This window comes from Archocentrus centrarchus, chromosome 11, assembly GCF_007364275.1.
Source record: "Archocentrus centrarchus isolate MPI-CPG fArcCen1 chromosome 11, fArcCen1, whole genome shotgun sequence".
Lineage (NCBI taxonomy): Eukaryota > Metazoa > Chordata > Actinopteri > Cichliformes > Cichlidae > Archocentrus > Archocentrus centrarchus.
Window position 1 is genome coordinate 26,736,296 of NC_044356.1, and position 144,179 is coordinate 26,880,474.

General features: G+C 41.9%; 5 protein-coding genes across 7 annotated transcripts; 2 read left to right on the forward strand and 3 right to left on the reverse strand.

The window, feature by feature from the left end:
- Window positions 1-13,836: 13,836 nt before the first annotated feature.
- On the forward strand, window positions 13,837-16,541 carry marcksl1b (MARCKS-like 1b). The gene is made up of 2 exons (XM_030740306.1): window positions 13,837-14,157; window positions 15,139-16,541. The coding sequence occupies exons 1-2, from the start codon at window positions 14,071-14,073 to the stop codon at window positions 15,667-15,669; spliced, it is 618 nt and encodes a 205-aa protein (XP_030596166.1). The 5' UTR covers window positions 13,837-14,070; the 3' UTR covers window positions 15,670-16,541.
- Window positions 16,542-20,207: 3,666 nt separating this feature from the next.
- hdac1 (histone deacetylase 1) lies at window positions 20,208-27,430 on the forward strand. The gene is made up of 12 exons (XM_030740305.1): window positions 20,208-20,354; window positions 21,297-21,409; window positions 22,947-23,064; window positions 23,153-23,227; window positions 23,993-24,131; window positions 24,325-24,466; window positions 24,550-24,642; window positions 24,738-24,846; window positions 24,932-25,312; window positions 25,427-25,582; window positions 25,661-25,706; window positions 26,580-27,430. Exons 1-12 carry the CDS (start codon window positions 20,306-20,308, stop codon window positions 26,605-26,607), a joined length of 1,449 nt encoding a protein of 482 aa, XP_030596165.1. The 5' UTR covers window positions 20,208-20,305; the 3' UTR covers window positions 26,608-27,430.
- Window positions 27,431-28,935: 1,505 nt separating this feature from the next.
- On the reverse strand, window positions 28,936-32,672 carry eif3i (eukaryotic translation initiation factor 3, subunit I). The gene is made up of 11 exons (XM_030740858.1): window positions 32,541-32,672; window positions 32,116-32,208; window positions 31,956-32,043; window positions 31,752-31,817; window positions 31,011-31,160; window positions 30,576-30,703; window positions 29,945-30,055; window positions 29,701-29,790; window positions 29,525-29,598; window positions 29,337-29,429; window positions 28,936-29,241 (listed from the first exon to the last, which is right to left on the reverse strand). The coding sequence occupies exons 1-11, from the start codon at window positions 32,541-32,543 to the stop codon at window positions 29,160-29,162; spliced, it is 978 nt and encodes a 325-aa protein (XP_030596718.1). The 5' UTR covers window positions 32,544-32,672; the 3' UTR covers window positions 28,936-29,159.
- Window positions 32,673-33,541: 869 nt separating this feature from the next.
- On the reverse strand, window positions 33,542-46,225 carry txlna (taxilin alpha). 3 transcript variants are annotated; one of them, XM_030741006.1, is made up of 11 exons: window positions 46,131-46,225; window positions 45,245-45,438; window positions 43,440-43,697; window positions 41,439-41,530; window positions 40,456-40,626; window positions 40,135-40,329; window positions 39,894-40,013; window positions 39,705-39,779; window positions 39,517-39,609; window positions 39,312-39,407; window positions 33,542-36,879 (listed from the first exon to the last, which is right to left on the reverse strand). In XM_030741006.1, exons 2-11 carry the CDS (start codon window positions 45,426-45,428, stop codon window positions 36,541-36,543), a joined length of 1,623 nt encoding a protein of 540 aa, XP_030596866.1. In that variant the 5' UTR covers window positions 45,429-45,438; window positions 46,131-46,225; the 3' UTR covers window positions 33,542-36,540. The 3 variants fall into 3 exon arrangements, with proteins under 3 accessions (XP_030596866.1, XP_030596864.1, XP_030596867.1); XM_030741004.1 differs by having other exon boundaries at window positions 46,058-46,169; XM_030741007.1 differs by lacking the exon at window positions 46,131-46,225 and adding an exon at window positions 45,812-45,923.
- A 3,681-nt stretch (window positions 46,226-49,906) lies between these two features.
- On the reverse strand, window positions 49,907-69,516 carry kpna6 (karyopherin alpha 6 (importin alpha 7)). The gene is made up of 14 exons (XM_030740708.1): window positions 69,385-69,516; window positions 66,087-66,220; window positions 65,858-65,950; window positions 65,572-65,671; window positions 65,363-65,457; window positions 63,614-63,745; window positions 63,411-63,499; window positions 63,203-63,302; window positions 60,409-60,572; window positions 60,214-60,292; window positions 59,770-59,895; window positions 59,487-59,614; window positions 55,893-56,077; window positions 49,907-55,065 (listed from the first exon to the last, which is right to left on the reverse strand). Exons 1-14 carry the CDS (start codon window positions 69,386-69,388, stop codon window positions 54,878-54,880), a joined length of 1,617 nt encoding a protein of 538 aa, XP_030596568.1. The 5' UTR covers window positions 69,389-69,516; the 3' UTR covers window positions 49,907-54,877.
- Between the last annotated feature and the right edge of the window lie 74,663 nt (window positions 69,517-144,179).

Genomic DNA, 144,179 nt, shown 5'->3' on the forward strand with positions numbered 1-144,179 from the left:
CTTCCTCCATCACCCGTGCTTGACCTCATTACCTCACTGTCATGCAGACCACATACTACACAAATTCATCTCATACTGAGGAAGATACAGATTCTCCACATTCTTCGGAAACGACGTGACCTGTCTGTGTAGCCCTGCTGGGGATGCGTTGTGTGTTTTAATGTCTTGGATTTATATAGTGGGCCTTTATTCCCCCTAACCAGCTGACTGTCTTATCTTGTGTAAGCAGCACTGTAGGCTAAAACCCCCATATGGCTGGCAGAGAACCTGTCTCACCTTCTTCTTCTGTTTATTCACACCGAATGGAATGATAAGATGTTTTGTGCTGCGTACAGTCACAAATACAAACAAAGACCCGGCATTCACTGTCTTCGGTGCTCTGTCTGGCCTATTTTTTTTTTTAATGGGAGATGGCTTCCCACTGGTGTGTGTTTTCAGCGTGGAAGGTCTCTAATGGGAATATTAAGAGGCCTGTGTCAAGCCACTCTGAAAGCGTACAGATCAAGCCAACCTTCTTACACCGACCTATCCCTCAGTCACATCACATCCTAATTCTCCACACTGTGTGTATTTGTGTGATTCCCCTCCCTTGGGATATGTGTCATCGTGACTTTTGGTACTTGTTTGTGCATAAAAGAATATTCCTGAGAAACATCAATCAGACAGCACTGCTGTTCTTAGAAAGTGTTGTGGATTTAATTGGATTTATGTTGGCTGCTTTTTCACTCATTTTCAGTCCAGTCCTTGTTCCTGACCATTTTCAGACACTTAGCAAACACCCCGTTTTAAATAGTATCTTTACGCACTTTGTTACTAGCAGCTTGCTGCAAAAATGCATCATTTGTTTAAATTTCTTTAGTGGAATCTGTGAAAAAGGCTAAAGGTGATATACTTTAAATAGTATTTGTGCATCAACAAGGTGATTCCTAAAGAGCTATTAGCTGAAAATGTGGCATATCTCAGCATGGTGTGAGGTGTGTCCTTAAAAAAAATTTGAGAAAATTGGACAAAAGGAGGAGAAAAGAAGTGTCAGGCCTAAAAGTGTCAGGCCGTTTAGTTGATCCATCTATACTGTTCACTGATGCCTCATCAGAAACGGTCTCAGTGAAAGGGCGGCTGTCAAGGAGTCATTCTTAAGGAAGAGAAACATAAAGAAAAGGCTGAAGCATGCCAAACTACACAAAGACTGGAGTAAAAATCAGTCTGATGGAGTGATGAATCCAAATTTGGCATTTTTATTTCAAATGATCTTTGGGAGAGGCTGAGAGTAGAGCCGCTGCTCCTCCACATCGAGAGGAGCTAGTTGAGGTGGTTCGAGCATCTGACTAGGATGCCTCCTGGGCGCCTCTTGGGTGAGGTGTTCGGACCTCAACATTATTGAAGCAGTGTGGGATCATCTTGACAGAATGAAACAAAAGGCAGAAACGTCAAAAGAAGAGCTTTGAATGTCCTTCAAGAAGCCTGGAGAACAATTCCTAAAGACTACTTAAAGAAATTACACTAAGAGAGCTCAGGCTGTGCTGAAGAAAGTTGGTCACATCAAATATTGACTTTCAAGCATGTTAGAAGTGTACAAAAACTGTTTACTTCATATACTGTATTTCCATTTATATCTGTATGGTTCAATAAAAGCTCAAAATTGCTGCTCCTATTTCCGTGTGTGTGTGTGAGATACCGTAAGATCCTCAATACTCGTTTAGTAGCTTGTTTTGTTATCCTTTTGGAAGCTAATGGGGACCAGGTTGTACTCAGTGTGACTAGAAACTAGTGACTGAGTAAATCATCTCATTTGGAGTGTTTACTGAGATGATAGAGGAAAGGAGCCGAGGGTTGTATTCCCATAGGATCCTTTACAACTGGACTTCTTTTTGCTTCCGGAGGAGTTGCCTCCTGCTGGCCATTTCAGACCTGGAAGAAGAGTCCATCTCTTATAACTAGTTTATAGTAAATACATAGTGTGCACTAGTGTACAAGCAGGGCTATCCAAATTGAGACACAGTAGCAATCTCTCAAACTGAGCTCATTAGTTGACTACTCAAAGCAATAATAGAGATGAGCAAAACATTTCTGTGTCCCTTGATGGTCGTAATGTTGTCTCAGAGGCCCCAGTATGGAACTGTAGTGCAGAGATATCTTACAATGAAACCAGCAAACATTGGAAAACACTTGAATTGTAAAGACTCAACAAAGATCATCCATTTAACAGAATTTGTTGCTATGATTTAGCGAGGCTGAGTGGAGCGGGGCACTGTGTTCTTGTGTTCTCCGTTTGTTTTTGTTCCTGCAGGTGGAATGGCTGGGCCTGCTGGGTGGAGTCGCGTACCACGGTCCAACCCCCTCCTCACCTGAGGCTGGTTGATTAATCAGCCCATGAGGATAAAAAAGACAGGTGGCGCTGCAGTTTCCCGCTAGACCGGTCTCTTCACCATGTAGCAACTCTGAAAACCTTGTCTGGAAACCACTGGCACCTGGATCTACACACTTACAACTCTGCTGCTTTGCTCGCCCTCCTTTTGGAGCGCCCTGTGTTTCCCCCTACTTCAGAGCCGAGACCCCCTGTTTCAATCCCTCCATAACTCACCACCTTTTCAATAAAATTCACTTAACTAAGAATGATCTTGTATCAAGTCTGCTTTGTGGGTCCAACCAGCTTCTCATTATGACATTTGTAAAAGCATGAACAGTCTTCCTCAGTAGGAACAGCAGTCAGGGTCAGCTACTGCTGTTGGACCACAAATGCTTACTTTCCCAACTTGTTTTTGGCTTTTTTTTCTCCCCTCTTCTGCTCATTAAAGTTGTATTTTTTGACCGGGTGCAGTAACAGTCTGAAATCTACATTTTTTTTTTTTGTAAGTGGATTAAACAAACGTGATATAAGATAATTAGGAGCCTTGGAGGTACTTCATATTGACACATTTCACTACCTTAGGTAAATGACTAACCAATATATTAGTTTCTCCAAGCTGTCTCACTGATAATGATGGTATCACTTCTCTTGTAGCTCTCAGAAAGAAAGTGAATGAATGTTTTGTTTTTTTCTCATTGTCCCTTTAAGCAAGCAGTTTCAAAGAAGTCTCAAAGGACTTCCAGTTGGCTCTGACATCCTAACATCTCTGGTAGTGCTGCTTTCCACCTTTACACTGCTGGATCAAATGAAAATAGGAAAGGAAATATAGTAACAGTGAATCAGATGGATGGATATGACCAAAAAAAAAAAAAAAGATGAGAGAGTGAAACATGGTTTTATTTGACTGCTCCCTCCCAGAAGTTTGTTACAGTGAATCTCGTCCAACTAATATTTAAGTGTAAGTCAAATTTTATATTTTAGAATTGTGCTGCAAAACTCTGTTGACTAATTTTTTTTACACCTTTTTTTACACCTGAACATTTGGCATTAAGGTTAAGGACTTTTAAATGACTTGAAAACATAACATGGGGGGAAGAGCTGACATGCTTTACACCAGAGCTGAAGTGCCTCTTGCCCACATTGTCATAACACAAGGTTCTGAATCTCATTCGATTTTCAAAGCCAAAAATACATCTGACAGATTTAGAAACCAAGTGTGGGCAAAGGTTGTGAAACCCGGTGCATGTTTCCTGAGCTAGCAGAGCATTACTTCCTCCATTTCATGACCTTTAATTACAGTCAGGCAATGATATAGCAGAAGTGTGCTCATGTGAGATTTGCGTACTCAATCCACTATATACCCAGGAGTGTGGCAATGGAAATGCACATGATGCACAAGTAGTGCTCACATGGGTTTTTTTTTCCAAAAAAGCCACTGTTGCAGCAAAAGGGAGAAATAAGTCCAGTCAGACAGGCTTAGTAAATTGCATGTATCACTGTGAGTTTCTGTGTTTCATCAGGCCAGTTGGAGCCACTGGCAATGCAACTGCAACATTAGTGGGTCAGTGTGCCATCAACTCATTCATCAGCACTTCTCCCTCTCTTCCCTCTGCCTCCATCTCCCCTCTGACTCACCGCCAGTCCATCCATCCCTCGCTACCTACTGCTCACTCCCTCTCCCGCTCACTTAAGTTTATGAAGGGTGCATATGCAGAGAGTTTTAAAGCTCCTGAATTAATTCCTTCAGACTGGCAATTGCAAATGAACTGTGTAAAGGAACTGAGCTAATAAGGTGTGTGTTATTAATCCAGCAAGGATATGACCATCCAGAATGGAATGAAAACTAAGATTTTTTTGAGACTGGTGCCAAAACTAAAATAAACCTAAAACTAAAAGACTACATGAAGATGTATGTGGGTATCACCATTCATAAAGAGGTAGCAGCTCAAAAGGTCTTGATTTCGGTGTTTGCATTTCTACAACATAATAATGTTTGCACAGTCAATATTTCCCAGTGACTCCTGAGATCAAGAATGATTTTAATAGGTCAGTTCTTTAGAGCGGCGATCACGTGTTGGAAAGTTTCTCATTAATTCAGCCAAATAAAGTGAACGTAGTTCAAAGTGTGTTTAGTCACGCCTGTGGTGCCCCAGAGATCGATCGGTCGGATAGCCGATTGGTCGTTCTTTGACCCACACTGCAATATTTCAACAGCTCCTGGGTGAAATTATATATTGCAAAGGCATTCATGATCCTTAAGAGATTTGTAAAGTCATGGCCAAAAGTTTTTTGTTTTTGTTTTTTTACTAATCAAAGTTTTTTAAACTTGTGAAATCCTTGTGATTGTTCTTTATTATATCATAGAATCATGAAAAAAAAATCATCTAAATAAAAACCACTGAAAAACAAAATTAGTGCCACTGCGAAAACTTTAGTTGTTTTCCTTGTCTTTTGTCTTTTGTTTTTTATTATTATTATTTTGTTCAAACATTATGCAACTGTCATGACTGCACACAAGGAGTCTGTAAAAAAAAAAAAAAAAATATGTGGAACAACCAATAATGTTGGCCGCTCCTGCTTGTGTTGTGCTGTTGCTGGTCCTTTAACTTTGTCCCTGCTATGAAGAAGACAGGAGTCATAATATGCTTCTTTGTAGTGAAGTTAAAGTGTTAAAAACAATGAAAACTGACCATTTCAGTGATTGTCATGCTTCTTAGGCATGCATTTTGATCTTCGATGTTGTTTTCATGTCTCATTCCCTTTCACTCAGCGTTGCACATCTGCACAGCTTCATTGCCAGTGGGCTACGTGCTGTTGGCTTTTTTGAGGATTACGTACAAGAACATTGCATGTTGCCTCTATGTAGGCTAAATTCCCACAGTCCTTCTCTGTGCGGGATCTAAGGACCTAAACAAACATCCACCTGTAATCCATGAATCCTGCATTAATCTTGATATGCTTTTTGGGCACCAACAGCAGAATTTCACTGTATTTTGGTTTGACTGAGCTTGTTATAACAGACATTTAATCTGATATTAATAGGAAAAACTCATCTCTCATAGTCCAGTACCAACTTGTCTCTAAAAGCATTCCACAAGTACACTTTCTCTTTTGATTCCGGTTTAATTCTCCAGTTCCTTGAAGCTGCATGCCTTCCACGCATACATGAGATAAAGACAGAAAGGCATACCAGCCTAAGACTCGTATTTTTGGTCCAAATAGCATGCAAAAGCCTAATTTCCCTTCTTTCACTGTGTTCCCATTTCCCTACTTTACTTTAACATTCCCTCCATCTCGCGCTGGATGGATGGTAAAGTAGAGAGGGGGAGGCAGAAGAGGAAAAGGGAGGGGGTGGATGTGTTGTTCAGTTCTACTGAATGTGCTCACATGTATGAAAGAAGAAGCATTTATTTTAGGACTCACGCGTGGGTGTGCACAGATTTGAAACACACACACAAGTGGTGAAGTGAGAGCTCACAAACCCAGAGATAGGCTTGACCTACCTTTATATCAATCTTGTTTTGAAAGCTGCTGGAAGGGTGCTTTTCTCTCTAGCTCCAAGACTCTTCCTTATACCTGAACACTCCAAATGCATTGCACATTACCCTACACACACACACACACACACACACATGCAGGAGAAGCAGGACAAATAGAGAAAAAACAGTACTACAAGAGATGAGATCACGAGAGGAAAAGAAGAGAGATAAAAGGCAAGTGGTTCACCTCACAGCAACACATCGCACAATAAGTGTCCGAGTTGTTGTGTCATATTGTGCCAGCATTGCCACAGCATTATTATGTGTAGAAGCTGTTGTCATGGTAATAAGGTCACTGGCATGCTCATATGTCAAAAGGGATTTATAATGGGCTGACACCATTTCCAGTGCTGCATGTGCCAGGCGTGTGTGTATGTGTGTGTGTGTGTGTGTGTGTGTGTGTGTGTGTGTGTGTGTGTGTGTGTGTGTGTGTGTGTGTGTGTGTGTGTGTGTGTGTGTAGTATGTTAGACAAAGACATAGTGGCATTTTGAATGGGGGGTAATTTCCCCTAAAGCAAGGTTGAATTTCCACATTTACCACAAACCTTGCATTATTTCCAAAAACACCAAAACCTATTTCAAAATAAAGGCTCTTAATAATATCCCATAAAAGATTTAAGAAATTTTCACACTTCTTTAAAAAAAATGCCCATCACACCATTCAGAAAGTCCTGAGCCAACACATCCTTGTTTTGCATTGTTATTTACATTATGACACATGCACACCTACTTCAGGGAAATCCCCACAGGGTTCTTCCCCCCCCCCATCCGATCATAAATGGGAGTGTAAGTGGACAGAAGAAGTAAAAGTAAAAGTAAAATGTCACGTGTGTGCTTTCTGTACTTGGTCCAGATGCTTCAGTGGTAGTATTTGGCTTGTAAATGGAAAGTCCCTGAAATTGTACATTGACACAGCTATAATAAACTTTTAAGTGCCCCTTTGTTATTCTAACCAGTATATTAATGCGACCTACTTAGCTGGACTTGTGTACTACATAACACTCCACCTCTCTATTTCCTTGCTTCATTGTTGTCCCCCCCCTCATCTCTGAGGCCTTTGACCCTAACTACTAAGACAGCTCAAAGGTTATTTTTTTTTTCTCCCCTGTTTTCTATTTTCCCAGCTTGGACATCTGTCAGCTCAAATGCTAGGCCATATGCTATCTATTGCTGGGGAGTCACTGCTTATGTGATTGTGTGAGTCCTAGATATTGACTGGCTGGCTTTGATTAAAATCCTGATTATAATCCTGAGCAAGTGGTGTATGCGTTTCCAAATTTTGGCTTGGTCAGCTAAAAACAGTTTCAGAAAGCAATGGTCAAAAAAAATAATAAAAGGAAGAAGGCGTTCATGAACTTTCGGAGCACTCTCACTTTCTGCTGATATAAGACCATAAGCCTCCATCCCTCAGCCTTTCTGTCTCCCTCCCTCGCTGTCTTCATTCAGCTCCTCTTGAACCCTCCAGCCAGAATTGTGATGCTCATACACACGGTAAACAATTGAGGCTTTGGGAGATTCACTGAACATCCAGGAGTACAGAGCTTCATTGACTGCATGAAAACAAAAAAATAGTGAGGGGGTGGCATTTACCATCACACATAACATAAAAGAAATAGCTGACATTAACATAAATTACAGCTACCGTGGGACTAAAGACACAGGGCAGGTAACAGTAACCCAGAGATGCAGTCAGCATACCAAAGCTGTTTTAGGAGCTTCAGGCAATGACCTCAAGTCATGCGATCAAAGGGTGGGAGAAGGCCAGGCCAAAGGACAGGGAAAACTCTGAGAATCGCCCGAGGCTCAGCTGTTTAGCTTGGTTTGATAAAGTGACAGCAAGCACTGGGGAAAGTTAAAGGGTATGATTGGCTCAATAACACTTTTAGCGAGGCGCCTAGTAATCCTTTACTGACAGTTTGAGGTGGTGAATGGCTAGTTCAGGTTGAGAAATATATCTGACATCTACACTTGAAAGTTCAATGGCAAGTTTTTACTTTTGAAACATACGTGTTTTTATTGATTGTGCCAGACCCATAAAAACAAATGATAACTGAATGAACTGTTTTCACATTTGTGTGTGTTTGTCTTTGTGAATATGACATCATACTTTCATTTCCCACACGTTCTTAGTCACTGCAACACCTGATTGGAAAGTACCACTGTCAGACTGCTATATCCTGACACAGTACATAAAAAATACAGGTTTGGAAGAGTTAGGTGACTTCCTTTGGCTGAATGCCCCCCGAATATTTCCCTAAAACACGTGCTACACATCAATCCTCGCTTCCCTTTACTCATCTTAGAGTGCTCATCTCTGGTGCCATTAACCTTGTAGCCAGAAACAAGCTGAAAACCATCAACTAAAACACTTGTAGTGCGCTGTATGTCTTGCTCAAAAAAAGATCCAATTCATTTTAGTAAATCACTACTTAGAAACTGGCTAGTAGTTACTAAAACCTTTGGAAGGACTTGGCTTAACATGTAGTAATTGAGGCTTTGGTGAAAAAGCCTGAAATGCAGCTGTGCCAACAATTCTGTGGTATAGGTTAAAATACCACTACTGCTACTACTACTGCTACTAATAATAATAATAACATTAATAATAAAGTGGCAAAAAATAAGCATTTTTAGGATCTGCTAGATTCACTCCATCCTCCCTTGTCTTCAGCCTTCTTGTCTCCATCTTGTCCCCATCCTGCTTTTGGGGTAGCAGCTGTTTGATGACCTCTTATCACTTCTCTGGCTGAACCTCATGTTATCACTGAGCTATCAGCACGTCATTCCAATGCATGCAACGTCTAAACAATGCTTTGACTGCCTCTATCTCTGGCTGTCTTCTTTCCCCCCCTTCACCGCCCCTTTCTTTACATCTAAGGCCTTTGCTCTGTCATACTGATTAGAACTCCCGTTCCTCCTCTTTTCCCCTCCTGTCTGCATTCCAGCCCTCAGCACATCTATATGAACCCTGTCACAGCTGACACCCTGATGCTTTGTGCATGTATAATGCGCATCTATGAGTGAAGGAGTGCTTCTTTGTGCCTTTCTCCCCCTGACGCTCACTGGTCCCATGACAATGCTTCCCTTATATGCACATAAAACACAGGGGCACATGCACAAACGCACAGACGCACATTACACAGAGCATAAGTGTTAAGTGTGGCGTTGCGGAGGTGAGGAGACGATGAGTCTGCGCTTCGTCACTGCCCTCAACACAGCCGTCATTAGCATCACACAGTGACTGAGATTTCAGGGGGAAAAGAAGAAAGGAGCACTTTATGTAGTTCAGTCTGCAGGAGTTAACCATGATGGTGCTGACCCCCCCCCCCCCCCTCCACCCTCGCCCCCTCCAGGCATGAGTTACCTCAGGAGGGGTGAAGAAGCCCATTCACAGGAGAAGATGGCTAGAGAAGACGGAAAGGCCTGCGTGCCAGGCATTCCACAGTACACAGTGGACACATTATTATGACATTTACAAGGCCAGCAAGATAGATGCAACGTGATATGAGAGTGAGAAAAGGTTGTTCTCTCAACATGACTGCTAGAAAGGGAGGCAAAACCACAAACTAATGGCAGAGTAAAGGGGGAAAAAAGAAGAGAAGAGGGTTCAAGCACACTGTTCTGAACCTTTGGACGCATCTAAAATCAGCGCTGCAAACGGCGCTATAAAACCATTTACAGCTCCTCGTTATCATCCCGTTGGCTTATTATTGCTTATTCAAATCTTCTTCAAAGGTAGGAATCATAAAGTTTTGTGAATCACTTGTGTTTCTGTCCCGCCACTATCACATTTCTTTTTCCAAACTGCCACCCATAAAGATACTACTTTGCTTTGATATATGCAGAATATGCACTCAATTCAGGACATGTGACAAAGGTAAGAACAACATGGCCATAAGCAAACCCCTTTCGGGATACTCTTGCATTCCTCTGGTTTGGGGCTGTTTTCTATGGTTTGGGCTAGAGCCCTTTGTTCCAACTGAGGGACATCTTGTTGCTTCACCATACAATGCTATTTCAGACAATAGTGTGCTTCCAAGTTTGTGGCAACACTTTGGAGAAGGCTCTTTCCTGTTTTAACAGGACAATGCCTTCATGTCCCAAGTCCATAAATGATACTAAGCCAAATGTCTTTTATCAGATGAGAACATTGTGGAAATCCATGCCCATCAATTAAATGCAAGAACTGCATATTTGAAATATGGATGTAACTACACTGACATCACTGGTTTTGGATTCCATGGTGTTGGGTTTTTTTTTTTTTTGGAGCCAGATGTTATGAGAGGTTGGAGAGCTAGGCTTTCAGCTATTGCTTGCAAGCCTGGTTAGCAAGCAGCATTTATAAACTGCACAGATGCAACATGCAGACACATATCTGCTCATTAGTGCTAAGCAACAAGCTAATAAAATATTATAATTTCACTCCCCAAAATGCAAATGTCTTAGGCTGACTGTACCTCTCAAATTATTTGCCAGAAGATTCTATTAAAAATGCTCCAACCGCACCAAAACTGCACACGTGATTGAGAGATCCAGTTCAGATACTCAAATTAGCTGATGTGAGGCCTAGCAGATAGTGATCAACTACAGTTCCTGTGTCAGGACACCTGTCATCCTGTCCACGCGGATGAGTGATAAAAATAATTCAGCCACCATACAGGAACTATCAATGGAGGCCAACATATCTCTTTTTTTTTTTGGCTGGAAACATGCCTTTTAATTCTGTAAAGTTGACCATTTTAACATGGGAGTCTACAGAGACTGAGTCGCTCTTGGAGACAGCCTCAAGCGGCCATTAGAGGAATTTCTTTAGCCCAGGAAGTTGCTACTGGATGAAGATACAAACAGGAGAAAGTTAGCTTAACTTAGCAGAAAGACTGAAAGCAGGAAGAACTTGCATATATTTCCCTACAGCACTAAGCTGCGACTTCCTGGATTCTGTCCTCACTGAGACTGCCAGGCAACCAGTGAAAATGGAAGTCACTCCAGCTGGCCAGGAAATACCACAAAATACCCACCACAAAACTGCAATGCTAATCAGCGAGCTTGATTTTATTTTTATTCTTGTTTTTCTTATCCTGTTACCTCTTACTGCTGTTATAAATCTTATTTGTCTTTTCTGTTTCTTTGACTCTGTTTTGTCTATTTTTGTTTGATATATCTTAAATTAATGTTTATGCCATTGTTAATAATTTCTTGGTTTCATTACTAACTAAATGATCCATCTTTCCTTATCACAGGGTCATTCGGTCACGTATTCTAACCCGTGCACCAACTACACATGCTCCCCAGGGGGCAGACTTCAAGCAGACGTCAAAGAAGTATAACAAGAATGACTGCTGGACCTTTGGGTCTTCAGCTGTCCGTGCCTGCAGTGGAGTATAATCTAGGCTTACTCTGTATGGGCAGCAGAGTGTTGAGGAAGTAAGGCCTACAAACTCCCCAGAAGCCTAAGAGCGAATTCTTCTTCCAATGAGCAACAAATGACCCAGTAATAAAGTATATTAAGCAAGGGCTCGATGCTTCAAGCCTTTGTGCTTTAAGCTAACCTCACCAGATGTCAAATAGGGCTGAGCGGTATCAGCCTTGGTTCTCCTTTATCTCTTAGCAAGAATGTAAATAATCGAACAATTATTTATTTAATATCACTATGTTAACAGTCATGTATGGGTGTTTTTTCTAGGCCTTCCCGTTTTGTTGTTCAGGTGTCGTCGGAACATCGGAAAAGTAAACTTACAGTGAAAGGTTTCAACAGTCACATGAATAATTCTGTATTTATTACATTTATAAAATGTTTGCGTGGACAATGCAAGACTGTGTTTTAAGCACATTATAAATGCATTCCTGATTTCATAATGTAGCCAGTATGCAAAACTAATTTTTGTTCTTCACAGATCAAAGTGTGCTTTAACCTGCATGCAAAAAAAAAAAAAAAAGTGGGTGGGTGGGTTTAGAATCCGACATGCATTTCAGTGGTCCCGAGTCTTGCAAAATCAATTAGGCAAATTGGTTGCAGTAAAGATCAATTTGTGCCACTGAACACTGGCGTCTTTGGCTCCCATAACTGAGATTTTTAGCATTAGCAGCTGTTGTAAAGAACGCTTGTAGAGGCAAACGATCAGGTGGAATGTGCATGATCATCACGTTGACATATTTTAACACTGGTATGCTGTTGACAAGCGGAAGTGAACAACAATTCTAGTCATGGAGACATGGGGAGACAGCCTGACATGCCACTGGCCTCAGCAGGGATCCTGTTCTCCAGTCTGATGGCCACAAAAGTGTCCCCTACATCCACAGTGAACTATAGATGAAACTCCCCTTCAACATTGTATTGTATGACAGACGTAATTCTATTTTACCACTTAGCTGCTCCTTTGGGTGAGGACAGACCAAGGTGGGAAGGACAGAGGTGTACCTGGAGGGAAAATGCACAAAAAGCCTTTAAAACCTTACTTTAGGCCAGAGTCATTTGTATAATTTGACTTGAGCATCCATATACAAAGTTTCTATGCTCCAGTGGCTATTGAAATTAAAGTTAATTTAGTCGTGTTTCAAAAATAAGGAACTCTTAATACTTCAGCACACCAAGACATTTTGGAATTTCATGCTCCCAACTTTGTGGGAATAGTTTGGGGATGGCCCCTTCCTGTTCTAACGTGACTGCGCACCAGTGCACAAAGGAAGGACCATAAAGACATGAATGAGCGAGTTTGGTGTTGAAGAACTTAACTGGCCTGCACAGAGTCAAAATTGGTCAAAATTTCCCAGAAACACTCCTAAACCTTGTGGAAAGCCTTCCCAGAAGAGCTGAAGCTGTTATAGCTGCAAAGGGTGGGCCAGCATCATATTAAACCCTATGGATTAAGAATAGGGTCTTACTCAGGTTCATATGCGTGTGAAGGCAGACGAGCGAATACTTTTGGCACTATAGTGTAAAAATATGCCAGCTTTTTCATAACATATGATACAAGCTACATCATCCAGCAGATATTCCTTTTGGAAAGGTGATGTATTTTACTGACAATCTGACTAAGTGCTGAATCAGAGTGTAATTTAAGATATGCATTTGTGAGAATCCGCAGTGATACCGAAACCAAAAGATGTCCAGTCAGAAATTTCCCCACTCCAGCAAGCAAAAGTGAAACAGTCGACGCAAAGTGCATTGCAAAATGCCATGAAATAAGGCAGAGAGAACTGGAGGTGAGAGGAAAATAAATCTTGTGTGTTGTCTTTCTACTTTTTTTTTTGGCCTTTTACTTTTCTTTTTTTTTTTTTTTTTGGCATTTTAAAAATGAAACAATAAAGATATTAACTGAGAAAATAATCTACCAGTCAGTTAATAATTGAAAAGAACTAGTTGCAGCCCTAAGGGGTCCTTATACATACTGTGTAAGTAAACTGATACAGTGAGTAATGTTGCCAGAGTTGTTATACTATGTTCACACTGCAGATTTCTTGATTAAACATTCTTTCAGTCATGTTTCTGCTACGATTGAGTGTAGTAAGTGCAATATTGTCAGAGCTAGCACACACACCCAAACAAGTGATTTAATGTTTACTATAAATATACCTCACTCTTCTCTGGTAATCACCTAGATGTCCTATAAGGATATGCGCTCCTCATCTTATCTCTGAATCATCAGCTGTCAGAAGAACTGAGGTAAGCAAATGTACTCATACTCACTACAAGGAAGGAAACTGATTTCGTGTGGGAGCCTTTTCTTTTATCTTTATGCTATGTCAGCATTGTTTCTTTAGTTTTATGCCTATAAAACACTCAATTTAGTAGCGCTTTCATCGCTGGGGGTCCACTCAGGGGGCGGAGACAATTAGAGAGTCAGCGGTGATTGGTCAAAGCTGTCCCGGACCAGACGATGATTGGCCGTGCCTGCACGGACCCCGCCCACGGGTGGCGCCCTGAACCTGCTGTATGTTGAAGCGCTGCGTTCAGCGAGCTTCGAGTTTAGAGGGTCTCTCTCTATCGGGGTGACAAGTCAGACAGCGGGAACAATCGGAGGGAAGTAGCTGCCGTTTGAAGAAATTCAAAATAAAAATAAAAACAAGCACTTTTCACGATTTCACCGCAGGATACGTAACTCACTCTGGAGTTGGATTAACTTAAAACCCGCCTTTTTTAGTTTTTCTTTTTAATTTGCTTTGGAAGACCGCAACTCACCGAAGACAATGGGATCCCAGGCATCCAAGGGAGAGGTGGCCGCGGAGGCGAACGCTGCTGCCGCTGATGCTGCCGCTGCCAAAACCAACGGACAGGTAATTATACTTTCTGGTGGCTCTGTATGACTACTTTATCACTGGAGGGGAAAAGAATAAATTAATAAAAGTATAGTTTCTCACACGAAAGCGGACTTGGCTATCGATGAATTGATTAAACTTGAATGTGAGGACGTTTTCGGCAGGTCAGGTGGGGCTTTTAGCATCTGTGTGGCGTGCTCAGCGGTGGTCAGTCAGAGCACCACCAAAAAACATATTAGTCCGCTGGGGGACTGTTATTTGTCGCGGTTGGCCAAGTTTAAAGTATGTTTATTTGAAGCTGAGGTCGAACCGAGAACCCGCACAGTGTTTTTGACAGTGCCAGCCACAAAGGGGGAGGGGGGCAGCTCGATCGCACGTAGGCAGTCTACTACTCCTCCCTGAAGGAGCCCTGCTGTCGTCTAACCGCAAATCTCGCAAACTGGTACTTTCCGAAATGTAATGTAAGTGAGATTAGTCATCAGTCTGATGATAAATGTCACTAATATTCAAAATGAGTTGATTATTATGAATGGAATTTCCCCCACTTTTTTTTTTTTTCAAGTAGGCTTGAAAAAGCTTAATTCGCAATTAAATATTTTGCTTTGCATCTTTGACCAACCACTCCCCCCACCCCCGTTATAAATTTAATAAATTTCCCTGGTGGGAGGGGGGGGGGGACTGATCAGTTAAGGTGTTTTCATTCTTCCATCGATGAGCTTCAGCCTCGTCTTTGTTGAGCCCGTCTGTCTGGTAACTCGGGCGGTCTGTAAGACGCTGGCGCCGTCTATCGTCTGATTAGCGTACTGCAAGGCGTCGCCTCTGAGCCAGACGACATGGTGGTTAGTTGATGAGCACAACGATGCTCAGAGAAGATACGAGACCTGCACAGCAGCGGTAGCAGTTGTTGTTTGTATTTTATGCGTGCACATTGATGTTTTTCATTAAAAACCATAATATTTGCAAAAATGTGACTTTTTTCTTTTTTAACCCTTTCTCCAGGAGAATGGACATGTGAAGACCAACGGTGATGTCTCTACAAAGCCTGATGGGGATGCTGCTGCTACCAACGGCTCCGCCGAGGCTGCCAAGGAGCCTGAAGCCGGCGCGGGAGGTGACACTATTGAACCAGCGCCTGCTGCAGATGGAGAGGCTGCGAAACCCGAGGGCGAGGCTGCAGCCAAAGAAACCACCAAAGAGAAGAAGAAGAAGAAGTTCTCCCTGAAGAAATCCTTCAACTTTAAACTGAATATCAAGAAGAGCAAGAAGAGCGAGGCTGTGAAAGAGGAAGCAGCTGCCGCTGCCCCCTCTGAGGAGAAGCCTGCTGAGAATGGAGCTGCCGCTCCCGCCGAGGAGAAAAAGGAGGAGGTGAAGGAGGAGGCTGCCGCAGAGGCTCCGAAGGTGGAGGAGGGGCTGACTAAGGAGGAGGCCCCCAAGGAGGAGGCCAAAGAGGCAGCTGCTCCGGCCCCTGAGGCCACGAAACCAACAGAGGAGAGCAGCTCGACCCCCGCTCCCTCTGAAAAGAAAGAGTGATTGTACCTTTAGCTCACAATGAACTGGGTGAACTGTTTTTCAAGAGAGAGAAAGAAAATTTAAGAGTATATATATATATTTATATATATATGTGTATATGTATACATATGTATATGGATATATGTATATGTAAATATATACACATGTATGTGACAGACTCCTTCGACGTGCCACTTTTCGTCATGATAACAAGACGACAGACTAGATTCACTAGATCACTTTCCTGGTTACTGCTCGACATCTGGACCTGGACTGAGTTTTAGGCTGTGGGTTGGTCGCTGTGTGGAAAATGGATTTTAATGGCTAGATGGCCAGCAAATGACACCATGAAGTACCGATGGATGACGGATGGAGTCGAAGCATCTTTTCCCTAAAAATCTACAGATCAAGATGCCTCCTGTTGAAGGAACGACGCTAGATAAGATACTAGGACACCACCACCACTTGAAATGACTGTTAAATAGAAGAAAAAAAAAAAAAGAAAAGAAATCAGAAAATTAAAGAGACTTACCAACTTTTTACATTCCTATATTTTAACCCAAATTTGAAGTATTTTGTGGTGTATTATAGAGAACCATCTTAAAGATTCAGAGAAGCTATGTCTTGTTTGTTCGAAGAGAAAAAAAAAAAAGATAGACAATTTTGATTTTTACCTTACTATGAGAAAAAAAAAAAGAACACTTAAGCTTGCTATGTTCACTGTTGCGGTTTGATATGAAGCAGAGTTGTTTATCTGTCGTGTGTGAGCCTGAATCTGCTTTGTCTCTGTAAATACATTGGATTGATTTCTGTTCTTTATTTTGCTAATGTTGACAGATGTTACTGGTTTTATTGTAAAGTTGATAATGGTAAATAAATGTTGGTTACCTGCCTGTTTATGTGTCTTTATGCTTATTTCCATCACGCATGACGCCGGGTTTAACACAGTACATTTCACTTAGAGAGTCTCGAGCTTGTCTGGCACACGGAGACACTTATAACGCACAAACAGACGTCTCGTTAGTTAACGTGCACTAGGAGAAGTCAATCAATAGAAAAGTAAGCATCACATACAGTACCAATCAATGAGTGTGTCCAAACTTTTGACTGGTACTGCGTATATAATTTTACATTTGTCACTTTTACATGTTTCAAATGTCATAACTGATTAACCACATTTTTTTGAAAAGCTGGGTTCAATTTCACCAGCCACTCCCAGGCCTGATTACTGCCAGACCTGTTGAGTCAAGAAATCACTTAAATTACCGTTTGACAGAGTAAAGTAGTCCCGAAAAACAACACATCGTGCTACGATCTGAAAAACAGCTGAGAAACAAAGTCACTGACATCTATCAGCCTGGAAAGGGTTACGGAGACATTCCCAAGGCTTTGAGATGCCGGCAAACCACAGTGAGAGCTGTTAAACACAAATGGAGAAAACTTGGAACAGTGATTACTCTTCCTAGGAGCGGCCGGCCTACCAAAATTACTCCTAGAGCGTATCAGTGACTCATCCAGGAGCTCACAAAAGAACCAAGGACAACATCTAAAGAACTGCAGGCCTCACTTGCCTCAGTTAAGGTCAGAGTTCATGATTCAGCAATAAGAATGATGCTGGGCAAAAATGGCATCCATGGGAGAGCTCCAAGGAGAAACCCACTGCTCAAAAGAACACAAAGGTTCGTCTTGCATCAAAAACATCCTGATGATCCCCAAGACTTTTGGGAAAATATTTCATATCAGAAACATCACACCAACAGCCAGACATGGTGGTAGTGTGATGGTCTGGGACTGCTTTGCTGCTTCAGGACCTGGACCAATTATCACTTACCAGAAAATCCTGAAGGAGAACGTCGGGCCATCGGTTCATGCCCTGAAGCTCAAGCACAGGACAGTGAGCCAAAACACACCATCAGGTCCACCTCTGAATGGCTCAGAAAACTAAAATGCAAGTTTTGGAGTGGCCTAGTTAAAGTCCGGACTTACACCTGATTGAGAGTCTTTGGCATGACCTTAAACAGGACGCTCATGCTCCGAAACCCTCCAATTAAAACCGTTCTGCAGAGAGGAGGGGGCTAAAATTCCTCCACAGTGATGTCAAAGACTCATTGCCAGTTATTGCAAATGTTTGATTGCAGTTCTTGCTGCAAAGGTGGCACAACCAGTTATTAAGTTTAGGGAGCGATTCCTTTTTCACACAGGGCCAGTTAGCTTTGGATAACTTTCCCTTCAATATATGAAATCATCATTTAAAAACTGCATTTTGTATTTACTCTGGTTATCTTTGTCTGATAAATTATTTTTCACAGCACTGTATAAACACATAAATGAGTCATTAATGGGTTAACATCAGGTGGTTCGGGAGATATAAGAGAAAAGAGTAAATAGAGCTGGTATTCTGCTGCTCTAGCTGACCACAGAAGCCCTTTAAGCCACCCATAGGTTCATAGATTCAACCTCCACATTTGGAAGATGAATTCTTGCTTTTGCAGCGTTCCAGATTTCCATGAAATCCACGGGACAATTCCACAACAGCAAAGATGGTAAAGCGGTGAAACAGGGCAAAGACAGCAAACCTTTAAGTGTTATTTTGTTAGATTTGTATGAGGACTCTGTACATATCCCAGTGATCATTTAAACTACAGTTAATTTCCATCCGTCCATCCATTCTCTTCTGCTCATCCTTCTCAGACCTTCTTGCTGTGAGGCAACAATGCTAACCACTGTGCCACCGTGCTGCCTGTTAGTTTGGATAATGCTTAGATTACGTTTCAAAATAATCACCCAAATGAGTGCTTGGTACCCAGTTTGGAGGCTTACATCTGGGAGGACTTTGCTGTAGGACAGGGTCAGAAACCAGAACGTTACAATGGAAATAATTTGTTTGTTTGTTTTTTGGTGGTATATTTGTATCAGATATAAGCCATTAAATCTGAATATTAACATCAGTAAAGTTTTATTCTGGTGCATTTTTTTAAACTTATAACTTACAGCCCGAGGCCACTTGTAACTAACTATTGATTTTGTGCTTTTCCACAAATCAAAAATGACTGAAAACATCTCAGAGGGTAAAAAAAAAAAAAAAAAAGAGAGAGAGATGTTCATTTTATCACTGTATTGACGATTCATTGCTCATTAAAAAACAAACGCCCAGTATTCTTATTGATAACTGATCCCGCATGGCCCTTGGTTTGGAGATAACTGAGAGCTCTGACATTCCAGTGTGAGTCCGCTGACCCCTGGCTCCTCCATTAGTCCCGTGGCCCTGAGATCAGCACTGCTACATCTGCCCTCATCCCCTTCACATTCGCAGTCTTCCTTTGAAGGCGAACAGCCTCCTGAGCATGGCCAGCTGAACACAGCAGTCCTGCTCAGGCTGATCTGACCTAGTTCACATGCTGATATGATGAGTTGAGATCTGAGCTACATTTGGATCCAGCCTTCAAACAATTCTGAATTATTTAAACAAAGCTGGAGCTCCCAGTTGATGCAGTGCTGTGTATCTTGTAGTTTTCACATACTGACTTCCAACAGTGAATTTTTTTCTTATTAACAGTCTAAATTGTACATAAAATAATGGCAAAAGCACACTTAATTGCGTAAACCATCCACACACACCCCCACCCTGTGCGCAGGCACAGAAGATACAGTGAGCTATAAATTATTGATGGCCGCTCCACACGGAGTTCACCTTTCCAGTGTTCGGTTTATTCTGTACATCGTTGTTTTGTTTGCACTGCATGATGTAGGTGAGATACTGTGACTGATCACTTCGGAGCTGCTGCATTTTTCATTCAGCGCTGACAGGTTCTGCAGAGATTTGGAAGTTAAAGCCAAGCACAAGTGAGCTCATACCGCCACCTGGCGGACAGCCTTGAGTTCTAATCGTTGGGTGTCTTCATTTTAAATATACTTCCACCTTACATACATTTGTTAAATCATACTTACAGCTGTCTTTTAAGAGAAGAACATGTTTCCATCTCACATAATGCAGGACCTACACTGGATACATCTGCTTACAAAATATTGTTTTATTGCGTTTTTAAAAACATTGACCTCTGGCTCATTTAAAGGTTTTTATTGTTCAGTGAGAACAAACAAAGCAAACCAACTGGCTGGTTCTTTCAATGTCCAAACACAAATTTCAAATTAAAGCAACAATTAAGATCTAACCGTATATACAGCTAAACTACATAACCTTCTAAGAATGGAGAAGAATCTTGTGCAAAATATTACTATTACTATGAATATTATATTTGGGGATTGAAAAAGACAAATTGCTGAAGTAAAAAAAAAAAAATCCCACTCCCTGTCAGAGGGGTTGCTGCAGTTCATCTGCTTTTTTCTTTTCAAATTCTGTTTTCATCATTATTTCAAATTTGCCTTCATTGCTTCTTGCAGTTTAAACCCGACTATCCAACGGCGACTGAAAATGAGAAGAAATCTTTGTCATTGGCGGCCCTGAAGGTAAACTTGTGCAAACACAGCCTGCGGAGCGCACTAATTTGATCGGCTGAGGATGAATTTTAGGGCGCTCTTCGGTTTGTAAAACCGGCGCCTCCCAGTGGGGCGGTTGAGCCTCTGTGATTGGTTGACGGAACCTCAACGAGCGCTCCCTGGAGCCAGAGAGGAACCGGCGAGCACGAACGGGGGTAAAATGGCGCTGTCTCAAGGAACAAAGAAGAAAGTTTGCTATTACTATGACGGTAAATATCGAACTTATGCACCTTAGTTTGTCTTTATATTGAAGTGGCATTAGAAGAGTATGAAATATTAAACGTCTTTCATAAATAAAAGCAAAGCGGTGCTGTACCGCCAGGTTAACTAGCCGGTGTGGCGAGCTAATGTTAGCACGGTAGCACGGAATGCTTAGTTAGCTGTTAGCTTAAACCTGCACGCAGCACATCGCCGTATCTCCATCGGACTTTCAGGTGATTTAATAACCGGGTCCATCTCGTTTAATTGTTAGAGCATTATGTTGGGTTGTGATTTGTGCATGCGTGGTGCTAATAAGATGTTTCTAGCAGCATAGAAGAGTCATGAAGCTATCCGACGCTAATCACATCAGTGTTCTCAGACTTGCTAACAACTTCCGAGAAGTGTGGACCGATGCTCCGGGTTCCTCTGTGATCAGCGTTGTGTAGTTGAGTGGTTTCATGCAAATAGTATCGTGAAGTTATAATATATTTATCGCCTTTTTTTTCCTAATATGCATAACCGCATGCATAACTTGCGTAACGCTGAGTGTAGAAACTGCGGTTGATTTAGCTGTGTTAACTGTTTTTAGTTTTGGTCTTTCTCAGACGTTCCTGTGCGCTTTTTAACATGTTTGTGTTGTGATATCAAGTCTTGATATCAAGCCATGGATGGGTCCATACATGCAGTATGCGTTTTGCAAGTTGCCAAAAAAAACAAAAAGGATTGCTGGCCAAGTTGAGGATGGGCTCATCCCAATGTCTGAAACTCCGTAGACTTGTTAACTTAAAGGCTTATAATATTTGCAGTTAAACAGGGCATGTTTTGGGTGGAGTTTGGCTTGACGTTATCCTCATTAGGAAGAACTAAAATGCATGAAAGCAGTGTCTTTTTTTCTTATTTCTTTTTTATTAAAAATATGTACATAAAATGTGTCTGATGTTTTTGCCCAGGTGATGTGGGGAATTACTACTATGGCCAGGGCCATCCCATGAAACCCCACAGGATCCGCATGACACACAACCTCCTCCTCAACTATGGCCTGTACAGAAAAATGGAGATCTATGTGAGTCATACCACCACACACACTTCAGACAGTTCTGAGATGCGCACACAGGGTTTCTGCCAGTGTATTGCAGGTCTGATGCCTCACTGAGCCAAACTGTTAATGGTAACAGTATCATATTATTGCTACTACTAACAGTTTTTACACATATAAAAACAGCTAGTTATTACTCACTGTTTTGCTGCAGAACTGTAGAAAAATGGAGGGAAAAAGAAGTGCGGTCACCAGTTCTGAAGTGTCTTAACAGCTTTGTTTGAATTTGTTTGTTTGAATTTAGTTAGTGTCCACGTTGAGTCATAGCTACAGAGGCTCATGCAGTGTTGTGTATTTCTTGCAAAAAAAAAAAAAATCAGACTTTGGCTACATGTCAGTTACTTGTGGCTAACGTGTGTTAGTTTGTGACTAGTTCTCTGTGCAGCCACAATGAGGGTTTGGTCTACATTGTCAGCAGTAAGTTAAACCCATTCCAAGTTGGCATTGGACTCTGCCAGGGATGTCCTTTATTAGTGAGTTCCTTCCTAACTTTTCTGGATAGAATTTGTAGGCTGCAGGTGAAGGGACCTAGGTTCAGTTACCTCAACTTCACATCTTTGCTTTTTGCTGATAATGTGGTCCTGCTGGTTTAGCTGAGTGAGAACCTCCAGCTCACACTGGAGGAGTCTGCAACTGTGCACTGACAGGCAGGCATAGCTTTTAGCTTGAAAGGGGTTGGAGTGTACAGTCAGTGTTGGAGTTCAGATAATTCAGGCTCTTGTTCATGAGCGTGAAAGCGAAGGCTTGCCGTATGTTCCTTCTCTGATTTATGGCCATAAACTTTGAGTAGTTACCAGAATAATGTAGCCATAAATATAAAGTGGCAAAAATAGGCTTCCACCCTTGGGGCTCAGAGTAGAGCCACTACTCCTTCACATCAAAATGAGCCATCTGAGTGGGGTGTTTCTTGGGTGCGTCTTCAATGAGGTTTTTCAGGCATGACCAACCCAGAGGAGACCCAGAACATGCTGAAAAGATCATGGCTCTCCGGTGCATTGAGAATGCCTCAGTATCCTTTCTGCTCATGTGACCCTGACCCAAATAAGTGAAAGAAGATTGATAATGGATGGTTTACGACTGTACAAGATTTCCATACTTCATTTACTATTTTAAACAATTTAATACAAATATAATGTGAAAATGATCTCAACCTCAATTATATAGGACTATCAATTATATAGAGTTAAACAGGGTTAATCCTGTCTCCATTCTCTCCCCTAGAGTGGCAGACCATGATTGTACCAAACATTTAGTGGCAGTGGCACAGTGGGTAGGCGCTCACCTTGCAGCCGGAAGGTTGCAGGTTCGAGCCCCTGTCCCTGCGCTGCGTTGTGTCCTTAAACCACATGCGCCGGTCCCTGGCTGCATGACCACAGATGCTCGTCTCTGGATGAGTGATCATTTCGTTGTGTGCACAATGACAATGAGTTGAATCTAACGTCTAACATTTCAGCCACACCAAACATTTACTGACAATGTGAGGAATCTTTCTGTGTCATTTCAGAGACCACACAAAGCCAGTGGTGAGGAGATGACAAAATATCACAGTGATGACTACATTAAGTTCCTGAGGTCCATCCGACCAGACAACATGTCTGAGTACAGCAAACAAATGCAGAGATGTGAGTGCTGTTTTCTTCTCAGTGACTGTAAATTCAGCTTTTCCTCCCATTCAGTTATATACAAACTGTCTTGTACTTTTTCTTACAGTTAATGTTGGGGAGGACTGTCCGGTGTTTGATGGTCTCTTTGAGTTTTGCCAGCTGTCAACGGGTGGCTCTGTGGGTACGTCTTCAAACCACACTCTGCATAATCTTTTGGTGTACTCCCTCATACAGGAGGGATGTACATGAAATACTGCGGAGGGCTGGTTTAGTTTGCAGAATGGAAGTTTATAAACACCAGTTATAGGTTAGATAAGAATATATTTGAATAGTTAGACGTGAGGGTGACTGTAAGAGTATAGATGCAGGCACAGTGCTTAAACAAAGTGTGATGTGTACACATGGTCCACAATTTAAAAATAACTGAAGCTTAAAAACTGTTGACAAAAACAGAGTAATGAATAATTAGAGATTTCTAAGATGTGTGGGCACATAAGCTATATTTGGCAATATTGAGCTTTTTCAATTTTCTGTCATAAACAGTGGTTGGCGCTCATATTAAATGTGGCCAAAGTTTCAAAAAGTGAGATTGGTGTGTGTGCATGTAATATGAGGCAAAAGCTCTGGCTTCAGACTGTTCTATATGCAGTGTTCCATACAGTAGAAAAACTGTATGGGACACTATGTTATGTTTTTCAGTTCTTTTTTTTGCAAAGAGAAGCTAATCCGACAAAAACTTTAAAGGAGGAGGGCGGGCGCTAAAGTGACGTCTTCCAACTGTTTCAGAGGATGAACTGAGAGGCTGTATAAGATATATAAGGATTATATTCACCTGTTAATCATGCAAACCTACAAGAATAAAAATACAGAGTTAGTTATAGTTCCCCTTTAAAACACCATCAAATTGTTTTAGTAGCTTTTTGATGTTGTTTGTTCTTTCCTGTAGCTGGAGCAGTGAAGCTGAACAAGCAGCAGACAGACATCGCCATCAACTGGGCAGGCGGACTACATCACGCCAAGAAGTCCGAGGCCTCTGGTTTCTGCTACGTCAATGACATTGTCCTGGCCATCCTGGAGCTTCTCAAGTAAGCAGTACAGCTGTGTTCTGTTTGTACATGATCAGTACTTCTGTGCTCCTTCAGTACCTGTACCATGTGTGTCGTTGCCCCCCACACACACACACAAAAAAAAAAAAAGAAAAAATTGTTTTGGATTCCTCTGATTATACAGCAGTAGGACTGCATGTGTTCATTAACTGAGTTCTGTGCTGTGCTCCAGATACCACCAGAGGGTGTTATACATAGACATTGACATCCACCACGGCGATGGAGTGGAGGAGGCCTTCTACACCACAGACAGGGTCATGACTGTCTCTTTCCACAAGTATGGGGAGTACTTCCCTGGCACTGGAGACCTGAGGGTTAGTTTTCTCACTCTTTTACCTCTGACACATCACCAGTGTAATTTGAACATATGTGAACATGAATTCCCCAATGTGCACAGGACATTGGAGCAGGAAAGGGCAAGTACTACGCAGTAAACTACCCTCTTAGAGATGGCATTGATGATGAGTCCTATGAAGCCATCTTTAAGCCTGTAAGTTCTCTTTTATCATGATAGGAGTGTTTTCGTAACCAACAGAGAGTATATTCAGGCTTGTTCTCTGACTTAATTATTAATGTGTGTTTTAGATCATGGCTAAAGTCATGGAGATGTACCAGCCCAGCGCTGTGGTCCTACAATGTGGAGCTGATTCTCTGTCTGGAGACAGACTGGGCTGCTTTAACCTCACCATCAAAGGTAGAACCTCACACTCCAAAGACAATTCTCAGAACTGCTTTTGTACTATCACGGATTTCACACTAGTGTGTATTGACTCTTGCAGGTCACGCTAAGTGTGTGGAGTACATCAAAACTTTCAACCTTCCTCTGCTGATGCTGGGTGGCGGAGGCTACACCATCCGTAACGTGGCCCGTTGCTGGACCTATGAAACTGCCGTCGCCTTGGACTGCTCCATCCCCAACGAGCTGCCCTACAATGATTACTTTGAGTATTTTGGGCCTGATTTCAAGCTGCACATCAGCCCCTCCAACATGACCAACCAGAACACCAACGAGTACCTGGAGAAGATCAAACAGCGCCTGTTTGAGAACCTTCGTATGCTGCCTCACGCCCCCGGTGTCCAGATGCAAGTTATCCCAGAGGATGCTCCTCACCCAGACAGTGGAGATGAGGAAGAGGAAGACCCTGACAAACGCATCTCTAGTAAGAGACATCAGACATTTATTGTTTTTTTTACATTTATTTTAAGATCTGATTAAAGGAAACCGTGACGAGAGGATTCACTTCTATGTCTTTTGTGTGTGTTCTGTGTTTCAGTCCGAGCTCATGACAAGAGGATAGCCTGCGAGGAGGAGTTTTCTGACTCTGAGGATGAGGCGGAAGGGCAGGGTGGGGGCCGCCGTAACGCAGCTAATCACAAGAAGGCTAAGCGAGTGAAGAAGGAGGACGAGAAGGAAGGAGAGGAAAAGAAAGGTGAGGCTAGTGAGACAAAGCTTTATTAGAGGATGTTTTAAAAATGACAGTATTCACCCATGTTTCTTTACCTCGTAGAAGTGAAAGAGGAAGAGAAGGAGGAGGAGAAAATGGACACATCAGGGTAAGAAACACTCCGAGTGGGACAGAGTGGTCCAGTTTTATAAGTCTAAGTTGTTCATCACCACATATGCAGAATAGAATTTTTTTCTCCAGGTTCCCAATTTGAAGTAGTTTGAGATTCACAACATTAGCTTCCACCTGCAGAGGCCATTACAAAAAACCAGGGAGTTACAGTCAGTAGCTTTTATTTTGAAATGCTAATTTCCACCAACTCAGTGTGTAGCACTGTGTCCAGTGGTTTCCCCACATTCAATTCGATTAAATTTTTTTTATTTAGCGCCAGATCAAGGCCCAGCCCTAAATATACAATATCATTTAAGGCAGTGCTATCCACCCCTCTTAATGCATACTGTGCGGCCCATACACAAAGAACAAAACAACCACTGCTGCTACCGAGAGAACAGTAGGGACATACTAGAGTACCCACCACACACACACACACACACGTACATTTATACAGTGAAGGTGTGTGAGCATGAACATTGTGGTCCATCGCAACCCTGATCTATTCTGCAGCAAGTAATGCAATATGAAATGGTTAATGATTATCCAGTGCTGTTGATAACATGCGATGGTTTAATTGTTTTAAAGTATAAAGGTGATTGGGCAGTGGGAGTGCACTATGAGCTTTCACCACATGACAAATAGAGACCACCGTTTCACTCTGTGTTTGAGAAAGAGGACAATATCAGCAGAGAGACTGAAACTGCTGATAGAATTGTTTTTGATAGTACAGCTGAAGTCCTGTGGTCTCTGGGAGAAAGCCCTCTTTGTCCTCATGTTGTGCTGCAGTACTGTGAAAAGAATTGAAGTTGAGACGTTTTCTGAGTAAACTGGTGTTAACTGTTGCTTCAACTTCAAACCTGTGTTTCAGACCAAAAGAAGAGGTGAAGACAACTTGAAGACTGGCACACAGAGGAATGGATGTTTCTATTGTTATCAAGCCCCTCTTGATTCCTGTATTCTCCCACTGCAGTGATAGGACCTTTTTTCTATTCCTGTTTTTATGATGTGTTCTTACAGGCAAGCCTGATTTACACTGTTCACAGGCTCAATGATGCACTGGTATAAACCCCACCCGGCTGGTGCTCCATGTAGTGTAAAACAAATCCCGATGAGCTGTTGTGTGAACCAGGCTTGCTTTAATAAGAAAAAAGCCACCCAGATTGTTACAGTTCCTATACTGATATTTCTCACAGAAACCTGTTTGTGGGGCTTCAGCTAAAATCCCTGCAGAGACGTAGATGATTTCCAAGTGCTCACATGCAAAAAGGCTTTGTTAGTTTCCAAACATCTATTTATGATACTGTGATACTGAGTAACCAGCACGAGGCAGATAGTTTGCCTGTGTTGCTTCACCACTGAATGCATGTTTAGATCGAGCTCGCCTTTAGCATGTACTTATTACTGCCTTCGCCCAAACAGTCCTGGAGCTCTGCTCAGTAACTTATTTAAAATCATGAGTACAGTCGGCCCCCTTAGCCCCTCTTTCTATGAATATCTGCTCTGTTTTTATTTTTTTCCTCCATTGTATGTTTATGTAAGGATGAGTGTGACCCTCTTCAGAGGCTTAATGTTGGGTATGAGTGACTTATTTTAGATATTTTGTACCATTTACATGAAGGCGGTGTAAGCCTCTACATGTGCTTGTTTGGAGTTCTATCCTTGTGAAATGTGCATTATCAGAACTTTTTGTTATAAAAAAATAAATAAAATGGAACCATATTTTGCCCTGAGTGATTAATTGTATGGGTGGTTTTCAAACGCCATGAGCCAAAGGTACACTAAAGGGCAAGCCGCAGTGCCACCTGACCGGTCTTCAATGGTGGCGAAGGAGTTAGAGCAGATCTACCATTCAGAATCTCATTGGTTCCATCCCCAGACCCCCAGGCTGCACGTGGAAGTGCAAGATACTGAACTTCAAATTGTGTGCATGTGCTGGTGCTTGAAGGCATGGAATGAAGTTAGGTATGAATGGTCCTGCTCAGAGTAGAAAACTGCTATTATAAGAGTGCATTTAGTTAAGATTAAATTATCAAATGAAGGCATTTTCCTTGCCTCTATCACCTTACCACTGACAGTCTTGGTGCCTCTGGCTGAGATTAAGTGCTCAGAGAGCAGGGATCTTTGATGCCATGCTGGCCAGCTTCTTAAAGAGAGCTGGGAACATCTCCAGCCATTAGTGAGTTTGTGTAGATTAATTTTTTTTTTTTTTAGCTCATCCGCCCAAAGTAACAAGTTTCTGCCATGGTAGGGGTACAAGAACAGCTACTCCTACAGTACTGGTCAGATTTTGTGAAACATACACACGACGGGCGCCTGGGTGGCTCAGTAGTGGAGCAGGCAATCACATGCGTATGCCGAGTTGCGGTGCAGGCTCGAGTCCCAGCCTGTTGCCGATGTGCTCGTGTGTCTTCCCCACATTTCCTGTCCATCTACACTAATAGAAAAGCCGCTGTGGCCCAAAAACAAGAACTTGCACACAATGACCACCTGACGGCTGCTCTTGTGGTCAAGATTATGTTTGTCATTTCACAGGCAATAACCCCTGGACTACATCACTGACACTGTAGGTGGATTAGCTTTGTGCTTAAGACCAGTTTCAACTCACATGTGCAACACATCTCAATATCACTGCTGAGCACTCAGACAAGAGTTTTCAGGCAGTTTAATTTAAACTGCATGAAACCACCTTTAAGTCTCAAACCATGTGGCTGTCTTGCAATTCTCCAAAAAGTAAACTACAAATTACAATTTACTACTGAAAGTGGCCAGTTTCCCATTTTTCTCATCCAACAAAATGATCTGATCAGGTCAACAGCATGCAAAGGCTAAAGCTTAAGAGTAAATTGTAGTCTGTGTACATTTCTTTTCTCTTGGGTTCTCATTCCATGTACAAGGACACAGTCAAATTTAATCAGAAATTACCACTGCAGTTTAACTTGGCAACTATTCTATCACTAAACTGTTCAGGGTTATCTTTCACCATTAAGTGCTGTCAAAATGAGAGCTCACACCGACATGACTTTTTAAGCAACTTTATGGCGATTTGTGGTGGAATGGCTTCAAAACAGAAAAAGCATCATTAACGCAAATTCCTGTCAAATTAAATACACTTAATGGGTTAAAGTCCAGTCACAAATATATGCAGAAATCCAGATGCTCCTGATGCCACAGGAGTGTCCAAGTGATGTTAGAAAATTGCTTAAAATAAACGCCACACTCTTGTCGCCTCTCGGGCCCTCTCTTCCTTTATTATGAAGCAATCTGGGAGAAGTATACAGCTTAAAAAAAAAAAAATCAGTCAATGGCCGCAGACTTTTGTTGTACCCTGACTCCAGATCAGTTCAGATGAAAGGGAGGAGGCAAGGTGTTGACTGACTGTTTTTCCTTGTTCCTGACTGGATCGATTCTGATTTTAGTTGAAGGTGTGGGGGTCGAGCAAGCTGGTAGATTACGCCTCTAGTTCAAAGTCAAAGTATTGTGGGTCAAAGTAATGAATCCTCACGTATCCGTCTTCTCCTCCACTGCTGTAACTGTAGAAAGCACAAAGGGAGAAATGTGTTTAACAGTTTTAACTAGACATCTGTAGATTTTAGGGTGGTGGATTAGGAAGACAGCCATCCTGTACCTCTTGCCGTCAGGGTGGAATGCCACACAGTTGATTGGGCCGAAGTGACCTTTGACCCTGCCAAACTCCTCTTCATAGGCAGCATGGAAGAACCTGAGTACAGCAAAGAAGGCGGTTAGCACCAGAGCACTTCTTCATGTTCCTGGAAAAATTAAAAGGGGAGTCCCACCTCTGTCACGTTAGCTTACCTGGCCTCAAACTTGCCAATCCTGGTGGAGGTAGTTGTGACCTCCATGGCTTCCTGTCCACCTCCCATCACCACCTGAGTGACACAGCATGTGTAAATAATAAAGGTCAGAATGCCGATACTCTGTGCAAAGTCCATTAGGTGAGGACATGCAGCACTGCGAGAGGCTTTTCTTACATGATCCATTATCGGGGAGATGGCAGCAGAGTTAACGGGTCTCTCTGTCTTAAATGTCTTGATGTGATCCAGAGAAGTCGAGTCAAACAGCTACAAGGAAACGAGGAAGATGACCGACACTCAGTAACAGCATGACTAAAATCTGATGACTGACATTAACATTAATGTACATCAGTTTCATTGAGAAATGAGCTTTTCAGTGACCTGATCTCTGAGCAGGAGCGGCTCTGTTTAAAGGTCTTACCTTAGCAGTGTTGTCCTTGGAGGCAGTGATGAATATGGTCAGATCCACTGATGGCTGGATGTCATTGATCTGCTTGGTGTGCTCCTTGGCCTTCTTCAGGATCTCCCCAGACTGTCCAAAAAAATAATCCAATTACAACATGAAGCTTTAAAGATGGATTCATTTTCCTTGTTTCAACCATATTTTTATACCTGCACTCTAATAGTGTAGCTTTGCATGATTTACAATTCAAAATAATCCTTGTTCATCTCACAGTGATCCCTGATGGAGCTCATCAGTTCATGCTCTGAAACAAGCTGCTTTAGTTACTCTCCCTTTAAGCTGCCCCTCACAAAAACACAGAAATAACTGTATACAGTCACCCTCTCTGACATCATGTTTAAAACAGTGTTTAGAGCAGTCTGGCTTACAATGACTACATCACTATTTGATATTTTGGTCATGTTTAATATGAGCATCCACCATGGTAACAGTACATATAGAAAATAAGGAGAAGCTGAACAGCCGTGTGCTACATGTTTCTGTAAAAGTCACTATTATTTTAAAGCACCCTCAGCTGTATTTACTTAGCATTGGGCCTTCTATGGTGCTCGCTTATTACATTCCCACATGTTCCCAGTGTGTTACAAACCTTGGCACTAAACTGATTGATCTCTCCGTTCTCATGACCGGCGATGACAAACTCTCCCAGAGGTCCCCACACAGCACTGGTGATTTTGTGATCACTGCAAGGTATGGACAGGTAGGGCTGGTTGTCCTCTGCAGAGAGAGAGAGAGAGAGAGGAAGAGATTTCAGCTTTACACCACTGACGAGAGTCATATTCTGCTGGGCAGAATAATCAAAAATGTAAATGAAATGCACAGACTACAGGAATTTACAAAGCTACAGGATTTATAAAGCAGAACTACCTCACCTTTCATTCAAAACTGAGACAAGGGCGAGTTACTTCACATAGAGGAAAATATGTTCAATCAAGGCTATAAATCATTCAATCTGATGTCCGACTCTTTAGTCTCACTTTTAAAGACCATGATTAACACCAGTGTGTGTGCGGTGTATATGTACCTATCTGCTGTGGATCCCTCAGGTCAAAGAAGTTCAGGAAACACTGGTAACCCATCTGCTTGTCTGTGGAGAACATGATGATGTTGCCACTGAAGTCAAAGCCGCACGTTCTGACAGCAGAGTTGGTGTTGAGCAGGGCCAGCTGTTTACCTGTGGACGACACACTGTAGGCTTAACAACAATGTGGAACAAGTACCTGCAAGCAGAGAGGCCCCAGAACTGAGCTGGCCAGCCTTTAGTGTTCAGAGGTTGTGGCAAAAACAACATTAAAGGGGAACCATTGTGTTTTTCCTTATGTTCTATCATAAATATACGCTGTTACAATGGTGGATGGTCATTAACCTGGGCCAAAGAATCAAACAATTAACTCAGTGTATGTTCAAGTAATCCCCATGAGACTGGCTGCTTTAAACACTCAGTTTCAGACATTTTTTTCCTACTCTTGATTTAGTATCATGTAACTGAGATCAGACATTCTTAAAATGGCCACCTGAGATACACATCCCACCCACCCACTGTTCAAATCTTTTGTTTGTAAGAAACGGCCAATCAGAACAAAGTTATGCTTAACACAAAAGGAGTTAAACCTTTAGTAGGGACAAAAAGGTGAGGAGCTGCAGCAAAGCCCAACACATAAGGGTTACTTTGTAATCATGCAACACTACTCTAGCACAGTGAAAAAATGGAAATGACCATAACAGGGGACCTTTGGGTAAAATGCTTAACTTGTTTTTGACCTACCGGTCTCACAGTCCCACAGCCGACAGCTGTTATCTGCTGATCCTGTTAGCACGCTTTTTGTGTCCCCTGAGAGAGGAATAGTCAAGGATCCAAACATGCACGCTTAGAGAGCTGAAACAGACCCTACCACAGGATCACAACCTCAAACTTTACATTGGTTTGAAGTACAACATTTGCAAGTGTATTTCCAGAAAAAAAGGATACAGTCACAGTCCACACACCACACAGCTCCTGTGTGTCCATTGTAGGTACCAAGCCTCTCGCCATTGACCGAGTACCACACGTTGGCTACCTGCAGAGAAAGGCTAAATCAGTTAGCCAGCTGCAAACAATGGATGAGTGAACTTCACTGTTATGAACTCACCGTGTCTTTAGCTACAGAGAACAGCAAGTCTCCTTCTCTGTTATACTTGATCTGAGTGATGGACCTCTCGTGGCCCTGGAGCAGGATCGGTTTCTGTGAACAACAGCAGTGACTTTAAATGAGCAGGTCGGCCCGCTTTTGAGGGGGAAACATTACGCTGGGATCCGCCATGACCAACTAGCTATTAACATTATAAAGATTGACAAAAGGATTTAAAAAAAAAAAAAAAAAAGATAGAGTGGGAAAAAACAACCGCCCAGTTGTAACGACTGCCAGGGGCCGGCGAAACCTATTTCAGCTCCATCACCCAGCCAACATGGAAGCTAAGCTAATGCTAACACAGACAGCTACGCTCGCTAAATTGTAGGTAATACTCGAAACGCTTTGTTCGAACAGAAGCATAAATATTAGAAATCATTTCTCACCATCTTAGCTACGTGTCGGCAGCCGGTCCAGTGTTGTTGCCGTGCGTCCCGTAAAGTCAGAAATGCTGAACTCGTGTTTGAGGGGCCCTAGCCGCGGCGGAAGAGGAAAACGTCTTCTTCGTTTAGTGTTAATAGGCGGATGGCAAATTGCTTTCATTACCGCCACCTTCTGACCCGGAGAGTGGACTGACGCGCATCCATTTCTCTAACATTTAACAAAGTGAAAATAATCTATTATTTCTCATTCTGTTTATTTTGTTGATCCTAAGTATTTCTGGGAATACTATTGATATTTTGCCCTTCAATCTGACTGCATTCATTTTCACCCATACTATATACTGCTATCCATAACAGTATGAATTACCATTTTACCTTTTTTTCCATATGTATAAATTTCTTTGTATTTTCCTGCTTTATTTCATGTACACAACATAAAAAAATCTATAAATTATATTATCTATATAATATATATATATATCATAAAATCAACTCACTATGAGGACCAATGAGATGTTGATGCAAGCAAAGGAGGTAATAATTATGTTGAAATAAAAAAAGTAAAAAAAAAAAAAAAAACAGAGCAAAAAAAGTTTATGAGAGCCCAATCATCAATCTGGTGCATTCTTCAAAAGCAGGAAGGCACTGGCCAACTGAGCAACACCAAAAGACATGAAAGCCAAATTACATCTGAGCCTCTGAAAACGAGGAGCAATATTTAAAAATGTCTCTAACTCCTGAACAGTTCATGCAAAATTGATGTAAAACCTTGACCTAAAGCTGAAAGTCTGCACTTCAATTGTGTTTCAGTTATTTGACTTAAAAATCCACTGTGTTGGGTGTACAGAGCCCCCCAAAATAAAATATAAAATGTACAACAAAAAAACATTATGTCCAGATATTTACAGATCCAACTAATTAATTTCCTAAAAAAAGTAAAAGTAAAAGCTTGCTTTGGGACAGGAAATGTATAACAGAGTCTACAAGGTCAAAGTCAGGCGAAAGTAAGTTAGTTCTTTTATTTAACAAGAAACAAAATATACAGGGCCAGAGAAAAGTACTGCAAAAGACAACAAAAAGAAACATCTTTGGTTCCTTCTCATGGTTTATGAAGCTCCGGGTCCACTGTGGGACAGGAATGAATCTGTCCTATGGGACAATGGAAGAAATGAGGTTTGCCATTTATGTATCAGACGAAAATGAGTCGTCACTCTGTTCCCAGTGCTACATATTAAGTAGTACAGACGAATGTCAGAAGACACATTTTCAATAGCAAAACAACATTTCAGAAGTCCATTAAGAGGCGGTCTACCTGTATTCACATGGGCTCAGTCGGTGCACCGTTCAAGAGCATCAAAGAGATGCACAACATTACAGCCAATGTCTAAACAATCAGGTGCAGCTCAACAAATACGGGCCAAAAGGAAAAACGTATACATATGTGTGTGTTCCTCTGTGAGATATGTCATGTGTTATACAGTACATCCATGCAGGACAGTGGATATAATGAATGGAAATACATTCTCAGCTGAGTGCTTGTCAGTTCAGACTGCCACAGAATAAAGCCAAGACACGAGCGTTGCATAGAAGTCTTCGAACATTCAACAGGAAAAAACTGGATTACAAAGTACTTCTAGCTCTCTCACACGCTCTCTCACACTCTCTCTCACTTACACACACACACACACACACACACACACGAGTTTAAAGAGGTCATTATTGCAGAGTGACAAACCCAAAAATAATCTGCCAAAAGCAACTGAAGCCATAAAACTAACATCTTTATAAATGCTCTAATTTAATAATGAGTACAGTGTGCTCTGTCAGACTTCTCTATTACATTTCAATAACAGAGATTCATTTTCTAACAATGCAGACAGCTGATATTTATCTGTTGTTGCGTTAATGTTGTGCTGCCTTAATGTTCAAAAACAGTTGAAGTGAGTTTAAAACTGGTCCGCTATTTTTTTAGAATGAAGTTCTTTGTTTCCACAGCACTACAGGCTAAATAAATAACACACAATGAACTCAAATATATTCAACTGCCAAATTGTTATTTTAAACATCAGTGCAGCCCTACAAAAACCAAACACTGCTCTGAGTGTCATTCAAACAAGGAAACACACATTTGAGGCCTAAAAATTCAAGAAAATGATTAATGATCTTAAGTTTTAAAGTTAAAATGATATATCCCTTCATTAATTATATAATCTATATTAGCTGGTTGTTTTTATGAATGGAACCTTCTAAACATGTTTCATACTGCTGTTAAGACTTTGTGTGAAACAAACACATCAAGTGGGTTTTTTTTTTTTTTTTTTTTTTTTTTAGAACAAACTCCAAAACACTGACGGCCAACGTGCAAACTGAAGCAGACTGACCGGGCAGGCGCACACACATGAAAATCATTCAGCCTCTCACTCCTTACACCATAAAGCAGTTTGGCTTGTGTCATCCCAGGCAGCAATGCTGCCATTGTTGCCAGGCAGATTGGACCCAGGGGTGGAAGAAAACAGCTCAACAAAGAGGCGGTCCGTGGAAGTACATGCACACTAATGGTAAGATTATTACAGACACTTGCATCAGCACAGTTTCCTGTCACTGGTTTAAATAATGACTCTGCAGAGGGGGGAGAACATGTCTTTTTGGGGTGTCAGCTAAATTACTCTCTTCACAGCTAGCGGTGTAATATTTATTAATGTCAAAAAGATCAGATTTCTGGAAAAGATTTGGCAACAACCTCTGGGGCTGAAAAATATCAACACACAAGTGCCAGACACTGCAGTTCTTCTGCTGGCCACTTGGGGCTGGCTCCAAAAGCCAGTTGCCATAGGTTTCATGCTCAACTTCAAAGCATTAATAAGCACGTTTAGGGAAAAAAAACTGTTTTGACTTCTATGGACAGTTTCCCTTCATACTAGCACCACAGGGGTCTTTATTTTTTTATTTTAAGAAAGTCATTATCCATCTGGATACGTGGCTGCTGTAGTTGATAGTTATTTATTAGGTCTCACCTCATCTAATTCAAGTCACTAAACTGGACAACTCCACTCCATCATTAAAAAGACTTGTTTCTGGAAAACTCACTGTGTGATTTAAAGCAGGAAAAACACTTAAGGAGAATATTGAGTATGGCAGTACATCTGTGAGGTCAGAAACTGAAAGAAATATGGGAAAAATGGGGTAAATAAACTTTAGAGCTGGAAACGAAGAAACTGAATAATAAACGACGGTTTAAGTGGATCAGAAATGAGGCCACAGATTAGTTATAAATCTGTCTTTTGTATCTTTTTTTTTTAATTTTATATTATTAAATAATGTTGAGGGGACAACAGCAGATCTCAGGAAATAAAATGACCTGAGTGATGAAGATAATCATATTTATTTATAGGGGCCTTACATATACCTTGTTAAAAATGTTTTATTTGTACATATACAAATCTACATGTACTAATATGACTACACAAGTAAAATTTTTGTACATCGTAGCTGTATTTTAGTTGTTACGGTGATACTTTATCCTGTGTTCCTGTTCATTGCTAGTGTTTAAACACACAGTGACATTACAGAGGTAGAAAATACCTTGTAATTATAATGAATATCCTTAACTTTAGTGATTTATGAACGTATTGTAATAGAAGTAATTTGTGTGGATAATTAGCTGCTTCCTGTAGAGTTTCATGCTAGGGATGCTTAACAAACGCTAATAAATGATCCAAGAAAACCTAATTATTGTAGAAAACAGGGTTTTACATTCAGTAACTGTGTGATAGTGTGCATGTAATTACACCAACAGGTTGTTGTGCAGAGGATTCTGGGAGAACACAAGTAAACCCTTCTGTCAGATGTTGATCTGATATTCTGGCCTCGTACATAAAGGTGTGACTTTCCAGTTTGCTTCTATCCCAGTGTTTAACATGAGCTCCATCCAGCAGAGGAGTAGTGGCTTACAGGCTGGTGGCTTATCTGTGGGTGGTTTGAAGAACGTGTGAGCAGTGCTGCTTCATTCCTGTGCCTGGACAGGCTGAGTGTTTGCCTCTTCCAACATGGTGTCTGTGTCCAGCTGTGGCTCACAGTGGCAGGAGTGGGAGCAAGATGAGGAGGTGGTGGTGGTGGTGGTGTCCGGGGCAGGGCAGGCGCCAGACTCCAGCAGAGAATCTGTAGGCGGTGGAGAGGGGGAGTCGGTCCCTGGGTTGGAGGTAGGGGCTCCTTCTGTGTCCCCGCTGAGGCTTTGGACTTTCTTATTCAGCTCATTACGTTCGACTTTCAGGGCCCGTCGCAGCTTCTCCAGCCGCTGAACTTTTCCCTGAAGTGCCTCAAACTCACGGTCCCGTACAGCTTTCTGTGAACAAAACACACACAAATTACAGCAAGCTTTTTTTTTTTTAAAGCCATCTGTGTATTGAGTTTGTTATCCTTCAGTCTCCTACACTGCAGGTTAGTTACAACAGCTGAAATGGGAAGCATAACACCTGCGTACAGAAGCTGTTCCAGTTTCCATCATGTGGGAGCTGATGCATCTGCTTCATGTCCCAGTAAAGATACACTTTTTTTTGTGTATTTTGGTGGGACCTTTTTTGTGGGGTTTACTGTTTCAATAACATGAATAAGCACAGTATTTGTTTAGCGCTGTAAGGGTGAGCCAAAGACGATGATATTGTTGGGATTGTGCCACTAATGAAGCAGTAATATTGTACTACATTGTGCAAGCACAGTAGAGTAACCTGCAAATCTTGCTGTGCAGCAAAGTCACAGAACTTTCAAAGCCATTTTTGGTTGATGGGTGATTTAATAATTGCTGGTGAAATCAAGGTTATGTCTTTGTACAGGGTGGGCACAGGAGGGGCAGTCACAATTAGAGAAATTAATAAATAATACGATACACTTGTGCAGGTCTGAGTGATTGGGGGCGGGGGGGGGGGGGGGGGGGGGGGGGGGGGTCTTAATTACCTCTATACTTTTTTCTTTTGCATAGAAACAAAATGTTTTAAAATGCTGGGAAACAATACCACAAATAGAAAAAATTAAGATTTTGTATATATCCTCAGTACAAATTCAAGAAACTTTCAACTAAACAAAAGAGAACATAAAACAGACACATTCACTCAACTGTGATCTGCTCATGCTCCACAGGGAACAAAGGTCCCATAATGAAGTGGGCAGTGAGGCTCATTTGGATCAGATGTGTGACTTGTGTGACCACCAAGTTGATGTGGTAGTGAGCACAGCTGTTCAGCGGTCTCTCTGCACTCTGTGTAGCTGGGAAAGAGCCGTCTGAGAGACACGTTTACGGCCACAGAGTTGGTAACAAGGGTCAGTTACTTTAATCAGCTGCTTAAATCTGACGTTTTCAACGGTGCTTCCAGGCGTCGTGTCTTGTCATGTTAGCTGCCTTTGTGGAAACGCGCTTTCGACACAGTTTGCAGTGTTGCTGCTCTGTGTCTTTGTCAGACTTAATAGCCAAAATATGCCCACAACCCTGAATTCCTCAACAATGTCCTCGTCTTCTGAGCCTCGGGTTGTGTCCGTTGGAGTGTCATGTTCAGCAACGCTGTCACTCGAGTTTTCATTATCATTTTATGTTGTCATTTTCTCTTTTATCTCGCTCACACACCTAACGTACTGGTGTGTAGCAGCCCAAAGATTAACACGTGCTGCTGCCGGCTGCTCCTTCTACACTGTGTGTGTCAACCTAACATAACGTGACTCCAACTCTACTCCAACCACGATTGGTGCAGCACGGCACTATTCTCACTGTCATTGGTCTTTCCTGCTCTCTGCCAAATATGGATGGAATGAGCTCTGACTTTATAGCAGCCATGTTTTAGATCACTATCCAGTAAAGTTTCTGCACGATCGTTATTTTTATTGTTTTATCGGACAGCTCTAACAATGTGACAATAAATATTGCAGTAACAATAAATTGGGTTTCTGCTCCTATGGTTGAACTCCATCTCCACTGTTGCAAACTAAAATTTGTGATCTGAAGCTTGGGCCATGGAAACAGATGTGTGTGCAGCAAATAATGTTATCACTATTTAAACTGCTGCTTGAGCTAAGCTGATTTCACTGCAGCCTTTGCTGAAACAGACCTGTCACCACTCATAAAAAAAGAGCAACACTGGAACAGCATTTTTGTTTTTCCTTACATTTTCTAAAGAAAGTCATATTTTCAAGCTGTTGCAGCATCTCTCACTGTATAATCAGTCTCTGAGCTTCTGCACTGATAAATCCCTGGAATGGCAGTAAAGACACACTCATGTCAGCAACCTGGCCACCTGTGCCAGTTTGCAAAAAAATTAAGAGGTGCACGACAAGGTGAAACGACACCAAAGCTCAGCTCAATCCAGCTGTTGTAGCATCACTTTTAGTGCGCACCTCTGTTCATGAGGGTGACTATGGCAAGCATAAAAAGAACCATTAATCCCTGTTCTGTTCTGCAGCCTAGTTAAGGTCGAAATAGACGCACATAAACCACTATTTATGTGCCATCCTAAAATAAAGCAGCTGCAGGTTTGTTTAAGGATTGCCCTTCATCTTGGTATCCAGTTAGCGGCGACTGAACTTTCAAAATAAAAGCAAGGGCAATGTCCACTTCATTTTGGCTGCAGATGGAGTTTCTCTCTTAAGACAGCTAAAAAAAAAATAAATAAAAACATGCAATAATATTTAAACACTGGTACTACTAGTTGAGCCACATTTGCCACTATCACCATGGTTTGCAGTGTCAGGAGGGGATATGATAACATAAGCAGAAACCAATAGCAGCTTTACCTCCTCGGCCATCTCCAGCAAAGCCTTATTGCTGCTCTCCCACCTGGAGCGATACATGGCCGTCTCCTTCTCCAGCTTTTTGATCTTTTTAGTCATCTGTAACCACAAAGTAAACAAGGCTGCTATCGTAGCTGATATCCAAAGATGCATTTACTTCTTTTCTGTCTCTTTTTCTTACACCTTCCCATTAGCAGAGCCGACTCACCTTCTCCATCTCCTGCTTGAAAGTGGTGAAGACTTCATTGCTCTTGGACAATGTGGTCTGAAACTCTTCAAACTTCTCTGTGTACAGTGATAACTGGGAGGGAAAAACAAGAACAGCATCATTGTTTAAATTCTAAAGACAATCCCAAGTTCAGGTGAAAATCTGAGACCTAAAGGCTGATGGGAAACCTGCTGCTTGAGGTGAACTTCCTGCTGCTTCATCAGCTCACACATCCTCTGGGACTCTACTGCTTCTTTTAACAACTGTGGAGGGAGAAAACACAACTGTTACAGACTGATTGTTACATTTGTGTATAGATCCAGCCCCATGGTTGGTCTGTGTTTATTTATTTTTGGAAAAAAAAAAAGGATAATTACAAAGTCTTTCTCTCTTTCATGGCGTTCCTCTGACTCCTTGAGCAGCTCCTGGGCCTGGTGCAGCTTTGCATCCACCAGCTGTTGTTGCAGGTCTTTGTGCTTCACCACTTTCTCTATGTGCTGGTGGAATTACAAGGTCAGAGAAGAAAGAGTTATGATATCCAAATCACAGTTTAAAATCTCCGAGAGCTCACATGCTGCAACTAAAACAAGCAGATGAGGGAAAACACTGCCTACTCACTTCTTCTCGGAGTTTGTACTGTTCGTACAGTTTCTTGAGCTTCTCGGCGAGCTCTGCGTTCTCCTGTCGGAGGCTGGCATTCCTCTCATCGTGCTGCTGCATCTGAGCCTGGATGTCGTTCAGCGTCACCTGAAAATGAGAAGTCACCTCCTTCCTTTTCTCCTCCTCCAGCCGGGTTCTTTGCATTCCTTCCTCCTGCACAGACACGACATTGACAATGAGTGCCTTTTGATGTTGTCGTCAGCTAACTGAGGACTAAAGTTAAGGAATCTCTATGCATGTATACATGTAAACCATGCAGGACGGTGCCACTTTTTGTACCTTGAGTGTGCGGTTGTGTCTCTGCAGCTCCCTGCACAGACTCTCCAGCTTGCTGCGTGCCAGGATGGCCTTGCTGTGTTCGTTCCTCAGGTTGTCTTTCTCCTGGACCAGCTGGTTCTGCTTCTTCTGCAGTGCCCTCATCTGCTTCTGGGTGTTACGGTGCTCTTCCAACTGTAAAACACACGCTTTCAGGTGTCACACTGCCAAACTAAGATTTATACTACTTTCCTATAAGCTTTTTTTTTGGGCCTAATACATGACAGGACAAAGTTGCGTTACAGTGTTTGCAATGTGAGCGTAGTGCAGGCATACTCAAAAGGCACTCAAGTTTCAGTTAAAACTTTCTTTTTTTAATCCTCAAACTTTGACTCACTATGAATCACAATATAAAATTCGTGCTTAAATTTCTGCTGCAGCATGAAGGGAGACACAGCGCTGGCCCAATAATAAATAATAACACAGTTTAAAGGTACACACTGCATGAGAAACAGTTTAAAGTTTGTTGCGTCACTGGAAACAGCACAGTATGAAAGCAGTTTTCAGAGGTACCAGACTTCATCGACAGAAATGCAGACTTGTGTATAGAAGTAAAATAATGTTTTTGTCAGTGGAGTTGGAGGCAGTGTAAGGACAACCCCACTGCAAAGACACTGAACTAAACCAAATGAGGGAAAACAATTTACCTGGTAAATACTATTTACAAAGCTTCCTGAAAATTACAGAAGTTATTGACTGAGAAACCACCTGCTTCTACATAATGACCGCTGATGTTCCTTTTTTTTTTTTTTTGCATTATATTCAGACAGTTTTTAGAAAAGTGGCAGTGATACGTTTTTGAAGAAAGAAAAAATAAAACAGTAAATTTTACAGCAATGAACATGTCAATGTTAATATTTTCAGAAGTCTTATTTGGTATCATGCAAAAGATACAGAACAAGTCTACAGCCAGAGATGAAGGTACAAACTTTGTAAGAACTACTCACCAGTTCAGCATACTTCTTACAGAGGCCTGCCAGTTTTTCCTCAGGGGTGCTCAATGTGTTTAGAGTCTGCATGAGAAGTGTGATCTCCTTCCCTACATGAAACAAGGACAAATATTTGTGGTGGTAGCAGTGATATGACTGCACACGTGCATGAGTGAGTATAATCAAATCCTGCATATTTTTGCTCTGCATCACTGCTGTTTGAATAGTGCACCACGTGGACGGGGAAAAAAAGGGAGGACGGATGAAAGCGAAAGCATGTGCCAAGAATGTTTTCATTAAACAAGAATGAAAGTCGGAGGTTCTGAGACAATCAGATAGGTCATAGTTGTAACCATATATGATGCCAATTAGCAATCTGATGGCATTATTCCCATGACCCACCAGGAAATGTTAGGAAAACCAAAGTCTTTGGGTGGAGCCTGCAGCTTGATTTGACTCAACACGGAAACCTCACCCTGCCCGGACATGGAAAGGATTGACAGATTGATAGCTGTTTCTCGATTCTGTGGGTGGTGGTGCACGGCCATTCTTACTTGGTGGAGCGATTTGTCTGGTTAATTCCGATAACAAACGAGACTCCGACATGCTAACTAATTGCTCGACTCCATGCAGTCCGAGTATAGCTTCTTCGAGGGACAAGTGAAGTTCAGGTAGAGGGGATTGAGCAGTAACAGGTCTGTGATGCCCGTAGATGTCCGAAGCTCCACACACACCATGCAGTGTGTGTCTAGCCTTCGCTGAGAGGCATGGGTAACCCACTGAACCCCAACTCTGATAGGGATTATGGATGGATTGCAATTATTTCCCATGTACAAGGAATTCCCAGTAGGTGTAGATCATAATTTTGCATTGATTAAGTCCCTGCCCGTTGTACACACCACCTATCGCTACTACCGACTGGAAGGTTTAGTGGGGGTCCTTGGGTCACCCCTGCTGGGGTCGGTCACAGCCCTGGTGGAGCACCGAGAAGACAATCAAAATTGTCTATTTAGAGGAAGTAAAAGTTGTAACAAGGTTTTCATAGGTGAACCTGCAGAAGGGTCATTGCTGGCTGTCAAGCGTCCCACTAGCCCACGCAGGGCCTGCAGCGCTCCGCGTTGTCTCCTTTGCTACTGTGGATCTCTTGCACGGTCCACTCGTGGGGAGTGTGTGGGTCTACTGCCTTGGCCTCGCCGATGATAGTGGCCTCGAGCTTTAGTTTGGGCCTTGCCACCAGCTGGATGGCCCTACTCCCACCCACCTCTACTGTAAAGCGACTCCACCCCCAGGTGGCCTCTTTTGAGGGCTGACAAACGGGTGTCAGGGGTGCTTGTGGAGGCAGGTGCCAGGGTCCCGTCTGGCGACTACCAGTCCTGACTACCTTACCCACACCTTACTCTGCACGCCATTGGATTACATCCTGTAATACAATGGATGAATTACAGGCAGCACTTACTGTTACAGTGAGCAGAGCAGTTTTCATATTTTTAGTCACATTTCTAAGCAGAGATCAGCACATAATGAAAACTGCAAAGAGCACAAGCTCAGCAATGAACACACACAGAGCAACATCACAAATAAACATTCATGTACTTAGATTCGATACTAGAGAGAAGTTAGAAAACTATTGCTTAACATACTGAAATCTCTGCCAAAATACAGCTAATAACATGACTCAGACAGAGCCGCTGAAATGTGAGCGACAAGAACGTCTGAATCTCATGTTATGTTGTTAAGGTTCCACAACAAGTAATTTCATATCCTCCTTCTAAACAAATTTCAGGTTTGTACAGCAGACTTTCTGTAATAAAGCAGCCCTTATCTGGATCAATACTGCACTCCACTAGAGAAACTGGCTTTGCCTGTGGTCAGAAAATAGCAGTTTTAGCAGGTTACTCAAACTTTCCACTTACGTCGCACTTTCTTGTGCAGCATCATGCTAATTTCTCCTACTTATTAAATCTGGCCAAAGGGTCTCTTCAGAGAACTTGAGTTAAGATTGAATCCCCCCCCCCTTACCCAGACCCTTCACTTTTCTCTTCTCTTGAGTCTTCTTTTGCTCCTTCCCCACACTGTTGTCACCACCATTGACTTTGCTTTCCTCTGGCTTGTCATCTTCCTTTTCATTGGTCAGGCCATTGAGTTCTGGACTGTGTGACTGGCCATTGGCCAAGGCGCTGGCATCGTCTGAAAGGCTTTCCCGACAGTAGGTGCTGAGGATGTCCTCCAGTTGCCTGCTCAGCTCCTCAGCCATGTCGCACTGAGACAGTGGAGGTTCTGCAATTACACAGTGGTGAAAAAAAAAAAAAAATGACTCGAGCTGCTTTAATACTCCTAAAGCTAAATATACTGAAGTCAGATTTGGTATGCAGTTTTGTTTTCCAATACATAATAATGCAAAACACAGAGACATTTTACAATTTGATAATCACAGTGAGAAAAAGATAAAGCTCACACCCTACAGATTATGTCAGAAATGATCCTCATGTAACAAAGACACCAAGACTGTCAGCGCAACAGTATTTTTTTTACACTTGTCTTACAATACCTTTGAAAATAAATGGGAATCTTGATTCATGTGTTTGAGGTGTTTTTTGGCACCATCCTCTGCCACAATGCACATCTGAAGGCCCATGACTGGTGTTATCACTGACCACAGATCGCTGCATGGGCAATGTTTTTGCTTCCTAATTGCCACTTTAGCGGTGCTGCATATCACTTGTTTTGTTACCAAGAAAATAAACACAGGAAAACCATTTCATTTTAATTTCTCACCTACCTTTTGGACTGTTTATTGTAGCAGTTTGGTGTGTTCTTGCTGTTGCAAGCACAGCTGATGCGTTCATGATGATACGCTTAATGCCGCTTCTCTGCAGTGTTTCCCACAAAAACTTGACTTGAGCCACTGCAGGTATGTTAATGACTGCTCATTATATTTGGTATATTATTACCTTGTGCAGCAATAGGTGGAGGGATGTTGTATTTTTGAACACCATTGGTCTGTCTGTCTGATCACAATCTGGATCCAGGAATTTTACAAGGATTCTTCATTGTAAGATAGGAACAATATTTGCATATTTGCAATTAACCTTATGAGGATAAGTCAGAATCGTCTAAAAAAATTAGGGTGCAACATGACCATGAGTTCTGTCATATAGCAAAGTTTGTTCATGATCAAAGGAGGATTCCAGATCTGCTGAAAATTATTTCTGCTGAAGTATAATAACATTGGGTGGCATCTATTACAGCGTAGCATTAGCAAATTTGGGTTGTGTGAGGTATGCGCTCTGACTGCTCTTCTAGTTTGAGTATTTTTCCTATCTGAGAGAACAACGCCACTCTTATTTTGAAAGTTAAGTTGCTGCTAACTAGCTGGCAAAGGACCGTCTCATGTTTTCCCTGCCAGCTGGCTCACGGGTCAGAGTGCTGCTTTGGTGGTCCTCAATATCATTCACCTGCTTCCCCAAAGATGATTTAGTCCCATAATCATATGGACTTCAGCTTCACTGTCTTGGATTGCAGACGTTAGAGTGTGGACCACTAACTGAAACACTGGAACATGTGTTGCTATTGACAAGCTTGCTGAGGCTACAGAGTAGAAAAAGGACCACTGAGAAGCAACTGATTACTCAATTATTTTTTTCAGTTTGCAAAAATAAATAAAAAAACTAATATATATATATATATATATATATATATATATATATATATATATATATAGTCACAAAGACAGGTTCTGGTGGTGGGGAATTTCTTCCTACTATGCTCCTATTACGAAATGTAGTCCTTTTGGCCACTGGGTTTGGCATGACTTCAAAGTTTACCTCCCCCTGCCCGCTCCTGGGCCTGTGGCGGCGTGTCTGTCTGTGGCGTCTGTGGCTCAGACTCTTTGGGGCTGTTGCTGTCCAAGCTGTCCTTTGCGGCTGCAGGTGACTCCGTCCCTGCTGCTGTAGGCGCAGCATCCTCACCAGCCTGGGTGGTAGACTCTTCCGTATCTTGTTTTTTCATCTCTCGTTACCTGTTACAAGAAGAAAAATAAAAACCTGCCATACTCAGCTCACTGAAGAGGACACCGAGCTGGAATTTTATAACAGCACGTAGGCGCATTTATTGAGCAACACTTGACAAGCGTCAGCTGCTACTGCGCTGTGAAGAAATGAAAATGAAAATTTCAACCTCCCAAAGTTTCTCTTTCACGGTTCGTTAGTATGGAGACATAACCAGAGAAGCAGCAGCCGAATCACGAGCTAAATAAAGTGTAGTTACAGTCGCTATCTATGGTCCTTCGTACTGCAGTAACGTTTACTGCTGCTCTTCTTACTAAGCCTCCGCTGGGCGAGTTTGGTGAAACCTTGACTCAAGCCTGGAAATTCATATGTATCTCTATTCACCTCCCAACAGTGACGAGTAACTTGTTCAGCTGCTTTCCTTTCTACGGTGCCCTATCCCATTAGCTTTCACATTACGTTAGCAAGCACAAGCCGCCAGAAGCAGCTAAATTAGCTTACACGACTACCAGTTAGCCAGTGTGAGCTCGTATATACCGGGCAGAACCCACTGAAACAAACGACAGTCCACACAGCTACTTGTTCCTACGTGATATCTGCTGTTTACAGGTAATATATACAACTGTTTACCTTTAGACTCGAGAAGGAAATAGCTAATGTGTCTGTAGGTTTCCTTAACAGCGTGAGACTGAAAAAAACTCACTTCCGGTCATAACTTTGGCTTCTTCTTCCTTGAGGATTTTTAATTTTTTTTGGCGGTTGACAATCAACAAATTTGTGCCTTACCGCCACGAGCTGGTAGGCAGTGTGCATTACAACGTCACCAAAACATCCCCTAAATTAAATGAATCGATACCGAAACGTGCCTTCGTAACAGGTATTTCCTGCTTTATTTCGTAAACAATTTAGATTAGATCTTTGTATTAGCTGGAATTAACAGTAAAACTTCTGAAACATTCTTTGTGTAAAAATGTGCTCTATAAAAAAACTGGACACCAAGTTCAAGTCTTCAGCTGGGGTCAGAGTTCGATTTCATATCGGACTCGCATCCTTTTGTAGAAGTGACCTTATGATGGATTTCCGTGCTGCTGGGCCCGAGTGGCTCACTGTGGCTGCTGGTTTGAGTCCCCAACCTGACTGAAGATCCAGGAAAGAGAAATCTCTAACACTCAACATTCCTTTGAGCAAGGCACACTAGACCTGTTTGTGTCTCATAAATCATCTGGATGCTTCTATTAAAAAAATAAATAAATAAACGAGTCAGTCTGACGGCACAAGAAGCAACAACATGTTTGTGTTTGTTTCTCTCTTACTTTAAGTTTCAGATGAAGGCAGTGAGAGAAATATGCAGCGAGAGCAGCAACTGATATGAAGGCAACGACCACAGAGGCCCCGGACCGACCTGCTGATGTAAAGAAGGTCATCACAAATGCACTAAACTCAAAACAGAGATGATCTCACAGTTTCTTTGACTCATAAATCGAGGATCTGGATTTTGGGGGATTCTGGGATTCAGAGGCGTCTCTGGTGTTGAGGTTTCAGTGTAATTTGGATCTAAACGAAACAAAGAATAGATTCAAAGTCTGTTGATAAAATGAGCCCAGAAGTTTGGAAATTGTAAAATACAAAAACAAAAAGTCTTAAATTTGATCTTAAATTTATAAACAACAACCTTCTTTTGTTTTCACTGATTCATTTTGATTCTTCCACCTGACACACACGGATCCAAATAACATTCTTTCCGACCAGTGATGAGATTTAAGTCCAAGTTTAATTAATGAATACAAAAGTCTGAAAATTATGAATAGAAATATTTTTGTGATTGTTTGTTGTTGTATTGTTTAAATATGAATATTCCCTTTAGTACAACTTTTTTAAAGCAATAATATTGTGCAAATTAAAAAAAAAAAACCAAAAAAACCAAACAATCTTAATGTCTCCAGGGCCTACGCTCATACGCACTTTGTGTATGTGGTAACAAAAGAAGCGTGGCAGTTTTTATGATTAGCACAAGAGTCAGACCATCATTTACAAGTCTTGCTCACTTGTCTTGCAGAAGGAACAAAAATGAGCTGATCTGTTCTCTTCAGTCTCTTCACAATAACACAGTCACTGCCACACCATTTTATCATCACTGAGATCTTTCCTTCTGCTCTTTTAAATACGCAGTTCATATCTTTATAATATTAGCATGTGCTAAGAGAATTATTTATTAAAAATTATTTTTAAAAAAGCCCAACTTGGTCTGCATTCTTCAGACCAAGTTGAGCTATCACAGATGTCCCTCATTATTTTTCACAAAAGAATATTAACTGTGGGAAAAGGAAAGGAATGAATTTGGAAGTGTATAAAATGGAATTGAATTAAATTACATATTTGAAATATATAAATAAAATTGACTTGAATTGCATTCATCCACAATCCACACAGATATATGTTTACAGCACGCAGGCAGTCGTTGTTGTATAGTAAAAACTAAAGTTTTCGATTTTGTCTAATTTATTCCGATTCTTGCTGCATTACAGCATCTTTGATCTGTGGCTCCCTCTAGTGGTGAAATCTAGCACGTCACCCCTGTGATTGTGAAGATCTGCGAAACAGATTTTTATAAAGTCCAGCTTCATAAAAGTCATGTTTTACAAAGCCTATTTTGACAAAAGGTAACACTTTAAAACATGTCAATGCAGTATAAGGACAGCACACTGGATACTAAGAAAAATGATTAAAGGACAAAACAGGTTTTTTGTGTTCACCTATTGCGCGGCTGTAAAATGAACATATTTATTGTAGATAAAACAGGCAGCCATCTGAGATGTCATATGTACCACCAGACATAGGTTAGGACATCTGTCACGTGGTATTCTTCTTATACATCATTAGCCCCATTAGGGACAGAAAGAGAGAGAGAATGGGGAAAAATATATTAGGATCATCAGCTGCTGCTTCTGCAACAACACACATGAAAGAGAGAAAAACAGAAGCAGATACATAGATACAGTATAGCTGTGTTGTCTGTGTGTGTCCGTGTGTGCACATTTGTCATGAAACGTATGAGGGTGAGAAAGTACAATAACACACCCTGGCAGCCAGAGGCAGAGAAAGACCCAGGAGACTCCAGCCACCTGCAGCCTCCCAGGAGCACTGAAGACCTGAGCCACAAATCCAGTCAGAAGGAAGAGGGGGGTCCTGGGTGGAGCACCCACAGCCAAAGGGCAAAAGCCTCAGTGAACCAGAGGCAACAGGCAAGGATGGCACAAGCCAAAGATGGGCCCCAGGGTCATTGTCAGGGTCATGTACATTAGTCCAAAACATTCTGGCAGCTGGGTAAATGTTATGTAGTATTTTAAAAGAAACATCTTTACCGTTATTGGTCAAACTAAAATTTCCTCCATGTAGACAAATGTGGTTCCAATGAATTTCTCCATATAAAGCAGACCAATAGGATCTCCCTGAGGGCAGAGCAACCTTTTGTGAAACTGTTCACTTCTTTATCATCACACCACCTGCACTGATCAGTATGCTGATGTCAAGCAGGTCCCTCATCTGAATGTTGCCTACTGTAACTCTTGGTAAGGGACCAAACACCACTGCATATTTTTGAGAGGTAACAGTAGCACGATGCCATTTTCCACCCAATTTCTTTTAAATATTCTTATAAACAAGACATTTACAAGTTTAAATGTGGGCAAAATTTTTTTGGCAAATGTCAGAAATGACTTTTTGGCTCACCACCGGATCCTTCCTGCTAACCTCATTTATCTCACCTTCCATTAAATTCTGCACTGTCCTCTTTATTTTCTTCATCGTGCTCCTTTTTTCTGCTTCCTGTTAGAGGTAGCTGCTAAATCAATTAAAATGCTTTGTGTGACATCTGCTGCTGTTTCATTTCTTTTTATACAAGCATTATTGAAAGCCTCATCACAGGAATTGTGAATAATGTATCTGATTAGGCTGAGCCAATCAGGCATGAGAAAGAGGCTGCATCTCATTAGCATATATTATCATAGCATTAGCAGCCTGAAATGCTCTGTGTTGTTTAGATAAATACAGCTTATAGAGAGTCTAAACATGCAGGAATGTACCATGCTGCACATCTTTGAAGAAAAAACACACATGCCAAATTTCCTGGTGTAACTCCTTATGGGTTTGGAGTCCAAAGACAAAAAAAGGTAAAACCTCACAGCCAACCTGGACGGACAGTGGACAACAATATCCTCCCGCTTCATTTGTGCAGGAGGATAAAAATATACAAAGCTTCTTAGCATTGCACCAACTGTTTTTGCCTCATATACTGTATTTCCATGTATGTATGCTGCACCTAGTTCCCATTTTCCTAGCAAATATATAAAGAAATGTTGACTCAAGACTTCTGCACAGTACTGTGCATTATCTTAAGAATATTTCACATCAAATATCACCGTCAGTACACTTCAACATAAACAGATGAAAGACGAAACAAACTCATTAAAGAGTTGCAACATAACTTTATTTGATTTGTACAATATTTCCACTGAACAGTTTTTAAATTCAATATGCTTTCTTTACATTTTTTAATATTGTTTCCTGTATGCATCTTTTTCTTCATGTTCATGTTTGTGTGTCATGTTCAGTTCTGAAGTGTACTAGTTTCTCGTCACTCATTCATACCGTCGGTAAAAGTCAAGTCGAGTCACAGTTTAAGATGGGTCGTTTTGAACAAATGGAAAAAAAAAAAAAAAAAAAAACCATAAACAAGAATAGAGAAAATAAATATGTGTAAAAGAAATGAGAGGACCAGAGAAGAAGATATGTCACGCCTGGTCAGTGATGGCATATGAAAAGTATTTTACAAACATGTAGCATTGTAAACATTTGTAGCGTAGACATTAATTGACTTTAGATTTCGATAAAGACACCAACAGCTTCTAGGACGGAAGACTAGTCGGATTTGAGATATTTAGTGATTTCTGTTTAATCCCCTATAGATCACAAGATTCCTGATCATACAGCCTGACGAGGACAACTTTTACTCTAAATACAATTATCCAAAAATATAGCCCAGAAAATCCTGATCAGGAAAAAGATCAAGCTAAAAAAAAAAAAAAAAAAAAAAAAAAAGCAAAAAAAGGCTCGTATCCTCACCTCCTATTTTTTTTTTTCTTGTGACATGTTCTAATGAGGCTTTTTCTCCACTTCTTAGAAGTGATTAGAATTACATCTGAATCCCTGTCAATGTATCAGAACATACATATAGTTTAAATTATAATACTTTAATGTAAATCACTGTACTATTTCTGAATCCCAGATTTATTAATTTCTTTTTTTATCTTAGAAAAATGTCAAGTAGTAGCCTGTGTTTGCTCCACCCAGTGGAAGGAGTGTCACCTGTGAGAGCTGCTCTTCCTGTAGGTGGATCTTTGCCTCTCGGGGTGCCTGATTTTTGGACAATGTTTTATTGCAGTCTTCTGGATTAGTTTGCACATTTTCCAACTCCTTAAACAGCGTCTGAATTTAAGAGGAAAGAATACTCAGAAGAGAGAGCGCGATCTTCTCATGAAACGAAGCAAGATTTAAACGGCCTGAAGGAATCTCTCAGTCGTTCCGACCTGGTTGACACAAGGTTTAAAAACTAAACATCAAGGAAGTTTTTCCAGCCGGCCTTCAAGAGGACAAAACTTTGGTAAACTAACGTGGACCTGCATTTGTCTGCCCTGACAGTCGCTCAGGTTTTCATTATTTGCATTATGTGCCACATCGCTACAAAGTTTGTATCAGTGCAGACTTTTATTTTGTGCAGAGCGAGACTGGCTTCAGATCGCGACATTGTGAATACTGATCCACTGTGTCTTTTAAATTCCAAATATCTGCAGGCATCTATGCACAGTGAAACCCATCAGAAGACTGTTACAGAGGGGACCATCACACTGAAGGACAGCAGCTGGAAAAGACCAGTTTGATTCAGTCTGAGTCCTTTATCCCCCTTCCCAGGACAATTGGCCTTCCTTAATTAAATTCCTTATTTAGGCGCCCACAGTAAAGAATGCCACTTTTCCACAGAAACCATGGCAAATCGTGTAACTTTAAAGATAAGAAAAATAGAGCAGCAATGTTTTTGCACAAAAAAATGTGTGCAACATTCAAGTAAATAAAAGATATAAAGAAAAAAAAAAATCTATAAGTCAAAGACAGTTACATAAGAACCTCCAGTCTTTGTTGGTCGGATTGGCACTTTTGTGAACAGGAGTGCATTTTTATTTTACACAAATTTTTTTTCCTGGTTGATGCACCGATTTATTTTTTTAAACATAGCAAATTCTGTTATTTGTAGGCCCAGCACAGAATGGGACAACTGAAATCAAAGACTTCAGTCGTAAATGCTGCCCTACACACGAGCAGCGTAGAGTTAAGTTCTCGATGCTCAAATATTCTTGATTTGACCTCTTACGTATACCGGGAGTAGCGCGCGTTCTGTGGACAACATCGCAAACCCAACATGCAAAAACAAATCTCGCCAACATGCATTCTTCTGTCGATCGATGCTGGAAGTAAGAGGGGAACCATTCTGAAAGCAAAACGGTTGATGGCCCCGTGCAGGGATGCCTGTGTGGGCCATTAATGCCTGGTTAAAGCGTGCTGGTCAGGTGAAAGGTCGTGCATCACAATAACAGACTTCCATTATTTGCTCAGGATTCGATCATGATCAGTCAAAAGGTTTTTTGGTATTTTTCATCTCCAAGAATTTTCCTTACCACTTCAACATAATCTCTCTAACAGTTCCTGTCATCAGAGTTCTCTCTGTAGCTGTGTGAGGGGAGAGGTGCGGAGTACAGCACGTAGAACAACAGCAGAGGAGAAGATAGTGCAGGTCAAGATAATTACAACTCATTAGCCTGCAACAAAAGTTTTTCAACCATTATTAATTTGTCTAAAAGCAACAATAGATACCGACCAGCTCCAAATATCTGTCTCATAGCAATCAACCACACAACAAAGAGAGAAGAGGTTTTAACTCTCATTTCATTTCATAACACCCAACAGTGCCTACCACCAAATAACACACTGAAAGTGAAAAGGGGGTGTGGGGGTGGGGGTAGTGACCGTGTGCCAACACTGCCCTCTAAAGAAAACTTGCAGTACAAACTGATCTGTGGTTTTTGCAGAATTTTCCCTCCCCAGCTATGAACCAACAAAAGTCTCCCACTATGGCATCATCCACTGACACAGAAGGTTAACCACTCACTTCATAATGGGAAAACATTCCTGTGAATCCAACTGATGCACTACCAAATAAGACGGAATTTCTTTGGTCAAAGAATATTCGCCGTTAAGCAGACTGATCCATTCTTAAACTTGTTGAGAGAGACTTAATTTACAGGTTAATGGCCTGAAGTTGGAGATGCTTCTGTAATCCACAGAACGGGGGGGGGGGGCTCCCAGACTCTGACTGGGACACAATCATAGTCAATCAATCTCTCCCTCACACAGTGCCCCGTAAGTCAAACATCACACAACCACACTTCTGCTTAATCCACAAGGCCTGCGTGCTGACCTGAGACCCGCTGCTGTTAGAGGTCAGGCTGGCCTCAGGTCAGGGGTTTGCAGGACTCATTTTAACCATCAGAAGTCGTATGGCTAGAAATAACTAAAACAATTTCCATGGAGTCCTTTTGATTTCAGGAAACAACCCTTCATCTGCTCAATAAAACAGAACCCAGATCAACATTTTTATGAAATAATAAAAAAAAACAAAAAAAACAAAAACATCCAATATGTTCACATGTTGGAGAATCAAAACTTCAAAATAAATTTAGTCCTTTTTAAATCCAAAGATTATGGAAACCATTTTAGTTACTACTAGCCACTCATGTGTGAGGTGTGTGTGTACAGTGTCTGCTGGTGTATGCAAGTGTGCATGAAGTGTGTGCAAATATATTTATATATATTTATATAATGCAAATACATCAAAATTCAAATATACACTTATACTTGAATTTCTCTTGCAGTTAGGCTTATTTCTCTGAGCTTCATCCCCCGCCAAACACCGCTCGTCATTAGACGAACGAGGAAGCAGTGCAGACTGTCCCTGCCAGGCAGAGAATGGGCTATTTACGGCAATACATATTACAATGAACCCATGCAAAATCATTATGTCACTGCCATTCCTCAAAATATATAGTGATACAGAATGCCATAGGTTATAGATAAACTTTACCACTATACACGACACCACCATCGTCAATGCACAATCACTGTTAACGCCACCGAATCAGACCCAGTTTTTGCTTTCAACTCCAAATGTTGTTCACAGAGAAGCAGCAACTTCTTGCAGTGTTTGGCCAGGGATACTCAGTGACTGTGGGCAGGGTAATATAACACCATGCAAAAACCCTACCACGTACACCAGGGGAGGTGGAGGGGGGGGTAGCAGCCCAGCAGCGACCCAGGGGTCAAGACATTGTCCCCACGCTTTTGAATTCTTGCTGCTGCTGTTGGCGGCGCTTCTCCTCCTAAACCCCCAACTATGCCTTTTTTAATAGTTAGATCACTTCATAATTCAAATGTTTTGTTATTAATAACACAGCACACTACGAACATTGGATCTCTAACTATTCCACCCTCAAAACCTGGATTTTTTTTCTAGAGCTTTTAACATATCTTAACCCAAAAAAAAAAAAAAAAAGCCACCCAAAACCAATCACACTTCCTAGCTTGGACATCTGACTCAGGGCAACAGACTTTGGGGTGGACACTTGTGCCTCTAAACCCCCTAAAGATAATCTTTTTTCTCACCTTGAGCAGATATGCAGAGAGCAGCCCTAAGCCTAATGATCAGAGGGCAGACTTGAAGCAGACCAAGCAGTCAGTTTCTGTTAAAGAAAAATAATCATAAGCACAAAAAAAAAAGGGGGGGGGGGGGGATAAATAAAGGTCATAAAGGAAGAAAAAACAAAAACAAAGGGATCATGTTACAAATATTTTCTGAATTGCACTGAGTCATAGTGACATGGAGAGCGGGGCAGATTTTGCCTCATGCACCCCAGTTTGCAGACTCTGTATGGGGATTCCTGAAAACAGAGAATGTGCACATAAAGACACTAACAAACCACCGTTACTGCCAATGAGAGAATCTAAGCGCTTTCAAATAGCAGGACGATGTCTGCGTGTGCATTTTAAGCCAGGGAAGACTCACACACTGGTGATCACTTCCTCTTCTAGCTGTAATGGAGTTTGTGTGCCGCCCCCCCCCCTTATGAAACATCAGTCTGCCCTGCAGGAGGTCAGTCCACTAGCTGGAAACAATGAAAAGGAGCGTGGCATTTTTAGGCTGGAGAGCGGAACAATTTTGGCACTCCTCCAAAGGGTAGGGGCTGTGGCTTTGCAGTGATGTTGGTAGAGATGTAGTGGAGGTTCAAGGAGGATGGCATGGTGGTAAAAAGGGGCCATCCATACGGGGAGGGAAGGGTGGCTGACTTATAACTGGAAGCCTTCCATGGGGGCCTCCTGCTGAGGGAAGAGAAACTGCTGATTGGCCTGGTCCACCTGAGGGGCAAGATTGGTGTCCTCGTCCTCCACCCCAAAGTAGTGCTCAATTAGGTCAAAGGCCTTCTGGTAGATCTCCTGGTTGTCATGACTCTGGAGGAACTCTATCTTGTCAAGACCTGGAAAAACAAGTAATGAAATATCAGTGCAGCTGTAATAACTTAGCAGCAAATGATTTTCATTTTTTCAGGTTTCTATCTAAGAGAAACTTTCCTACATTCTACAGGTGGTGGTGTGATGCACATGACTGCACTTAGAAAACGGCAAAACCTTTCAAAGTTTTTCCTCTCACATTTTATTTGCCCTACAAAGGACTGAACAGTTTATAAGAAGCTGCCTCTCCAGAGAGTCTCATCCTGTGGAAAAACTCCAACTCTGCTCTGCTGCATCGCAGCTCTCAGCAGCCGTCACTGTTCTACTCTGAAGTCTCAGTGAGCTCAGTCTCACATGTGAACCAGTTTTCCACCTTCAGATTGTGGTTGGTAGCTCTCCAAATCACAGGCGAGCTCCACAACAAAAGGATCGCCAGCTACAGACTATTTATGGAAGACAGCTATAGCTTCCAGGTCTGAAAAATGCAGGTAATTCAAGTGCCTTAAACATGCATTCTTTCTAATAGCCAGCAGAGGGAGACTAGTCAGGCTTCAAAACGAACCCCAGCTTCTGTACTCTGACCTCAAGAAACACTTCCCTGATAAGTTTGTGGCCTCAATTGCTAGTTTCATGTCTTACTGAATACAACATGAAGTTCATTTTGGAAAATATGGCCTTAGGGTCTGCAAACACAATAAAGCCCCTAGCCTATGAACAGCAAGTATGGCTGTGTTTTCAAAAAGTAAGAATGTGCTACTGAAAAATCTCAATATTGTCATTTCTCGATATATCAGCTCCACATCGAATGTTTTTCCGTTTTTGCATATGTTTGTGTGTATTTTATGCAGTGTACCATAGGCTTCTTCGATGAGGCTGCAGTATGGATTAACTCCGGTGCCGTTGTTTTCCTGTTTGGCTTCCTGCTCTCCCAGCCTCAAGATGTTTTCTAGTCCATTGAGAGCAACCTGAACGATCTTTGAGTCCATCACAGTAAGCAGGTCACACAGTGGCTTAATACAGCCCAGGTTCACCAGATATCTTTACGCAAACAGAAACAGATAAGACGATGAGTGCAGATGATTACTTCACTGACCTTACAATTAGTCTGAGTTAGGATTATTCATGGTTCTTTCATATTATCACCTCACTTTCAGGGACTTGTGATACCTCCTTATTTCTCTAATCATCAAAATTCTGCATGAGGATTTCCATTTCTAACAAGTTGTCTGTTAACTCAGTGGTCCCCAACCTTTGAGCCACAGACCAGTTTAGTGTTAGGACAATATTTCCACGGACTGGCCTTTAAGGTGTGGCGGATAAATATGTCAAAATAAATTATACGACCGTAATCAAAAGTGTGATATTTTCAAAGTATAATATAAATGTGAATCCACTGTGTATTCGTATGTAACTATCAGTAGGCGTCCTCGTAATATCGCGCCACAGCATGAATAACATCCTTTCTGCCCATAACGCTCTCTGGTCGCCACGGTAACATTTAAACATGCCTTCAAAATAAGATACACCGCAAAAACAATTACAGTAGAAATTGCCTCAGTCAGATTCAAATGGCCCATGGAATTTCATCCGACTTGTAAAATAAATCTGTCTCAAGTGTAAGTCAGATAAAATCCAATTCTTCCAACTATTCGACATTTTGGGGTCTCATATCGAATTTTGCTGCAATTGCTTCTGCTTCATCTCTGGATTTGCTTCTGCAAATTTTATAATCTCGTGTTTTTGCTCGTAAGTGCGAGTTTGTAGCTTATGCTTGACTCCTGTGCTTGCCATGACTGTCTCCTGTGAACTGAACTAATATAGACAGTAAAGCGATCTCCAGGCATTGTTAGTGTGTGTAGTGTTGCATGAACGAGCCCATGTATGGAAGTGGGCGGACGGGGGGCTAAGGAGGGCTTTAGCGCTAAACTCATCCGACTTATGCAATCACATTTAAATGGACATGTATTACAATGGGGCCAGATTTTTCATCCGCCTGATTTGGGTGATGATTTTATTGGAATTAACGTTGGGTGGAGAAAAAAACAAAAAACAAACAAAAAAAAATGGGACCTGCAGAAGCCATCAGACTAGGGCTGCAACGATTCATCGATTAACTCGATTAAATCGATTCTAAAAATTTATCGACACAAATTTACTGTGTCGATGCTTCGTTTAAACTCTGCAGCGCTCAGCTGTCTCGGTGTAAGCGGCGCTCCTCACTAGCATTAGCAGCATTAGTGCTGACGTTTTTTTGTGGGTTTATTGGGGGCTGGCAAACCAACATAGAACTGCATTACCACCACCTACTGGACTGGAGTGTGAATCACTCACGTATACACAAGCACACATTCTAAAAAGCTTTCCGTTGCTGCGATGGATTTCCTTTAACACAGAGTGGATCATCACTAGAGTTGCCACCTGTCTCGTAAAATACAGAACCCCGTATGTTACGGGACTCCGTGGAATACGGCTCCGTAACATTACGGGACGGGTGGCAACTGTCGCTGACATGCATTTCCACGCCTCCACTGCTCTCTGTGTGTGTTGTGCTCGCTGAGAATTTCAGCTGCTATTTTTGTCTTTACTTCAGCTGTAGCTACCAGAACTGGTTTGCTAGCGAGCGCGGGCCATTAGCACTAGCGATGGTTCGGTACCGGAAGGCCCGCCCCCCAGGACCGAGGGGCTCCTTCAAAATATTTTTATACTTTAATCCCTTATTAGTGACTAAATATAGACCTGCAGTAGAAACGTATTTTCGAGAATGCTTGTGAATACAAAGCATTACACCATTACTCACACATGCGCCATGGCTCCCGCAGCCACTAGTTTTTCAAAACACTCATAGCAGGCAGCGGTTTTAACTGCGCAAGCGCAAAGAGGCGAAGCTGTGACGGTGAGCTCAAGTAGTGAAAAAGGAAACGTTTTTCCAGCGTCCAAAACAGCAGCTTTTTCTTTTAGTAACCACCATTAAATCTGTGAAACAGCTGGAGGTCCTTCATCAAGCACCTGATCAGCAAGTGTTAAGGTGAAGAAAAGAGAACTTTGTAGCTGCTCCATTCACCGCTGTTTGTTCACATGGTGAGAAACTGCATTACGGAAGTTAAAATATGCAGATAAACTGTTAATAAAAAAAAGTATTTCTTATCCGATTACTCGATTAATCGCTGGAATAATCGATAGAATACTCGATTACTAAAATAATCGTTTTATGCAGCCCTACATCAGACCAGAGCAAAAATCTGATTTGTGCAACTTCGACTTAGGCGATTTTTACTGCATAAAGCGCACGAAAAATACAACTCATCATAACGCTGAATCAGTAGCCTCTTTCCCACCAACAGGGTTCCGGTGCCGGTGCCTTAATTTGAACCATTAGGCGGGTTTTCCAGTGCGGAAGCACTCGGTGCTCAGCCGAAAAACGGGTTCAACTCCGGACCCACAAACTAGCTGGTCTCGAACCAAGAACGCGTGACGAAAGCGGCAGAAGGTCATGACTCTGCCGTCTCAACATCAAGTTTTCTACCATATTACGTGTGTATTACATGAGAATTTTCACAGCTCTGAATTAGGTTGGGCTCTAAGGCTGAACTTGCTGCTTTGTATCAGTTCATATCACAGATAAAATACACGAAGTGCGTACTTGTCGTCTTGCTCTAATCACTGTCTGTGTTTACCTCTGTGCTGCACACAGATGCTGCAGTAGTTTGGTTTGGACTGTAAAATGTATTTGCAGCATGAGAAAGGGGGGCGTGTTCTCCCACGTTTGTGCACTTCGGCTTCTGCGTCCAGAGGACCCGCCCACACTCAGACGTAAAGGAGCAGTTCACAGAAACGCGGTGGGAACGCGGGCCCGTTCTTAAGCGTTTTCGCCGGTTCATTTGGAACAGCATGAGCACTGGCACGCGAACCAGCTCCTCAGCAGTGGGAAAGTAGCAAGTGTGAGCCCAGAGCTTGTTTCTCTGCAACTCATTTTTGATAGCTTGTGGGTTGGCTGGGTTCGGCATCAGCCGGCACACACCAATACAAGCTTTGATTTCACGTGGAGAGTGGCTGCAGAGCTGCGGTGTTGAGCGCCGGAGCGTGTCAGCTTGACTTGGCTGGGTTCGCCTCACTGCTATCCCGTGTTGCTAAATATAAATGGTAAACGGACTAGTTGGGAACCTCTGTGTTAACTGTTTTTCCCCTCAAATAGAAAACCCATTTACACAGACTGACCAACCAGCTGAAACCTTTTTTGGTCTATGAGGAAAATGTTTTGCTGCAAAAGGTTATTAAAAACTCTTCAAGCAAATCAAAATTGTATTACTGAAATCTTGCTTCGACTTGACGAAATCTTGCGCTTGACTTAAAGCTGACTCAGCATATCTGCTACTGATGTGATTAACTGACACAATCAAGATAAGTTAAACAAAGGAACTGTCATCTAAATGGATCTTGTTAATCTAACCTGATCTGTTCTGGTGTTCCTCCAGAGGTGGCGTTGGTAATAGCCCAGGCTGCCTCTTTCCTGGTCCTGAATTCAGCTTTCTGCAAAATGTCAATCAGTACTGGAAAGATGTTTGCATCGATTACAGTCTGTGGGGGGGGATAAGAGAAAATCGGAGAAAATTATTTGAAGAGAAAAACAGATAAACCTTAAAATACAAAATTCAAACATGCTCTGGCAAACAACAGAGCACTTATATACAGCCTTTCCTTGAGTAAACTGAGAAATAAATGAAGTGTGCTACCTGTATTTGTGCTCGGTTTCCTGCTGTGATGTTTGAGATGGTCCAGCATGCCTCTTTGCGAATGGACTCTTTAGCACTGCTGAGGAGGTGAAGCAGACAGGGCAGGGCTGAGCAGTTCAACACCACCTAAACACAGCAAGGTAGAGGGTAAAACTTTAGAAGCCGTTTAATATATAGCTCAGATCTTTGCGCTACATTACTCCACTGCTATACGAGAAACTATTAACATTCCAAATACCACACTCACTACAATGATCACAATAGAGAAGCCACAACTATCACACAAAGCTTCTCTTACAACTTGTACATGAAATGTGAAGTGTCCCTAGAATGAACTACACTGGGGAACAAGTCTTTCAACATGACTCTTTTAAAGTTTCGATTTTTACTGTTAGGGACCTCTTTCGTAGTCATCAAACCAACTCCAGTTTATTACCCTCTCACCTGTGTTTGGATGTCGTCTCCTGTGACAATGTTTCCTACAGCTCTCAAGGCAGGTGAAGCCACCTTATAGTCAGTGTGCCTGCAATTAAAAACCAAACCCCCACAAAAGGTGTGGTTAACACAGGAGGCATTTTAAGAATTTTACAGGTCAAATGTACAGAGACAGAAGTGACACACAGTGAAGTCTGAACTTACATGAGTAGTTCTACAAGGCGCCTGCAGACACCAGAGTCAATGACAGCCTGGATCTTGTCATTGGGGCCATCTGAGAGGTAGGACAGAGCCCAGCAGGCATCTGCCAGCAAGTCTGGGTCACTGCTAAATAACAGCCTGGACAACATGGGCAGACAGGGTGACACCTAGACAACACAAACATAATGCATTCTGCATCACAGAGAAATATGTCAAACCTTTCCACACAAAGAGCATTGTGGAATGTCAGCATGGTTCTTTAAGGAGGCTAAAATTAATACACAAAGCAAGACATGTAACAACAAAAGATTGATTGTTTTAGAACAATGCTCCAAGAAAAAGTCACAGCCAAGAAAATTCCCACAGAATGTCAGCTAGCACATAGATTTTCAGAAACCAATGGTGCAGCCTAAGAAAAGTTACTGTAGGGGGATTCAAATACACATGGCATGGATGTACTGTTCTTTATTTTTGTTCTGACATCCATGTGCTGCAACTGTGGCCTGGGACAAACCAATATCTAAGTGTCTGAATGGGTAAATACAGCCAACCTGGCTGGTTGTGGTACATGTGTTCCTCACACAGACTTCCACAATTATAGCAGTTCCACAATTTCTATGTAATTTAGAACATATTTAATTTTATCACAAGTAAAGGTTAGCAGCAATTTCCTGCATGTCCACCAGAAATGTTGCTTTTCTAAAGTCTAAACCCGAGACTTTGAAAGAGGCAAAACACCGCTACGGCTGGAGACTGTAACAACAATTACCGTCTGACTCCAGGGGACTGTGGCAAGGACTACACACCATTACGGACTACAAAGCACCACACACCCCCCCGGTGAGTGCCGATGCTTCTCTGGCTGATGAACTTAACTTCTTTGTGTGCTTTGAGTCGGGAAGCCGACAGCCTGCTGTGCTCCCAGCTGGAGGGGAGGAGACACTCACTGTGACAGAGCATGACGTGAGGAGGGTGTTTAGAAGAGTAAACACCAGGAAAGCGACTGGACCAGACGGTATTAACGGACGTGTCCTTAAGACCTTCGCTGACCAGCTGGCATGTGCGTTTACAGAGATATTCAACCTCTCACTGAAACAGTGTGTGATTCCCACCTGCTTTAAAAAGTCTGTTACAGTCCATGTCCAAAAGAAACCACACCCCAGCAGCCCCAACGACTTCATGCCCATAGCACTCACCTCTGTGGTGATGAAATTTTTTGAGCGACTTATCAAGACGTTCATCACCTCCTCACTGCCCACCACCCTCAACCCACTACAGTTTGCATACCGGCCGGACAGATCCACAGACGATGCCATAACTTTCTTCCTCCAAAAGACCCTTTTCCACGTGGACAATGGTAAGGGGAATTATGAAAGATCGTTTTGAGTAGATTACAGCTCAGCATTTAACACCATAGTCCCCTCCAGACTGGTCCTCCAAGCTGTTAGACCTGGGCTCTCGACCCATCCATGTGCAGGTGGGTTTACAGCTTCCTGACCAGCAGACCACAGGTGGTACGAGTGGGTCACCTCACCTCACCTCATCCGCCCTCACCCTCAACACCAGATCCCCCCAGGGCTGTGTGCTCAGCCCTCTGCTGTACTCACTGTACACCCACAACTGCGAGGCCACATCAGAGTCCAATATCATCATAAAGTTTGCTGACGACACGGCTGTTGTGGGACTAATCTCCCACAATGAAGAGACAGCCTACAGGAGAGAGGTCTCCCGCCTGGAGAGCTGGTGCCGGGAGAACCACCTTCTGCTCAACGTCAGCAAAACAAAGGAACTGATTGTGGAGTTCAGCAGGAAGCAGCAGAGGGACTACCATCCACTTTTCATCAGTGGTGCTGAGGTGGAAAGAGTGGATGCTTTCAAATACCTGGGAGTGACCATCTGACGGGATCTGTCCTGGACTCATCACATTAGCACCAATGTGAAGAAGGCCAGACAGTGTCTCTACCTTCTCAGGCGGCTGAGAGACTTCAAGGTCCCAATCAAGGTGCTCATGAACTTTTATACCTTCACAATCTTGCATGGGAGCATCATCACCTGGATGGGAAACTGCACTAAACAGGACTTCATGGCCTTTAAATGGGTCGTTGGCTCAACTGAATGGACCATCAGAACCACCCTGCCCAACATGCAGGACATTTACACAAAGCAGTGCAGGTTAAGGGCTTAGAAGATCCTTACACAGCCCAGCCACCCCGGACACACTCTCTTCTCTTTGCTCCCATCAGGCTGGCCTTACCACTGTCTGGGGATTAAGACTGAAAAGTTGAAGAGGAGTTTTTACCCAAAAGCCATCTGTCTCCTCAACTCTGAGCCCTGAACTGGACTGTTACGCAATATGTAAATTACTCTATTCTGTATGACTTGCACTGTACCATGCCATGCACTTACTGACACAGCTGCAGTAACATACACTCGTGTACATACCAACTGCTAGACTTTTATATTTTTAGCCTAGTGTACAGTGTAAAATTACAATTCTCTTCCCACTCTGCATTTCATTGCTCTAAAATGTGTGTCTTTTTATGGTTTAGCCAGAAAACTGGCAGTAACATGGAGTGATTCAGAGTGATAACATGGATGATACATGGCAAACACTGATTTTATCCTGCACCTGAATGTACAGCTTCTTCTGCATACAAAAAGTAACTAACCTGAAATGAATGACCTTAAAGGTATGCAATTCCTCTGGGACCACTCCTGCAAGTTACGCTCAGGGAGTTCCCAGAACTTTCTGATCTCAAATTGTGCTTTGTGTTGACTTGATGAAGCAAAGTGGTACCTTTTCAAAAGCAGGTGGTGGGTTTTTTCCTCTACACAGATTAGACAGTGCCCATACTGCATTCCTAGTCATGGTCAATCTAGTGGACTTGGTCAGAAGCCTGAAATACCAAAGAAAATCAAAAGCTCAACAAGAGGTCATATTATTAAGTTACAGGCAGAAAAGCTGAAGGAAGGTTGGACTGAAAAGCAGAAATTGAAAAACTTACATTAATAGTGGTGGAAGGATGTTGCAGTTCAGCACGTAGTCCCTGCACACTGCACTGTCCCCTGCAATATTACCAAGGGCCCACACAGCCTGAAGAAACAGCAAGACACAAAAACCTTGGCTATTTGATAGCAGAGTATAGAAAGACCCAGGACAAATCCAGCCAACCTATTACAGCAATCTTTCTGGGAAATGGTGTATTACTTGTTCTTGGACATCCTCAAAGTCGGAGTTGAGCAGTTCTATGAAGATCGGCACTGCTCCAGCCTCAATCACCGTCTTTGTCTGCAAGGATGTTCCTGATGCTATGTTGGTCAGCGCCCAGGCGGCTTCAAACTGCAGCAACACAAAACGTCAGAGAAGCAAGCAGCAGTTTAAGACATTTTCATCAAAGGAGCTTTAAGATGTTCTGAATAAATGACAGGGAACCTAATTTGCTTTACATTAGTGAGACTCAGGAACTGGAGATAAGAACACTTACTATGTCCACGAATGTTGGCAAAAAAAGTTTGAAGTTTTGACTTGCCTCCACATGTTAGAGCAGGTGGTGGGCTGCATCAACAAAATCTAACACTGTGCCGCGTATGACTGATGAAATTGATCTGATGTTGCTTGAAAAGACTAGATTATAGTTACCATTTCCTTTTCAAACACTGTTTTGATTAGAAACTCTTAATCTAGATGAATTTTTTTTAGTACAGTTACAGAATGAGTCTTTAACAACACATCAGTTAGTGTTTACCACATGACCATTTATGTACACTGGGCATGCATATGTCCACGTAAACAGGAAACACACAAGTGATGGTGTTTAGTAAATATTACACAGGAAAAGTATAACCACTTATTTATTTACTTACTGAAAGTAACACATAAGTATAAAGCAGCTGTAGCTGTGAAAAACACAAAGGAACTCTGGCAATATTTTAGAGAAGTATTTTCTGTTAAAGGGGTCCTAAAAAGTAGACTAGTGTGGATGCAACCAAAAACATGGTATAAGCAGGGCTGGGTGATACGGACCAAAAATGATATCTCAATTTTTTTTTTTTTTTGCCGAATGGCGATTTTATATATATATATATATATATATATATATATATATATATATATATATATATATATATATATATATATAAACATTCAGCTGTAGATGTACATGAGAAATTGCTCAAAAATAAACTATTAAACATATTTAAATGATAATGCTCCTCAAACAAATTAATGCTTTTTTCCTCATAACAAAAGACTCACAGCTGTGCTATTAAAATGTAAACAGAAAAGATACAGCGCAAAAATAGCAAAAGGCTGACTTATTCTTTAAAAAGCCAGTCTCTAGTGAAGTAGACTTCAAAGTGCTTCCTCCTGTGTGTACTCCTGTATATCTAGTACTCTGTGCAAATAACAAAATATGTAAACAGACTGAATGAACAAAATTCCATCCCTCGTTCAGCAGGGTTATAGCCAACTGTGCCTCGCTGAGGTGCCTTCACGCCGGCTGAGGACTTCAGCTCTTATCGTAACAGCTAGCTAACGACGCGGCCATTAGCATTAGCATCGGTATGCATAGTGGAAACTGAGTGCTCGGACCTTTTGTCAGGACTTGTTTGTGGCATTCTGCTGCTCATCTGAGACTTTGAATTCGAACGATCTCCAAATAACTGAGCACAGTTTTTCTTTTAACTAACCAGAGCCTCTTCAATCACTTCATGTCTGTTTACTTCTCCACGCTGTTGCTTCCTGCATGATTTACAGGTGAAGCAGTGAGAGAGAGAGAGGCGGGACAGTGTGAAGTTGTGCAGAAACAAACTGGGAGAAGAGAAAGGTGAACTGGTGGATCTACAAGTATGAGTGTAACACGACAGACTATATTGATATAAACAATATTGTCTCATCTTATATTGCGTATGAAGTCTCTACATGTTCTAAAGGCAAGTATTTTTTTTAATAACTGACCTGTAGTGTACAGTTGCTGCTCTTCTTCAGGAACTCCACAAACCTCTCCACTACTCCAGGTGTGTTTATAACTTCATCAATTGGCGGGTTAGGCTCTGAAATAACAGAGAGACAAAACTACATCTAGGCTTTTTTGCGGTCTGTAGAGCTCAGCATGAATGTTATCACTGTAATGCAGAATCTATCAGCACACTACAACAAATATATACCTTTGGAAAGTAATTTTCTGAACTTCTGTGTTGTGGCGAGCTGAAGCTCTGGGTCCTCTGAGAAAAGCATCTCTACCATGTCCCTGGTAATAACTCCTTCCTGCAAGAGCACATGTACAAGCACTTTAAACACTTCATCCACTCAGCACAGACTCCACTGTTCACAGCCCACAGGCTGGAGAACAGGCTAGACACAAGTGCTTACAAAAATGTGAAGTAACACAAACCTCTAATGTGTGATCAACTTTTTGTCTATGAGAAGCTCATTAGAAAATCAGGTACTCACCGTTACTGGAGAGCTAAGGTAAGAGTCAACCAGCGGACTCTCTAACATGACTTCCTCTTCATTGAGAATGTCCACATTCCTCCGCTTGAAAAGCTATGATTACAAAAATGCTGTCAGAGGCCTATAGACTCACATGCTGAACACAGACACACACACACAAAAAAGATATAATCTCACACAGGGAGACAAAGAATCTGATGAGTCGGGGTAGGCAGGTCTGGTCTCATACCTGCTGTTCTCGTTTCTGTTTCCTGAGCTGGATACCCTCCTCCTCTCTCCTGCGCCTCATCTCATCTGGATTCAGTGCTTTGTTCTTGTATCGGTTCATCCTGTAGTTATCCTTGGCCGGACTGGCTGACGGCTCTGACGGGTCAAAGATGCATGTACACATCATGATTAAGAGACAAACCAATGTTTTTATCCTTTTTTTAAATTCATGTGAGACCAACAACTTTTCTTTGTATGTTTGCAACACTTTTTTAATTTAACCACAAACAAGTGAGCTGACACAACTATGCTTTCCCTTCTCACTCCAACTCAACATCTAGTGTTAACACTTATTGGGAAGCTTTTTTTTGCACTTAAACAACATAATTACTCTCATTTCATTTCACCAGTCTAATGTCAGCTCCACTCCACATGAGACGCAAGTGTGTGTGAGGAGGTGTAGCTGAGACTAAGAGCAGGAAACTGAGGCCCCAGGTGACCATGCATGACCACAGCATGCAGAACCTCACACTGAGATAAAATGAGACTACTCATAAGTACCATTTCATTTATATTCTTGAATGTATTTATTTGTGTCATTTTATTTTACAACATTAAAAAAAAAAGCAACGTACAGGTAAAAGGCTGATGTTGCCTTACACAGACCGATTCACAATCTTTCCCTCAGACAGCTAATTAATTTACACTGGATTGGATTGGTACTGGGTATCAGCAGATACCTGAAGCCTCATTGATATAGGACGTGAATCGGAAAGAGCTGGATTGGTGCATCCCTACTAAAAATAAGCTGTGATGATAAAACAGCTGTTACGCATGCCTCTATATAAAAACACTGCATAAACAAGCTCATTAAAAACTGAACACAGCCTAAAAATACACACATGCATGCATGCAAAAACACACAGCCATGCTATTCACATAGCAGTCAGCTGGCCCAGAACAAACCTATTTATTCAGTTAAATCGCAGAGTTAGCATAAATTGGTGCCCACACAGGCCAAACTGCCCGTTCTCAGCATTTGTGCAGTCATGCCACCAGAACGGGGCATCAGGCAGACCCCTGAGTCACTCGGGAGGCTATAGGGGAATGAAAGAGAGCCGAGGGACAACACAGAAACCTGTCTACACCACAGAATGGTGCCAAACGTCTGTGCCAAATGCCCTCCACTGAAACTGCAGGGAGGCTCTGAGGTTAAATATCAGAACAAGTGTTGGAAATTGAGGTCATATTATGGTTTGAGGGTGTTAGCACAACCCCCTTTGTGAAAAGATTCTGCATGTGTGTACTGTGTGCAGATGGCAAAGCCACAGGGATGGATGGCACAGGTTGCAGCTGGATGCTCTAATTTCTGTAATGTGTACGTTAGATTAGCTGCTGCGTAACTGCAATGCCAGAAGTCAAATGCTGTTTAGTTCAGCTTGAACAAAGAAGCTGGAAAGTGACCCTTTGATGTAAGAGATCTATCTAGAAGTAAAAGTCGCAATAAAGCTTCCATAGGTGAGCCTGTGCCTGTAGCTCCCGGTGTTTCCAGATCTCTGAAGATCTCTCACTTGGTCTTGTTCTGTGTTGCGCGACCGAGGTGTTGGCTGAATGCTGGCTTCAGCTCTCGCTACAAGGCAGGTCTCCTGAAGCGCACAAGTCTGCTGTGAGGGATGTCTATTGAGGGCCCAATTGATATCCCACACTGAGAGACAGACGGACCTTAGGCCTGATTTAGACTTCTGCGCCGGGTCTTTGCAGGGCCTGCGTATGTAACCACAGCAATCACAATACTTGAGGGCTGCACTGACCCGACGTGTAGTTACATTTCTCGAGGTGCATGCCAGGTTACGTTGTAGGTTATTCTGTAGGGTTCAGAGAGATTTCTAGTTATGTACATAGGCCCTGCAAAGTCCTGACACAGAAGTCTAAATCAGGGCTTACTCCCTACAAGGTGACCCTGTGGAGGTCCTTTTGAAAATAACTGCCACTTCATAGGTATTAGATCTCAAAAAGAGGAATGTTTCTCCAAATAGACTGCAATCACCAGGTTCACACTCTCATCCCAATATGTACACACATGCTGGGAGTGAACATATTGACTTGGAATGACTAACTAGTTAAAATGAGCTCATCAGGAAAGCATTTGCTGAGGTCACATATAAGAAAGCTGAAGGGATGTTTGGTGGATGAGCTTTAAGGCAATTCCACACTGGCTTCACTTTCCATACCTGTCTTTTTATATTGAGTTTATGAGAGCAGAGGGGTTTGAATGACAGCATCTGTCCTTCTTGCCCTTTTTAGATTTATCTCATTAAACATGCAGTTAACCAGTAATGTCACTGCAAAGGGCATTTGTCAAAGTCCTGTGTAAGAATAGTCTGGAAAACATGGTCACATGAGCGCTCTGTCTTATGAGTGTCCAGTCCGTTGTGTCTCAGTGATATTAGCTGGCTGTCATCTTTCACGTGCGTTTAGCTCACAGATTTCCACTTCACTGACCACTTATTCAGCACAGGTATGAACATCTATTAGAAATGTATCACCGTTTGAGTTCTGGTTTGAAGCAAGGATGAATTACGAGTTTCAGTTGCTAATGTGTAAATTCAAATCAGTGTTACACAACTATCACATTAACTGTGTTATCCCAGAAGTTATAACTTGAAACTTTTTTTTAAAGGCACTAGACGTCCCTAACCAAGTCACAGTCGTCATAATCGCCAAACAGCACCGAGCAGACAGATGGAAAACGTTCATATACAATAAGCAGCACCAACGTTTTAAAAAATCTAACTCGCTAACTTAAAGCTACGGACTGTCGTTAAAAAAAACAAAAACAAAACAAACAAGTTGGAGTGAATGTTGAACTCTAACATCGTTTTCTCCACGACAAAGATATTGTACTGACATGACTAATACTAACTTAAGCCCTAAGCTGTGTCTTCCCAAAAGAGGGTACAACGCGGTGCTAACGTGGTTAGCTTTTAGCCAAGTTTCCTCAAGTTGGCTAAAAATGGCACTGGTTGTTATCGCTGGTTAAAATCGTGTTAATGCGCCCTGTCCGATATATGGTTAAAAAAGGGAGAAATACTGTCCAAAGAACAAATAATTTAGAGACCCAGCAAGTGACTTAGCGCAAAATAGCAACTCTTTCCCTGCTACGTAGCAACGCCGACTAGCTACCTAGCTAATGAGTTAGCTTACAGGCTAAACAACAGTAACAGGATGAAGATTTCATAATCGTTACGTCCGACGACAAAAGTGAATCTAAAAACCACTTTCAACACATGTCCACACTAGTAACTTATCAAACAGCTTACCCATTGTGTTCTATGTGGGTTTACTGTGTTAAGTTCTGAAGACGTGAGTCAATTTTAAATCCTTTCCCACTTCTAGCTTTCCAGAATTTGCTCCGGTAAGCAATATGTCTGCCGGAGACGGAAACGTCAACATATAACTCCGACTTCCTGCCAGCAGAGGACGCACCAGTCCCACGAAACACACTCACATTTACCCACCTTCAGTAACGCCTATCCTAGTCAAAATATCAAATATACCAAAATGTATAATAATAATAATAATAATAATCTGTTTAATGCAAGATTAAGTTCATTCTCAAATTATACAGCCAAAACTGAAAACTGTTTGTTTTATTATTAAAGAACCACCACCACCAGTGGTTACTAGGGAAGAGCAAGATTTAGAATTAAAGTGGAGCCTGCTTCCCAACCAGCTGTTATTCACATCTGTATCTATTTTACATCCCCCCTTGGCATGTTTCAGGTGCTTGCATTTTTCTTGGATCTGCATATCCCTCTCTAGTTTTGAAATGCTATTTGAATGGCCATGCTTCCCCAGTGTTTTCCCCCAAATTGAATGTGACAGAATAATACAGGTGAGGTTCATCCACGGTCAATTTGCTGGGAGCAAATGGTAGTAAATTACTGCACTATATTGTGATGCGGTGTCCTCCTGACACGGCCCCTGAGGGGGCCTAGGGAGATGCACCAGAAAAATACTTTAGGGGGCAATGTTGTACAAATAAAGGAGAAGTAATTGCTGCTGCCAGGCTTGCTCTTTCCCCTATTAGAAAGGGCGGGGGAGGTCAAGTCAACTGTAGCACAACTGAGATACTTTCCCATGATTACAATTTCTTAGCAGCTATGAGCAAATATTGTTCATAGATCCGCGCTCTCACAGTGCAGCCACGGGCTCCAGATTGAGCTTCACTCGGCCGAACCATAAGGGCTGAGAATTCGCAGCCTTCAGCAGGTGTGCTGGCGCAGAGATGAAACAACTGCTGGCTGGATAGCAGCTCTCAACTGGTATCAAATAACACAAACACACAGGACCAATTTGTGCTACAGAGTCAGCACTGAAATGCTCTCAGATCCAGTCTGCAGGGCTGTAGCCAGGGCTCATCGAGTCTGATTTTACAGGGTCTCTTTTATGAGTTCTTTACCTTTCTCATTTCTAGACCTGCTGAAGCACATCATACAGCAGCCCACACTTCACACAGAATCAAAGGCTATCCATTAGTCAATGCCATTGAGTAAAGAGAGCTTCTGTAATGGAATCATAAGTGCAAAGCAAGGCGTACAACTGAAGGGTTTTAAACGGCTGTACACAGGGAACGGTCACATTTTGCTGTAGTCTTCCACTCACCATCTCATCTAATGGAGACATAATAAACATAGTAATCAATACACTATTTTTTTCCATCTAAATTCAAAATGCTCCAGATTAAAGTGAGGAGAAAAGTATCTAAATGAACAAACAAAAGGACCTCTATAACCTCATTAATGGCCATCATCTGTCCAGGCTGAGTCAACAATATTGTGAAAATGCACTACATTTTCAACAAGGGAAAATTAGGAATGGGGCAACAGCTCAGTGAGCGCAACAATGAGATGCTGATTAAGTGTAGATTTAATTAAAATGTTTTTTTTTTACCCTTTTTTTCTGCATGTATCGGCAAAGAAACTGCAGAACATATTGTGTTGTATTTCATCTACACAGGCTGTTTTGGTGTCAGTTAAAAGACCTCTGTGTACAGATCTTCACCTCTTTGTATGCTGAATGCCGACAGAAATCCTTTTCATTTGCAGGCAGATTGTACTTTATCCAGTGGAGATGTTTCATAGGCAAATGTCTGCTCTGTTCTGTCTGCTCCTGGCAGTCTATCCATGATAAAACATCAAGCAGGCTCAGATCTCTGCAGGTGGATACTGCAACAAGAGAGAGAGAAAAAAAAATTCCCTTTGTGCATTTAGACTGGCCGGACAAAAATAATATGTCTCACACAAAGAGGCTAATAGCATCAAGGAGCATGTTTGCAGAGCAAAAACTCAATTATGAAGCATCAAAAGCAGTTTAGTTTTGATTGTGCTTATTTGATTGTGCAAATATGGCCAATTTAACTGCTCCTTAATTCAGTTATACCAAATATGATAATAAGGCTAGTTTGCTGAAATGTGAGAATGTGGTCAGGCCTCCCGTGGAAGAGAACATCTGCAAAGGCTCGGTGCTGAAGACACAGACATAGACAGACTTTATTGTCATTCAAATTACACCATACAGTGCTCATTAGAACAAAATTACGTTGCTATGGGCTCGGAGTATGTATACACACAGACACACACACAGACACACACACACACACACACACATATATATATATATATATATATATATATATATATATATATATATATATATATATATATATATATATACAGCAGCTTGTCCTGTATGGGGGAAGGGAAGTCCCAATGAATGCTCTGTGTGAGAGTAATAAAGGCTGAGAGAGATAACGCCGTGGGGAGGATAGTGTGCAGAGAGAGCAGTGTGTCAGTGCATGTGGGCTCTGAATGGAAAAGAGGAGATATATCTTCATAATATAGTGTTGAAAATCCATTCAGCGCCGTCCATTCCATACTTTTTATCTGACGACTGAGGCCCTCTTTTTCTCTCTCGCTCTCTCCATCTTCCTGTCTCCCGCTCACTTTCTGACATCTACCAGGTGGCGGGGCCGATAAGTAAGTTGCTGACTATATGATTTTAGAATATTCCTGCGGATCATTCGATCATTCCCTGTGTGTCTGAGAGGGAGATTTGTGGGAACTATTTGAATACTGATGTATCATTTTTACCTTGCTGGATAAAACAGAGAGACAAATCTGTGGCTAACAATGACATTTTTCATTTAAAAGAAATAGATTAGGTGGGATATCGCTTTGCACCCAAGTCTCTACCTGAGATGTCCTGGTGCAGTAATCCACTTGTCTTAAGCTACAATCCAATGAGACCCTTCAACATATGATATGGGATTTTTTTTTTCCTTTGAGCTTTTTGCATGCTTTAAAAAAGTTGTTGTACTGTAAAAAAAACATTACATAAGTAGGGATTAGAGATTTCCGATTTACACATTCCAGAGGTCAGCTTTTGAAGTATAGCAACCTAGTGTCAGTGAAGGCAACGGAAACAAAGAAACAAAAACAAAATAAACAATGAAATTCAAATCATATTGACTAAGAACTCAACTGTCACCTAAATGGCAATAGGTCAGATCATTGGCAGCTACCCAGTTCATTTAATAAGGTCGGTATTGACAATAATATTGATCCCAAATCTCAGTCAAATATTAGTTTGCATTCCTAATATGTACCCCAACGAATACTCTTCAGGGGCCCCAAATCCCTCACCACATCCTTCCTCATTTGCATCCTTGTCGCTGAGGAGCGCTTGGTTGCTGGATGGCTCATCGTCGGAGATAAATGATCCTGTGAAATGGTGCAGCAATGTCACAGCGTGGACTGAGGTGGCAGCGTGTAATACAAGCTTGATGCCAAAGAGCGAGAGAGAGAGAGAGAGCGAGAGAGAGAGAGAGAGAGATACAGGCAGAAGCGGGCGTTGGGGCCGGGGAATGTGATAGTCTTGCATGAGGACAAAACTTAGGGATGCCAGCAGAGTAGATGAAGCAACAAGATCAATATGGCACAATTATTGTACACTCACTGTAATTGATGAACACGTGGCTTGGGAGGACTTCCTCTCTACTCTTTAATCCTTACAAGCCAATTTTAGCCCAATCGAACCGGCTCAATAAGGCCTATTAACTCAAAGTGCTTTTATTTACCTCGCCATTGGTATCGGAGGACTTGTCTTTATTTTTAGGTCTTCTAGAACTAACACACAGCCGCAAAGTGCTTTAAAGTCTTTGACTATCAAGGGAGATTTCACCATATCAATTCTTTGTCCATTTACAATGCAACACTTTCAGCTCCTCTAGGTTAACCCCGTATAATCCCTGAAACTCTTTTGACTCAGCTTTCTGTCATACACCCTCTACAGGAAATTTAGCAAAGATATAAAAACAGTTCTGAAAATATTCAGTGTCCAGTTCGCCTTGGACGCTTTAATTGAGTATTTTGAGTTCCACTATGAATGACTCTACAAGTAGGGAAGGGAAGGACTGACCATAAAGGTGATGTGTATGGCCGTGGATGTGCTGGAGCACCTACCTACAGGGATTCACAGCCTCCCTGCAGCGGCCATAAATCCACCCAGTGAATGGAGAGAGGAGGTAATGAGGGGCCTGGCGCACTGCTCAGCCACACTGACAGACATCTGAGCACACACACACATTTCTCCGTAAATAACACCACCACTGACCCTGACTGCAGTCTGATCATCTTGGTCTGCCACAATCACCTTCCTGCAGTAAATCTATCTAATTAACTCTGCAGCTGAAGCCCAAGAGTCTCTCCTCCAGTCAATCAGAGGTTTCTGCAGCATAATAGTTTCTGGCAGGACACAAAATTAAGTGAATAAAATTAAAAGTCTTTTCACTCGGTGTTCTTGCTTTCCTCTACAGTATTAATTGTTGTTTTCAAAAGTGCTGGACATGTAGAATTGATGGCTGCAGAATACAATTTAGTTCAAGGCGGACAAATGGCTTTTAAGTTAACTTCAAAAAACAAGGGCTGAATTTTCTTTGACAGCGTGTCACTTAACTAGATGTATTCCTGTACTGTGCATAACGCCGCGCTGCCTCTGCTTGTTTTTCAAGCGGTCTATTATTGATATAACACTCAGATTGAGTGGAAAATGGGAAAAACAGCACAGAGTGATGATAAGTGGATTAGAAAATTGCCTCCGTGCCCTTTCAGAGGCTTGAAAAGTTCCTTTCTTCTTTTTTTACTTTTGACTCCAACCAAACCAAACCCAACCTCTGCTGACCTTTCGCGTGTCGCATCTCAGTAATTGAATGAGAACCTGGATAGAGTTAATTGGCTGTTTCCATATACTCCGAAAGCTGCTGATAATTAATCAGAGAGAACAAAAGCCACTACATCACCATCTAATTATGGGTGAGCACTTGGCAGGCTCGACATCGGTGTGCTTTTTCTTTTATCCGTGGCATGTCTGTGTGTGCGTCTGTTTGTGTGTATCACGGGAACATTTGTTACCTGCAGTTCTGCCTCATTACATTCCCAACAATAGGCTTTGATTACAGCAAGCAAAACATTCTTGTAACATATTTCTGATCTTTGCAATCGTTTGTCAAAATCTAATCACCTAATAATTATAGAATGTCAGCGAAATGTGTGACTAGGCTTTTCAGAGATTAAAAACAAAACGTCTGACTTTAGAGTTTCAGATAGTGGAAATGCAGATGAGCTTAAGGACAAGATTCATCTCTTCGCACACGCAAGTCACATTTGTCCCAGGGTTTTAACATATTGTGAATACATATATTTAAAGTATAAAAGGTCATTGCTAAGAATGGCAAAAGCTCTTGTTGAAGAATGTATTAAAAACCTTGCCAGACTGAGGTTGCTTTTCTACAGCATGAAAACACTGCAATGCTTTTAAATGAATGAGGTGGTGCATAGGGTGCCACTATGATGTGGCACATTGGTTTGTAAGCTCAGCTTTGGCTGGTGCCATGTTGAATCTGTTGAGTCAGCTGTTACAAGCATGATGTGGAGCTGACTGTAAAATGAAGGGATGCTGCACCTCATTCATTAGTTACTTGTCACTCACAAGGTAGGCCCACCCTAAAGTGTGCCCTGGTTCTCCTGCTGATAATAAGGATCATAACATAGAAAATGAGCATCATGTTGTGTTAAATAGTTAAGAACCAGCCCTTTTGCCATTAAAATAAGACATAAAACTAGTGACAGAGTCCATAAACACAGAAGGAAAGTGCTTATTGAGGCCAAATATGAAGGAAGCTGAGGGCCTTTTCCCCATTGACAACTATACAAGCTTTAGCCACTCTTTAAATACAGTCTAGCTTCTAGAAATGACAGAACTAAGCCAAGTTTTCACTCTGCAGGGGTTGGTCTTGGGGGTAAAAAGATATTTTTCTGTGGCTTAGAGTGTAGTAGCATAGTCTAAGTTAGCAAGCCAGTGTTGATGAATGTAAATAACAGCAAAAACATTGAATTTCAAATTACACTGGGTGAGAACTCAGCTGTCAACTTAATGGCAATAGATCATATCATGGCAACAGTTCACTTAATAAGGTCAGTATTGACACCAATACTGAATCTCTGGAGTCAAGGGCTGTTTTCCCATAGCTGTCTGTGCTACTGGACTTGTGTTTGTAATTAGAATCACTAGAATGCTTGTTTAAAGCACTGCAGTACTGGCTTCACTTTTCAGACCTGGAAGCTATGTGCAACTTTTTTTTTATGTAGTCTGTGTCACCGAGCACTGAGGTAGCTGCATTCAAAACCTATATTCATGCACTGCACAGATAGCAATACCTGCTGAAATTAGATACTAGAACAGAGTACAGACTTCTTGGACTGTCTGTGAAGCCAACGAGTTTATTGAAAATGATCCAGAACACACCAGCACAAACATCCAAAGATGTCCAGTTTGGTGATTCTATTGTCACACAAAGGAGCCAAACCTTACAGCTATATATTGTAACGTTGTAAACACACTTCCACAGTCGGCGATGTTCACAACAAAGGTCGTCTTTATTACCAGAAAAACGGCTGCTGTAGGCCACAGCCACGCCAACCACAACTACAACAACGGAACAGCAACACACACACACAGGCAAGCTCTCGGTCTTTTCTCTCTCTCCATGCTGCCTTCACGAACCTCCCGAACAGTCCGAAATCCCACAACATCAACACGCTCTCTAACTAAGAGAATCGCTACATTGCCCCCCCTCACTAAATCCCTCGCCCCGAGGGATCCCGTACAAAGTCTCTGAGGTGACCTGGGGGTCTTCTCTGCCTCTGCAGCCCCCTTGTAGACGACACTTGGGGCTGTGTCTGCTGTCCTGCAGCACCCTGCTTTTGATCTGGGATGGGGTGCAAAAGTGGAGGAAGCTGTGGGGCAGTAGAAGGGGGCACAGTCAGTGAGTCTGGGGCTGTGGCTGTTTCATTTCTCAGGGGGGTCGACTGGACCGGGCGCACATCACCCTTATATGGAGCCAGCCTGTCTCTATGAAGGGCCACTCGTCTCCCCCTAGTCGGCAGCTGAACCCTGTACACCACTTCCCCCAGCTTCTCTACCACTACACAAGGCCCCACCCAGTGGCAGTCCAGCTTAGGGCACCGGCCTTTCTTCCTCCTCGGGCTGTACACCCACACAAGGTCACCGGCCCTGAAGTCTTTCCCTTTTACCCTCAAGTCATAATTCCTTTTCTGTCTCATTCCCGCTTTCTCCAGCTGATCACGGGCAAAAGCATGGGCCGACTCCAGCCGGTCCTGCAGTCTCCTGGCGTATTCCGGACCCGGTACGACTACCGGAGCGTCCGGAGGCCTCCCCAGTGCCATCTCCGCTGGCGTCCGTAGCTCTCGCCCCAGCATGAGCAGGGCAGGCGTACACAAGGTGGAATCCTGCACAGCGGACCTATACGCCAACAAAACAAGGGGGAGATGCATGTCCCAATCACGCTGGTGCTCTGCAGTGAGGATGGCCAGCTGTTTCGCCAGGGTCCTGTTGAAGCGCTCGACGAGCCCATCACTCTGCGGGTGTAACGGTGTCGTCCGGGTCTTTCGCATCCCTAAGCGCTCACACATGACAGAGAAAACAGCCGACTCAAAGTTCCTTCCCTGGTCACTGTGAATGGTTTCTGCCATCCCGAACCTGGCAAACATGCCCTCCACCAGCCTGTCGACCACCGTCTCCGCCTCCTGGTCGGGTATGGCATATGCCTCCGGCCATTTTGTGAAGTAGTCCATGGCAACTAAGACATAACGATTTCCTCTGTCTGTGCGTGGAAAAGGCCCCATCACGTCCACTGCTACTCTCTCCATCGGGGCTCCCACTGCTAACTGCTGTAGCTGGGCCCGGGACTGGTCTGAGGGACCCTTGTGCGCTGCACAGAGGTCACACCGGCGGCAAAAGTCCTCAACATCCCTCCTGAGCTGCCCCCAGTAGAAACTCTGCCGGAGCCGCCGAAGGGTTTTGGAAACTCCAAAATGCCCCACCCCGGCGGTTCCGTGGGAGGCCTTCAAAACTGCCTCCCTCAGGGCCCTGGGGACCACCACCTGCCACCTCTCCTCCCCCGTAGCTGGCTCCTTCCAGGCTCTCTGCAGCACTCCGTCCTTTACTCGGAGAGCTGAAAATTTCACAAACAGTCCTTTAGTTGCAGGTGAGTATCCAGCCACTCCGCTCCACTGCGGTCTTTGACCAGACTCCACCCATTGTAGCACTGGCCGGAGGTCAACATCCTGCTCCTGTTGCGCTCTCCACTCGAGCGGGTCAATCACCTGTGCCACTCTGCAGGCCAGCTCACCTCCGCTACACCCGGAATCATGCTCTCCCCCAGCCCGGAGCTCCTCCTCCCGGGCTTCCCGCTTTTCGCAGTACCGGCAACCAGCTGGAGCACAGGGGCGGCGGGACATGGCATCTGCGTTGGCGTGGTGAGCCCCCGCTCGGTACTTCACTTCGAAGACGTATGGCGCTAATTCCTCCAGCCAGCGTGCAATCTGCCCCTCTGGCTCCTTAAACGCCATTAGCCACTGCAAGGCTGAATGGTCTGACCGGACAGTGAAGGGCAGGCCACAAAGGTAGTACCTGAAGTGACTTATTGCCCGTACTATGGCCAGGAGCTCCCTTCGCGTCACACAGTAGCGTCGTTCAGCCTTATTAAAGGTTCTGCTAAAGTACGCCACCACTCTCTCCCCCGCTGGCCCCACCTGGCTCAACACTGCCCCCATTCCGACATCGCTGGCATCTGTGTCTAGAATAAACGGCAGACTGGGGTCCGGGGTGGCGAGGGTGGGAGATTCTGTTAGGGCGTTTTTCAGCCGCTCAAAAGCCTGTTCACATCCTGCTGACCAGTCAAAGTCACTATCCTTTTTCTGCAGGCGGAACAGGGGCGCAGCAATACAGGAGAACCCCCTTACAAACCGCCTGTAGTAGGACGCCAGACCAAGGAAGCTCTTTAAGTCCTTCAAGTTTGTGGGGGTTGGCCAGTCCTTCACCGCCTGCACTTTCTCCTCCAGCGTACTGATACCCTCACCCCCGATTTTGTGTCCCAGGAACTCCAGCTCTTTCCTCATAAAGCAGCACTTATCAGGGTGGAGTTTCAGGCCCGCTGCCGCTATCCGCTGTAGAATCTGCCGCAGGGATGCCAGAGCTGCCTCGAAGGAACTTCCGTGGACCAGGATGTCGTCCAAGTAGACCAAACATTCCTGTCGGGGAATATCGGCCAGCACCTTTTCCATCAACCTTTCAAACGTGGCCGGCGCATTGCATAGGCCGAAGCAGAGAACACGGAATTGCCACAGCCCCCTGCCTGTGCTGAAAGCAGTCTTTGGTCTGGCTGCGGGGCTGAGGGGCACTTGCCAATACCCGCTATGCAGGTCCAGCGAGGAGAACCAGGAAGAGCCGGAAACCAAATCCAGGCACTCATCGATGCGGGGCAGCGGGTATGAGTCTTTCTTAGTCACACTGTTCAACGGCCTAAAATCGACACAGAATCTCATTTTGGGGCTCTTCTTCTTTTTAACCATCACAACCCCCGAGGCCCAGGGGCTGTCGGAGGGTTCAATGACGCCAGCCCTGAGCATCTCCCCGATCGCACTATCAGCCGCAGCCTGATGCGCCAGGGGGAGGCGGCGAGGGCGTGACTTCACAGGCCGTGCATCTCCCGTGTCAATGTCGTGCTGCAGGAGGTGAGTTAAGCCTACCTCGTCTTCTGACAGAGCAAAAATGTCCTTGAACTCCAGCAGCACCTGCCACAGCTCCTCCCGCTGTGGATGATCTAAATCTTGGCAGCTACGTGTCCATATGTCCCTCACTACTGCCAGTCTATCCCCCTCCCCCATTACAGTGTGCTGGTCTGAGGCAGGAGAACCCACCACGGTGGCTAAATCAGGGTCAGGGGACAGGGGTGCAGGGGGGTAGATCGGGGGCGGAAGGTGTGCCTCATGGTGCACCCCCGCTGCTCTCGACTTTGGCGGGTGTAGGTTCGGGGCCTGTGCGGGGCGCACCAGGTCAACAATGGGGCCCCCTGGAAAGGTCAGCGTGTTATTCCCCAGGTCTAAGACACTCTGTGAGGCCCGCAGAAAGTCCAGGCCTAATATGCAAACGTCCTGCACCGCTGCCACCCACACCTCCAAGTTCACTCCCAGGCCCCCCACCTGAATAGGGACCAGTCCTTTTCCCAACATCGGGGCTAACTCACCAGTCACTGTACGCAGTTTTACTGTAGTTGGTTCCAACTGGGTTCCCACCGGCACCACGTCAGGTCTCATCAAGGTCGCAGTGGAGCCAGTGTCGACCAGAGCTGTGCACGGAGCCCCTGCCAGGGTGATGGGGATGTGACAAAAATCCCCTGCACGCGTCCAGCCCACCACCCTCGCGGACTCTGTGCTGTCGTCTGCTTCTGGGGGGAGCTGAGCCCCGCACCCCCAGCTGTACCGTTGGGCTCTGTCCACCGGCGCCCCGGCGGATTGGGACACAGAAGAAGGGGCCTGCGCCGTCCCGCCTACGCAGGCCCGGAGGCGTTTCCCTGAACACCGGCACGGTCTGGGCATCGCACGCTGATGTGGCCCAGCTGTCCGCACGTCCAGCAAACAGGAGGGTCTCGGCGAGGACGAGCACCGCGGCGTGAAGATTGTAGAGACACGCCTCGAACCAGTTCGGTCAATTCGGCCGCCCAAGCTGGCACCCCCTGGCCCGGGGCCTCCGGCACCGCAGCCCTCACCACCGGGTCATACTCGCTATGGTCGCACCCCGCAGAAGCCACCACGGCCTCCCTCTCCAAGGCCATCTCCAGGGCCTCGTGCAGATTGCGGGGGTGGGAAAGTTGAGTCTGGATGCGCAGCTCACCAGGGATAATGGCGCGGATGAACTGGTCTCTGGCCAGCTCGTTCTGCACGTCGATGGGCATGTGGGCATATGCTTTCTTCGCTAGCATCTCAATGTCATTAGCCAAAGCGCGAAGCGGCTCACCCGGTTGTCTCCGTCTACTCGTCAGTTCGGACCGCAGGACAGCAGGCTGGCCACACTGCCCAAACCGCCGCTGCAGAGCACCAACCAGAGCCCTGTAGTCACCCCTCTCCGCTGGGCTAAGCAGCAGCAGGCATGCCAAAGCGTCGTCAGTGAGGCACAAGGCTAGCTGGAGTGCTTTAGTGTCTGTGGACCAGGCCGCAGCATGCGCTAACAGTTCAAATTGAGCATGGAAGGCCTCCCAGTCAGCCTTACCGGAGTACTTGGGGGTTTTCACATTTGCCTGGCAGGGCCGGGCGCCACTATCGCCAAGCACGGGCCCCGCGCTGTTCGGGGCGGGCGTCTCCGCGCCCGCGTATATTCCTGCAGTCGATGGGCTAAAGCCAGCGGCGGCCGCCAGGCCTCCGGCAGTCCGTCTGAGGCGGGCCAAACGCTCTCCGGCACTGTCCGCTCCCTCAGGACCCAGCGTGCCCCCAAAGTCACTGTCCATAGCCTCTCTCTTGATCTTCGGGCGGGCCCCGGCCACATCTCGCTGCGCTGCCATAGTTAGCGCAGGCTGTCAACTGAGGTAGCCGAAGCAGGGCTAGCCGACGGTTAGCAGTTTGACTTCTGACACCAATGTAACGTTGTAAACACACTTCCACAGTCGGCGATGTTCACAACAAAGGTCGTCTTTATTACCAGAAAAACGGCTGCTGTAGGCCACAGCCACGCCAACCACAACTACAACAACGGAACAGCAACACACACACACAGGCAAGCTCTCGGTCTTTTCTCTCTCTCCATGCTGCCTTCACGAACCTCCCGAACAGTCCGAAATCCCACAACATCAACACGCTCTCTAACTAAGAGAATCGCTACTATATGTTTAGCCCATTTCTGTCCAACAGTCGGGCTTTGTAACATGGGGCTGTATGGGGCCAGGCATGCTAGGAGCTCTGTGACACTTTGGTAATGTTACTTTCACAAGTCCAGCAAAAAGTAACAGACAGAAAATCACAGTCAGCTACATTGTAGCTGCTAGTGAAACGTTATTCTTGTACTTACTGGCATCATCCCTGGGTTTGTGTGTTTCTGTAAACCTGGAAGCATATATGATTGGTTAAGTTAAGGCCAGCTCAGCCGCCGCTTCACATCACCGACTTCCACTTCTGCACCAGCAGTATGAACACAGCATTACAAACAGCGGTTCTTTGAGGTAAATGCTAACTTCAGCCTGCTAACATGCCCTCAGTTCAGCAGGCAATGTTCAGCAATTTAGTTAACCATGTGGTTGTGCTAGAAATGGCTCATCAGCTAATTAAGCAGCTACATCTGATGATGGTTTCATTAGTTTTGATGGTATTTGGACAAGTAAGTTTATCTCTGCTCATGGTGCTAGAGGAAACATTAAGACTGCTAAATATTCATCTTGAGAAGCAAATAAACATGAAAAGTTATGCAGTGGTGTTAAATACATTCAGTTAAAAACTAAACTGTTCATAGAGTGATCTAAATCTCCATCTAAATTTAGCTGCATAGCAATGTGACATAGAAGTCATTAAAATATTGATTTGCTTGGTGTGATGCTGATTGATCCATAGATGTTTTTGCTTTTGTACTTCTTGCAGAGACAGTTATAAGCATTCAATATAAGATGATCAAACACAGTGATCATTTCATTCTAGCTTTTTGTGAACCCCCCAAGGTTCATATCTATACTGCAACTTCCATTTAACACTCCTGTGATTTTCCAGCTAAACTCCCTGCAAAAACACCTGCAGTGTCTCTTCGTTAAAAGAGGAACACAGATGTGACATCTGACGAAAAAAAAAAAAGATCAGCTTCCCATAACACCAACTATCTGTGCGCTAACGAGGTTTTATGCTCTTCTAAAATCAAATGAGTCATACCCAGATAATTTTTTTTTTTTTTTGCCTCAGATGTTCCTTTGCCCTGGTTTGGAAAATTTGTTATGTCAGTATAAAGGACCCCACCGCTTGGTCCAAAGTTTGAAGTAAGTAGGTGCGAACATTATTTAATTTGCAAGATCGCTGAATTCATTATTTCCATTTCTCAGTCCCTGTCATGATTCTGAAGATGAAAAATATCTTCTAGATTCCCCTTGTGTGATAAATAACTGCATTCCTTTTCATTAGAGACTGACTTTTCTTTACACCAGTTTGTTCTGTAATCAATTAATTAATCATTTCACCATCAGAGACTTTAGTTCAATCTCTGATGTTGGCACCAGATTATATTTAATTATTTTATTAGACTTTTCTATCTTCCAGATGATAGCAGACAGTCATCTTAAAAGTGAAGGATATTTTCCTTTCTCCTCCTGTTTCCTCTCCCTGCTTTTCTTCCGTCCAGCCCTTGTATGCCTTTGGCATCAGCCTTTTATTAAGGGATGTAATATCCGCCATACCATAGGGCCAATTTTCCTCAGGGCTCCTCTCCCCATCTTCCTCTTTCTTTTTTTTCCACACTCACATACCCACACACGAACAGCATGGCAGGAGCTCCATCTTAAAGAAATGAGGGGAGCTGGGGAGCAATTAGATTCAGCTGGAGACATTTTAATGTGAATTCCTCTCAAATGCAGCGCAGCTTTCCTCTGGAGAAATCTCAAAGTCAAATATAGGATCTTTGATCATTTACAGCCATATGGCAATGTGAGGCATGGATCAACATGACGTATGTGTGCGTGTGTGTATGCATGTTCTCTGATGATGTCTGCAAGGTCAAATAATGCAAAACTAATTCAAATGGCATACATCCCAAGGTACAAATTAATCCCCCCCAAAAAAAAAAAAGGCAGGAAGGTGGCTTTTGAAATTATTTGCAAAATTAGCTGGAAATTAGTGGAATTATTACATTGAGGAAGTCAACACCGGGGTGACCTTGGAGTTGAAAAAGTCAGTCATTATTAAAGTCAGATGTGACAGCACCGATTGCATCACACTCTTATGGAGAGCTTGAGAGTGTGCAATCTAAGCCTGAAGAAGAGGCAAAGGGTGTACAGGGTAGAGTCTACTGACACTGGGGCTAGCCACAGCCTGCCTGGTTACTGATGGACCTGCAGATATAGGATACACATGTGGATGGGGATTTTTCCAAATGTCAGACCCGATATCACATACCTCTTTCCTGCTTCCTAAATGACTGAGGCCAAGATTCTGTACAACCCTACCAACCCTGTCATTGTGTGGCAATAACAATATGTTTGAAACATAATTCTTCTGTAATTGATTAATATGTCTGGCAGTTTGGAAAAAAAGGTTCACTCTAAATATATTATTAAAATCTTTGTTGTCAACATTTTTCACTCAGTATCGTACATCATCTTGCAGTGATTATGGCAGTCAGGCTTATTTTAGGATAACAGAAAAAGACTGTAATGGCTTGAAACACTAGACGCAAAGTACTAAGAGCTTTTACTGCCTAACCCTAACCGCGGATATCGAACTGCAATCAAAGCTCTTTGCTTTGCATGTCCACAGTCTCAGAAATAGGGGTACAGGAGAAAGTCAGTTTCTGTCTGGACAATTATTGTCATTATTACTTTCTCAAGAGCCATAAAGGGATATATATGTCTCCAAGGACTAGGGTTAGGATGTATTTTAAGGTGTAATATCAGGACACACTCTTTGTTTGACCAAACAGGACACTTTGGTATAAAATGTACTTACATACTTAATAACCCTAACCCTAACTCTGGACAGATCAGCAGGGACCTGGTGCATGAGGTTAGGGTACAAAATTGTTACCAAAGGTGCAAGATTAGTTCCTCTCTGATACAAATAACAAGGATTAAAATAAGAACTGCCTATCAGGGTAAGCATAGCAGTACCTTAGAGGGCACTACCCCATGAGAAGCCTTTGTACTCCTAAAGGTACAGTAAGGCACTTTATTTTCTGTGAATGTGTCATCCTACCCATGTCATGGTCCAGGCAGGCTCTGGGGTCTTGTGTTTATCTTCTGTTCATCTCACTTTATAAAAGTCTCTTAGTTCTGGGTAGAGTAGTGGGCTCTATGGGTCGACCTGTGGGTGGAGTTCTTCTGCATGAGTTGTCTTTCTCACACCTGCTCCGAATTTCCACATCAACTCCTGGGTATTTAAGGACTCCTTCAAATTGTCTTGGTGTGCGGTCATGGTGGTAATCAGGCCCTCTGTGTCTGCTACCTGCACTTCTGCTTGTTGTTGACTGCCTTTGTTATGCCTTCCACCTTCCAGTCACCAGCCCATTCCAAGCCACGTTAACCTGTTCTGTTAACTTCTCCCGATGCAACCGGGATAAAAAGTTCACCCCCAGCCGCTCATCTCTGGAATCTGGTACCTGTAAGGAGAAGGACTTACCTGAAAATGTACCTGCCTGCCTACTCTTCACCTATCTGGAAACTCACCTGCCCCCCACAAAGACTCCTCCTGAGTCTCAGTCACTCAAGCCTCCAAAGCACCCGGTTGTGTTGCTACTGTCACAATAAAGTTTCACACTTGCACTGATTGCCTTTAAATAAACCTTTTAAAACTCCCAACAGTGTCCTGAGTCTGAATCCAGAGTCCTACTTTGACTTAAATATGACATCACAGCCACCTCCCTGTGACTCTGTTAATAGACATGAGAGCCGTAAATTGTTCTTTCTAGCTGTTTCCACCCCGTGAGCCTGAAAAGGATAAGCGGAAGAAAACGGCTGGATGGATGAATTGTTTCTAGGTTTTTATTTCACCTCCACATTACTTTGCACAGAAACACAAAACTGGTGTAGACTGTGTAAATATTTGATAGTTGATGTAATCACCACCATAGCTTTGTTTTGTTTTAGAAAAATCCTGTTTCATTTTGGCATGGCAGCTCAAAATGCTACAGAAACATGAGCCTCAGTAACTGAGTGGTAGGAAATTCATAATGCTTTGAATCTAATGCACTAGCAATAGCATCACAGTAGCTGAATTAATCAAGGATTGACCCAGAATTTAAGAATTTTAAGCTTGGGGATAGAGCGCTTCTCAAGGAAACACACCTTGGGGATTGTAATATATTTTACCTTGACGTTTTTACACAGGCTTACCTTCTATTTAGGAATCTGACATCTTAAGATGTACCTATTAATGTTTTTTATAGAGCATCCCACTGAGACCTGACTTCAGAGCTGAAGATGATGAATGGATGGATTTCTCCAAGAGAATTCTCACCTACAGGTGAGATCCTTTGCATTGGCACTGAATGTTGGCCGTGCTCGTCTGTCTCTAAAGTTTCAACATCTGAATTCCAAGGAAAAATTAAAAAGGGACACTTAAAGGACAGAACTTTCTGCTCCTTACTTCCCAAGGGATTGCCACAGCAGATGGGTCTGCATGTTTGATTTGGCACAGATTTATCCAGGCTGGGGAGCATTTATGACTTGTGAACGGCTGAAGCCGGGTTTATGTTGCCTGATCTCAAACTGGGGATCTTTCTGGGGATATGTGAGGCAAACACACCAACCACAACACCATGGAGCCTTAGAAGTAATTTTTATAATTACCCTCTCAATTTTAAATTTCACACCTAAGAGCATGTACTGGTGCAGCATGTTGTCAGGACACTCAGGAATCTATTATACTTTTCCTCCTGAGCTTGACTAGGGAGAAATGAAAAAAAGCTTTATATCTGCCCCCCCCCCCCCCCCCCCCCCCCCCAAAAAAAAAGCATCTCAACTCAGTGTGGACATGATCAGTAAAGCCGCCTCTGACTTATTTACTCTTGTGAGTGTCAGAAACTTCAAACAAAATGAAAATAACGGGAAAAAAAAATGATATGATTTCACAAAATTGTTGTCAATAATGTGTGCTTTGTTTTACTCGATGTATCTCCAGCTGAATTAAAAAAAAAAAAGGCTGGTCAGATAAAACTGCAGCGTAAATAATAGAGCCATGAAAGTAATTCCTGACAGCCAAAAGACAGATTTACAACAGAAGAATATGGTTATTTAAAATATGCATTCTTTCCAAATAACTTTCAAACATTTCTTTAAAAAATGATTCCCTGTCTACCTGTCACTGTCAGAACAATGAAGTAACTAAGACACCAATTTTTCATTGTCTATTTTTTTTATGAAGTGCTGGTGAGGTGAAATTCAAAAAACAACATTTTACTTATTTTCAAGAGACAAGACATGTTTACACATTTCACTGTCAGCAAAGATGGAAATAACAAATAGCAATTACTGTCATTCTAAATGAGCGTTTTCTTGAAAGAGTATGTTTTTAAAGCTATTTTTCTTTTGTTTTTACAGGAATACTTTTATCATAACACTTCCATAATAAAACATCACATCCGTTTTCTTTTCTTACAAGGAAGCATTCTGCTAAAGCATGCTCATTGGACAGTTAACACAGGGATTTGCTAATCACACATCTCTTCGAACATGACGGTTAGCCACTAGCAGACATTCTAGGCTCTGGTTGCGCAGGTAATGCTCTAATGTATTTACTACCCTGTCATATGCCAGTCATCAGTATCCTGCACATCAATTGCTTGCCTTGAAGTAGAGAAAAATATGAATACCAATACTTGGTTTTATTAGTTTTTGGTAAATGGTGCAATATTCCTTTAACTTGGGCAATTAGGGCTGCACCAATAGTTTGATATCCGTTCTGTTGTTGCTCAAAGATAACTAGAACAAGCAGAAAAAGAAACTAAAGTGGAGACACAACTGGGCAAAAAGAAGTAAATGACAAAGTCACAAACTGTCTCAATCAGATTGAACTGAACTGGAAAGATCCTGTGGTTCACTGTGTTCTCTTGAACCAATTGAACTCAAATGTTCTCAGTGTGTCTCCTCAGTTTTTCCTTCAGTAGCTTTTCCCACTTTGCACCATCTATTTTCTGTCTGATTGTTTCCACGCTTCATTGATTTCATGTATTCTTTAAAATGGAAGCCTGCTTTTCTTTTGCGGCATCATTAAAAAGACATTTTTGAGGGAATCGAGCCAGGGTTCTTCTGTGGACATTCTTATGATGATGATGATAATGATGATGATGGTGATGATGATGCAATTTTAATAAAAAACAAAATCACCTATGTAGATTTGAACAAAGCTCAATCTCTGATATTTATTATCTGAAGCAGATTTGTAGAGCTACTTAGTAAAGAAATCTCCATAAATATGTGGTAAATTGTTGTAAATTTTTTTTTACAAAAGCAACAATTTCTTCCAAGGCAACCTGTTCTTTTATTTCAGTACTAGTGTTGCCTTTAAACACTCAAGGTCTGTGTCTATCCCTCAACACTGGAGTGTTCGTATTCCAGGCAAGCGTCGTCAAGGCCTTCCCCAGCACATTTGTAAAACTGCTGACTTGGCATGTTTTAAAGCACAGAGAAAGGCAGCAAGGTATTAGAAAAATACTCTCTCTTCCCTCCACAGAGACTTAAACTAAATTTACTATCTGCAGAGGCTGCCTCGGAGCTATGCTGCTCCCCCCTCTGAGAGTGGAGTAAAGGGAAAGAAAGAGAAAAGAAGGATGAGAGACAGAATCGTCCTAATCCTTAACAAGGGAAGTTGAGATAAACTTTTTACAGTGAGGCTCTTTGTTTATGTGTATGTGTGCATGTACCGTAGGTGTGTCTGCTTCTGTGCCCTCTGAGGTTCCCCCAGCAGTGCTGTGGCAGTATTAGTGAGATTGTCAGACCCAGACTGCAATAGCTGTAGCCTGGATAAACCAGCACAGGAGGAGGTCTCACCTCTAGTTAGTCTGAGCAACACAGAGTCTAGCAGCCAGACGATGGAGAACAACTGCTGCTGCTTTGCAGTTAGTGAGCAACACAATTGCTCAGCAAGCCAGTGGTTCTTGTTTGTGCATACACAAATATGCATGTAATGCGCAGGTGTAATTTTCAGGAAAACAAAGTTGATGTGTAAAGGAGATTAAATACATGCTGAGCTTGTCCACATCCACTAAAGACAACGCTGCAGTCCGCGCTAAGTTATCAGCTAACACTAGCAAGCTGCATTAATGAACTACATGGGTGGAAGGCACAGACATACAGTACCAGTCAAACGTTTGGACACACTCAGCCATTCATATGAATGGCTGAGTGTGTCCTTTGATAGACTATTGTCAATCAAAGCAACCATATCCCCAGCTGTAAGCAAAGAAAATCCAAATGGCTGTGTTAAAACATGTGTTTGTAAAGTTATGATAACCAAAAACATTTCTCCTACCATACTGCAAACATGTTGAAGGTGGGCAAAAAACACATGGGAATCTGACTTGCTTCTGGAACCAGCCTCACGTGACCATCAGAGAAACTGTACTTTGGTTGGTTAGCAATTTTTCAGCCCCAGAGGTTTCCGCTAATCCCAGTGCACTGCTTCATCTGCAGGCAGGCTAGTCTCACCTGCTAGCTTCTTTTTTGTACAACCACATGCTGGACACGATGAGTGCACCTGTCACTCAAAGTAATTAGCTGTTTAATTTCTCTGGTTTTCTCATTTAGTTTTAAGACTGTTTTTCACAGTGATGTTAGGGATGCGCCTTCCTAAACAAGCAAATTAGAGAGCAGTACCCCCCGATAAGCTGATAACTCCTCCAGCTCTACCCTCTTGTAAAAATTATGGTCGCATGTAGGACAATGAATTGAAAATGAATCAAAACAGAATCAAAATCAGGACCTCTAATCAATGTAATCTTGCCCATGTCTCAGTAAGTACTGTCCACCTTACAACACTGTACCAAGTTTGTTGCTGTGTTTGTTGTTTCTGATACATTTTTTGGCTTTTAATAGAGGCAACATCAAACAAAAAGAAGAAAACAGAAAACTGTGGGAAAAATAGTAATACCACCAATCTGTTACAACACTTGGAGCACAATCATGTCACAGAAAAAGGAGGTATGGAGAGTTTAGTGTATTCCTAATAAGTAATGTCTTGAATAAATAGTTTTTGGGTTAGTAACATGTATTGAGTACTTGATTGTGTTTTCAGGAAAGTTACCAGTGCTCAACACTGCCTTGCACACCCATCACACCTGTACAGTAAGAGTATATCTTTGAACAGCAGGGCAAACTTGACCACTGAGAGGCACACAAAGAAGTCTTGCTAGCCTCCGGAAACCCTGCTTGCTGGAGTGCATTGAGACAAAAGGAAAAAACTCAAAAGCCCAAAACCATTTCCCTAGAACCTCAGCTTCATCATCTCAGCACCTCCTTAGAAATAGACAGCCACTTCTGTGGGGGGGGGGGGGGGGGGGGGGGGGGGGGGGGCACACAGAGAGGATGGAGGAGCCAGCCCCTGAAGCCTAAAAAGTCTGCCATTGCAAATCAGACAACTGCAGAGGCCACACTCTCTTGTGCCTGTGCCACACACATAAACACACATACATACAGTGCTGGCGAATGCCTCCATGCATGAATGCGGGTGAGGAGCACACAGTTTCTTTCTCATTTCTTACAGTAAAAGAATGCCGGCTATTTCCCGGAGAGAAGTAATCAGTTTCCCAGCTTTTATCACCCCAATGGAGGTTATCCTTTTTACACAGAGAAGATGGCTTAGATATCCCCCCATTCCTCACATTAAGATAAAGACACATGCTTCTATTAGTCAGTGAATTTATTGACTTACGTGGGCAATTACTGTGCATGTGGATTATTCAGTGTTACCTTTCCTCTTCAGCATCCACCCTTATATCCGTCCTTATATCATTATGCCAACCCTGCTCATCTCCTAACCTTTGGTCTTCCCTGACAGAAGTTTGCCTCACCCCTTCACATCCCCTTCTCTCACTTTGTAATCCAACTGTCTGACCCGCTACACCCTCCATCGTTCCCCTCCGTTCCATACGACCCTTCATGGCTCCCCTCTGTATCTTTAACATCACGGCCGCAATCCTCATCAGATTTCCCTAAATCTCTTCCCATCCCTCCATGTCTGCATGCTTCCCTTCTGTGATCTGGGTGACATTTCAACAGTCACGCCTGTCACGTTACACGGAGGGGGGCGCTGCCCTCCGATGCACAACCCTGGAAACAGAGGGCGCATTAATATCTGAGCGTAATGCTCATACAAATGGCGAGGGGTTCTCATTAATGTACAGCATTTTATTTGCAGCTTCGTGCACTGAGAGTGTGTTTCATTGAGTATGCAAGAGCAGAAAAAAAAAAAGATGAGACAGGGGGAAGCGGGAATGAAAGAGCATCTAATTACATGACAGACTTAGCCTCTGGATCTCTGTGATTGAATAGGTCGCCCTTTCCTGATATTACTCCACAAAGCTTTCATAATATGCTCCCTCTATCTCGCATGCCCGTCATTCTCCTCCACAGCTTGTGACGCCTTTGCTGCGGTGTGTGTATGTGTATATGTATTTGTGTGTGTTGAGCCACTTTGGCCCAACCAAGACCACCAGTTCTGGCACATGCTTTTCATTTAGGTCCTCAGCATTCCCTGGGCTGTCACATTAGTCCTCAATATATTGAACCAGTGGATGAGATGAAGCTTAGGTTGTATATGACGTCTCCTTTTTTGTCTGTGCGTCTGATTCCTCTGGGGGATAACTAAATGTTACACGCCTGCTGCTGTTGCCGTGCAGTGGATCTTACTTTTTCGGCCACTGGATAACAAGGCTGACTCTGCTGGAGGAAGTCTCAGCTTTCTGCTCCGTCTGGCTAAATAGACAGCGCCTCGGCTAGATCAGACTCTGTGGGCGTTCAGCTGCACTCTGCTGCTTCTCTCTAGAGAGATTCTTCAGTGTGTGTCGGTGGATGGTCTGGTGGGTGTACGCACCAAAGAGGCCCTCACATACATATGCATGTGTCAGTTCTTGGCCCCAGAGGAGGTCTGGATTGCAATTATTACAGGATTATAGCCGTAGGGAAACAGATACTTTGAAATGTTAAATATTTTCTTACATAAATGCATTATATATTCCAGAAGCAAACTTTTATTCCTTGACAGATGGATTATTTTCTCAAAAAAAAAAAAAAATGGACTTATGTGGAAATAATTGACAGCCTCTCAGTTTGATCTTGCTCTGAATGTCCCTGGGTGCAAAGCATCCAAACATCTGGTGCGTTCAGAAAGTGGGACATCAGGTGTCAAATCTATACCCTGGTGCCTAACTGGGTCAATCCAAAGTGCTTGCAGAATTCTAATTTATATCTTGAGAGCATTAACTTCTTGTGGAATTTATGCGTGAGCACTGGAAGCCAGCTGCTGCTACAGAAAAGTAAATCCAGAAGCCTTTGCAAACAAGACATTTGATAAATGAGACTTTTGCACTTTTTCATCTACCATTGTCACTATCTGCTATGAGATCCTGGCTCTGACATCGTTACTAGTATTCTGTGGAACCTGGGTGCTTTCTTTTATAAACAGACAGGCAGATTGGATCTAAACCCAACAAGACCTTGCTGGGAAATTCAGCGCGATGCATTCACTGTATAAAATATTGAGGTGACGGATCGGTCACACGAGCGCAGGTCATTTCTGCGGAAACCCGTTTGCCGGGAACGTCACGTCACTCACGGCTTGTCAGTCTCCGCTGTTATTTTTCATCTATCTTTAGTTTCTCTTTTTTTTTGCAGCAAGACGTGACATTTTCCAAACAGTCAGGTTTCAATAAAACATTCTGTATCTGCCACAGAAAGGGGATGGGGGGGGGGGGGGGTGCAAAGTCTGGAAAACAGCTAACCTTGTTTTTGTGACAAGGCAAGGAATCTTTGCAGAATATGACAGGAGCGATTGCATGAAGTGCCTCAGAGGAAAGCTTTTTATATTTACTCCTTGGTACAGTTATTTTTTGCTATTCACAAATTCCCCCTGCATTCCTTGGCCTCTGTCACATCCCTGGCCTTTTCTCTCTTTTAACTCCATCACATTTTCTCATTTATTCCTTCCCTCTGGTAAGCTGTTAAAGTCACCCTCACTGGTCTGAGATGAACATACAGGCCTGCTGTCTATTCAGCAACAAAAGCAAAACAAACACTGCATTTGCCCCGCAAGGAGACATCAATTTACCCTGATCGTGAATTGGCAGTAATCGTCCAGACTGATGGTCAATCAAAAGCACATCACACGCTCCGAGCGAAAAATAAATTAAAGTCTGCTCGTGCGTGCATTCCTTTTTACAACCAATACCTTTGCAGCGTACAAAAAAAAGCCCAGAAAACTTCTAAACTGCTGGTGTTTCTGTAATTTCTTTTCTAAGACCAGAAAAGATAAAAAATGGTTCAAAAATAGATTTTTTTTTTCCCACTGAAAATACAAAACAATGTGATGGCTTTCTGGAACTTCTCCCCCTCTTTCCCTGGCTCACTAAAAGGAAATTTAGGGCTTCAGTGTAGCTCGTACCATTTTCTGTGCTTGGCTTGGTGTATATGTGGCCTGAGGTGCTTTGTGATGTGAGCTATGGAAGCTGCAATAGTGACGACTAAATCACTGCCAGTAATATTGTGTATATTGTGGTTTATATAGTGGTGAAGAGTGATGGTCATTAAACTTTTTGTGTGTTTTTCTTTCACAATTTGTTCTGAATTATTCAGAACAGATATACATGTATTAAAGAAGGTAACACATCATAGTAACTGTCACTATAATAAATACATTCTGTATATTTGTAGTTAAACAATGACATTTTAATCAAGATTTTCTACTAACTGTTAGTTATGTTATATTATAACTGCACAGGTGCAACATGCAGACACATAGTGCTAAGTAAAGTACAAAGAGACTGTACCACACAGCAAGCAATATGATCTGCTGGTCTCTGAGTCTCACTGTATGTACGCCTCTGCTCACGCACAAATTTGTCACTACCATGGAGTGGAACTGACAGGACGCAGGTGTAGTGAAATAATATAATTCCAACTGACATCATGCTACATTGCCATATGTAGAATAAAGGCATCTTATCAAGTATCTTACTGAACCTAAAGAGATTAAGAGCAAGCAAATGAAGAATTAAAGCGAACTAAAAGCGAACAGGTGAAGCATTTTTTGCTTGTCAGTCACATCGACTTACTAGACCACAGATAAGCTTTGAAACACCTGCAAACTGCTGACCCTTTCCTGTACTGCTGCTGATCCTGGTGTAACTACTGAACAACATAGGCTTGAATTGAATAGATTGAATATTGAATTGATTATATTTCAAAGGCACTGTTGCTTTGTATCATGGCCCCATAGATCACCTTGTTTTCACCAATACCCCGTCTAGCTTCTTGACTCATGATACCAGAGCCAGCTGTCAAAAATGAAACAAACAAGAAAACGAAAATTAAAAAAACAAAGGTTGCAAACAAGACAAAAGGTGCAGTCTCTTGGCTGACCAACCTGTGATTTACTTCAACACAATTCCAACATCCTAATGCCGACATTTTAAATATTGCTGTGTCTGGTGTGTTACGGCACCTCCTTATCTCTGCAACACTAGCAACATCTGCAAAATTTGAAGCTTTGGCATGAGGATGCATTGGAATTCCTTTTTCGTTTGTGCGTCCGACAGGAACACTTGCATTTGTAACCATATGGCTCATTTTGTCACCCAGATTGCTACAATGTTGGCACACCAACAATGTCTGGAGAGAAGCAAAATACTGCACACACATACTGTCCCAGTGTGTCCATTTGATACAAGTCAGCTGTACCTGGTACCCTTGTTTGAATAACATACAGAGCAATATGTAGACTATGTGTGAAAAAAATCAATGTAGCTTTAGGGTCTGAAAAGTGAAGCCAATATAAATCTTAAACCTATATTTTTTAATGGCTAGTAGGGGGTGACTCCTCAGGTTTCAAGTCCAGTCTATAGGGAAATGTACCTTCAGCTGCCTCGGTCTGTGACCTCAGTGAAAACTTTCCTAAGTTCCTCAGTTGCTAGTTCCAAGTCTTACTGAATACAATATGATAGTGGGTATGCTGTGATCAACAAGTTGTTAGTCAGTGAGTGTGCAGCATCTCTCGGTTTCTCAGCCAGTTTCTCGTGTGTATGAAACAGAAGATGCGTGATTGTGGACAATTTGTAATCAGGACATGAGGCTTGCACTTTGATGTATACGTCTTGTCTCTGACATGATATTTTTATTTATTAAAAGGCCAAAAGATGCCCAGCAATCTGGACAATCTCATGTCAGTTGTCATTTCAACTAGATGCAAAGGTCATGACGCAAATCTCTGTCAAGTTTCCCCTCATCCAAACTGCTTAAACTTGTTTCCATGTTCACTGATTTGGACTAGATACAGATCTGATGGAGACTGAAGGTTATCGAGTGATTCGCTCGACCTTTTTATATGAAAAAAGTGGATGTATTCATGTACCAAATTGCTTTTTGCCTGCATGTGATGAGAAAGGGAGATTTTATTTCAGCAAAAGACCAACCTGACCGGGACATTACAGCCACGGCGTCAACGGATCGGTTGAATCAGATACGGTCACATTTGGAACGAAAGGTAGAAATGTCAAGTCTGAATCCAGAATAGCAATGAGACTCCGAGTGTAGCTTATCCAAGATGAACCCAAAAGGACACAGACAAAGATCATGTAGGATAAGTTAGTGTGTCGGAAAACCTTTTTCTAACTTAACCTCCTTTTTATTTAACATCCCGACGGCTCAACACAGAGTTCAGGAAACACTCCAGAGTATTGCTTGTTTAACGGATAGCACCCTGTTCAAGTTAAGGGATTTGATTTCCCCAGGAGTGCTCATTTAGTAGCTGAGTGATACTGCTGAGTATTTCCTGTGCCACCCACATGCACTTTCACTGAAAGATATGCTAGCATATCACTTATGTTCAAAAGCCGGTTTAGGGTAATAGCAATCGACTTGTACAGTGCGCATTAGTTGGCTAAACTGCTCTTAACAAGGGTGCTTGAGTAGCTTGAGTAATGCATTCCTTAAGTGGTGAAAAGGTAAAGGAGGAAAGGTGAGACTCTTCAGGTGCTTTTCCTCTGTAGATGAGCTCATAGGAAGGGGTGAAGTGTGCGGTGAGCGATCACTGATGAAATACATCACTCCTGCAGACGGCCTGGCGCAGATCAAAGCGAGTCGGCTGCTGGGAGGTTTCAAAGAGCAGCCGTCATCTCATTACATCCACAGCTTTCATGTGAAAGGTTGATGAAACAAACTGTCTTTCGCCTGTCTTTCCATCATTCACCAGGTACAGGACAATTACATTAATTTGGCCTGTGAACCATGTTTTAGGTATTCAAAAACCATTCTTGCCATCACAAACGGCCATACTGAGATAAATCATTGGAATGCTGCCAGAATTTAGCATTAAGGGAGACAGTTACCCACTTTCATGCCTGTAATGAGATGGTATATCAAAATAAACATGGAGTGCTCATTTGAATCTGTAAGTACAGCTTATAATGTATTCAGCTCACCCACTAAAACCCCTGTAATGTCAAAGAGTGAAATGTCAATAAAACTAAATAATGCATGTAAAATCAATCAATTCCACATTCAAATACCAGTTCTGACTCATAAAATAACACAACATAGGTACATACTCTCGCAACAGTAAACAAGCAGTAGACTAATCAATTTTTTACAAATGGTATTGGTATTGTATCAAACTTAGCACGTTATTTTTCACGAATTAAAGTTTTTAAAAAAACATGCTGATAGATATTAGGTAACACAATTCTACCAGTGTGATGAGCGTAAGACTGCAGCCAAAAAGTCTGGCCCTTCAGCTAAATGCTAACATTAACATGCTAACATATTCACGGTAGCAAAGCTAGGGTGCTAATTAGATAATAAAGGCAGCGAGACAACGAATTGGTAACTTAAGTCTGTAGGTGAATTCTGTTCAGCAAAGATGGTAGAAAAAAAGAATTCAGAAAATTTGACTAATTCACTTTTTATGTACTGGTAACCACTGAAATTAAAGTTAGATAATGTTTCTAAAAAAATTGCCCAAATCCATTTCCAGACACATTTCAAGATTACTACCAAGTAGTTACAGAGGTTGATTTAATTCTTCTTCTATGTTGTAATATAGCTTTATCAGACTGGTGACCTGCACTATACCTCGCCTCTCGCCCTATTACAGCTGGGCTAGGCTTCAGTATCCTCCCCAGCAACCGTGAACTGCATAAGCAGTTAACAAAATCTGTGGGCGAACAGATGGATCAATGGACAAATCAGCCTATCCTCCTTGAAGAAACATAGATATGGTCGTTTCTGCAGGCACATTTTATGACCAATATCTACGTTTGAAATAAAGCAACCTCTAGTGGTTGTAGATGAAAGTGCGCGTGAGTTCGGTTTTCTCTGGCAAATCCTGAAAAAATATGTAGTTATGGGTTTCCTCAGGTGTCTGAAAAGTCTACGCAGACTAAATGGCATTAGATGCAACTGGAAAATTTTTTATTTAACGCTCTACTCGAGTACTTGAGTGCTCTACGGAACATTCCTTATTTATACAAGCACTTCAGTATTTTGCCTTCGGATACTTTGGCATGTTGATTAATCGATTACTGTTCTACCTCCTGAGCTACGACAACATTACCCACAGACATCACCACAAGACACACAAATCCACACAAAGCCACAGGTAGGAGCATTCATTTTGGAAATGTACATATAGGTCAAATTTCAGGGCCTTCAGGAACGACGGATACTTACATTTGGATTGGAGGACATGTTGGACAAATGGATGCAAGCTCACATTTGCTAATTAGTGTTAAGCATAAAGCACAGCTGAAGCTGGTGGGAATATTGTGGTGAAAAGATGAAAAGTCACAGGATTGTTGGTAATCCGTCCAATACGTGTTGAGAGATTGAACTCAAAACCAAAAATATTACGTTCATGGAAGCACGAGATGAAAAGTCAAGGAATCAGGAAAGTTGCAAGAGCTTTCATTACTTTGTCTGAACACGGGAAATCTGGGGAAATCTTTCAGCAGTAATGATAACAGTCCTAATATAACATTGCAAAGTTGAACATTAACAGTTCAATGATTCTTTGCATTCTCTGGCACAAAACTGTCCATAGTCCAAATGACCTCAGAGCAACATTACACATTAGAACCTTTTTCTTTATTTTTAAATATAAATGTTCTAATATATTGGAACATTTTCAACAAACCCCTTTATATTCTAGATGTAACCATTTTGTGTTCTCTTTTTCGCATGGTAACACCCTCTAAAATATGATGGTATAATGTACTGCTTCCAACATTGTCTCTTCATTTCTTTCAGCTGGACAGTGATTCAAAGACATTATAACTGCCTTAAACAAGCACCGGTTGACTGCCATTTAACAAATGTCACTGTAGTCTAAAAGTGTTCACAGAGGCCTTTAACTACATAATTACCTTTCAACTGTGGACTTGAACATTGCTGTCGATTTAGAAGCCAATCTTTCGATGATTATGAAAAATATCTTGACATGTAAAATAAATGATCCATTGTGCTCACGCTCTTCACTCTTCACAGTTTCTTGTGTCTTTAAACCACAATTTTGAGGACAAAAGAAAATGGAAAAAAGAATAAAAGGGTGGAGGACATTAAAGGATCGGACTCGTGTGGTCTTGATTTAAAGTGCATTCTTGCATTGTGGTGTTGATGGAGAGAAATTGCGTATGTGAAGCAATAACAAAGCTAGACTCCAAAAATCTATTCAGGAAAAAAGCTCCCATATGTGGAGACTATTTATCTCTACGTGCCATTCTCAAAGTAATTTCTTGTGGTGTAGTTGAGAACAATGACACAATCTTCCAGAGGTGTACTGGTGCAGCATGCTTCACAGATGTAATAAAAAACATTTTTTTAAATCTTAAAAACTTTTAACTTAAAAAGATGCCACGCTACTGAAGCAGTACGATCAAACTCCATAGTACAGATATACAACAGTCTTAAATATTTATATTTCTTTATAAGTCAAAATATGTCCCAAACTGTGGAAACCAGATTACAAAGCACAAAGAAATACAGCTACTGTTGTATTGATGTGTTTCACTAATATACATACATGCAGTCTTTCAGTGAGACTAAATGCTATGATTATACTGAGGCTGAAAAATCTGTCTTCTGAATTCCTTTCATAATAATTTGCCTTTTCCTATATTACAAATCTCCTACTTAGATACCCAGCCCGTTGTGTTCTGTGTGAACAGAGATCCAGTTGTTTATCTGTGTTTTTGCTGTTTTCTTGTTTTTAACCTGCAGCAGCTAACTAGCAGTCATTTCCCAGAGGCTGAATTGCTAACACAGGCAATTTCTGGCAAGGTGTAAGCCCAAGAGGGAGTGGGATCAATTGGGGCCAGAGGAAGCCGTGCCACAACTGCGAGGCTGTGGGGACGCTCGCTAATTTGGCCCCACAACTAAAGACACCCCACAGCTCCTGCTTTTCACCCTTGATCTCTCCCTGACCCTTTTGTGTTGACAGTTGGCAGCAATTACTTTCGTTTTACCTACCTGGACTGCCTTTTCTTCACTCCAGGTTTTTTTTTCTTTTTTCCCCCTGGCGGTTGTATTGTAACCTTTATGTATACATCACATAACAATAAACAATAAAAATAAAATAAAAATAAAGTCTTTAACATGACAAAGCATACCGCTGTGATAACCTCTTGCTGCACCCATCCTGGATGTCTTCACCTCTCTGCAGTCCTTCCTGTGTTACTAGAGTTATCTATGAGTGGTGGAGGAAATTTTTTTAGAACCATTCATTTAGCAATCGTAGCAATAAAATACTACGAAACACCTCACTACAAATAAAACTGTATTATTGGAAAAATCTAAAAAAGTATCAAAATAAAAGTATTTATTCTGCAAACCATATTCCCCATCAATGTTATATGGGTCAGTATTACTGCTGCAGATGTTTAAGGTTGAGCTCATTTTAAATCCTTTACAATCTGTTTAATCTGCAGTAATAATCTATAAAATCATATGTTTGTAGCAGCTGTCCTGTGAGGACTACAACAGCTTTGTAACAGACTTTGTACATTTGGTCAACCAAGTGATTTCTCAGAGAAGCTAATCTGAAAGTGCTGGTGGAGCCTGCGCCTGTTCAACTCGCCTCTTTTATTAAACCTTACATGGCAGGAGCTCCCCTCTCCATTATTGAAGCTTTCATTTCTAATGTGCTAAACAAGTTTTTAAGACTTTCTTACCACACGCATGTTGGCCAAGGTGGTGAGGAAGAAGAAACTCATCTGTTGTGATGATAAATGAGAGTGCTCATTTAGTTGCTAATGCTAGCTCTGGTTACATACTAAGTCCTCTCAGGTTCACAAGCTCAAGGGGACACAGTCACGCCCATGAGAATGCCTACTCTATATGGATTTCAGTGGTTCTTTGTCAAGTTGTGTTAATTAAGCATCCAGAGACAATAGCTAACTACGGTGATGTAAAGGATGGATACAGACAGGAGAGAAGCTTTATGACAGAATAGTGTTTGAGATAAAAGGAGAGTGATCGCTTTACTTTGGTATGTTTTAATTGATGTCTGTTTTTTTTAGATTTCACTAGACAAGCACTGCTTGCCTTGCTTGCCCTGACAAAACACCACTGATGTCAGATTGGACATTAAACTGTCTTTTACCTGGCAGCTCACTAGTTACAAAGTCATGTGATGCAAGGCGGAGTAAACAAAACAAATAAACCTACTTCAAGTAGTGCAAATGTGTGTGAAAAAGACTGCCTAGTGTTGTGTGCTATGTGTGAGTAATGTCAGACATTCTCCCCACTTGATTCTCCTGTTATGTATTGACAGTTGTGAGCATATTGTCTGCAATTCTTGTGTTAAAATGACTTGTAATATGGGCAGGTTTCCCCTCTCTGGAGAAATACTACACAATGGCTGTTAAACCACACAAAGTATGGACCATACAATTCCTTGGCCTTAGGGAGTAATGCTCAGTTATTGCTGTAATAAAAGTACTTTTCAAATGACCCCCCAAACACAGTAATGTATGAAGTTAAGCTACCGATAATACATGTAGATAGATAGATAGATAGATAGATAGATAGATAGATAGATAGATAGATAGATAGATAGATGCTGGCACAGCAATGGTTCATAATCCAGTGATAGAGATCTTATGCATGACACTATGAAAAGCATAAAAATATTTTTCCTGTCTGTTATTTTGGGTATGTTTTCTTTCCATCAACTTTGTGTGCAATTAAACCCTTTCTGAAAATTACTTTCAGTCTAGACTCATTTGCACTGTCTGCCCCTCAGTTCAGCAGTGCAAGGTAAAGCCGCAGAACTGATTCTGTGTATTAATAAAACACTGAGCTTTTTAAAAAAAATTTAATTTTTTAATTTTTTTGGCTGCTATATGAATCCAAGGCTATTATTTCTACAGCAATTTTGCATTCAGTGAGCCATATTTCCTCCTCTTTCTCAGACTCAGTCATCTATCTGCATGACCTCTAGTCTGGCACCGACCTTGAGAAAGGAATTACAGAAAAGCACCGCTGAGCGTTGATGAAAAGAGAAGATGCCGTATTAATGATGTGACGAGCACTAATTCAAACTGAAATTCTTGCAAACATGCGCACACACAGTCAGACGGTGTCACACAGGCGTAGACACAGTGAGACTCCTGGGAACGATGGATCTTGATTAAGTGTGGGAAAGGAGGGTGTGTGGGGAACGGAAGACAACACGTCAGACTTGTTTAACGTGAAGTTATGACATTTTTATGAGGCCTGCTTTGAAAATTGGCAAATACAGTACACAAACACACACTTTCGCTCTCTCTCTCACACACACACACACACACACACACAAATGCAGGTACATTTGGCTCAACAACAAATTCCTTTACACAGCACATAACAGGCTACAAACCAAGAATACAGATAGGCCGCTAAGCCATTTCTCCTGTACAGTTGTGTGTGCTGGAACATATCTCCCTCCTGTCTCACACTCAATTTCTGATCTTCACTTGATGGAATGACCTTGACCCAAGGAGTCTGCTATTTTTTAAGCTTCATTTTGGCAACTGTCAGCATGGGCATGTAGGTGTCTGCGCCAGCTAACTTGTCGCGATTCTTTTAAAAAAAGAAAAAGAAAAGAAATCCTTTGTGCTTTGCTTTTTGTACACATTGTACACATAGTTTGGAGGCTCCCACGCTTTGTCCTGCAACACATTCAGAGTCTGTCAATCAATAGCCTCCAATTACGAATATAATACACCCAATTGACTCGACGGGCGGGCGGCTAGATTGCAGCGTGGCAAGCTATTAAAGGGGTGCGGTGTGGCATGTGAAGAGACAACCCCTGAGAGTTGTGTGTGTGTGTGTGTGTGTGTGTGTGTGTGTGTGTGTGTGTGTGTGTGTGTGTGTATGTGTGTGCATGCGAAGAGAGGTGAGCGGGTGGGGGCAGACAGGGCTGAATGGAGGACGCTGTCAGGAACTAATAGCTTTGGGATGTAGTGCTGGGCTGTGTGTGTACAGCAATCTCACTCACTGTCTTCACGGAGTAGGAAGATGCGAGATGGGGAAGGTGAGAGATGAGATGGGGGGGGGTTACACATGTCTGGGCATTATAGGACTGCCAGGTACCTTCTGCATGCATGTCTTGTCATGTGTGCGTGCAATTGAGTGTGTTTGCATGAGACAATGTAGCTGCAATCCCCTACCATGCCAGGCCACGTCAGGCCACGCCAAACCAGATCTGCCACCCGCAGCTGACTTCCACATGATAAAGTGACTTCTCCAAGATTGAGAGCCACCTCTGCTGTGATACACCTCTGCTGTGAGAAGACAGGCATAAAAAAAAAAAAAGACAGACTGAGGCAAGATAGCGATAGACAGTGGGGGGGTGGTGGTGGGGTGGTGGAGGATAAAGAGGACTCCGGAGATAACTGAAGCATTTGAGAGACAGGTGCAATATAGAGGAGGAAGAAGAGAGTACAGGGTGGGAGGAAGCAATGTGGGGGGGGGCATTGGAAATGAAGGAGGACGATCTGAGGAAATGACAGAGAATGAAAGGTAGAGATAGGGTACTGGACGGCTATTTATTGTCATAAATATCGCAGCTATCTTTTGGAAAGGGTGTGGATTTCTCTAAAAAGGGGAATCAGAGAGGCGGGAGTAAAGGAGAGGAAGCAGAGACAAAGAGAGAGAGAGAGAGGTAAAGGTGAGATAATGAGCGATGAACAGAGAAGGCCGGCTGCTTTTACAGGATCATCCAGCTCGTGTTCATTCTCGTGTTCATGTCACAGGCTTCAACACAGTCACGGGAAAATGAAATATATGATGAAATGCGGCCGCATTTGACTCCTGTTTATTATCGGCAGATTTCTTCAGATTGACACATAAATTGCTAGAGTCAAATGTGTGACTAGCTGTCAAGGTAATTCCTGCTGTACTGAATCACACTGAAGAAGAAGCTGAATCTATACAATAAAGAGGATAAAATGCTTAAAATCTGTTTTCTGGCAGTTGCTTTGTCAGTGTCATATGTTTTCTTCAACTTTAGCTGCAGGGCTTCACTTTCTGTGCTGGGAAAACTATATCAATTATGCTACTACAGTCTCTTTTGGTCACAGAGGAGAGACAAATTAATTCCAATACCCCTTTCCACTGCCCGTGAATAAGCCAAGCTGTCTCAGAAAAACGAGGTAATGCATTTTTAAATCAACATAACAAGAATACTTTTATATTGAATCTGTCGCCCAGCTACAAATTAAGGATGCTGATGTCTTGGCTAGAATTTTAAAAAGCAGTAAAAACAGCATTTTCCTAGCAGAGCTTTGTTCCTGACTTTAAAGCTTTAAATCAACATTTTTGACCATGTTAGAAACAATGATTTCTAAGAAACAGAACTACCCTTAGGCTCAGTGTTACACTCAGGATGCATGGTGAACAGGTAAATGCCCATATAGGACCTATGTTAAGCTTTCAACTTAAGGAGCTGAAATTTTGGAAAATAAACACAAACACCACCACTCCAACAAAAACAAAATATTGTGGTGATTGATTATTATTAACAACAGCAACAGGGGTGAATGGTTAAAAGGTGATACTGTGTTACTATTTCCACCATAAAATCAAATTAATGTGTTTTTCATTTTTGATGTATAGTACAGTACTAAGTTTTGAGTTCTCCCAGTTTCTTGAAAGTTTTTCTTTGGACATGGGCTGCTTTTTCACTCATTTTCAGTCCAGTCCTTGTACCTGACCATTTTCAGAGGAATTTTTGTTGTTGTTTTTTTGTGTTTTTTCTCCTGTCTCTCTCCCCTCAGCCCCAACGGTTGCGGCAGATGGCTGCAACTCCCTGAGCCTGGTTCTACTGGACGTTTCTTCCTGTTAAAAGGGAGTTTTGTTCTTCCCACTATCGCCAAGTATTTGCTCATAGACGGTCCTTTTGACCGTTGGGTTTTCTCTGTAATTATTGTTTACCTTATAATATAATATGCTTTGAGGCGACTGTTTATTGTGATTTGGCGCTATATAAATAAAATTTAATTGAATTTAATTGTTTCTTAAGTCACTTAACACTGACCTCTGAATCCCACAAGCATAAAAAAACTATTTTAAGTTCTATATTTAGGCACTATGTTACTATCAGCCTGTTAAAAAAAACAAAACATCATTTGCTTCCATTTCTTTAGTTGAATATACAGCCCCCCCCCCCGCGAAAAAAAAAAAAAAAGCCAAAGATAACCCAGGTGTGGGATTATCTTGACAGAGAATGGAACAAAACGCAGCCAACGTCCAAAGAAGCTTTGAATGTCCTTCAAGAAGCCTGGAGAACTATTCATGAAGACACCATATACTGACTTTCAAGCATTAAAATTGTGCAAACTTTGTTTTTGTCTAATATACTGTATTTCAGTGTATCTTTGCACATTTTAATAAGTTGCTGCATCTATTTCCCATTTTCCTAGCAAAATATGAAGAAATGAGGGTTGGCTCAAGACTTTTTCACAGTACTGTAGTTACCGTTCAGCCTGTGGTTTCTAGATTCTGCATTTTGAAACCTCAGGTTGACACATTTGACCATGTCATGTTTCTTTTGGAGCCAGAAATGTGGAAATATGTGGATGAAAGTTCTCAGCTAACATTAACAAGCATGACATGTTCAGGTACAGTGCACATACATAGATACGTACCTGCTCACTAGTACTACTTAACAGACTAATGAAATATTAGCAATTCATTCAGCAAAACATAAGCACAGACGTCTTGGCCAGTCTGTAGCAGACATTTACAGACTGTGTGGTACAGACGGAACTACTTAGCAGAGGGCTAACAGACAGCTGTTGGTTACAGCTCCCGATGTCTGTGTAGGTGCTCAGACATCCACTTCATGGTAGTCTTAAGAGCTGGAAAAGAAGGCAACTGGATTTCTTTGGGCTTATGAAGAATTTTATGCAAGTATAGTTAGCAACACACTCAGACAAAGACTGGTCTATCCAAATGCGTCCAAATATTAAATGGGCCATATTAGTTAACTGAACAGTTAACTGAAATTGCAAGATCCCCAAATTGCTGAAGTGTTGCCTAAATTTATCAACAGCAGATTCCCTAATCACAACCTCAAATACACTAGACTGTGAAAAAAACTTACGGTTTGAATTTAAATGAGAGATCAGTTACACAGTTTTATTTACCACTTAAACCAGTCAATCTCATGAGAGCTGTCTTATAGTGATGAAAGCAAATCTTAATTTCATAATATTTATAGAATGGAGGGATAGAATATGAGTAGTTTGTTTTGTAGTGTAATTTATTTTTTTTAAAACAGGATCAACCGCTTTAATAAATGCTGTATAGAGCACCTGTTCTGAGTGGGAATTTGAAATGATGTGAAAATTAATGTCATCTGTTCTTTGCAGTAACATATAAGAATATGTTTGGACTGTATTGATTCCAGCAGAGTGATCAACGGTTTGAAACACCTTAAAGCGTATTCAATTTTTAAGCAAAGAATATTTTACTAGTGTATATTTGTGTATTTTATTAATACATCCCTTTCTGAGCTTTTTAGTTACTGAATCCCTTTCCAAATGATGTGTTTCACATTTTGGACACGCTGCATTTTCAGGCGATTTCCCGAGGGCCCTAATTCTCCAAGAACTTGTCTTGATTTTAGCCGCATCACAGAATACGTCAATGCTAGAAAGAGAGGAGGGTGGTGGGGGGGTGGGCTGGGTGGGATGGGGATTAGCAAGCCTGGAGACAATCTGAGTCTGTAACAGGTTCCAGGTCAGCAGTATTGACCTCAAGTTCCTCCGTTTTTGAGTCGTCGCTTTTCCCTCCTTGGCAGGAATGCAAGCACCTCTCTCATTTACTTTTTCCCCAGTTAGTTTTTGTCAGTGTTTTAATTGGCACACTAATGTGAAATAGAAACTCATACTGCACATTCCTGTTCATTCTTCAAGTCTTTTTAATGCTCTGCTGGTTTGTTATTGGTGCAATCAAAATAGTCCAACCTGCCAGCCAAATCTTATTCGTCTGTGGCACTAAGGCCAAATCATAAATCAAAATGCAGGACAGCTAGAGTCAGAAAAAGAATGATATTTCCATCTGCTCTAATTTATACTTAGCAGCATAGCTCTGTTCTCGGACCTCCTCGCCCTTCTTTGTGCGTATGTGGAAAGTCAGAGGTGGCGAGTGCAGCAGCTAGACCCCAATACAGATCAGAACAGGCAGCAGCAATAAATAAGTCAGAAAGGGGGCGCTGGAGTTGAGGTGTTTTGCAAAGGAGCTCGCAGATATGCAGTAACTGTAGTCAGGCTAAAGGAGCTTAAATAGTGAGCCAATTTGATGCATGGAAGGGTATCAGCTGAGCCATCAGCTGATATCAAGATCAGCTCAGCTTGACTTTGTAGCCTGCCTGAACTAACGCTATGCTTGAGTTGTGTAATTCGCCACTGATCTCAGACAGTTCAATCAATGTTTCTGAGGAACTCCGATATAGCTGGAAATCAGAACCCCAAGGAGGCAGATTGTGATGTGAACCACATGGAAATGAACTAGTGGGAAGCCTGACTTTACTGCAGTACATAATGTGCATCCAAGCTCTTCTTAGCGCAAGCGCATCTAACTCAGATTTATGGAGTAACGTTAGCAGTTATGAACCAGAAAATGTGTTTGAAATTTTAATCAACTGAGATTCTGTCACAATTGTCACATTCCTATTTACAGGCACTGTAAAGGGTCTTATGTTTGTTTCTCACTCTCTTGCCTTTCTTGTTAGTGTCTTTCACAGAGACTTGTTTACACCCACAAAATGTAAACCCAACTGTCCAATATCATAAAAGTAACATGTATGAGTTCTGCTTTGGGGTTAGTTTTTCCTTTTAATGTGTCACATTAGGAGCATCATCTGCGCTGTCAGACCCACTGCTGCAAAGTGCACCAAAAAAACATTCCAAATTCCACCAGAAGTAAATAATATTTTCTGCTAATATCTCCCCTTGAAAATACTTCAATAAAACAACAGGCAGACATCAGAACGTCTTTGATCTGAGGCATTTCATCTGTGTTCTGAATGTGCTGCATGCTTCGATATTCAGCTGTGAGGAGAATTGTAAGAGTCTGTGTTTGTGCTCTCATGGACTTATGGGGTCATGCTGGGTTCTATGTGTTTGCACCCATGTGGCTGACTGTGTACATGTGCATGTGTGTTGGGCAGAATGGGAAAAGTCAACCCACTGTGGTCAGTGGGAGTATTGACAGAAGACCATGTGCAGCCAATGTAAAATTCATGTACTGTGCCGCTTTATACAAAAGAGTCCTGGAATGGATTGTGGGGGAAGATTATGCTGGTGCAATGGAGGGACAGAAGCATGGAAAACAGCACAAAAAAAAAAAAGCAGAGGAAAGAAAGAACAGAGAGAGAAAGATGCAGAGGCGGAAAAATGAATCTGCCTTCGAGAAGACAAAGTGAAAAGGGAAAGTGATTCCTGTGGGCAGACAAAGAGGTGAACAAAGCCAAAGGGAGGACCCCAAACCTAACAGCAGCAAAACCATCGCCCAGAGAGAGATAACCTGACCATATTCAACCAGACTTGAGCTGCAATACAAGCTGATATGTTCAAGTTTACAAAAAGATGGAATTTTTTTCTCTGTGAATTGGCCCGCCCTCCTCTACACCCATCACCGTAGGAGGTGGTGTAGGGGCTGGGTGCTATATGTGTTGGGAGGCAGTCAAGGGAAGTGGCCCTGGTGGACCGATTCCCAGCTATTGATGTTCTCTGGTGGGGAAGAGGTGGGGTGCCTCCTCTGAACCCGAGTGGTGCTCTGTTGGACTTCTGAAGGCTCTGTATGTTGTAGGGCTTTCTTGTTTGACATGCCTCTACAACGTGGTTCTTTTCTCAAGAAGGGGGACCGGTGGGTCGGGTGTGCTCCAACTATAGAGAGGATCACACTCCTCAGCACCCTGGAAGGTCTACGGGGCCACAGTGGCAGTGATGCGGACACTGTACCAGTCTGTTGTGGTGAAGAGACAGCTGAGCATGAAAGCAAAGCTGTTGATTTACTGGTAGAGCTACATCTCTACCCTCACCTATGGTCATGAGCTTGTCCTTGTCTGAGCATGGAGGCCCCGGCACAGATCCAGGACATGCTGGAGAGATTATATCTCCTGGCCTGTTACCCCAGGATAAGCTGGAGGAGGGGGAGAGGGGAGAGGGAGGTCTGGGTTTCTCTGCTTGACCCAGACACTCATAAGTGGAAGAAAACGGATGGATTGATGGATGATTGAATTTACTAAACCTAGCCAAAGGACAATGCATTAAACAGACATTTTCTTTTGGTTTCTCTGGCTGAATGTCTGCTCTTCTAATCAGGTATCTGGGTATTGAGAAAATTTGACAAGGAAAGAGGGAGGGTCACCTTTGGGGCCTTGCTGAGCTAAGTGGTCACCGATAACAACAAAGAGGTACAAAAGGAATGTTACAATTAATTTTGGGTGCTAAAGCTACTTTTAGACATAGATTACTGCCTTGTTGTAAAAAACAAAAACAAAAAACTCCCCTTTTGCCTTCTAGATGAGTTTGAAGGTAGATTTGGCACCATCATCTCCTTCTCTTATCATTAGCTAAAACTCCTGGCTGTGACAAAGTGTGCTCATTCGTTTGTTCTGTATTTCAGAAACTTTTGCAAAAGATATTTTATAATGACTGCAAAATGATGAATAAAGCCATAGATAAATACACGTAGATGCTGCATTGGTTGCTGCTGTGGAACTATACATCAGTGACGTGCGGTAAGGGTCGTGACTGGTGAGGCACTGACGTCATCACATCAGATTTACAAACATATAGCTTATTCACCATTTGATTGGCAACAGTTGTTTTGTTTAACATTAACATAGTCTGAAGCAAACCTTTTAGCTCCGGTGTTGGTCTTCCTTTAATTATTATCTTCTGCTTCGATTGAAAGTCCAGTTTAGAAAATTCTTTCAGTTGAGTTATGTAATCTTCCATGTTGAACATAAGGCCAAGCAACAGGAAAAACTAACTGGCCTTGCTAACTGTTTATGGTAGCTTGCCGCCGAGGAGTCGTAGAGTCCCTGGGATCACCAGCGCCCCCTACCATGAGGCACGAGAACTGCGTGCCTCACCTAGTGTCTCTTCGCAGCAGTTTCATGATCGCTCAACACAAGAATGCATTACACACATACAGTTGTTAATGAAAAAAACAACAAAAAAAACTGTGCATTATATACACCAGCTAAAATATAGAAATTTAGTTCATATAGTAAAAGTGTTAGAACATTTTAATAGCCACATGCAAAGGGAAAGTAATCCGGTCTCACTGCATAGCATGCCAGCACAGTTAGTAGTCATTGGCAATGACTATACTGAGCCGCACCACGGATTGCGCAATCCGTGGTGCGGCTCGCCGGGCTGGTGCCTCACCGTTCGTCTCTTAGTATTTGACCGGCAAATGCAAAAATTCAGCGATTTTGAAAAAACTAATCTAAAAATGGTGTAGTTAAATGGAAAAGAACTTTAAAATACAAATCACTGAATGAATATAACCATTTAATTTATTTTTTAATTTTATATTTCCACGATGACAGGTGAGGCCGTGCCTCACCTGCCTCCCCTGACTGCACGTCACTGCTATACATCAACCTTAACACAATAACACATGCAGCAATATAGCCAGCTGACAATTATTACTTTGACTTTCATCTTTTTGATACATTTTTTCAGTTAAAATTATTGTATTTTTTCATTTATTAATTAGGTGTAGTTTAATAGAGTGTCAGGATAGTCACTTAACATTAAGTTAAAAGTAGAAGTCAGCGTAAAAGCAGAGTGAGAATTTGTAGCTGGATTTTCTGAACACAGATGGCAGTGGCATGGATGCATCTCACACACTGCAATGCAGCATCTACATGTACAATATATATCTGTGAAATAAAGCAAGAATAACTGAGCTGAGCAGGAAACAGTACGGGTAAATGAGGAATCCCTATAAGCTATAAGTGTTTTCCCCTACTGTGCAGTGGTGCAGTATTTTGGGCGAGCTTACCCTTTATATAGTCTAGCAGAGGGTTGCTGCTCTGGAGCTCCGAATCTGTAACAAATGATTTAAATGTAACTGCTTCTAAACTGTGACACTGTGTGTGAAGGGCAGAAAAGTACGCTGTATTATTCACCAATAAACTTTGACCTTTTGTGTAGGGTGTCTGGATAAAGTGAGAGCCTGAGATAAAGCCTGACAGCAGACGTCTTGCACTTTTGGGATCACAGTAACGTGTATAAACACACTTCCAACATTGACCTAGGCTAGATTACCAGTGGATCAGTGTTGATTGTTTTCACAATGACAGACGAGTCTTTGTGAAAAGAATGAGGGAACTGTCCCAAATTCAGGTGGCAAATCGGACGAGTAAAATTAGTAGAAAGATGAAAATGTATGGAATAATTCACAAATAGTATTATGCCAAAGCTATTTTCCTGTTAGCCCCCTGCTAAAGCTGCTGTGGTCTGAATATAGTGACATGGAAAGAGCAGGCTTCTGATCCAAAACAGAAGGAAACTTATTCATCCGTGGCCCCACCAGTATCACTAAATTATGCCTGAATTTCAGCACAATGCTTTCATTGTGTTCACTGTTAAAAGGGAAGATAGTTGCTCATGCACAGATGGTGCGGAGTCTCTTAACAGCAGATGAACAATAAGGAGCTCTTTCTGCATTTTAAATGTTAACTCTAACAGCTAGTACAGTAATCAAATATTGACTTTGTTTCTCAGAGCAGTTAAAACCAAAATCATAACAAAAACACACAAAAAGCAGTGAGAACATCTTACGTATTTTATCTGATATCTGCATGAAACAATATTCATATTTTCTCTCTACTGAGTCTATTTAAATGCAGCAGCTCTGAGAGCTACTAATTTTCTAAAGAAACATTAAAAAAAAAAAATTCTTACTCATAATGTGTTGTGTTTAACTCAGTGCAAGCAGCAAATCTATTGGTAATGTTCATTATATTTTTCCAAATATGTGATAATGTTATTCTGCACTTTTAGTGACAGCAGCCTTATTGAACTTCTTACAGATGTCTTCAGGCAGCAGGAGCACTTTGGTTAATACCCGGAGGAACTGTGATCTCTTCCTAGCCTTAACTAAAGTTCTTTTGTTGCCTTAAAGTAATCAAAATGTTGCCTCTAAATATCTGCACTTATCCTGACACCTAAACAAAAGCAGGAAACCGAAAGTCTTTTTTTATGCAGTCATTTTTATTTCTTTACAACACAAACTTTGTTTCACGCTAGCGGTTAAGAGAATAGCCTAAAAGGACAGCAGCTCGTCTGCTCTTCAGATTCTTGATTTAACAAACTCATTCTAGATGTGAGTTCCTCCAACTTTGCTTCTAAGTCCTCTTTCTCCATCAGAAGTGCGGCCTTCTCCTTCTCTGCTTTTCGCAGTGCCTGTGCGATGTCAGCATTCTCCTTCTTTTGCTCCTCCAGGAGTGCAGCGTAGAAAGCTTTTGTATCGTTTACCTCTTTCTCCAATTTCATTATCTTCTCCTCGTTTGTTTCTTTAAGGCCTTTACTCACACAGATTTCACCTTTAAGTGGGTTAATTTCAGAGCACAAAGCCTCTTTCTCATTCTTGTGTTTTGCAGCTTGGGTTTTCAGTTTTTCCATTGCAATCTGAAGCTGCTGGAGTTGGTCTGTGAACTTCCATAGTTCCCTGCAGCGCTTTGACTGATCGTCATTGGGAGTTGCAAGCTCTCCCAAGTGTGCCTGTGAAGCCTTTGTGAGAGCAGGGTTGCTGTTCTGCTGCTGCAGCTTCTTGTTGGCATCATCCAGTTTGGAAGTAAGAATTTCTATGATTCGGTCTGCTAGCATCAACCTGTTAGCAGAATTGATCCGTTCAGTATGAGCTTCTCTAAGCTCACATTTGAGCTTGTGAATGTCCTTCAGGTAAGACTTGTTTTCACTACTGAGCCCCCATTCCAGCTGGCCCTTGAGGTCACTGATTGTCTTCTTAGCTTCCAAACAGGAGTAGAAAAACTTGTTGCGAAGCTCGTCCCGCTCGCTCTCTAAATACGAGGCTTTTCTTTTTGCTGCTTTAAGACTGACGTTAGACTGGTGCTGCTGATACTGGGTCTCTTGCAGTTCGGCTCTGAGAGCAGCATTCTCCTGCATCAGATCATGTCTTACTCTTGGTTGAAAATTTGGCCTGCTGTGATGATACCCAGTCTCTGCAGCATGCCTGGTGTTTTGCCTTCTGCCTGTCACTCCTGCATATGCATGGTGCTCCATGTTCCTCGTCTTTGGTTTGATAACTGTCTCTTTTTTATTTCCTCTCCTTTCTTTTCTTTCTCCAGCACACAACTGACTGAGCAAATGGAATTCTCCAGTTGCCCCCTCAACATTCCGTACATATGAAGGAATCATGACATCATAATTCACTTTGTGAGGATTCTATTCCATTTTTTTCCAACTAAAATCACAGCAAAACTTTACAATATGAAGGGGATTTCACTTTGTTGTATAGACTAATCACCCAAAAGGTCAAAACATTTTCCTACAACCCAGTTGTATTATCCATCTTTATGTTTTATTGATTCATTTTGATGAATGTCATTTTGCTTGTTGAGGTGGATCCTCCACCTTATCACCTACTGAAAAATAAAATAAATAACATGTCATTTTAAAAATCTCACAGTTGTGTCTAAGTGGTTGTATTTTGTTATTAAATGACAACAATGAAAATTTATAGCAAATGATATCTTGCTGCCCACCCGCAGTACTTCAATAGCATCGCTGAACAGTAGGTTAGTGGTTTTTTTTTAGCATAATGGCTAATCCGTTTGCCCTCCAGAGCCGTGTACTACAAAGTGAGATTAATGGCTTAAAGCTTAAAGTCAGAGAGTGGGATCTCTTTTGACCTGGCTAAATCACCATGGTAGCTCATGCTGAACACATAACCTGGTCGTGAGCAGGTCATGTTCCGAGTTTGGGCTTATGTGCAAGTTGTTAAGCTGCACTTTACTAATACCATTGGAAAAAAATTGTATTGTCACAGGAATGTGTATATATTCATTTTGTGATGCTGAATTGCAGCTATTAGAACGCAACACGCACCGAGAATACCTGTTCAATCAATAAAATGAATTTCACTTTGATTTGCCGACACACTAAAGCGATTTCCACGTCTGCTTTATTAGGCTGTGGAACATTTAAAGTTTAAACGGATCACTTTTCAAATTTTCAGAAGTCAAAATGTGCAGCCACCACCTTAGAAATAAACCGCTGCTCTGACAGGGCACTCAGCATCAAAATAATTAACTTCAATCAAAATGTTTATTTTACTGCTCTGTGCAGAGTAATGATTTTTGGCAGCATTGATCTTTTGTCTTATTTTTAAAATTGTAGCAAAGAGAAATGAGGCCACAGTTACAAAAGTGGAACAATATGTGTCTTAGATTGCAGAGACGAAGTAGGAGACAAACATGAGAGACCTCTGTCTGGGTGCAGAAGCTGATGAATGACCTGTTTTTAGTGTCAAAGCTACATGAGGGGTACTGACCTGCACAGGCCAGTCTGCACAGTGTCATGCTGCTTACCCCAGTGACCACAGAGGCAATAGTATTTAACTGAATTTAATTATTTGGTTAAGTACTGTTAACTGCTTTCGTTGTTTACCCCCGATCTTGTTCTGAACCTTGACTTACCTCGCTCGTCCTCATTAACTGCTTTGCCAGTTTTGCCTGCCTGCTGGAGTGAAACACACCGGCTGAAATGAGGAAATCTCAAGAATTTGAGGAGGTCTGGAAAACTTACCTGCTTATGGACTTATGGAAAATTGTATGTGAATAACCTTTAGAAAGAAAAACTGGACAAAGATCAGTTGTTTTTTCTTTTGAAGTCCTTTTGAAAAACCTTCACCTGCTGTGCTGCACTTACTCTAAAACCTCTAAAACTATTGAACGTAGTCTTTTTGGCCTAGCCATAACAGTATGCTATATTAGGCACTTAGAAAATGTAATAATAAAGAAATGTTTTTTGGGGGGGGGTGGTTCTCTATTGCATGCTTGACAAGGGTAGATATTTTTTACCATTGTGGTCTGTACATTTGGACCAACCTTGAACCTCTGCTGACAGTTATATACCTTAATGCAACAGTACAAAATGGACCTTTTAAAAAAGGTGCAAAATTAAGTGGATACTTTTAAAAAATGCATTTTTAGGCTTTCATACACTTGAAAATGGACTGACTTCTAGACTCACTCAAACCTTTAACTCACATCTGCACCTGCAGCCACCAGTCAAACTAGCACCTATTTCATTGGACTGTGATGAAGTCCACCAGGCACATGGAGAACAAAGGACCCTCTTTCTACCTTCTTGCTATGAGGCAGCAGTTAACCTCGGCACTACCACCATGCTGCTGATACGCAAGAGAGATCCAAAATGAAACTTGTCAGAATGTATTAAATGTGATTCATTTAAACTAAATAAACAGTAAAACCTTAAAATTCTTGTTTAGTTTACCCTCAAATCTGCTAGTAGTACGAAGTTTTGTATGTTTTTTCTTGGGAACATGTATCTATCTGTTTGGAACCCAAAATTATCCATGTAACTTAAACTTGTACAAACTGAAGCAGACTTTTACTGTATGCCTGTTTCTGAGACTGTACCCATAACTCTACAAGATGACTACACTTGCTCAGTAAATAAACAGCTATGAAATCAATAGTCACCTGGTTATCGATGATAAATCTGGCTGTATGTAATTTAATCTTCTTCGGGACCTGACTAAAGCACACTGTAGAAGTGTTAGTAGCTCATGTTTCCTCAGCATTTGTGCAGAGGAAAGACAGCCCAATTTAGCAGTTATTTTTATAGCTGTATATGGCTATATACATCATCATTTAAAAACAAGATGTATCTAGACAGTGTGATGGTTTCCAAAGGAGAAGAGGGCCCAAAGGCATGACACAGGAGGCGGAGACACAGGAGGCGGAGAAAAATCAGAATATTTAATGAAACACAAGATCAGTCAGCAAAAGCAGACAACTGTGCAAATGGTCCAAAAAAATATTTTTTTTGGGAAAAACCCAACAAAACAAGGAACACTAGAAACTGCTAGAAAGGCTGACTAAAAAAAAAAAAAGAACAGGATGACATGCAAAGTGACAAGAAAACAGTGACATTTATGAATACTGAAGAAAATCATTAACTGACTGGACTCATCCCAGAAAGCTAGAAATAGTAGAAATTGAGAAAAGGAAAACATGTTTTCCAAAATACGCAATATTTCCAAAGCTATTTGCTCCTCTGCCTTCACACACATATGAACACTAACACTAGGGCTAATATGATGTCGGCCCATCCTTTTCAGCTATAACAGCTTCAACTCTTCAAGGAAGACTTTCTACAAGGTTTAGAAGTGTGTTTATGGGAATTTTTGACCATTCTTCCAGAAGTGCATTTGTGAGGTCAGACACTGATAAAGGCCTGGCTCACAGTCTCCACTCTAATTCATCCCAAAGGTCTTCTATCAGGTTGATTTCAGGACTCTGTGCAGTCCTCTGGAGAGATTTGTCACTCCAGAGGACATGTCTCCACTGCTCTAGAGTTGAGTGGTGGCGTGCTTTGCACCACTGCTTCAGAGGCTTTGTGTTGTGCTTAGTGATGTAAGGCTTGGATACAGCTACGCACTGTTCTTGAGCTAATCTGAAAGTCACGTGAAGTTTGGAAGTCTGGAACGATTGACTCTGTAGAAAGCTGGCGACCTCTACACGCTATTGACCTCAGCATCCACTGTGATTTTAGTGGCCTACCACCTTGTGGCTGCATTGCTGTCATTCCCAATTGCTTCCACTTTGTTTATATCACTAAAAGTTGACTGTGGAATATTTAGTAACAAAGAAATTTCACAACTGGACTTGTTGCACAGGTGGCATCCTATCACAGTAGCACGCTGGGATTCCCTGAGCTCCTGAGCTCTTTCACAAATGTTTGTACAAGCAGTCTGCATGCCTAGGTGCTTGGTTTATACACCTGTGGCCATGGAAGCGACTGGAAAACCTGAATTCAGTGATTTGGATGGTGAGTGAATACTTTTGGCAACATAGTGTGTAAAATAAGCATAATCAAAAACCATGACTCATGTTGTTTACTTCAAACCACTGCATATGTACACTACATTTGGTTTCAAGAAAACAAGTACTTACAATACTAACTGAATATTTTCCAAGGATTATAACCTATTCTAATGCTGTGAACATGACACATTCAATTCTGATCACTGAGGTAAACTCACAAGAAATAAATACATACATAAAGAAGTTGGCTTTTCATGGTATGATGCAGTGAGTTGCCAATATAAAGGTCGACTCAGTGTTAAGTAACTGCAAGGTATAAAAACAGTTCAGAAGCTTCAGTATGCGTCTTCAACATGGTCTCATGCCATGGCATAATATATTGCTGTTTTGCTGTTCTGCGTCTTCTGTTGTGCACAAGGTGTCCTTAGACAGTTGTGCCTTAATGCACCTTCTCTGGCAAAGGAGTTAAAGGTTGTGTTTTAGAGACAAAGTATGTATTTGACTTGTTTGCTGACTTATCTTTTTTTTTTTTATTATGCTTCTTATGTTCACTTTCACTCCCTGTTTAGGTTTAGGCACCAAGAACTACTTGTTTAGTTTTAGAAAGAAAATGTGGTTTGCAGAAAATTAGCCACTTCACAGCAGTAACTCTGCACACTGAATAATGCTGCACAGAGATACTGTATCACACTCAGATATTAAAATGACAGGATCAATCTCCTCAAGAGAATTAGTCAGCAGCTACCTCTGACTAGATAGGGGCCTTGGAGAGGGGACTTATGAAGAGAATAAGTGAGAGAGGTGGGAGTGGATTTATGGGCCACACCACTCTTGTAATTAAGCCCCCCGCTGACAGATTGTGTTCTCTGAGTTTGCTGCACAGCGTGATGCTGCGGCTGTCCACGTACCATACAGCCCTTCCCTCTGTCCTCTCTTGGCTTATTGTGTTTACATGGTTGGCTTGATAACGTTGCACGCTTGTTGCGTAAGTAGCGCTCGGTATGGGGTTTAACAGCTATATTGTGTGATGTGATGCACATTTTTCTTTCAGTTTGCATCATGCAGAGATAAAAAAAAGAGGCGCACATAACTGCTGTTTGAAGTGCAAAGGCTTTCAGTACAGGTAGAATGTTTAAAAATCTATCTCCTTACAGACTCCCGTTGTCTTTATTTGCTCTTGGTTGCTGCTTTAAGCTCATTCAACAGCTTTAAGCTTGTTACACTGAACATGTATACAGGTGGCTCAATATGGGGTGCAGCTCATCTGATGCTACATTTCCAGTGTGTAAGCAGAAACACATCAACATGTGGTGTCCTCTATTTCAAACTGTCTTCACCTCCATCTTTCTCTCCATGGAAACCACCTCCACCCTCTTCGTTTTTCACAGTGTGACTTCCTAAGTGCATTGCGGGATCTCTTGGTAGCCGATGGGGGGAGTTGTTCTGCTGCGTAAGCCTGTTTTCTGCCCCCCAGCTGATTTAATACGCCTGCTTCATCCAGAGGTGGTAGATTGAGGCCAAGGCACAATGTGAGGTATGCTGATGCTTCTGATTTCCCTAGTTGTGCTGAGGCACAATGATACTTTATATCATTACCGTTTTAGAGATTTCCATTCCCAATCAGAAAAACAGAGTATTTTGGCCTCACCTCTGGCACTAAAGTCATTCCCCTACTTTGCTCTATTTAAATTCACTGGAAATCACGAGCCTATTGAGGCTCCAAGAATAAAGACCACCAGACACCTCACTCTTTGCACATCTGCAGCAACAAATGTTTTAGCACTTGAGAAAATATGTGTATAAAAGTTTTTATATGGCTATGCAAAGAAATTTGAAGAGGCAGTCCTGTAAATTCACTTTAGCAGCAACTTGTCACAGCTTAGGTGGCAATTCTCTTTCATTCCCCATAGAGCTTGCCTGCTGTGTTAGGAGAAATGTATTCTTTCCTTTCTATATACTAAAGAATCTACTAAAACTAGGAAAATACAGATTGTGTTCAATAATCTGTGTAACTTTACACTTCGTAGTTAATGAGAGCATGTTTGTTTCAGAGTACTGATATTCCACAGTTTTGAGATACAAAACTTTACTGCATGTACAGTGGGGTGGATATAATATTAATACAGAATACAAACACCAAAAAACAAAAACCCACAATTTGTTGCACATCTGCATATTACACATCTCCAGATTAAAAGTTGTCTGTGTTCATGTACAACTCAAAAGTTTAGAATATTATAAACAATGACATCCAAGATCTCTGTCCAGAAGAGCGCAGTCCTGGCAACAGCTAAGATACTCAAGCTCCCAGGCCTCTAGGAGAGGACCCGAGCTTGGAGGACGTCTGCAGAGTGAGCTGGGATTGGTGTGTGTTAATACAGTGGACATCCTAGCAAATTCACCCCAAGCTCAGATGGTGCAATGCTCAGAGAAATTGCAAAAACCCCAATAGTTACATCTCAGACTCTGCAAACCTCAGTTGGTTAAATATTAAAGTTCATGACGGTACAATTAGAAAAAGACTAAACAAGTACAGGCTTGTTTGGAAAGGTTGCCAGCAGAAAGCCTATTCTCTCTGAAAAGAACATGGCAGCACAGCTTATGTTTGCACAGTTCTATATGAACAAACCACAAATCTTAAGAAAAAAGGAGATTGAGAAAAACTGAGACTAAAGTGATGGTTGGCCAATGCACAGCGCCACATTTGGCAAAAACAAAACACAGCATGTTAGCACAAACACCTCATACCAACTGTCAAACAGTGGTGGAGGGGTAATACTTGTAATTTAGGTAATAATTTGGGTTTGTTTTGCAGTCACAGAGCTCGGGTACCTTGCAGTCACTGAGCTGATGATGAACGTCTAGAGTCAAATATGAAGCCATCTGTCTGGCTGCTAAAGCCTGGTCCAAACTGAGTCGTACAACAGGAAAATGTTCACGAGCACACCAGCAAATCTACAACTGAATAGCTGCAATGCAATGGCCCAGTCAAAATCCAGACCTCAACCCAATTGAGATGGTCAATGAACTGCAGCAAAGTTGTAAAGGAAACAGCTGGGAAAACAAGACAGAGCTGAACCAATCATGGACGAGACAAGGGAAGTCAAACTGAAAGCAAGGCACAAGGGACAAATAACTTTCAAGATAAAGCAGGAAATCCCAAACGTGAAAACACCTAATACAGAAGGAAACTTAAAAAGAAGACACGGGAAGCACAGGGGAGGCAGGATGAACTGGAACAAGAAATTTAATCTAAACAAAACTTTAACCACGAACAGAAACTAGATCGCAAAACTAAGAAAACCCCAAAGAATGTAAGCCTAAAGAAATCAATCTGGAAATGTCTGCTGGAATCCAAAATTCAAAACACTATAATAATAAACAAACTAAGAATCAAGCAGAAATACTCAACAATAAACAGAATCTGAAAGACCCATAAGTCAAAACGTCAGGTCAGAGACCCAGGACCGTGACACTGACATTAGAGCGCACACTTGTAATCCAATATTTTTAAATCAAATTTTTAATTTAAATTTGGCAAAATATTTTAATTTTCCAACAGTAAAGTATGCCTTCATAGACAAACAAGGTGAAGTACATCGGGCCATGTGAGTCGGGACAGTTGCAGCACTCTAATAGAATCGCCCCCTACAGTCACTTCATTGTAGTGTAATTTCATCCAGTCACTTCTTCATTGCCTTTTCCCAGGAAAAACTGAGGGATTCTGCTGCCTAGACCAACATTTTCTAAGAGCCCCCCCCCCCCAAAAAAGCTTTTCCTCCAAGAAAGTAAAACATCCATTGAAGCAGAATATAAATCCTATACTTGTTTAGCTTGTCCAACTACTCTTTGAAGTGCAGCTAATTAATTCTGTTTATCAGCCAGATATTCCCACACTCCGCTGTCATACTGTGGAAGTGGTCTGAATGATTTTCTCTGGCACTTAGAATTTTCTCAGACTGTTGACTTTTCAACTCTCCCTCTCTTCCCACTGACAGCAACTATCCACCATAGCAGCTAAACACGTTACTCTTTGGACTCTTATAAACACACTTGAAGAAGCACACCAGTCCAGAGACATTAAGGCTGAAAAGAAGCCTTAAGCACCAGTTCCCAGGAGTGTTGTACTTTACTTATATTTGCAGCCTTTTTTCTCAGTTACATGGGCAGTTGCAGGTTATTAACATTCATCTTAAGATCACAATAAAAAAACATCAGTTTCAAATATAATAATTTACTTGAAAACAACCCCCCAACCTTTTTCTTATTGCACCTTCAGTGACTAAAGTTAGGGAATTATATATACTTAAATACTCTTCAACATGTATAAAGTACAATTTCAATATATTTTTCATCTATACACCTAATATTAAAAGGTAAAATTACCACTATTTAATTGGTTAACACAAAATTAAGACATATCAAGTTTATATTTAACTGCAAATCATAGTGGTGACATAAACCTGGCCTTACAGTCTCTTGAAATTGCCAGTTCTAAAATGCTAATGTTAATTTTAACATTAGCATTACTGGTACCATTAGCAGTAATGTTAAAATTAACATTAATACTAATGACATTAAAGCTTAATTTGTCATTTAATGTTTCAATCCTGGAAAATATTTTTAGTAAAACAATTTCAGGTGTCTTTTTTTTTTCCTCTCCACAGACCCATCAAAGATGACAGAAACGACATGATGTGCAATAATGTGAACAGCAAACAGCAACAGTGCGCTGGTAAAATAATAATAATAAAAAAAGACTTTTGTAAACAGACTTGGAGCAAAAAAGTAGTGAAGTGTTAAAGTGACTGCAGACGGCTGGAGAGAGCAACCGTGATGGAGACTCCTGCAGCGACGAATGATTCCCAGTTCATTTTTTAATTCAGTGCTACTGTAACAACAGTATATGGGGCACAGGAATACAACAAAAAGCAGGGTTGGGTGTAACCTGTTACTGTAATCACATTCCATTTTTCAGTAATGCAGTAATGTAATGCGGTATTGTACTAAATTCAGTAATCATGTTACAGTTACAATTAATTGTAAATGGTGAAGTGCAATCTGCACTTCACCATTGCTCTTGACAGTCGTCTCCACCTGCTCCACTCTGGCTGCACTCTCTTCTTCACCTCGCTTGTGCACTGTCCGTTGCTTTAGATGGTTGACCCCAAGTATTTAAACTCATCTACCTTCACCTACTACTTGCATGTTTCTCCCTGTCTCCCTCTTCCACCCTTTCCCTGCTCTCACGACAGCTCACAATTCCATCCACTTATCCTCATTAAGCAAGGCAGAGTCAAAATAAACAAGTTAGCATAACTTAAATTGAAGGAATTTATTCTTTTTTTTTAAGCACAGCAAACTTATTATATTTTAGAGTGCCCTTCAGTAACTAAGAAAATGTTCTGCTTATGAAACTGTATGTAAATCTATTATTACATTATTCTGTTAGTACAATGCAACATTAGGGCAGAGGTCACTGCACAAATGCAAGAAAATGATTGTTTTCTAAGGAAATGTCATACTCTTTATTTTTAATAAATCCAGTAATGCCTAGAGATAGTTGTGTGGGAAAATCCCAGTAGATCATGAATTTTGGTGAGCCCATGCGAGTTTTAGCTTTAGTTTCATGTTCTTAGTTGGATATGGTCAAGATGACCTGCTGACATTCATACTGAGCACAAGAATGGGGGACAAAGGTGATTTAAGTGACTCTGAATGTGGTATGGTTGTTGGTGCCAGATGCACTGGTCTGAATATTTCAGAAACTATTTCTTTTTTTCTGCACAACCATCTCTAGAGTTTACAGACAGTTTCTTGACAGTGAGTTCACTGTACGGCCTCCAGAGTCACCAAATCTCAATCCAACAGAGCACCTTTTGGATGTGGTGAGACAGGAGATTGACATCATCGATGCACAATTTGCAAATCTGCAGCAACTTTGTGATACTGTCATGTCAACATGGACCAAAATTCTCTGAGGAAGGTTTCCAGCACCTCGTTGAATCAATGACACAAAGAATTAGAGCAGTTATGAAGGCAAAACGGGGTCCAACCTGGTATTAGCAAGATGTACCTAATATTTTGAATATACATACTAGGTGATATACTAGCTACTATGTTAGTAGAATTTTAATATATAAGATCTTCCATTTTTAAATATCAAGGAATCAGGAAAAAAAAAGACTTTTTATACTATGAATTCATTTTTTCACTTAATACCTTGCTTTTTTTTTATCAGGTATATTTATATCTATTCTAACAAGTTTCAGCTCTCAGTTCTGTAGGCTGTGTGATTTGGACCTATACAACAAACAGGTGGCAAACAAAGCAAATGCCATCATCTCTGAGCCTGCCCTTCTTCACACTCTGTATTTAACATGCTCCCATCTGCTTCTCTGCCTCGCAGCGGCTGAGGAAAAACAGGTCAGACGAGTTCTTTACCTCTGTTGCTCTGGGAATTTCAAATGTTTGTAAATGGAAAAGGAAGGCTGTGATCAGTTGTCAGTCATGACAACGTACCAACAACTCATGTTTGTGATACTTTTAAAAGGTGATGATTTGCATTATGCCTCCGTTGAGAAATTATGTATTGACACCTTGCATCTCATGCCAGCTATCTGCCGTTTCCTGTGTGAATAATCGTGATTTTAATACAAGCCGTGAAAATAATTGCTCATCGGGGCGAATAAAGAAAACAACTGAACTTGAAGGTAGATGATGGCAGAGCAGTGCTGCTATTGCATCAGTTTTCTCAAGCAACAAGAAGTCTCACAGCTAACTCTCCAGTGCTTCACAAACAACTTAAACATGAAGCTTCTCTGGAAAATACTTTGTTACAAATTATTAGGGTTTATTTTTGAACAACTAAACATTTGATTTTCTTGAAAAAGTGACCTACACTTTGTCAATAAAACCCCCAAAAAAAACATAGATATGCAATATTGTTCTGTAGAAAATTTGAAGGCACCATCACCTTTGAAGACAGCATTTCTCCCTTTGTCAGAAATAACTAATTGAACAACTGCAAGCTGCCCAGTCTCTGATGCAGCAAAGCAACCCCAAACCAAAACATTCCCATCACTATGCTTCACATTTGATATGAAATTCTTCTCCTAAAAAGCTGATTTTTGTCTACACCAAACATTTGTGTTGCTGAAAACCTCTACGGTTCATCGGCCCAAAACACATCACTTCTGTTCACTGGAAATCTAGTTTTGCTCCGACGAGTTTTGTGGATACCTTTCTGATTGTATGAGCATGAAATCTGACACGCTCGCAAGTAATTACCTGCATATCTTACGATGAAACTTTGGTTGTTCTTGGAGACGTCTTTTTTTTCCATCTCTGGTGTACGACCGAATTTGTTCATTTCTGTTCTCACTGGCAGTCATTTGAAATCAAAGCCACTTGATTTTCCCTACAGTGTGCAGTGAATGATTTATTAGTCACAGGCATAATGATGACCTGCTCTTTCATAGCAACGAAAATATAAAAACCCACTGTCTGTGGTTCAACTAAAACAGGTCAGGCCATTACTTCCTGAGGAGGTTCTAATCACTGGCGCCTCATCTGGAGACCTTTATTCTAATTTAATGGATTTGAAATGTGGAGGTGTGCAATGTAACTAATTTGTTTTTCTCAGCGCATTCATGTTGTGAAAATGACAAGAAAAATGTCAATTTTTTTTTTTGCGTCATTTGTTTTTATCATGTTCTTTTATTCATAGGCACTGTTTGACTGTATGTGTGGGGCACTCAGGAAATCCAAACAAAACATAAATATTTAAATCCAACATGTTTACAATAATTTAATAATTTATTTTACTGTGGTTTGGTTGTTTTGCCCTTTCAGTCACGTTACCTGACATCTTCTTAGAACATCATCTTGTCATCAACTCCTATTCACATAAGAGTTTCCATCTTCTTCTTCTTCTGGCTGCTGCCTTTAGGGGTCACCAGTGGACCATTTGCATCCATCCCTAGCCATCCTCCTCTGTCACACTAACCTCTTCAAGGTCTCCTTCACTACATTCATGGACCTTCTTTGTGGTCTTCCTCTTTTCCTCCTGGATGGCAGCTCCATCTTCAACATACATTTCCTTCTTTCTTACTGCCTTCTTCTCTCTTTCTCCTCTGTCTTCAGCCAACAGTAGCACAGTTTCTGCCATCCCCCTCCTGGAGAACAGCACCGGTCGCAGTCATTGTTAACCGGAGCCTCAACTGATCCAGTCTGATTTGGCAAAGATTTTTATGTCAGATCCTGATGCAACACGCTCCATTTATCCAGGCTTGGGACCTTCACTATTTGTACTCCGGCTCGTGGCCCCCTGTGGCTGGGTTTGCCTAAAGGTAGAAAATAAAATGGACATTAATTTGCATTTTCCTGCAGACTTATCAAAACTTTCTTAAATGGACTGTACCACACAGCAGGCCATCGTATTTGTCAGATAATTCCTCTAATAACGCCCCACAAAGCACCAAAAGCACAAACACTGTGGAGAGGTTCATTTCAGAGTCTGCAATTAGTGGAGGTCAGGTCTCAGGTCAGCAGTTGTTTTGCAGCTTCCTGTGTAGGGACAATCAAAATGGCCACATCCTAACTCCAGTAGTCATTTGAATGAATTATTAAAAACAGTTATGAAGGGAAAACCTTTTTTTTTTAAATGCCAAAATCGTTTAATGTACAAGGTTGTGAATGTATCCGGGCAGCATGGCGGCATGGTGATTTGCATTGTCGCTTCACAACAAGAAGGTCCCAGGCTTGAATCCACTTCAGCCGGGACACTTCTGTGTGGAGTTCGTGTTTTTTTCCAGTTATTCTGGTTTCCTTCCAAAGACATGCACTTAGTGGGGTTAGGTTAATTGCCCACTGTGTTAGACCTGCAACAGGCTGGTGACCTGTACAGGGTGTCACCCCCCCCGACCATGAAGAGGATAAGCAGAAGAAAATGGATGGGTGGATGGATGGCAGTTGTAAATGTACCTTTTAATGCCATTTAGTTGGGAAAACAGTGGCCTGAGACCACTGTATGACCAAAATTATTGCGACCATGTGAAACGAACTTGTAATCGCTTTTCCTTTGAAAAGGTCGCTTCAAAGAGAGGATAACACTTCCAGTCAGTTGCTGTCTTTAAACCTGCTTTGTTACGTTAAGATGACAATAACAGTTGCTATGACAGTCACTCTGCTATCAGGTGTCGATTGGACAGAGTCAAGCTGGCAATTACATGCAATCGCTATTATTCTCTCAGCCTTCAGACTGGCTGAGAGAGTCTAAATGGGGCGAATTTATAATTTATAAAGTTATATACAAGCAAACATAGTTAGTTCATTTCATTAATGACCTGCATTCTGCCAAGAGCAGTGCAAGCATGATATGAAGGCGAATTCTTCTGGTAGAAATTGATGGGGGCTGTGTGAGTTCCTGAGAACTGAGACTCTGGTGTAGCACAAGATTTGTCCAGAGAGTTGCTTTATTGTGCATATTAGTTTAAGTAACCCTAACATTGCAACATTGACATTAATGTAAAACACTAACACTGTCCCATTAATATTGACATTTTGACATACACACACGTATGTAATAACGTCTATCGAAGGAAGAAAAAAAAAGGGAAAAAAAACATAAATGTTGCTCTGTGTGCTCACTCCTGAGAAAAAACAAGGAGAGATGTTTTCACTGTGCACTGATGCCTGTGTAGAAATGTTACTAAAAGCCTGAAACACTGGAACCCGCTCTGCTTACTGTAAAAAGGAAAAGCAGACGTATCCTTGTATGCATCCGGATTCTCCATCTAGGTGCATCCAGGTGATTCTCTGGTTGCTGCAACTACTTGTGATCAGTTGCAGACAGCAAAAAAATTCAATGCCAACCACTGGCTTTTCCTGGTTGCAGAGGTTGCTGTCCTGTGTTTACTCTAATGTGACTGAAGCCTCATGAGGCCATTACAAGAACTGCAGTTTTTGGCATTTCTTTGTTGGCTTCATTTTTCAGCTCAAGCAGTTGCTGCATGGAGAAAACTGCCCCAAAACAAACAACAATAAGAATAAACGAAAAAAATAAAACCACATTAGAAACTAATCTTCAAAGTAAAACAGGACGTAAACTGAAAGATGGATAAATAACAAGCTTATGAACACAGTAAGAGGAGGAAAAGGGGGCACTGAATGGGGAAATAAAACATTTAGAAACACAAGGAAAGTGAGAAAGTGAGGATTACCACAGTAATCAAGGAGCATAAAAAAGCCGATGATACTATAAAGGGTAATTCTGTTGCTTAATGCCTACTTTGCTGCAGATATTCCTGTAGGATTTGGAATCGGTGCAAGCTGGAGAATTACACCTTACATGGATGAGTTAACCCAAGTAGAGCTCTGGATCCCTTAAAATATAAGACTCACTCAATATACAAAGTTTGCTTATGCCTTAAACATCATCAAGGCTCTAAACGCTTAACTGCTCTCAAGCACGCTTAGGATGTGAGGCAACAACCAGTAACAGAGAGTTTTAATGACGCCGTCCTTTGGCTCCATCATGAAGCATCATCCAAATCGCTGTGAGAAGGTAAACAGGAGACAGGGCAGACAGAGTGATGTGCTTCTTAATGTCTAACAGGTGCCGTGTTGTCATTATGACACGCATAACAGCTGGGAGATGCTGGAAAATAGCCCAATCATCAGGATCACTCTGATGTTTGTGATGTTGTGAGTGTGTTTGTGTAGGAGTGTGTTCTACGTACTGTGTATCAGTGTCTGGATGGGTATGGCATGTATGCCCTCTGCAGTCAGGGCCTAACCATATACAAAATTCCCCACTCGTCCTGCGGGCGGGCTTTGCTTGTCCTCCAGACTCAGGTCCTCTATCAGATGCCTGGGAGCTTGAGGGTCCTGTGCATCTCTGTCATAAATAAGGAAATCATAAATATGATCAAAGTAAAACTCTTGTAATAATATAAATTAATAGCGTGTTTTAGTGCTGGTGACATTCAAATTTAATTCAAATTCAAATTTACCAGGTTCTGCTTATTTGGTCCTGAAGGATTATGCTAGAGTGGAAGTGGATTCAGACAAATTTGATAAACTTTTGAAGTCATCTCAGGCGTCTTTCAGTACATTACCTTCACTGATGACTGCAATGGTGAGGAGTTACAGCCTTATATTTCATTAAAAATGTATTGTTAAATTTAATAATTTAGAGCTTATGCAACTTTGTTTTTATCTGTGAGGCTGTGTGCATTGTTAGACAACAGAGTTGAGGAGTCTTCTTCATCTTTATCAGAGTGGTCACATCACCTGCATCTGAAGGATCATCATCAGGTTCAGATTCAGCAATAACACATGAATCTACCAAAGCTCAAAAAGAAGCAGATTGAAGGATCTCCTGACAGCAACACTATGAAGTTATCTTCAGGATCTGATATGTTGTAACTGAAGCTCATTAATTAGTTTGTACAACCCTCAAAATATTTACATTTGAAAATTACAAAGAGTCCATCTCATGATGACATAATCAGATGGAATGATTGATGCAAAAGGTCATATCGGTCCTCATGCATTCGTGCTAAATGTTTTTATACTCCTTTTATATTCCAGCACTTAGCTTGAATAGATGTTTCTCTATATCATGAACTCGTCGTTTACTAAAATCAGTAATTGTTTTAATCAGTTGTTAACCCCGCTTTGCATGGAGTGTTTTAAAAGAAAGTCACAGATTGTCTTAGAGAATGATTATGAACAGTAATGATTGAACAAACTTGACTTGAAATTAATTTGAAGACCTGCCGGGTGTACGACACGGTCAGCGATGCTGCAGAGAAAATACATAGTTGGGTAGTGCAAATCATACAGCTGGATATGCGTTATGTTGCAAAAATATTTTAAGAATTTGACAATAAAAGTCTGCAACACATGTCCCTGATCAACACATGATCCCATTCTATCAGAACATATTACCACACTTTTTTTTTTAACACAATGAACTACTTTCTTCAGGAACTTCAATCTTTGTGGGGGTATGTAATTGATATGGCCATTGTCATTTTAAGATGATGAATCACTTCAGTGATGTATCTGTCTCTTAGCAGGAGGATCCCACCAGTAAACATCTGCATTATGTCTGCACATGGGATTACAACCTTGGTCCCAAACTTGAAGGACCCAGATTCAAAGAGTGGTTATTTACAGTAAGTAATGATATTAAGGCACATCCATGCTGTCAGTGTTCTGTGACAGTGTCATATTGCTGTCGTTTCCATGCTGAGGTTGAAGACATATTATGAGGCTAATTCAGGTCAGACTGTCATTCAGGCAGTTATATCTCTGCGATTCCCAGAGGGAGACAAAACAAAAATTTGGCACTATGTAGCAATTGATTTAAATTGACCTCTAATGCATTATGCCATAATCTGGCTTTTGTGCATGCAGCAATAAACAGTCCAACAATCTGCGGTTTTGTGCAGTGATGCACAATGTGCTATAAACATGCATTCGTCTGTGAGGCAGTTGTCAGGTGATGGATGCAAGGGGCCTGACATGACACTTGTCCAAGACAAAGTGAAGGCAACATTTCAACACCGGCAAACGGTGGTTCAGGACCCAGTCAGAGCTGCCAAGATTCCTGGATGCACCTGGCTGGGTAAGACACATTATGATTTACTGACAGCTTTGTGGTTCCTTTATTTGTGTGCTTGCCAATGTGGTGTCTTTATTGTTACGGTTTGCATTATTGTTACGATTGACCAAGACTTCACGATGCTCTTTGGGGAGGAAGTGTCTGGTAATTTCCTTTCAAAATGGCCAACGTTCTTCAAACCACAGATCATCAAAGACTGCAAAAATCTGCCTCAGATCTGCTCCTTCCAGCCATACCTGTGAGAGGTTCAATTTCTCAGGCTTACAGGTGACAACTTGGCTTTACGTGGCATTTTTGGTTTTGGTTGAATCATTTAGTGCAAATTATTGTTGTTGCTTTGTTTACCTGATGAGACAGAGTTGCAGTCAGTTTTTAGTGACGATCATCCAGGTTTAACTCTGTATTGCAAAGAACTTCATCCCGAACAAAATTCTGCTTTGGCCTCAACATTTGGTGTCACAAAAAAAAAACAAAAACTGCCTGCTTAAGTCTTTTCAGCTGTTCCCTATTTCAGACAACTATGCTGTAGACATAATGCTTAATCTATGAGACGTAGTGGTGCAGTATGAGTTAAAGCTGGTGTTCCAGTACTTGATTTTGATTAAGACCTCTTTGATATTCTTGAGTTCATTGTCAGAAACTATTATGAGCTTTAACTATGGATATGCACAGAGAACGAACAGGCCAGGTGGGCTAAATCTGGATGACAACAGCAAAGCTCTTTTGTGAAATTCCCTTTTTATGTTTGCAGAAAGGATGGCCACTGAAACTTGCTACTTTTGTTAATTCAAATTATAAACATTGTTTTTTCACTTATTATAACTTGCAGTATGTTTTGCTATTTGAAACATCTTGATGCTGATTGTCACAAGGTTTTTGAATCTCTTGAATTTCCAGATTGAAATTGATACCAAAGCACCGCCTAGGAAAATTGGGCCATTCATACACATGTGATACTTCTGTGTGGTTCTTCAAAAAAAATCTGTTAAAAACTTTAAAAAGATTACACAAACACCAGTGACATTTTATTTTTAAATGATTACAATTTGGCTACATTAGTGAAGTCTTGGTCAGGAGTTTAGAAGCAGTGAAGTACTGAATAGAACTTTTGGTGTGTCTTCTAATGTTTCCACAACTTCCTGGGTCAAAAATTACGGTACTGGGATGGATGCTTGTTCTGGTGTTACAAATGAGATGCCTTTCCTCAGTAAAATTGTCTGTATAATTGTTAAAGATGGCAACACTTATTTTCTGACTTGTAAGGTCTCAACTATATATTTTTTTGGCCTTTAATAGACAGTGTACAGTGAAGAGAGAGATAAGGAAAGGGCTACAGGTCAGACACAAACTCAGGCCACCTGCACCACAGCCATGTGGCGTACATGGTCACCTGCTCATCCACTGAGCCAACATGGCACACAAGGTCTCAACAATCTATGTGATGATCACTCAAATGCGTTTAGTAGTGAGGATAGATCAGATGCCTCCACACTCCTTACAACAGGCAATTTTCATATGACACTGATGACCAAATGCACACTGTCCCATTCTGCAATTTTTTGACTTCATGAGCTATGTTTACTTGTGGTGTATCTACAGTTTGAATACACAGTATTTTTGTAATGGTTGTGGTGGGCACAGTGAGGGCACTGGTTGCAACACCATTCAAATTAAGTGTAGTAGTAGAATAGAGTTATTTGCACCACACCAGATAATACATGGAAGTTAAGTGTAATCTGCCAGCATTTATTGTTTGACTGACATTAGTGTTAGTGTTATAACACTAATGTCAGTGTTCATTTTGTACCATTAATACTAGTGTAGAATACTATCAACACTACTCAGTGTTAATTGTATAACACTGCACGTTGTTAGTGTTAATCTTTAACTCTGTACAGTGTAATAACACCAGGTCATTGTTAAAAAAACAACACTTTCAAAAGTGTTAATTTTACACTCAAAAGAGTGGACACACACACATAGACACTTTCCTAGTGTGAAATTTAATACTGGCGATTTTGCTGTGCATATATATATTGCACTCTCTGTATATACGCATACACTCTGTGTGTGTATGCGTGTGTTTGTGTGTGCACCTGGCATGAAAGCAATTTCAATGCTCCATTATTCTTTATTGCATTTCACTTCTTAAGCTCACACACACACGTGCACACACACACACACATACACACAGTAACACAATGATAATGCATGATATTTTAGGAACCTGGATATGAAAGACAATAAATTTCCTCTCCAACTTTTTTCTGCTTCAGCCGCACCACTTCTTCTCTCCTCCTTCATTTTTACCTCCATTTCCCAGAGTGACTGCTTGTCCCAGACGTGTGTGTGTGTGTGTGTGTGTGTGTGTGTGTGTGTGTGTGTGTGTGTGTGTGTGTGTGTGAAGTGTGCGCCGAATGTAGATGGAGTGAGGAAGCGCTGTGTTGCCCTGTCACTCTGTGTGGCCTTGTCACACTCTGACTGTGTGGAGTGGCTCTGACATGTCCTCTGGCCCTGCCCATCAATTATAGATGGAACCAGGTGCCAGAGAGCAGATACTCCAAACACACACACACACACACACACACACACACACACACACACACACACACACACACACACACAGGTAGGGGTGTGTTGGGTGACAATCATGGTGAAAACAAACATGCTTGAATAAACAAAACAAAAGCACAAAGGGAAAATGTCAGCTCATCTGAGGAGATACTTAAGAAGGTTTGGGTGATAACAAATCCAACCAGATGACAGCTCACTAAGCATTGCCCACCTTAAATAATACCTGCCAAGCTTTCATAAAGACAGTTTACAATAATGCAAATTTTTTGAATTTATTGTTGTTTTCATTTTTGGATCAATGTAAAAATAAGAAAACAACCTCTTTGCAACTAGGAAAACCTGGTGGTTGCCCAAACATTGTGTTGAATTTTCTTTCTTTTTTTTTTTTTGCATTTAGTGACCAGTTGCAACTAACTGGTCTCCCAGAGGTTGTGCATACTTGAGGTCTCTGCCCTGCTCCTGATCACTTACCTGCAGGCTGTTGACCTGGGTCTCTGCTGGCTACAAAAGGCTGGAGCGTCTTTTCAGTCAGATCGTTGCACCAAATACGGTTTAGCAAGTTTGGCTCAAGACCTTTGCTCATGGTAATCTCAGGGTGTACTCACCTTTGTCTTCATGTATCCAGAGGCCCACGCCAGAGGAGAAGCTGTGAGATGGTTTTCATTCAGAAAGAAGCGGGAGAGAGAGAGAGAGAGAGCCACTGAAAATGGATTAACTCACCTGTCTTCAGCGCAAAACTTTTGAGAGAGATTGTTCAATACACTTCTTTTCTTAAACCAACAGCTGTGCTCCGTACGTGTGTCCAGTTTCCCATACAAAACTTGACGAGCGATCTGCTCAAAGATGAACACAGGGGATAATGACGTCGTGAACTCCAGTCTGGAGGAAATTGCTACTCAGCTTCTGAAATGTTCCCTGCAGGTGTTTAACACCACCAGCACACACAAGAAGCAAATACAGGTTGTCTTTTTTGACAATTACCTGTCCTCCAACCCTTTGGCACTTGGCATCACCTGACACAGCATTTCTGGCACTCAGTGTAGCACAACTCAGACAGAATCTCTTGTTTGAGTTATTTGGCACGGACAGTTCTGTTAAGGGTTGTGCTGCCTCCACACTCCCACAGCCCATCACCGGATGGTCGCTGCTACAGCTCGACACCTCTCTGTCACTGCTGCCATCCAACCACGCTGTTGCTGCAGCCAGTTACCCATAGGAAGAAGAGTGGCGCTCAATGAGGTCGTTCTTTTGCACAACCCCTGCAGATAACATTCTTTGTTTTATGCTCCTCAGCTGGTTAATGGTGAAACAAACCAGCAATGATGGAACAGGGTTTAGTGTTTCTGAACTGTCTGAAGATGAAGCAGCATTTTGCAGCTCTGAGCCAGCTGACAAAGTGAGTTGTGTTTCTGAGCCCCGTAATTTAAAGACTGCCTTCTGTGATCCTTAGCTAGAAAAATCAGTGACTGGAAGTGAAAGTAGCCTGTCTGCATTTAACCAGTCTGTCTCAGAGTCAGAAATGAATGGTTTTATATTTTCTGTTTCTGAGCCGCTCAATTCAGAGACTAACTGTGCTTCTCAGCCAGCTCACTCTGAAACCACTTACAATGTTTCACAGCTTGCTCCCCCAGAGACAATGGTGCATGTATGCAGGCCCCACATAAAACTAAATGTTTCGCTGTCTGCCTCCCCAAAAACTGTTGCTTTGCCTGGGGCCTCCCTAGAGACTGAGTACCCTGCTCCGACCTGCTCCCAGGGTGAGAACAGCCAGGCCCCAGATTCAGATTCAGCCCGAGGAGTTAGCTGTGTGCCCTGCAGAGCAGCCCCAGTCTTCAGAGCTAAGCTCAATCTCTGTTAATTGTTAATTGAACTTCTTGAACTTTTTATGGTGTTGGTGCCTTCTGGAACATTTTTATTTCAGTTTTTCGGCACAAAATATGGCTTGTTGTGAGGTCCAAACTGTCTGAAATTTATGCTTCGGTGCTTGGTGAGTGAAATTCTAGTATTTAGTTAGTCTGTTACTTTTTACTAATTAGCAACTAATTAACCAAAGTTGCTAGCATTAGCGGATAGCGTATTGTAGTCACTCATGGCTCCATATATATATATATATATATATATATATATATATATATATATATATATATATATATATATATATATATATATATACATGTGACCCCCATGTAATTAAATGTTCATGCCAAGAACAGAGTGGATACAGTATGGCTATCAGTGCCATATCCACACTGGTTTCACAGGCCATAATATTTATGCATTATTATACTAGAATTAGACATTTCCTATTTGGAGGAGGAGTTAGGAAAACAGTCAGTCGCAAAGGTTGAAAACACTGCTTGGTTGTCAGTTTTGAAACCTTTGTTTCCATCAGAACAACACAATCGCTCCTCAAGTAATTTTTGCTCGGTGGCTTTTCTCTTTCACAGCTCGACCTGTCTGAAGAAGAGAAAGAAAAGCTGGAGTGATGTATGCAGGGATGCTTGGCAATCGTCAAAGCATCAATCAAACGTTTTAACTCCGTGTGTTCTATTCATAGAGAGTCATTAATCACAGAGGAGGGTGTTGCGCTGTTGCCTCAAAAAGCCTGTAGCAACGATGGAGGCGTGAAACTTTTCTATCTGAAACTTGAAACTGAGCTGTATGGAGTGTGAATCTGAACAGAATGTAGGCGTTAACCTTCAGCACGACGGAGTTTGTCAAATATGTGGAAGTGTGTTTCTTGGAATAAGTTCATGATGTGTGCACTTAAATGTTATTTGTTCTGCACATCAGTAGTGTTTGAGTGCAAATGCAACCATTTAGATACACAGGGTGCAGCTGTGCATGTTTTTCCAGCTGACAGTATATCGATCAGCCTGAGTTACATTATGTTAGCATTCCTCACAGTGTTATTCACACCATTAGACAGACAGAAAATAGCACCATTGTGAATTTGGCATCATTCTGGTGCCTGGGGCGCTTTAATGCCTGTCCTGATGGATTTCCTGAAATTAACATTTTCCAGGTTGCTCAGCAGTTTCCTCAATATTAATTCAAATCATTTACGAAGTCCAAGTCTCTGTGACAACATGAAATTCATAAAGTAGTTCAATTTTTAGTGCAAACTCCCCAGCTAACATCCCAGCACATTGATGCTGCAGTACTGATGTGAGCTAATATTGCGCTGCAAAGTTGTTGAGACATGTAGGTTGCCCTACATGCATGATATGACAGTGGTCATTTTATGGAGGAATGCAACATTAAAGGGGAACTGTTATATATATATATATATATATATATATATATATATATATATATATATATATATATATATATATATATATATATATATATATATATATATAGTTTGAGTTTGAGAGTTCTGCACAGTATCCTAGCTCTTCCTAGGACTGCTGATGTTGTGCCTGGAATCTGCTGGAGCCACTCTTCCAGTTTGGGGGTCACAGCTCTTAATGCTCCTATTAGCACTGGGACCACTTTGCTCTTCTGCTACATCTGCTCCAGTTGTTCCTTCAGCCACTGGCATGTCTGTACTTTCTTCTGCTTCTTCAGTGTTGCTATTCACTGGGATTACCACATCTGTCACAACTGCATTCTTCTGCTCCGTGTCAACCACCAAAATGTCTATTCAGTGCTACCCAAAGTCAAGAGTGCTGCGGCCCACTTAAAAACCACGCCATGGTTAGTTCCTCTGTCTGTCTTTCTGTCCAGCTTTATCCAGCCATTGATAGGATTTTTCGATATCAGCCTCTTCTTTTATTCCCAGATTTAGAGTAACTGCAATTTTTAGAGCTTAATTTTTCAGCCCTGGAGGTTCCTACTTGGCTGCATTCTGTATGTATAAGCGAAAATACTGTGGTTGTTATTCTTGGTGGAGTCCTGGTTGCTATCAATTAGCCCGAAGCCTCACAGACATATTTGCTTTTCCAGAGAATTTGGTTACCTCGACTGCAATTCTCTCTATGCCACAGGCAACACAGTGAACTGTGGTTTCTTATTGGTTGGGACGTTTCCAAGCAGACACATAACTCAGGTCAACAGTTCTCATTAAAAAACCAAAATCGAGGAAGGCACGATAAACCTGATGAATAACAAACTAGGATAGAGGAAACATTCTGTGTCTGTTGCACAGAGTTCTGTTTTCTATAATCTTCACATCTTTGATAACTTCAATCCTCAGTCTGTTGTAACTATTACACTACTCAAGTTGTAAGATGCATAAACTTGATAGACATCAAGAGACAAGAGAGGGAGTTTAAATAGAAAGGTGAGCCGAAACATGACTGCGTATTGGTGTGAGATCAAGTGCTTAAAAATAAAAATAGGCCTGGGACATATTAGAAGGTGAGAGTCATATTTTAATACCACTCTGAAAACTGCATTCCAAATGAACATGTTACAGTAATCACATTACATTTTTCATTGACACAGTGGCGTAACTTCACTGTACTGACTTCAGGAATTACATTACAGTTATGTTTTTAACTTTACATTACAAAGGGTTTTTAAGTTATCGGCACAATGGGCAGATGAAAAAGAAAAAATAACACAACAACCATGCTTCTTTCTTCCTGTGCCCTTGCACTATAATCAGCTGATTTCAGTTCATATGCAGGGATGGAAAATAATGGAGCAGTCTGCAATTTTTGAGTATAGTATATAGTAGAATAAAAATTCTACTATATAATAATACTACTGCCTCTTATTAGCACAAGTTCTATATTCCAAATGTATGTACTTATCAACAAAAAACATTCTTAATTAAAGTATCCTGGAAATATTGAGCACCAACAAAACCCAACATCAGAGATCAATAACAACAGATATCTAAATCATATCCTCGATATGCAGTGGCTACCTTATGGTGGTGGTGATCCCAGGAGCTATGTTGTTGGGGGCAATTTGGTGTATGTAAGCTCTGAGCTACCTTTTTTAGAGCCTTTTTTGGAGTCATTCGATGGGGTACTGTTGGTAAATTAGATCAGGTGATGGGGGAGGATGCCAAATAGGCCTGGCATGTCCAAACATATGGTGAGGATACATTGGGAGAGTCCCCCAGAGGCAAATCCCCCCTCCATCAGAACTTTTTACAGGGAGGCTGGAAACATCACCCAAAAGACCAGCGTGGTGGCACGGTGGTTAGCACTGTTGCTTCACAGCTAGAAGCTCTGGGTTCAAATCCACCTTGACCCGGGTCTTTCTGTGTAGTTTGGATTTTATCCCTGTGGTCATATGGGTTTTCTTCAGGTAGTCTGGTTTCCTCCCTCAGTACAAAGACATGCAGTTAGTGGGTGCTCTAGTGGTGATGAAATAAAGTAAAGTGCAAATACCTAAAAGTGCTGTAAAATTAACCACTGGTAGAGCTGTATCATACCTGTGCATACATATCCCTCAGCACCCCACCTTGTTGGCTCATTATTTTTCTCTGGACTATTGTTAGTAGGTATCAAGGAGCAACAACATTTTGTTTAAAATGAACGATGGATAATATGTCCTACTGTGTGGAAGAAGTTTGTGCTTCAGTTGTCGTGAATGAAATTCTAGCATTTTACACAACACTAGTTAGCAGATATCTGTGTCTGTGTTTTGCACCCATACAGAGTGCAGCTTGCTAGCTTTAGCTGATAACTTAGCACTGCATCCTCTTATCCAAATGTGGTAAATTCTGGCTCCTAATACTTTGGTCCACAGTGTATGCTGTGGTCGACTCAAGAGATGCGTTTTGCAAATACACTCAAGACTAAGTGTTTACACTCAATGAATGGATCATTGATTTTGCCCTATCAGTAAAAATATTGAATTACATTAATAAATACCCACAGCAACACTCTCTTTAGGTGGTGAGGAGCCTGATGGCAAACTGCATAAAAAAATATTGGATGCTTCAATTCCTTGAGGATGATATTTTTCTCTGCTCTGAAAGCAAGAAACTCTTACTCATGACATATTCAGAAAAGCACAGAGCGTCGAGCTTTTGCAGAGGAGAGCTGATCCCCCGAGAGAACCTCTCCATAGAAAATAATGAAAAGAAGCATGTTTAAAAGGCCCTTTCTGAGCAGTAATAGCTATGTTTCTATTCCAGCCAAATGACAAGCTCGCACTGAGCAAACGTAAATGCAAATGAGGCGGCTCGAAGCAAATAAATAGGTTGCCTTGACATAAATTCATGTCAGTAAAAATGCAAAGTGATGATAAATCATCTTCTGTGTTCCAGGAATGGGCTTATTTTGGAAAAAGATGCTACAGTGCACTGAAGTAGCACACATGTAATGTTTGAAAGCAAAAATAGATGACATTCAATGAGTCACAATGCTAATCTACTAAGTGAAAATGAAACCCTTTGTGTTCAGTGTGGGAGTGACAGCAGAATGACTTGTCATAGTGTCGTCACTGGTATTTCAGGAAAGCCAAATGACATCAAACACTCTCATTCTCACTCACTACGTCCTGATTTATACAACAAAACTGGGATAAACTCAGCTAAGATAAACACCATGATAAACTGTGATGTTTCCTCTGATACTGAGCGCGTGTAGCGGTGGTGTTTATTCTCTCTCTCATTTGTTTTTCCAGGCTTTCCATTGTCTATGTTATTGCAGCAGTGACTTAAGATTAAACGGTAATTGTTGTGGACACAATGAAACGGCCAGCCGAGCACTCAGTGGCTCTAAGCTCTTATAGACTTAAGTGGCTGTGGTGGATCAGTAAAGTGCTTGTGGAAGCACAGAGGGAACCTAACCCATCTCCTGTTTCCATCTTCTCACTCCTCAAATGCTGCACAATCACTGAATGCCCGCCTCTCCTTCATTACACATTCCCCTCCGCAACCCCTCCTTCCTTTCTCTAATTTCCTCTTTCCATAAATCTCTCTTTGCCATATTCCCTCTCCACGCTCTTCTGTTTCCTCCCCTCCATTTTGTAACTGAGGCGTGCTCGGTGCTCATCATTTCTGTCGAGCCCTGATTCACTTTCCTGGAACCTGTCTCTCCATCCATCTTGCCAGTTTTTCAGCAACGTGAATGCAAGCCTCTCCTCCACCTTCTCCACTCTTATCTCCTCATCCTTCCATCAGTCTCCATCACGGCCGACTGCTGCCACTTCAGACCTGTCTGTCCATGCATCTCTTTCTTATTCTTGCCCTCTTACCAGCGCAGAGTTCCCTCTGTCTTTCTTAATCCATCTCCCTCCTGGCAAACAGAGAGACATCACTACACCAACACCAGCATGAGTTTAAGCAGTGTTTTGGGAGTTACACCATTGAAATATTTTTGCTTACTACCTATCAATAAACAAGACTGGAGACAGTATTACTGAATAAGGAAAAATTAGGAAAATACCCCACATATGATATACTGTAAGCAGGTGAACTACCTCTTGCTGATAAATTTTATTTTGTATTGTGTTTTGGAAATTGTATGTGTGGGAAAAACTCACGTTCCTCAGTGATGGCACATTAATTTAGACAGGGTTGGTTTTGTAGACAATTACTATAACATGATAACTAATACTGACGTTACCAAATCTGCAGTAACACACTGCTGGTCACTTGGGGGTGACTGAAACCTGTTAAGTCAATGTGGCTATCCCAGCCTATCCCAGCTGTCACAGGGCAAGAGCCAGGGGTATTTTCTTTTAAAGAGGAAGATTTGGGTACATATTAAAAAAATGACTTTTATTTTGAAAAAGAAAACAGAAATACTGCCCCCTTTTTTCTAACTGTCCTTGCATGAAACCTCAGGACTTTGGCTCTCTTTGCTCACAGGTACCGGGCTGTGAGTATCACTGCTGCTTTAATTATTGCACTAAACCCTCTTATACGCCACTGTCTAGAGGTCGAATTCAATATCCTGCAAGCCATTTTCCTGTAACTTGGATGGACATGTATTTAAAATATTTGTTGTTGTTGTTGTTGTTGCTGTTGTGTGGAGCAAAAGTGCCCAGAAAGTTGACGCTGAAAAGATAATGATGGGAAGTTAAAAAAAAACAAAAAACAAGAAAAGCAAGTGAGGACATTACCCTTGGAGATGCAAGATAAAACGCACCCCATACAGGAACAGCAGGACAGAGCAGGGCGCATAAGCAGGGAGAAATCAGTGAATCTTTACGGAGCTTCCAGCCTTTGCTGCTGAGAGCCCACGGTATAAATCATGAATCATTTACAGTCTCTTTCCCTCGGGAGGCTGTGTTTAAATATTAATGCTCTCCATTCAGATCACAGCCACCCTGACCTGCATAGCTAGGTCTGCTCCCCAAGGACGGCATGTACGCGCCCGCCCTGCTTGCACATACATACAAAGTACTTCTACGGTTCATCTATAGGCAGATAAACAAAACAGCAAACTGCTAAAAAGCTCTGTCATCCAGTCTCGTAGGTATATGTGCGCACACATGAAGTTGACACGGTCATATTAAAGTAGTTTGCTCTGCCCTTGTCATTTCTCTCCTTTGTTCATTTTTTTGAAAGTCATTTTAATGCAAAACAACTTTTAGATCAGGTAGAATTCTGCACTGTCACAATACACACTGTCATGTCTCATGTGTGTATGCCAGCACCAGACATAAAAGCCGGGAAAGCTGGTGGTTTTAGTTTCCAGACTAGCTGGGAATGTAGGTGGTGAAAGCAAGTAAGGTTCTTATGCCCCTAAAGATTTGCAACAAGTCTGCACCTAGGTGGCCCAGAAGACAAGACTACTTGACTGCCTGTGCAGTGTTTGAGGGCGGGAAGCTGGTCAGGGGTTTAGTCTTTGTCACCGCAATAGCATTTCCTACTTGTTAGTTAGATGTAGTCCTGGGGAACCTTGTTTTAAGTGAAAGGAATTAATGTGTTCTGAACAGCATCTTAAAGTGTTAGATCAACAAAACATCTCATCTTCAAATCTAACACATTTATTTTAAAATGATCATTTTTCTAATCACTCACTTTGTATTTTGAAAAATATATTGATAACATGCTGACATCACATTAGTTATTGGATCAAGCAAGTCAGCAAACAAATGTATATTTACATATACAAGCAGCATCAGCACCACAATATGTTTAGCAATCTGATGAGCATTAATTCAGTACTTTTCTTTGGTCTCCACCCTTTGCTTATGGGAATGTTCACTGCTACAATATATAGGTCTCTAGAGAGCGTAGGTCACCCATTAGCCAAAAACACACCTGTCCCTAAACAGTGCCTAAATGGCTTCAGCATGCTAACCTGGCAGCGTAATTTCTGGTTGTGTCATGCAAATCGTTTTTTTGTTGTTGTTTTTTTTGTGCACTAAAAAATAACCACACATTCAACATCATCCTCTGTTTTTGGAGTTTAACAACGGGGTGAAAAACTGAGGAAAGGTTTGCACCCTTTTCATCCAGTAGTCTTTTAAACACTGTGAAAACTTTTGTGTTTGTGTTTCTGTGTTCTGATATAGATTGATCCCAGATTCCTTTGTAGACAACAGTAGCCTACCGCAGCCATAAACTAGATTGAAGAGAGAAGAGCAACTAAAGCATAATCATAAACAGTAAAAAAGGCTCCCAGAAAACCAAAATAAAAAAAAAAAGCTTCAAAAAGTGAAATATAATTTTCTGTCACGATAAATTACCGCTTTCATAATAGATCTAGAAATTGAACCCATCATCCAATATAAAAATATTGATTGGGGTGGCTTTAAAGTTAGGAAAAGATTACCTCTGTGGTGACTTTGCCATTGATTTTAGGAGATGTGACTTCAAGCATGGCCTTTGGTGTCACTTGTAGGTGTTTGAATTAAACTGAAGTGAACCACTAGCTCTCTGATCTTCCCGGCGAGGACAGCCTCCACCCTGCAGAGGATGTTAGAACTGTCGAAAACTCTGGCGCACCTTGGCTAGGCTAAAGGGTAGGAAACAAAACCCAAGATAAATAGACTCTCCCAACTCTTGCTTTTTCTCCTTACCATGCCTGTTTCTTTCTTTCATTCTGTCTTTCTTATTAACACTGGGAGCAACCCGTCCACAAAATTTGACAGTAAAAGAAACATTCCAGACATCTGCCAAAACCCTGTGAACACTTTCTCAATTCAGCTAAGCGCAAAGATGAGAATCCACCTCGAGCTTACACCACCAACACCCCAATTAGTGTCACCTCCTCCAGTCTGCAGCATTCCTCGACATGGCTCACGCGCTCCTTCCATTTCTCTCTTTGTTCTGCCCCTTTAATTCCCATCTTTTTAGCCCCAGGCGAACTTACACATACACAGGTATCTGCTGTGTTTCCTATTCCCCCCCCCCCCCCCCCCCCCCCCCCCATTCTGTTTTTATCTCCTCTTTTGTTATTTATTTCTTTTACACTACCTGCTTCACTGGTTCTCTCGCGGTGCTCTTTTAATACGCCCACTGTTTAGATCAATCTTTCCAAATCAATACTTAATATCAGAAAGAAGCACTGGCCTTTTGCTATATGTACCCTGGCGTATCGTCAAGACACACCGACCATCGTCTCCATTCAACCTATTCACACCGAAAGTAATGAGATATTGAATTGGACTCAGATACACTAAAGAGCGACCAATACTGTACCATCCACAGTCAGTGGGTTTCTCGCCAAAACCCTGATAATATTTTGCATCAGAGCCTCATTTTTCTTTGTTTCTCATTCTTTGAACATTGCAAGCTTCACATTGACCAAAGCATGCACTAATTCATCCACCACTGAGAAAAACTGCATAATTGATGTACTTTTCACATGATAAATGAACCCTCAGCCAATGACCTCTCCGCGCTAAAAGCGTATATTTCCAACGACGTGTGTTTTGAAGGGCCTGCTTTCAAACGACTTCGTGTCTCTCAGGATATTCCCTGTCCTCCCATTAACCATGCATTACAGGCCTAAGTGTAGTGGCTGGGATAAGTGGGCAGCAAGCAGAATTTAAGTACGTGTTGCATGCCGTGTATAATTCATCATGTGAGGAGCCTCAAGCTTTTTAATGGTCTCTGCTCTCATTACCCAGTCTCTGTTTTCCTGCCGACCCTTCTGAGAGTTCCCTCTAATGGAAGGACAAATAGATTCATATGAGATTGTAATTACAGCAGTTTGAAGCAATAAGTGCATCCAGTAAAGGTAGCAAAGGAGTGTATCTCAGCCGGTGCTGCTGCAGCCACCAACAGGACAGGAAGGAAACAAGAACAGTCCAATCAGACAGTGTCAAATTACCCAACATGCTTGTCTGTCATTTGTCTACAGTCTTGTCTCACTTCCTGTTTCTATCTGTTTCCCGTCTCTGGGGTGACTGATGGGGACTTTGGAAGAGCTGAGCATCATGTCAGAGTTACAAAGCACTAACTCTTCTGTCAGACCTGGATCCAACTACATTAAATGAATAGAAGCAGAGGATTTTCTTGAGAGGGCTAATTTAATTGAAACGTTCTGTGCTACTGAATTGTTTCATTTGCATATTTAAAAAAAAACATGGTGTGAAAGCCTTCAGTTTGTTAATTAAGGGAAAGAAAACAGCGAGAACAAGGATGACACTGCTGTTTGACAGCATTTCCCGAAACCTTTTTGAGTTATCGACGCTAAAACGTGGTGTGACTTTTCAGAAGACAGTTCAATCGTCTCAGAAGAATTGTAGAAGAAACAGCCGAGACAACTAGGAAAGTAATACAATTGGGTAATTGACAGCAGAAAGCATGTGGCCAAATATATCTGGCAAGGCTCCCTGTGTTGTTGAAACATGAGCATTGGATATTCACTTCCCTGCCAGGAGAAGCTCATGCATAAACAACACTGTCATATTTATATAGGCATCCCCACGGAGTTATTCCACTATTGTGCTGTTATACTAACTACCTCTGCTGAGGGAACATGACAGTATCGCCACAACACATGTTCGTAAGTGATTAAATTTCACTCTCCCCTTGTAGGCCACTCTTATCGGTGAGTATTTTTGGTGTTTCTGAGCTGCGGAGAGGGTCACTTGGGGCAGCTGTGGGAAGCAGATAAAAAATTGTATTTTTCATTGCCACCGAGCTGCCGTGCACACCCATCACCAGACGCACATGCCAGGGAGTGTTGTTGAGGCCATCCTCAGGAGTGCTGGGTTGATAAAAACAGATTCCCTCCATAGCACTTGAGCGTTATTATCCCCCCCCCCCCCCCCCCCATCTGAAGCATATTGTTGGAACACTGGGCAGTTATTGGGTTTTGTCAAGACAGGCGAGAAACGAATGGAGGATGGGGACGAGCTTTATGCCCTCGTTCTCTGCTCCAGTGCCACAGAGCAAAATAAACCCACATATAGCCTCCACTGGCACCTCACAGCATTCAGATTCTCTCTCTGAAATGATAACAGACATTTTCTTTGGGTAAAACACTGTAGGGAGAGGATTTATTTTTGTGCCGAGGTGCTCTGTAATTGAATAAACTGCGGAAAAACGATATTTTCCCAGAGTTTGCTGACACACTTTGTCGTCACCAGTTAAAGTCACACCCGAAATGATTTCAGAGAGAAAATATTAACCTTATACACCCTCTCTAAGATAAGGAGCTGTGTGCAAACCTTTGATGAAGCATGACTCAGAGTTGGATTATTTCACAAGGAAGCTGAGGAACCAAGGAAAAGCCAAGCAGATTTTTTTTTTTTTTTTATTTGGCTCCAAATTTCATATATCTAGTTCCCCTCAGACTGACATGTAGACCAAATTCTGACTTCACACCACGTCTTCGCTCAGTATATACCTTCAGTTATTCCAGAGAGATAATGCTTTCAAGAGATAATCTAAAATTCATAAACCCAGTGATGGCAGTTGACCTTGTAAACTTTTCCAGCTCGCAGCCAAGTAAAGTTTCACTTCTGCTCCGAGCTCTGCGATCTAATGAGGGTTTGTAGAGAGAGAGATGCGCCTGCTATCTGCGGGGCCTTGTTGTGAAATTAAAGGTCATTCTCACTGGATGAGCAACCCCGATACCACCTATCTCTCTTCTCGCTGGCCAACGGGGAAATCAAACGCTATTAGACT

Bases quoted from the DNA above. Each gene is read 5' to 3' on its own strand.
- kpna6 (XM_030740708.1), bottom strand. The intron at 65,672-65,857 runs GTGAGTACCTGA...GTGCTCTTGCAG, and splicing joins ACCTTAGCTCTCCAGTAACG to GAAGGAGTTATTACCAGGGA. The intron at 63,303-63,410 runs GTAAGTTTTTCA...TTGGTATTTCAG, and splicing joins ATCCTTCCACCACTATTAAT to GCTTCTGACCAAGTCCACTA.
- marcksl1b (XM_030740306.1), top strand. From the start codon at position 14,071: ATGGGATCCCAGGCATCCAAGGGAGAGGTGGCCGCGGAGGCGAACGCT. The intron at 14,158-15,138 runs GTAATTATACTT...CCCTTTCTCCAG, and splicing joins CTGCCAAAACCAACGGACAG to GAGAATGGACATGTGAAGAC.
- eif3i (XM_030740858.1), bottom strand. The intron at 31,818-31,955 runs GTATCCTTTTTT...TTCCTCTCTCAG, and splicing joins GTGGTGTGTGGACTGTGACT to GGGACACAAAAAGCGTGCTA. The intron at 29,791-29,944 runs GTAAGACCTTTA...GTTTCCTTGTAG, and splicing joins CCAAGGACAACACTGCTAAG to CTGTTTGACTCGACTTCTCT.
- hdac1 (XM_030740305.1), top strand. From the start codon at position 20,306: ATGGCGCTGTCTCAAGGAACAAAGAAGAAAGTTTGCTATTACTATGAC. The intron at 20,355-21,296 runs GTAAATATCGAA...GTTTTTGCCCAG, and splicing joins AGTTTGCTATTACTATGACG to GTGATGTGGGGAATTACTAC. The intron at 25,707-26,579 runs GTAAGAAACACT...CCTGTGTTTCAG, and splicing joins GAGAAAATGGACACATCAGG to ACCAAAAGAAGAGGTGAAGA.
- txlna (XM_030741006.1), bottom strand. From the start codon at position 45,428: ATGAAAAAACAAGATACGGAAGAGTCTACCACCCAGGCTGGTGAGGAT. The intron at 40,330-40,455 runs GTACAAAAAGTG...GTGTCTGTGCAG, and splicing joins GACACAACCGCACACTCAAG to GAGGAAGGAATGCAAAGAAC. The intron at 40,014-40,134 runs GTGAGTAGGCAG...TAATTCCACCAG, and splicing joins AGTACAAACTCCGAGAAGAA to CACATAGAGAAAGTGGTGAA.